Below are 144,179 nucleotides of genomic sequence, written 5' to 3'. Positions count from 1 at the left end.
AATTGTAATAAAGAAGTTCTGAAAGTTAAGAATTGTCTTAGATCAAAATTCTTGACTAAGGATTTGGGTGATCTTGTATCCTCTCGGTATTGACTATTTAGGCTGTCAAGTAATAGTATGTTATGGGTTTGTGTCTATCACAAAGAAAATATTGCTTCGATTTACTAGTTGACTATGACATGATTTGTTGCAAACCAGTTGGTAATCATATTGAGCAAAACTTTCTGTTAGCGTCTTTGTTTATAAGTGATGGTGAATATCAGCAGCTGCATGCTTTAGCTGAGTGAGAAAGAGCCTTAAGACTGGCAAACTAGTTGAGTCAGACGGAACGAGTTGATTAATTAAAAAGTTACTTTGTTTGGGTCAAAATGGGAACGATTTTAGGGTTGGGATGGGTTTGGGACGGTACAGGTTTCGTTTCAGGTCGGAACGGTTTCGGGTCAACACGGGGTTCAAGTCGGGGTTGGTTTCGGGTCAGGCCGGACCCGTATGCGCCTGAAAGCCGTTCTAACCCAAGTAACATCGCAACCCACCCACCCTTTCCTACTCGAAACCTATTCTGTACTGAACCTGTGCTGAGCCAAAACAAGTTCTGTACCGAGCTCGTGCCAATCCAAAATCCGTACCGACACGAATCACGTTTCAACCTGAAACATGTTCCGACCCGAAATGAAACCTACACAATTTATATATATATATATATATTTATATATATAATAAAGGAAAGCAGGTTCTGTGTTTACATAAAAACTGCGTAAAGTTGTTATGTTAAATATATAAATGAAGCATCACATATCAGGGTTGTTTACAGCCTTCAACGAGTATGTTAGCTAACTGGGATTCGCTCAAAGTAAACGAGAAAACTCAAGCAATCTCGAGCAATCTCAGCTCGATTCAACTTAGTTTTTTTCAAAAATTCACACAACAAGAATTAAAGTGCTTGAGAAGGCTAAAAGTGGATCCTTCAAGGTTTCATGACACATTAAGACTCTTGGTGTGTTTACATCAAGGTTCGAAATTGATTATTTGAAGTTGATCACCTTTGCATACAATTTGCTATTTAATTATTTTATAAGTTATAATTAAATATGTTTATTATCTACATTAACTTTTCCTCCAATACTAAAAGGAAGAACTGTGTTTGATATAAAAGGGGTTCAAGGACTATGTCCGATACAAAGTAGAGAGGGAAACAAAGTGTCTGGTGTGAGCTGAGTAGATGAATTCGGACTAAATTGGTTTATGAATTAAGCCAGTGGCATATTGTTGGTGACCTTTATCCCTGAAGAAACACGGATCTACTCCCCTTAACGGGTCTTAGATCCAATGAGTCTACAGGGTAGGATATGGTTAACTGCCAATATGATATGAACTCAATTCCCAAAGTCCAGTGACGTGAACCTGCAAAACAGACACCGTGAGCTCGCTACGGGAAAGACAAGAGGGGGGTCTTCCCGTAACCACCCTCCGGCGTGAGAATAAGTACTTTTCCGATGAAAATAAAGTATTTAAGTAAAATAGTGAGAGTATAGTGGGAGTGAATGTGTATACCTCATGATGATTGAGAAGATATTTATAGCCGAAGGGTGTGGGGAGGTGATTGGCCAGTTGTCTCTTTAGAAGATGCTCTTATAACCACTTGGATAAGTGTCCTCCTATGATAGGTTCAATTTATACGTTGCATGTGCACGTATAACAACTTGGACACGTATCCTCATCTGACAGGGTGGTATACAACCCTGGCCATGTGCACGGTTATAACGGCCTTGCCAGGTATCCTTTTCTGGTTGGTTGAAGGATCACGTATTGCTCAAGAAAGCATCTTGGTAGATCTACTAGAATGTTACCGGTTAATGACAGCTGTCCCGGGGCATTACCTCATAGTTATTTATGCGGACGAATGTTCCGTCTTGCGGATGACTTCTGAGGGTGCCAGGATGCTTCCGCATGCCTTGTGAGGGTGCTTCCTCCGCCAATAATTATGCGGGTGGTCCATATGTCCCGCGGGTGCCTTCTGAGGTACTTCTGGTTGACCCGCGGGTAATACTTAAGGGTATTTGGGTATTTTTGGTACCCTACCTCTATAAGTCCCCCTAGTCCAGTGTTTCTTCCGAGTGAAGTATTTTATGCGGGTGAAATTTTGGACTTAATGTGTATTTGGGGATTTTTTATTCTACAAGTTGTTGAGAAATATCTTTTGTTGCTGTAGATAATCATGAAAAGGGACAACTTGACCACTCGCAGACGCGTGTGCAGGTGATGAGACATTTATGACTGCTGTCATGGTACCCGACTGTACAACTTTTTCCCTTTTTCGAATTTCCCGCGTGACGTGGCATTTGTCTATTGGGTGATTTTTCTTCTCACCACTGTTCGTATCCCATCGCATTAATTGCGATGGGTATAAATAGTGGAGTTAACTTTTCATCGAAGTTTTATTGCCTTTGATCTCTGAATATTATCTCGTCTTCTTTCTTTGAAACTTTCGATTATTTTACCCCATCTTTTCTGCAGCCATTCTTTACTTTGTCGGACATTACTATAATGACGAGTATACAGTCTGAAATCGACGAGATAGAGGTCCAATGGGACCAGTCTGAGTACCAGAAACTCGTTGAGACTTACGGTATTCCACCGGAGTGGGGGCCGGAGTTCCCCTCTGCCGGTTCTATTGCCAGTTTCCCACCCCCTGGGAAAATGGCTGTTTATTCAAACTTCTTTGTCTATGGAAACTTCCGTTTTCCTGTGACAAAGTTTTTTATGAGGATATTGGGTGCCTTTGGGATCCATTTATCTCAGTTGCACCCTCGTGCTGTCATGCGAATTCGTCACTATGAATTCGTGTGTATAGCTCACGATATGGTGCCCCGTCTTGACCGATTTGTTGTTTTTTACCGAATGGTCAACCGGAATGGATGGTTTACCTGCCAGGTGATAACTGACAGGAGGATTGGCCAGGAGGTCGAGGGAGGTTCCAAAGACTGGAAGAACAAGTTCTTCTGGATTTCTGAGGACGTGATACCGGACAAAATGGTACGCCGTCCGGTTAATGAGGCGCTCCCTGATGTCACCTCTGCTGCCCACGAGGGGCAAGAGTGGTTCCACGTCTTGGCTTCCAATCCAACTCCTATGCGGGCGCTACCCGAGGAAGCCCTCGTATGGGCAGGTATGAGCCGTCTATGGCCATCTGTTTACTTGGAGCCTGTTTTTATTAGGCTAGACGAACATAAGTTGTCTTTTTTCCTATCATTATGAGAGGATTATATGACTGATTTTGGTGTTTCTCTTTTCAGGCCCCGGACCAATGTTGAATGCTCTGTTTGATGGCCGAGGTCATGTGATGAAGAGCATCCAAAAGGCGAGGGACACGCCTATTCTTGAGAAGACCGCAAAAATATTTTCTTTTTCCGGTCAAGGTGTGCGCCGAACCCGTAGTCTCGGACGCCACCTTTCAAGCAGGTGCGTATACTCTAAATCCTCCTCCTCTTAATGCGCTTACCTCTAAGGGGGTTATCGTCATTCTGTCGTCAAGTGACGATTCATCATCCTCAGAGGAAGGGAGCTTTAATGATGCTTCTGAGGCTTCATCTGTCTCGCATTTGTTGGCAGAATTAGCGCAGAAGAGGTCCTCTGGGTCTGTTCAAACTGGCGATGCAGGCTCGAGTGCTGCGGCTACCACAGATGAACCATTGACCAAGAAACGGCGGACACGTCCTCCTAAAAAGACTCAGCCTAGTCTTGAGGAATGTCTGAAGATGGTAACTTGTACGTGTTTTATTTATTAACTGTTTTTGCTTTGAGACATGATTTGAACCTGATTTTTTTGCATAGATCCATCTATAACTGGGGATAATGTTTCAGAGAGGTTGCCAACGCCTACTCCCGCAGCTGAGAAATAACCATCTCCTCCTCCGCAAAAGAAGGCGGAAAACAAGCCTGCTACCCCTCCTACAGAGTCAAACGTGGAGGGGTCCAATGTTCAGCCGGTAGTTAAAGAATCTCTAGACTATCTTTTCCATGCTGGAGGGGCCACTGGTTTTCAAAGTGGCAATCCTAAAGTTACCTCTGAGGGCTTCAGGATTCATGAATCCCCTTCTCGATCTCCTTCCCAATTTTATTCTACCTCCTCGCCCTTGACTATGGGTGCAGGAGGTAACTTTCAATTTGGACCGTCTATCCATGTGGTCGGAGGGGGTTCAACACAGAGTGCCCCGCAACAATCCTCTGCGATCCCCGTTCGCCTCGAAACCTCAGGCTCCCAGTATTTCGGAGATGCAGTTTTAGGAGGGGATTATGATTTGTTTGTCCCTCCTTGGGACATTGTTAATGGGTCCTGGTTTTCTGACCCCAGGACTTGTTTGAGTTTCGTTAAACATTGTGTGCCTCCTGCCGAAATGACGCACCAGCAAAACCGTTCCCGCAATGAACTTCATACAAACTTATCCGTTTCCTTGGCTATCAGTCTGGCCTGTTGTCACGAAATTTTTCGCGAGTGGCACACCATGGGCGGGAAGCTAGGCGAGGCCTCTCGGGCCGTAGATGCTGCAAAGAAAGAAACCGAAGAACATCGTAAGGCGGCGAGTGCAGCTAGGTGGAAACAAACCGACGCCGAAGCTGCACTTTGACAAGAAAAGGATCGGAGCTCTGCTACTGCCCAACGCTGGAAAGAAGCTTGTGGGAAGCAAACCTCCCTTCTAGAGTCTACCCGGGTCGAAACCCAAAAGAAGAAGGATTATTTGGCGAGGGCACAAGAGGAGTTGATCCGCCAAGGCAGCCGGATCCAAGAGCTCGAGGATGAGTTAAGATTGCAGAAAGAGCAGTCTAAACTCAAGGACAAAACTGCTGCTGAAATGCAGTCCGCATATGATTCTTTATTGCAGTCCCGCTCGGAAGCAGAGACCCACGCCTCTACCGAACTGCAGGAGCTTCGGAATAGGGCGGAGTGTGCAGAGCGGGATCGGCAGTGGTTCCTCAACCGAGGACTTGACTCTGTGAGTTTCCTTCATAAGTTGTTTATGTATATACTGTATGTTTGTCATGCTAACTCATTTCATTTGTTCTTTCGTCAGGTCATCCGTCATGTTAAGGGGAGCACCGAACTCACTAACTGTTTTGTGAATTTGATGACTGCTTCCTCCAAAGCCGGCCGCGTGAATGGTTTTAATGAAGGGATGGAGTATGCATAATCTGGTCAAACCTTTGAAACTCATCCACTTCATGGCCTTGATGCGAAACAGGAATATACCATGCGGGTTCGGGAGTATGATGGTCTGACTTTTGCATTATAGAACATGCTCCCGGAGTTAGCGTCCGCCAGTGATGGCGTGAAGCAACTGCGGGTCTATCTAGATGACGAGTCTGAAGATTCTTCATCTGAAGGTGCTTCTCCAAAGGCTCCGGAAGACATGCCAGCCTCTAACCCATAGAATAGGTGTAGATGGTAGGACTTGTAACAATTTTCCCTATTTTGTAATCATCTTTTGATAATGGAAAAGAACTTTGTTGTCATATGATTGTTACCTTTGTTTTGCATGATAATATCTTTGCAAGATGTTTTTGAATTTTGAAATTATGCCAGTTAGATAGAATTGATGACGTGGCGGAGAGAGGAAGTTTAAGCGACGACTGATAAGACGTGTACGACGACTTTTGACAGCCTGTATGTCTTTTTCGAATCTCCCGCCCGACGTGTCAATCATCCAACGGTCTGCACTTCTCTTTCTTCTGTCAGTCAGACTGTCGCATGTATTGCGATGAGTATAAATAGGTCATTTGTGGCCTTCCATTCATTCTTATCGCCTTTTAACTTTCTCTTTCACTAGCCATAGATCTGAACCCTCCACAACTTTGATAAAATTTCTTAAATACATTTGTCTCATGGCCGCTGAGAGAAAGAATACTCCGGCGATTCATGAGGTTGTTGTGCACTTAAAGAAGAAAGATTATGACGACGTCGTCAACGTCTACGGATTAGCGCTGGAATGGGATCCGGAACGTCCGGCGGACGGTTCAATTGCCACTGAGCCCCCGGCAAAAAAAATCGGTGTATATACAGATTTTTTTACGACGAGTAACTTTCGGTTGCCCATAACAAAGTTTATGAGGGACATTTTAGTTTCGTATGGCCTTCATCTTTCTCATATACATCCTCTAGGGATGCTTCGAGTTCGACATTTTGAAGTTTGTTGTCGGGCTCATGTTATCGAGCCTACAGTCGCTCGTTTCGCCGTATTTTACAAATTGACGAACCGCGGTGGGTGGTATGGGTGGTCTTCCACCAAGAAGGGTCTAATTGGTACCGAGTGGTATCGGAGCCTCCATGAGTGGAAACCTAAATTTTTTTTGGATTCGGGAGGACGCAATCCCATTCACGACGAGTCGTCGCAAGTCAACCGACACCTCCCCTTCCGTTACTGCCACCACCGAGATCAATCTTTGGTGATTTACCAAATTGACCAAGACGCCCACGCCTCTGCGGGCGATTCCCGAGGGGGCGTTGGTGCACGCGAAGATGAGTCGTTTATGGTCGTTCCCCATCTTGGAACCATATTATGAGAACTCTGACAAGAGTAAGTTTTTACTGTACTCTTCTGGATTTTTAGTTTGTCCTTCTGACAATTTTTAATTTCAAGTGAAGGTTCTATTCTTTCCACTCTATTAGACAAGGTGGGAGGAATGATGGTGCGTCGACCCATCACTCCGCATGAACTACCTTTCCTCGAACGTACATGGCCTAATTTTTTGTTCTCTACCCTTCGCGCGGAGCCCGTGGTGTCCGAGGCCATGTTCGCGAAAGGTATGGACATGATCGCCGAAGGTGAGGGAATTCTTAAACCTCAACCTCTTACTGTTATGACTTCTAGCGGGGTGACAGTGCTTTTATCCTCTAGTGAGGAGTCATCATCCCGTGATGAAGGAACATTTATTGGTACTACTGAATCCACAAACATCCTTTCCTCATCCATAGGTTTAATCCGCAAGTTGGGTCCAAAAGCGGCCGCAGGTTAGGTGGCGGAAGATGCAGATAACCGCCAAGCGGCTGAGGGTGAACCTCAGGCCACTGATGTTGGTGCGTCTAAAGAAGGCGGAAAGCTCCATCTTCCAAGGTTGGTCCGTCCAAGGAATCGAAGAAGGTGAAGGTTGTGAGCCTGGAGTCGCGCCTTCACCAACGTGATTCTGAGGACATCTCTTTGGGTAAGTTTTTGCATTTCCCCAAGTTTAACTATAAATCTGGTTTATGTCTGATGTGTGGTTGTTGTTTTGTAGTAGGCCTGAATGACTTTTCTGAAGACATTCAGGTTTAAAAAGTTCAACGGCACCAATTGCTCCAACTCCACCATCTTCGCCGCCAAATACTGTTCAAGATCCGATCGCATTGACGGATACTTCTCCTTTTAAGGAGAACGAAATTGGTGAGTCTAACCACCTCCGCATGTCTCCGAACTTCAATGTTTATCATTTTCGAGATCAAAGTGGTGTAAGTACATTCCCTTACGGAGGTCAGACTTCCTCGAATCCTGATGAGGAAGACACTGCTCCACACAATCCACGTTGGTCCTTACGCCGAAACTCAAAGCTGAACGACGTGGATGTGTGTTTTGAATATCTGCGGGAAAGCCTTCCTCCCGCAGAAAGGGAGCGACAACGTCGCCGTATTCGCCAAGAGTTGTTGAACTCAAACTCTTACCATTTGGCGAATACTATCTCTACTAGTCAAGAGATAGGCCGAGACTGGCTGGCGATGAACGGAGAGTGGGATGACATGGAACTTAAATTGCTTGGGGCCAAGAAAGAAGCCCTCACAGCTCTGATTGAGGCGCAAGAAAATTTTCGAGCCTATGAGGCTGAGAGAACCAACCGTCTTGCTACTGAGGAAACCAAGAATGCTCTCCAGAAGCAATTGGAGGAGCAAGCTGAATTGATAAAAACTCTTCAGGTTGACTCAGCAGCCAAGGACAAGTGTTTGTCCGACCTTGCCACCAAGAGCCGCGGCCAAGCCTTGGAATGTGCTGGTCACAAAATGGAATTGTTGCGAGCTAAGGCGGACAAGAAGTGGCTTCTGGCGGAAGCAATCCCCAAGGTATTTTGTCTTATTTATATAAGTAAAATTACTCATAAGTACTCGTATATTATTATGTCGATAGGCTATTTCCGATGTCCGGAGTAGTGATGAGCTTGGGAACTGTGTTGCTGTTCTCTTAAAACCGTCCAAACAAGTTGGCCGTCAGATGAGCTTCGAGGAAGGTTATAAATTCGCCGCGGAGGGCAAACTTCCAGAGGAGTATATCCTGGCTGGCCAAGATACTGCTGCCGTACTTATTCAGAAGAAGAAAACTTTTGATTCCTTAAAGTTTTCTCTTGCGAAGCAGAAATCAAGTCTTGCGGACGAAGAGGATAGCATAGACAGGCTGAAGGACCTCCTCGACCTTGGTGAGGAAGATGAAGAAGATCAAGATAAGGCAGACGATATAACGCCGAAAGCGAAGATGCTGCCTCGTAGATGTAGATGATCTTGTATTCTTCTAAATTTTTTGTAATCTCTTTTGACTAGTAAATAAGAAGTTTTGTTTCCTCCTGTACACTTTGTCTTATACATTATAATAAAAGCGCTCTGCCGGACCTTCGATTTTGTCAATAAAAGATTACAAACATAAAATTTCCATAGATCAGGCATAAGCCATAATACAAAAATCGAAATTACTAACTTTGGCTAATCTAATTGGGCACGCAGGCCGAAAGGAAAAAACAACCGAAATATTATATGTAGCATTTTTTCAACTGTGCCACATTCCAAGTTCGGGGGACCCCCGTCCCATCCAACTTTTCTAACTTGTAAGCACCCTTAGATAAGACTTGTTTTACCTTATAAGGGCCTTCCCAAGTTGGGGCCAGCTTGCCCGGAGGCTCCTGGCCGGAAGCCTCGTTATTACGTAAGACAAAGTCTCCCGCGTTGACCTCACATTTCTGGACTCGTGAGTTGTAATATTTCTGAAGCTGTCGCTTATAATTGTTCCCGCGGATCAATGCAAGTTCTCTTCTTTCCTCCAATAAGTCAAGATTCATCCGGAGTTCATGATCATTATCAGCAATCAACAGAACTCTTGCGGATGGAATCCCAATTTCAGCCGGGATCATGGCTTCGGTGCCATAAGTTAAACTATACGGTGTCTCGGAATTGCTGGAATTCCTTTGGGTGCGAAAGGCCCAAAGTACATGGGGCAATTCATCCACCCAGCCCGTACGCTTAGTTCCTAACCTTGCCTTAATCTCTTCCTTGATAGTTCGGTTGGTTCTTTTGACCTGACCCGTTTGCTTGCGGATGAGCTACAGATGTGAAATTTTGAATAACTTGAAGTTCTTTCAATCATTCATGTAGTCCGCTATCAGCAAATTGGGTCCCATTGTCACTTACCAGTTCCCGCGGAAGACCAGACCGGAAAATGATGAATTCCCAAAGGAATTTTTTCACGCTTGATGCCGTTATCGATGCAACCAGATTGGCTTCCACCTATTTGGTGAAGTAATCAATGGCCACTATCAAGAATTTGACTCGTTCTGGGCTTCCAGGAATGGTCCCATAATGTCAACAGCCCACTTCTGGAACGGCCAGGCTGATGTTACCGGGATCAGTTCGTTCTAGGGACGCAGGGTATTAGGGGCATGGCGCTGGCAAGAATCGCACTTTCTGATTTCTTGCACAGCGTCCAAGTGCATGCCAGGCCAATAATACCCCGCGTTCATGATCTTTGCAACAGTCATTCTGGGACCCGCGTGTAAGCCACAAATGCCTTCATGAATTTCTCGTATTAGATAATTTGCATCTTCGGCATCTACACAACGCAACAGTGGTCCTAGAAATGATCTCCGGTATAACACGCCATCATTCAGTTGGTAATTCAAAGCCTTGTGCTTAATCTTCCGGGCTTCAGCTTTTTCTGCTGGAAGAGCCCCGGATGATAAATAAGCCTTGATCGGTGTCATCCACGATTCGACGCCCGTTTGAATTACCAGAACTTGATTTTGAGGAACGGACGGGTGGTCCAAGACTTCGACGCGAATATGTTTAGCAAAGTGTTCGAAACTTGTCGAAGCTAGTTTGCTAAGAGCATCCGCAGACTTGTTCTCGCTCCTTTTGATATGGAAAATGTTGAAGGAGGAAAATTGTCGGATTAAGTCCTTTGCTTGCGAGAGATAAGAAGCCATGATGTCGTTTTTTGCTTCTATATTCCGTTTATCTGTCCCGCAATCAGCATGGAATCCACCCGTGCTTCCAAATGTTTCACTCCGAGCTTTTTAGCAATCCGCAAGCCTGCCAAGAAAGCTTCGTATTCTGCCTCGTTGTTAGTACTTTTGAAGTCTAACTTTATGGCATACGTAAACTCGTGGCCTTCAGTGTTGACTAGCCTGAGGCCTGCGCCACACCATTCACTGCTTGAAGCTCCATCCGTGAACAACGACCAAACCTGTCCTTGTTCCGGAGGTGCTTGGGGTTGTTGCTCGATTAAACACTCTTTCTCTTTGTGTTGCGAACTTCAGTAACGAAGTCCGCCAGTACTTGCCCCTTGATTGTTGGTCAGGGTTTGTATTCGATTGCATGTTCTCCCAACTCGATGGCCCATTTTGCCAATCTTCCAGACAATTCGGGCTTACTCAACACGTTCTTGTTTGTACCCAGTTAACACATTGATGGGATGGCCCTGGAAATATCTGCGGAGCCGTCGGGCTGCATAAACCAGTGCTAAGACGAGTTTTTCTAACATCGAATATCTGGTCTCCGGGTCTGACAATGTTTGACTGACATAGTAAATTGGGGTTTGGATATTTTTTCTATCTGTCAATAGTACATCCCCAATGGCAATATCAAAAGCGGATAAATACAGTGTCAGAGGTTCACCCGGCCATGGTGCTGTTAACGTGGATAATTCCATCAAACATTTTTTAACTTCCAGGAATGCTTGTTTGGCTTCTGCGGTCCATCTAAAATGTGCCTTTTTGATGCAATTTCCTAGTGTGGACACAAATGGATAAGACTTGGCCTCATGATTTGCTAAAAAACGATTTAGTGCCACCAGTCTTCCATTAAGTGTTTGGACCTCTTTGAGGGAAGAAGGAGAAGGCATGCGGGCTATAGCCTGAACCTTGTCGGGGTTGGCTTTGAAGCCCACATCTGTTACAATTACTCCTAGAAACTTTCCTTCCTCCATCCCAAGCCAACACTTAGCCGGGTTCAACTTCATATTGATGTTTCTCAATGTTTTGAAGGTCTCTTTAATGTCTCTTAACATTTGGTACCCACATTTTTCAATCCGAATGGCATCATTTTATAACAAAATGTCCCCTGGTCTATGCGAAATGCTGTCTTATCCTCATAATCAGCCGCCATGCGGATTTGATGATAGCCCTTATAGGCATCAAGAAAGCATTTGAACTTAAATGGAGCCACAGCGTCTACCTTGAGATCTATTTCTGGCAATGGATAGCAATCCTTTGGACAAGCTTTGTTTCAATCTTTGAAATCGATACACATTCGCCATGCTTCGTTGCCCTTTGGAACAATGACTGGATTGGCTACCCATGTCTGGTATTTGCTTTCCCGGATGATCCCAGCGTGAAAAAGATCTTGTACTTGCTCATTCATAGCTTTCGTTTGTTCTGGGCCCATCTTCCGCTTTTTCTGGACAAATGGGGTAAACATCGGGTTTACCCTTAGCTTGTGTTCAGCAATGCTCCGCGGGCTGCTAGGCGAAGATGTCCAATTTTTTTTTGTCAACAATTGCTTCAAAAAAGTCCTGACTATCTCGGAGATAGCAGGTCCAATAATGATTGTTTGATCAGGGAACTTTTTGTTCAACACCCATTTTTCCGGTTTGGTCCTTAAAGTTTTCTTTGGGACCTTCCCGGGTCTTGAACTCTCAGTTGCAAAGCAGTGTCGATTAACATGAATTATTGCCACACCGGTGCGAGTTGGAACTCCTACTGCACCGTGGGCTGTGGACGGGTGTGCGTTGAAGTCACCAATCGCCTCTCGTCCTAAAACGATGTCATGTTTAGAAGTTGCCGGCAGGACCAGAAATTTAACTTCCTCCGTTCTTGAATTAATTCCGTCGCTGAGTGTTACCAGGAACGATATCACTCCTTGCGGATGCATTATTTCTCCTCTAAAACCAGAAACGGGGGCATGAATTTGTTTCAACCTTTCTTTGTCTTCTTCGTCTAACTGTTCGAAACATTGTTCGTACATGATGTCAGACGTACTGCCAGTATCAAAGAACACATATTGCGATCGGTAGTGGCCGAAAAGAGCAGTGATTATCAACGGATTCTTGTTACATGGTCCGCCCCTGATTCGAGGAAAAATCACGGGCTCATTCTTCCACTCTTCATCCAAATATTCCCTTTTTTTTCCTCCGACCCACTGTCCACCCTGAATCATGTGAACGTTCAAATCCTTTACTTGCCTTTTTGCGGGGCCCTGGCTGTCCCTTGCGGGAGGCTTACCAGTCCCTAGTCTATCTTTGACCAAATGCTCAAGTTTACCATTTTTAACAGTTGCTTCAATTTCATTTCTAAGGGCACACACTCGTTCGTGTTGTGTCCAATGTCGTTGTGGTATGAGCAACGTTTTTTATTATCGAGGAATGACTTCCTCGGTAATGGTTGAGGCTTCATGAAGGTCAAATTCTCAGTTGTGAGGATTTATGAGGGATTTTTTGATAATGGGGTCCAACTGTTAGAGGATCGAGCTGAAAAATTATGCTTGCCTTTATTGCCGATCAAGTACCTTGCATCGAATTGCTTTGGTGGTTCCGAAGTCGGCTGTAGTCTTGACCAGATTATTCCCTTGGCCTGCCTATTTGGTCTCGGTGTTTGGAACTCGACTCTTGGTAATTGCTTTTGACTACTGGAACCCAAAGTTTTTTCAGTTCTTGCAAACAACTTTGCCGCTTTCATGATTTCGTCCCAAGACTCGGGCATTCCGTCTCTCCCTGTGAGGGTGCGGATCAAAGCGTCACTATGAACATTTTTGCGGAATGCTCCCCTCATCATATCTTTTTTGACCCCCCCCCCAATGTTAAGGCTCTCGTTATTGAAACGAGTAATGAAGTCTTCAATAGACTCATTATTCCGCCTTGTAACATCCAGTATTTCTGAGGGGTCGCTAGTATGCTTCTTCTGCTGACTGAAGTGCTGAGAAAATTTTGCTACGAAGTCATTCCAACTTTTAATCTGTCCGCCCGGCAACTTTTCAAACCACTCTCGAGAAGCTCTCGTGAATGTCAACGCAAACATGTGGCACCAATATGGAAGAGTCCAACCACTGACTCCTCCAACTGCCACAAATCTCAGCAAATGATCGATGGGATCTGTCATTCCATTATATGTTCCAACAGATGTTGGAATCTTTGCATTTATTGGAAATGGAGTTGTTGCGATGCTTGAAATAAACTTTGATTTTTCTGCAAAAGATTCTTTACGGTATGGTTTTAAAAAATCATGCTCAGCATTACTGTAATATTCTGCATGGCGGACAACTGGTCGCGGATAACTAGCCCCTCCATATGAAGGGAGACGACTATCCCCGCTATAATAACTACCCTCAGTACGATGCGTCGAATCGTATTCGTCCAGTTCGTCCTCACAAGACGGTACCCGCATGTCTATGCGGGGACGAGGACGTAACCTCCGGATCTCACCCAAATTTTGCTCCAGTGGCTGACTGTACTGAATGTGACTTCCCCTTATGGGAGGGGAAATGGATCTCCTAGGAGAATCATCATACGTCAGGGTACGAGCATGAAATCGTTCGTTCCGCACCCTACGTTCATACTCAGCTTTCAAATTGTCTTGTTGGATACGGAGCCATTCGTCCGGAGACAAAATTCCTTCAGATCTGGAGTGATGACGAACTCTTCTTGGAATAGAATCACCGGAATTTTCTTCCAGGCCTAACTCTGAGTGAGTTCGATGAGCATCTCTCATAATTCGTTCCAGATCTCCTAGATTGGAACCCCTGGAGCTGTAACTTGCCCTAAGTCAGTAGTTGGTGTAACAACATTTCCGGTCCACCGGGGTAACACCTAAGTCAGTAGTTGATGTAACAACATTTCCGGTGTCCACCGGGGTAAAACCTCTGGGGTTTACGGCATCGGTTCATGACACAGGAGTCGTGATTCGAGAAAAAACAGACGTTGCTCATTCACGTGTTTCAAGATTGAGATCACGTGAAGACTGCGCCTGGTTCTCCATCGGCCCTTTAGGTAACTGATTCGTATTGTAAAGATAACAGAAAAATTTCTTGCTGTTCTAACAAAAACACGGATGTCGCCAATGAAGAAACACGGATCTACTCCCCATAACGGGTCTTAGATTCAATGAGTCTACAGGGTAGGATATGGTTAACTGCCAATACGATATGAACTCAATTCCCAAAGTCCAGTGATGTGAACCTGTAAAACAGACACCGTGAGCTCGCTACGGGAATGACAAGAAGGGGGGTCTCCCGTAACCACCATCCGGCGTGAGAATAAGTACAATTTCGATGAAGATAAAGTACTTAAGTAAAATAGTGAGAGTAAAGTGGGAGTGAATGTGTATACCTCATGATGATTGAGAAGGTATTATAGCCGAAGGGTGTGGGAAGGTGATTGAGCCAGCTGTCTCTTTAGAAGCTGCTCTTATAACCACCTGGATACGTGTCCTCCTATGATAGGTTCAATTTATACGTTGCATGTGCATGTATAACAACTTGGACACATGTCCTCATCTGACAGGGTGGTATACAACCCTGGCCATGTGCACGGTTATAACGGCCTTACCAGGTGTCATTTTCTGGTTGGTTGAGGGATCACGTATTGCTCAAGAAAGCATCTTGGTAGATCTTCTAGAATGTTACCGGTTAATGACAGCTGTCCCGGGGCATTACCTCATAGTTATTTATGTGGACGATTGTTCCGTCTTGCGGATGACTTCTGAGGGTGCCAGGATGCTTTCGCATGCCTTGTGATGGTGTTTCCTCCGCCAATAATTATGTGGGTGGTCCATATGTCCCGTGGGTGCCTTATGAGGGACTTCTGGTTGACCCGCGGGTAATACTTAAGGGTATTGGGTCTTTTTGGTACCCTACCTCTATAATCCCTTTGGCATTGAAAAAGCAAGGCCGACCCTAGAGCATTGTTGAGTAAAGCTAAGGTTTGAGACCTCAAAAAAAAAATATAAGATCTTCGTTTAAACATTGAAATTTATATATATATATATATAGAGAGAGAGAGAGAGAGAGAGGAATGTTAAAACAAAAAGATGAAGTTTTGTAAAAAGTGTAGGAAAAGATCTGGACCATTAGATTAACTATAACACACATGGGTATTTTCGTCCATATTTTATAACTTATTTTTGGAATTAATTTATGTAGTAACCAATAACGTTGACTTGTTCATCATATGAATTCTACGTTTTCTTCTAATTATCAATCTCGCTTTTAATGCTTTTAATGATTGTATCATTGTTTTATTTACATTATTAGTTTCTATGTTACTCATTTAATATGTATTGCCTAAAGTGAAAACCCAAGTTATTTTGTACATTTGACAACAAGTGTGTTAGAGATTTATAGTGTTATTTTTTTAATGTAATTTATGTTTGTGTTTTTGTTCATGGACATGGTGTGTTTTTGTATATAAATATTAGTTATCGTCTTTTAATTATTAGTTTGTATATATTTCCATCAAGAAAACGCTTGGTAATTGCAGTGTGTTTTAGTTCTTGAATATTGTGAATGTTAAAACACAAAACTAAACCTTTGGTTTTCTGTTTCGGTTATGTTAAAAAGTAGAGTTTATTTCATTCTTGATTAAAAAGAAATCGTGTTATAGTTCATGTTAAAGGAACATTATTATGTTTTATATAAGTAGTGTGTTTTAGTTCATCAATAATTATTAGAATTCTAATACCATATGGTGAACTTGGATGAATGATCAAGAAAAATGTTGTTGTTTTGGGCCTACCTGCATAAAATAACACAACAAACTTGCAAATATTTAGATTTTTTGAATTGTTGATTCATCTATCATAAAAAAATTCAATTATTAATTGTAGATTGATAGTTTCCAAAATTTAATATAACACAGTAGACGATAATGCCCTTAGGGTGTTATAAAATAAGTATAAAAATAAAACACACCTCGAAAAAACACTACAACGAATCTTAACCATTAGATCTAACGATCCAACGCATCAGATCACTTCTTACACTTTTTAGACAAACTCATCTTTTTACGATAACCCCTCCCTATATATATATATATATATATATATATATATATATATATATGGTAAGGATCCTAAGAGAACCCATTGTAAATTCAGAACTTTGAGAACCATTTTGGACCACTAAAAACCCTTTTAAAAAAATATTTAAAAAAATCATAAAACAAAAAATAATAAAAAAATTTAAAAAGTAAAAAAACCAAAATTCTTATATTTCATTCCGGTTTCAATAAAACAAATAAAAATAAATAAATAAATAAAAAAAGGTCGTATTATACACATATGTATAATTTTATTTAATCTTTAGTTACGTAATATACACATATGTATAGTATCATTTATCTTAAATTATACACATGTGTACAAAAAAACATGTAAATGTACATATACGTATATATTATACATATGTGTATATAATTTAGCTAAACCGAGTTTTTTTTTATGAAACCGGGATGATAAAATAAGAATTTTGGTTTATTTACTTTTTTGATTTTTGTGTTTTTTTATTTTTTATGATTTTTTTTATTTTTGGGTTTTTTGTGGTCCAAAATGGTTCTCATAGTTCTCAATTTCAAAAAGGTTCTCTCATGATCCTGATCCTATACATATATATATATATATAGAGCAAGGTTAAAATAAGAAATAGATTTTTCCTAAAAAGTGTAAAAAGTGTGTTTTCACCATTAGATTTAATAAAACACACCGCACAATAAACACACTTTTCATATCCATCGTCAGATCAACATATTTAATGCACTAGATTACTTCTTACACTTTTTAAACACACTTCATTTTTTATTTTAACTCCGCCCTATATATATATATATGCATTAAAGCATATTAAAAACCTATAATTAACGTTTTAAACTATGCTAATAGTTGGTCTGGTGGTTATAATGCATTTTTCAGTTTCCATCTTCATGAGTTCATTCACTCAGGCTTGACACTAAGTTCCTTTTTTTTTCATTTTAGTTAATTCTTATTTTCTATTCATTTTGGTTCACGGTTTTTTTAAGTTTCACGAGAAAGGTGGGAGATTTTAAATATTTACATCTTCCTTTTGTAATTATATTATACATAGATCAAACTCCTTACAATTAAAACAAAAACTGGACATTTGTAACTTCATATGAAAACGTAAAAGCTTGGTAATTTGAAAAAAGAAACTATAAATCTTGTCATTTCGTCTCTCTAATTCTTGGTAAGTGCCTAAAAAATTTTCTTTGCTTTAGGCTCCAAAATAGTTGGCTCATCTCCTGACCAAGGCGAATTCGCGCATTTCCTCATTGACGTGCCATGGATCCCACTTTTCGTCCGTTGTCCCTTGGTTCCTTCCCTTACTTTCATATGGGGTAATATGTTGACCTTGTATTCTTGATTGACAAAGGCAACTCAAGTTCTTTTATGCCCGTGTTTTCGCTTGTGTTTACCATAGGGTATGAATCTGTACCCTAGGTGTCTTCATCCATCATGGCTTGTCCTCATTCCAGATTTGTCGCTTCGCATGGAGGGATCTCCTTTCCCTCATCAATAGGAAAATTTAGAGCAAACTTACCTTGGCTTGAAAGTTGAATGAACTATTTGGACAACATGTCACATACAAATGGTTATACCGAGTCTCAACGACTCAGCATTTATAACTATTGTTCCTAATAGGAAGATTTCAAAACACCATCTCAACATAATTATTGTTCTTAATCGGAAGATTTCTAACTCGGTCAATGTTAACCATGGGTCTTGCATCATCCATACTGAATTCGACTTCCTCTGTTTGTGAATGGGTTCCATTACTGAGAGTGACTGGAAATGATATGACCCCTCGCGGGTGCATCACTTCTCCCCCAAAACCATAGACGGGAGCATGAATTGGTTTTAACCTCTTCTTATCTTCATCATCTAACTGGTCGAAGCACTGTTCGTACATGATGTCCGATGTACTACCGGTGTCGAAGAAGATATACTGCGACCCGTAATGACCGAAGAGTGCGGTAATAATCAACGGATTTTTGTTGTTCAGTCCGCCTTCAAATCTTGGGAAAATTACAGGTGTATTTTTCCATTCCTCATCCTCCAACTCTCTCTTCTTTCCGCCTACTTTGTACCCGCCCTGAATCATGTGAACGTTTAAGTCCTTGACTTGTTTCTTGGATGGGCCTGGATATCTCGTGTATGGCCTTACCAGTCCCAGGTTTCATGCCTTTGACCAAGTGTTCAAGTTTGCCAGATTTCACAGCTGCTTCTATTTCATTTTTTAAGGCCACACACTCGTTTGTGTTGTGCCCGATGTCGTCATGAAATGAACAACGTTTCTTGGCATCTAAGAAAGATCTTCTTGTAAGTGGCAAGGGTTTGCGGAAGTTTACATTCTCGGTTGTGAGAATTTCTGAGGGTGTTTTTAACAACGACATCCAGCTGTTAGAGAACTGAGCTGACGCATTCTGCTTATTTTTGTTGTCGATCAGGGACCTTGCATCAAATTGCTTTGGTGGTTCCGAAGTTGGTTGTAATCTCGAAAAAATTGTTCCTTTGGCCTGTCTATTTGGTCTCGGAATCTGGAACTCGATCCTTGGTGATTGCTTTTGACTACTGGAACCCAAAGTCTTCTTAGTTCTTGCGAATAACTTGGCTGCCTTCATGATATCATCCCAAGACTCAGGCATTCTGTCTCTTCCTGTGAGAGTGCGGATCAAAGCATCTCTATGAACATTTTTGCGTAATGCTCCCCTCAACATATCCTCGCTAACCCCACCGATATTAAGGCTCTCGTTATTATAACGAGTAATAAAGTCCTCGATAGACTCATTATTTCGCCTTGAAACATCCAATATTTATGAGGGATCCCGGGTATGTTTCTTTTTTTGACTGAAATGCTGAGAAAATTTTGCTACAAAGTCATTCCAACTTTTAATATGTCCTCCTGGTAACTTCTCAAACCATTCCCGCGCAGCTCTCGTGAACGTTAACGCGAACATGTGGCACCAATATGGGAGAGTCCAACCCCTGACTCCGCCAACTGCCACAAATCTCAGCAAATGATCGTTGGGATCTTTCATTCCATTATATGTTCCAACAGATGTTGGAATCTTTGCATTTGTTGGAAACGGAGCTGTCGCGATGCTTGAAATAAACTTTGACTTTTTCGCAAAGAATTCCGGACGATACGGTTTAGAAAAATCATGCTCAGCATTACTGTAATACTCTGCCTAACGAACAATTGGTTGCGGGTAACTAGCCCTTCCATATGAAGGGAGTCGGCTATCCCCGCTGTAATAACTACCTTCAGGATGATATATTGAATCATGTCTATCTAGCTCATCTTCATAAGATGGTATCCTCATGTCCATGCGAGGACGAGGACGCAACCTTCGTGTTTCACCCAAATCGTATCCCGCTTGCTGACTGTAATGGATCTGACTTCCTCTCACCGTTGGTGGAGGAGAAATAGGTCTTCTGAGTGATTCATCATAGTTCAGAGTACGAGCGTGAAAACGTTCATTTCGCGCTCTACGCTCATATTCAGCTGCCAAGCTCTCTTGCTGAGCCCGAAGCCACTCTTCTGGGGGCAGCGGTCCCCTAGATCTGGAGTTACGATGATGAGATCTCACCGGGTCAGAATCGCCAGAATCATCTTCCAGGCCTAATTCTGACCGAGTTCGGTGAGTATCTCGCATAATCCGCCCCAGATCACCCAAATTCGTACCTTCTGGTGCTGTGACATGTCCCAGGTCGGTATGAGTAGTGCAAGTTGGTGTAATGACATTTCCTTTCTACCAGAGTAACACCTGCCAACGGCGTGAAAAGTGTCCCTGAGCCATCGAATCACCTAAGGTAAAACCTCCAGGGTTTACGGCATCGGTTTGTGTCACACCCTCAAAATCCACTAACGGAGTTTTACCGTCAGAGGGTGTGAACTGGCAGGATCGGAATCATTAGTTATAACCAAACCAAAGAAAACGTTTAAATGAAAAATAAGTGCGGAAGCGTAAAACCTTAATTCAAAAGTTGCGTCACGCAGGACGACTTAAAACCAAATGTAAATGTTGAAATTAAGTTTGCAGAGTAAGATGTTTAACAATTAATGCATGCTCCTAAACCGCGCGCCCGCCTCGGCTATCTGAGAATAACATACTAAAAGGGGTCAACACGAGGTTGGTGAGTTCACAAGTTATATAAGATAAATCGTTTAGCGTTTGAGTTCAGCGTTTTCGTTAAGTGTTTTGCGTAACCACGTTACGGCGTTTAAAAGTTTTGCGTAACCACGTTACGGCGTTTAAATGTTTTGCGTAACCACGTTACGGCGTTTAAGTGTTTTGCGTAACCACGTTACGGCGTTTAAGTGTGTAACCACGTTACAGCGTTTAAGTGTGTAACCACGTTACAGCGTTTAAGTGTGTAACCACGTTACAGCGTTTAAGTGTGTAACCACGTTACAGCGTTTAAGTGTTACCAGATAATGTTATGTCAAATTATATATCGATAGGTAGCTAATCTATACAACAAGTATTACTAAGTGGTTCGAGACCGAAGCTGACTGTTTATCAAGTGCCCGTCACCAGGTCAACCCAGACCATGGTAAGTGTTAGCCAAAATTACACCCACTCAACCTCCAGTTGAGCTTAGCGTCGGGTGGGGTTTGTCAAACCCAGTAGTACTACTCAACAGTGACTCGCTATTCCAAATATTAACCGGTTCGATGCGTGGGACTTCAAGGGTTACGTGCCGCTTAGCCTCTACAAGTGATATATATAATTTATAACAAAATCTTAAATATGTGTTTATCTCAAAAATGCGTTTATCGGAGTATGTTATCTCCCCCAAGTGAAAAACGTTTGAAAACAGTTCAAAGAGCGGGGTAAGTGAACTCACTGTTTGCGAAGAATATTCCAAATTAGATCACCGAGTGATGCGCGTCGTAGAAAACTCTCTAGCGTTCTAAAATAACAAAGAGATTTTCTAAGTATCGGAACGTTTAACGAGTCTCTAGACTCGGCACATAATACCTATGCACGTATCATGTTTCGTGTTTCGTTTGTGAACCGTGTGTGATTTAAACAAGTACAATTGTGATACGATACACGAGTGAGCAATTACTTTCGTGTCATGTATTAATAACATACTTACAAGCAATTATTCCCGTAAGGGCATTTTGGTCAACAAACAAAGACTAACTAACTATTATTCCCCATAAGGGCAATTTGGTCAATTCATGGCAATCAACTAGCAATTATTCCCCGCAAGGGTATTTTGGTCAAAATACCACAATTATATAAAAACTATCATATTTCATGCATTCCTATACAACTCAGCAGCTAGTTTCATTGTGACAGAATTTCTACTTGAAAGATTGTACTATTTCACCTATCATATCATCTCAATTAATTCACCAAAAATCACCACTGAAACATACATGTCTTAGGTTTCCAGAACATATTTTATATTATTTTTATTCCATATAGATTTCTCATAATGATCAAAACACTACAGTAAACTCATATCAGTCAGATTCATGCACAACAGAATGTTATTTGCAATTCCAGGTAAACGAAAAATCCAATAAATGCAAGACCACTTGGGTTTGGTTCCTAACTCAGTGAGTCAACTTCCAGAAGTGGAACCAACCCAATTGGCCTCGTAGTTCATGAGATATAGAATTTACAATATAACCTAACAGCAGGTCTAACAGCTCAGCTTTGCATCACGTTTTTGTAAAATCATAAAAGTATACTTCCACTTATCCAAAAATTACGAATTTATACTTTATAGAAACTAGACTCAACCTAGTTTACTGCAGTACCCACAATCTCAAACAATTTTCACGTTTACACTTCGTTACAGTCAGTTAAACATCGTATATATATTCTGTCCAGAATCTGTTCACATCAAAACTCAACATCATAACAATCTATGAACTATCATGCATCCATATAACCCTCTAGACACCATAACTACTATCCATGCATATAAATCACACCATACATACAAGATTAGGGTTTGTGTTTTAATTCAAATCAAGAACAACAATCAATCATGCAACAACATCAATCTAGTTATCAATCTATTATCCAACTAACAACTATCATATTGATCACATACATACATATAATCGGCTGAGTTAGGGTTTACATACAACCCATTAAACATCAAAATTACACAACAAGGAGGTAAGAGATGATCAAGTATACCTTCCTAGCACCTAGTTCTTGGATTAATCTCTTGATTGATGTGTGTGTGTGTGATGAAGGTGGACGGCAGCCGTGGATCAAGAGAGGGAGAGAGAGCCGATTTAGGGTTGTAGGTTAATAATAAGTTAGGGTTTGTTTATTAGTGATGTATTTATAATAATACAAGTTACACTCTAGTCCCTCTTCTTTCCAAGTGTTGTTTTTCTAGAACATTCCATCATACTTGCCCAATAAGTTAACATGACCATAGTTTTATCACATAGCACATAATCCTAACACATAATAATCACATAATTATTGTTTTTACGTTTATCGTTTATTTATCAATCGTTTGCGTCAACTCGTTTGCGTTTCGGTGCAAATCCCGAAAGACTACACATGTAGTAAGTGTTACGCGTCATTTAAACCCTAGTTTAAATGTAATGAAGTGTACGTTATAGATTCAACGATCTTAAAGTTTGAATTGACGGAGTTGAGTTAACGGAGTTAACCTGAAATTGACGATTGTCACATCATTCCCATGTTAAAGAATTTTCGTCCCGAAAATTTGAGTCAAGTCGTGATGAGAGTCTGAAAGAGTAAGAAGAAAAATTTTCAGTTTGTCATATCATCCCCTAGTAAAAAGAAATTTCGTCCCGAAATTTAATTCATACCTTCGGTGATGTTTGACGGTTTGCCGGGTTTCGCGGTTTTCGGTGTTTGGTTAGCCCTTCAAAAAGGTGAGGATACTTTTTCATCATTTGATCCTCGCGTTCCCACGTGAACTCCGGTCCACGTCTCGAGTTCCAACGAACCTTAACGATTGGAATTTTGCTGTGTTTGAGTGTTTTGGTTTCCCAATCCAAAACTTCGACTGGTTCCTCAATGAACCGTAACTGTTCATCAACTTGCAGTTCCTCCAAAGGGACTACTTGGGTTTCATCAGATAGGCATTTCTTCAAATTTGATACGTGGAATACATCGTGTACGCCACTGAGTTCTGTTGGTAGGTCCAGTCGGTACGCCACCGGACCAATGCGCTCAGTTATCCGGTACGGACCAACATACCGTGGGTTGAGTTTGTTTCGCTTACCAAAGCGAACTACACCTTTCCAAGGTGAGACTTTGAGTAACACCCGATCGTTCACTTTAAATTCGAGAGGTTTTCGGCGCTTGTCGGCGTAACTCTTTTGGCGATCCCGTGCTGCTGCCATGCGATTTCGGATTTGAACAATCTTTTCCGAGGTTTCGAGTACCAGTTCTGGACCAGTGATTTGGCTGTCACCCACCTCTGCCCAGCAGAGTGGTGATCGACACTTCCGTCCGTACAACGCTTCAAACGGCGCTGCCTTAATACTTGCGTGGTAGCTGTTATTATACGAAAACTCTACCAAGGGTAAGTGGGGTTCCCAACTCTTTCCGAAATCTAAGACGCATGCACGCAACATATCCTCCAGGGTCTGGATAGTCCGTTCACTTTGCCCATCCGTCTGAGGATGGTATGCTGTACTCATATCGAGACGTGTGCCCAGTGCGCTTTGCAGCGACTTCCAAAAGTGTGAGGTAAAACGAGAATCTCGATCGGAAATGATCGAGACAGGCACTCCGTGTCTAGACACCACTTCTTTCATGTATACTCGAGTCAGTCTTTCCATTTTGTCCGTTTCCTTAATCACTAGGAAATGTGCCGATTTAGTCAACCGGTCAACGATCACCCAGATGGTATCGCATCCCGTCGGTGTCTTAGGCAAACCCGTAATAAAATCCATTGAGATGTGCTCCCATTTCCACATTGGGAGTTCCGGTTGTTGCAGTAGACCAGATGGTTTCTGGTATTCAATCTTGACTCTGGCACAAGTCAAGCATTTGCTCACGTAGGTGGCAATGTCGGCTTTCATGTTCGGCCACCAGTAAAGTGCCTTTAAATCATGATACATTTTATCTGAGCCAGGGTGGATAGAATATCGGGACTTGTGAGCTTCGTCCATCACTAGAGTTCTCAACTCTCCGTATCGTGGAACCCAAATCCGGTTCTCAAAATATCGGACCCCGTCCGATCTGGTTTCAAGTTGCTTGTTCATGCCCCGCATGAGTTCCGATGGAAGATTTTCATCTTTCAAAGCTTCCAGTTGCGCATCGCGAATCTGATCGGGTAAGCTGGCATGAATCGTAAGTTGCAATGCTCTTACTCGTCTGGGTTTTTCTGTTTCTTTTCTGCTGAGGGCGTCGGCCACCACATTGGCCTTGCCAGGGTGGTACTTGATGGCACAATCATAATCTTTAAGCAGCTCGACCCAACGACGCTGTCGCATGTTCAGCTCTTTCTGATCGTAGATATGTTGGAGACTCTTGTGGTCGGTGTAAATGGTAAACTTGGTACCGTACAAGTAATGCCTCCATATCTTAAGAGCAAACACCACAGCTCCGAGTTCCAAATCATGGGTCGTGTAGTTCTTCTCGTGAACCCGTAGTTGTCTAGAGGCGTAGGCTATAACCTTCTCGAGTTGCATCAGCACACAACCGAGACCTTGTATAGATGCGTCACAGTGTACCTCAAAGTTTTCCGTTCCCTCGGGGAGGGCTAAAATAGGGGCGCTACAAAGCTTGGTTTTCAATAGTTGGAAAGCGGATTCTTGCGCGTCACCCCAGTTGTACTTAGTGCCCTTGTGAGTCAAAGCGGTGAGGGGTTGAGCAATCTTTGAAAATCCCTCGATGAAACGCCGATAGTAGCCGGCCAGTCCTAGGAATTGTCGCACTTCAGTCGGAGTCTTAGGTGCTTCCCAGTTTTTGATGGCCTCTACCTTACCGGGATCGACATGGATACCATTCTCGTTGATCACATGTCCTAAAAAGTGAACCTCGCGAAGCCAAAATTCACATTTCGAGACTTTAGCATACAGTTGTTCCTTCTTCAGTAGTTCCAGAATTATCCTTAAGTGCTCTTCGTGGTCAGTCTCGTTCTTGGAGTAGACAAGAATATCATCGATGAATACAATCATGAACTTGTCGAGGTACGCCTTGCATACTCGATTCATGAGATCCATAAATACGGCTGGCGCGTTGGTTAGGCCAAAAGGCATAACCGAGAACTCGTAGTGACCATACCGTGTTCTGAAAGCCGTCTTTGAAATATCTTCTTCGCGCACTCTCAACTGGTGGTAACCGGATCGTAGATCGATCTTCGAGTAGTAACTCGATCCCTGAAGCTGGTCAAATAAATCATCAATTCGGGGTAAAGGATAACGGTTCTTGACCGTCACCTTGTTCAATTCCCGGTAGTCGATGCACATTCGGAAAGTCCCGTCTTTCTTTCGAACAAACAAGACAGGGGCTCCCCATGGCGATGAGCTAGGTCGGATAAAACCTTTATCCAACAAATCTTGCAACTGGGTGGACAACTCCTGAAGTTCCGCCGGTGCGAGCCGATACGGGGCTCGTGCTATGGGTGCTGCACCGGGTGTCAACTCGATTTGGAATTCGACTTGACGAATAGGAGGGAGTCCGGGCAAATCCTCCGGGAAAACTTCCGGAAAGTCTCGCACAACCGGTATGTCTTCAATTCGTTTCTCCTCCGCGGGTTTCTCAACAATCTGCGCCAAAATTGCCGGATGACCCTTTCGTAGATACTTCTGTGCTTTCATAAGGGTGATGATGCTGTTGGTCATGCCGCTTCTCTCGCCTCAGACCGAAATGATCTCGCCGGAAGGGGTGGTAATATGGACTATTTTATCATGGCATATAATCTCCGCTCGGTTCTCGGATAACCAGTCCATGCCGACAACGACATCGAAACTACTAAGCGTAAAAGGAATAAGGTCGATGTCAAAGACATGACCTGACAGTTTCAACTTACATCCCGCAAGTATATGAGTTGTTACTACAGTTTTACCATTAGCTAATTCAACAGGAAACTTAGCGTCTAACGGGGTTGGAGTAAGGTCTAAAAGTTGGCTAAAGGCTTTCGACACAAAACTCCTATCAGCTCCAGTGTCAAACAAAATGGAAGCAAAATAATCGTTTACAGGGAACTTACCGGACACCACATGCGGATCATTGCGGGCTTGACCCGATCCAATCACAAACGCTCTTCCTTTGCCATTTCCTCCACCGTTAGTGCCACTTCCATTGCCCCCATTGTTGTCATTATGTTTCAGCTTGGGGCAATCCTTCCGGAAATGACCTTCCTGTCCACATTCAAAACATCCCTTAGTCGTCATCGGTTGCTTAGGAGCACCCTTTGCCGCAAGGTCTCCTCTACATTCTTTCGCTTGGTGACCTATCTTTCCGCATCTTTGACACTTGACACGGTCACACTGGCCAACATGATGATAGTTGCACCTGTTGCACTTTGGATACTTCCCAGCATATCCGCTCGAAACCTGCCCGCTACCGTTGTTGTTGGAGTTGTTGTTGTTGTGATTCTGAGTGTTAAAGCTCCGGGTGAACTCGGGTTTACGGTAGTGTTGTTGCGGTGGGAGGTTCGAGGATGAAGATCTGGTGTTGTCGAACTTTCTCTTCCCGCTGTTCGGGTTGCTGTTGTTGTTACTGTTGCTGGCGTGGTCATTACTCGGGTTGTCACGGGCTTTAACAGTCGAACCCCTCGGTGGTAACGCACCCTGGGTCACAGCCTGATCCGTCAGTTTGTGAGCCAAACGGATCGCTTGTTGGATCGTGGCTGGTCTGGAAGACGTCACCATACCCTGAATCTGTGGTGCTAACCCATCAATGTACATCTCTATCCTCTTACTCGGCGGATCCACCATCCGCGGACACATCACAGCCAACTCGTGAGAACGAGTAGTGTAGGCTTCAATTTCTGAGCCCACCATCTTCAGCGACCAAAATTCTGACTCTAACTTCGAAATCTCTTCTCTCGGACAGTACTCCTCTCGCATCATGTTCTTGAACTCCTCCCAGTTCATCGCGTTAGCCAGTTCCAATCCAAGAATTTGCACATCTGCACATCGTCTGGGGACACCTCTGAGTGTGCCTCTGGCTCAGCCGGTTCTTCCTCCGGTTCTCCTTCGGGTTCCTCCTCGGGATCTTCCTCGGGATCCTCCTCAGGCTCCTCTTCGGGATCTTCTTCAGGTTCTACTTCAGGCTCTGCCTCGGGCCCGGCCTCAGGTTCTGCTGCGTTCTGAGCAAGTTGCATTTGTAGGATATCGCAACGTTCTAATGCTATTTCGGTTCGGGTCCTGGCTTCTTGGAGTTGCTCTTGCAAGTCTATCATCTCGGCTTGCATCTTCATCATAACCTTGGTTTGTTGCTCACTAGTCTCTTGCATTTCTTTCATTGCCGCTGCCATGCGGGCAATCTCCTCCTGAGTCTCAGTTCCATCTTTAAACAGTCTGGCAACATTTTCTCTAGTGTAGCGCATGTAACCCACATCACGCTCCAAACAAGAAACGACAGCTGCGAGAACTCGCTCTACAGGTTCGGGTATAGGTGGTAGAGTGTTAGGGTAAGCAGGGTGGTTCGGGTGAGGCAATGGGGGAACTTGTTCACGGTAGACCATACGTCTGATCATGTTGGGGTACCACTCCCAGCTAACGTCGTTGTCATACAAGCCTCCGGATAGGCGGTACCTCTTCGGTGCAGGAGCTTCGAGTTCCGGGACTACGTGGGGTGGCGAGGCAGTAGGTAACTGCGGTTCCTTCCCGTGAGCATGCGTCATCGAATCGGATGATGATGAGGGTGGCGTCGACATCCCTACAGGTAAGCCGTGTATGCGCGCGCGTATGAGCGAAAGAGGTAAGAGATAAGATTACAAGACTACACAAACCTATGCAGTGCGTATTATTATAACTAATGGGTCGTCGCGGTTATAGTCTAGTATGCATGCAGTTTCTAGTTCGCTATAACCAATGGCTCTGATACCAATCTGTCACACCCTCAAAATCCACTAACGGAGTTTTACCGTCAGAGGGTGTGAACTGGCAGGATCGGAATCATTAGTTATAACCAAACCAAAGAAAACGTTTAAATGAAAAATAAGTGCGGAAGCGTAAAACCTTAATTCAAAAGTTGCGTCACGCAGGACGACTTAAAACCAAATGTAAATGTTGAAATTAAGTTTGCAGAGTAAGATGTTTAACAATTAATGCATGCTCCTAAACCGCGCGCCCGCCTCGGCTATCTGAGAATAACATACTAAAAGGGGTCAACACGAGGTTGGTGAGTTCACAAGTTATATAAGATAAATCGTTTAGCGTTTGAGTTCAGCGTTTTCGTTAAGTGTTTTGCGTAACCACGTTACGGCGTTTAAAAGTTTTGCGTAACCACGTTACGGCGTTTAAGTGTTTTGCGTAACCACGTTACGGCGTTTAAGTGTGTAACCACGTTACAGCGTTTAAGTGTGTAACCACGTTACAGCGTTTAAGTGTGTAACCACGTTACAGCGTTTAAGTGTGTAACCACGTTACAGCGTTTAAGTGTTACCAGATAATGTTATGTCAAATTATATATCGATAGGTAGCTAATCTATACAACAAGTATTACTAAGTGGTTCGAGACCGAAGCTGACTGTTTATCAAGTGCCCGTCACCAGGTCAACCCAGACCATGGTAAGTGTTAGCCAAAATTACACCCACTCAACCTCCAGTTGAGCTTAGCGTCGGGTGGGGTTTGTCAAACCCAGTAGTACTACTCAACAGTGACTCGCTATTCCAAATATTAACCGGTTCGATGCGTGGGACTTCAAGGGTTACGTGCCGCTTAGCCTCTACAAGTGATATATATAATTTATAACAAAATCTTAAATATGTGTTTATCTCAAAAATGCGTTTATCGGAGTATGTTATCTCCCCCAAGTGAAAAACGTTTGAAAACAGTTCAAAGAGCGGGGTAAGTGAACTCACTGTTTGCGAAGAATATTCCAAATTAGATCACCGAGTGATGCGCGTCGTAGAAAACTCTCTAGCGTTCTAAAATAACAAAGAGATTTTCTAAGTATCGGAACGTTTAACGAGTCTCTAGACTCGGCACATAATACCTATGCACGTATCATGTTTCGTGTTTCGTTTGTGAACCGTGTGTGATTTAAACAAGTACAATTGTGATACGATACACGAGTGAGCAATTACTTTCGTGTCATGTATTAATAACATACTTACAAGCAATTATTCCCGTAAGGGCATTTTGGTCAACAAACAAAGACTAACTAACTATTATTCCCCATAAGGGCAATTTGGTCAATTCATGGCAATCAACTAGCAATTATTCCCCGCAAGGGTATTTTGGTCAAAATACCACAATTATATAAAAACTATCATATTTCATGCATTCCTATACAACTCAGCAGCTAGTTTCATTGTGACAGAATTTCTACTTGAAAGATTGTACTATTTCACCTATCATATCATCTCAATTAATTCACCAAAAATCACCACTGAAACATACATGTCTTAGGTTTCCAGAACATATTTTATATTATTTTTATTCCATATAGATTTCTCATAATGATCAAAACACTACAGTAAACTCATATCAGTCAGATTCATGCACAACAGAATGTTATTTGCAATTCCCGGTAAACGAAAAATCCAATAAATGCAAGACCACTTGGGTTTGGTTCCTAACTCAGTGAGTCAACTTCCAGAAGTGGAACCAACCCAATTGGCCTCGTAGTTCATGAGATATAGAATTTACAATATAACCTAACAGCAGGTCTAACAGCTCAGCTTTGCATCACGTTTTTGTAAAATCATAAAAGTATACTTCCACTTATCCAAAAATTACGAATTTATACTTTATAGAAACTAGACTCAACCTAGTTTACTGCAGTACCCACAATCTCAAACAATTTTCACGTTTACACTTCGTTACAGTCAGTTAAACATCGTATATATATTCTGTCCAGAATCTGTTCACATCAAAACTCAACATCATAACAATCTATGAACTATCATGCATCCATATAACCCTCTAGACACCATAACTACTATCCATGCATATAAATCACACCATACATACAAGATTAGGGTTTGTGTTTTAATTCAAATCAAGAACAACAATCAATCATGCAACAACATCAATCTAGTTATCAATCTATTATCCAACTAACAACTATCATATTGATCACATACATACATATAATCGGCTGAGTTAGGGTTTACATACAACCCATTAAACATCAAAATTACACAACAAGGAGGTAAGAGATGATCAAGTATACCTTCCTAGCACCTAGTTCTTGGATTAATCTCTTGATTGATGTGTGTGTGTGTGATGAAGGTGGACGGCAGCCGTGGATCAAGAGAGGGAGAGAGAGCCGATTTAGGGTTGTAGGTTAATAATAAGTTAGGGTTTGTTTATTAGTGATGTATTTATAATAATACAAGTTACACTCTAGTCCCTCTTCTTTCCAAGTGTTGTTTTTCTAGAACATTCCATCATACTTGCCCAATAAGTTAACATGACCATAGTTTTATCACATAGCACATAATCCTAACACATAATAATCACATAATTATTGTTTTTACGTTTATCGTTTATTTATCAATCGTTTGCGTCAACTCGTTTGCGTTTCGGTGCAAATCCCGAAAGACTACACATGTAGTAAGTGTTACGCGTCATTTAAACCCTAGTTTAAATGTAATGAAGTGTACGTTATAGATTCAACGATCTTAAAGTTTGAATTGACGGAGTTGAGTTAACGGAGTTAACCTGAAATTGACGATTGTCACAGTTTGTGCAGTAGGGGTCGTAATTCAAGCAAAAACTGATGTTGCTCATTCATGTGTTTCGGGATTGAAATCACGTGAAGAATGCTGTTGGTTCTCCGTCGGCCCTTTAGGTAACTGATTCATATCGTAAAACCAACGGAATTTTTTTTTGTTCTAACGAAAATACGGATGGCACCAATGAAGAAACACGGATCTATTCCCCTTAACGGGTCTTAGATCCAATGAGTCCACAGGGTAAGATACGGTTAACTGCTAATACGATATGAACTCAATTCCCAAAGTCCGGTTACGTGAACCTGCAAAACAGACACCGTGAGCTCGTTACGGGAAGGACAAGAGGGGGGGTCTTCCCGTAACCACCATCCGGCGTGAGAATAAGTACAATTCTGATGAAGATAATGCACTTAAGTAAATAGTGAAAGTATAGTGAGAGTGAATGAATACCTCATGATAGTTGAGAAGGTATTTATAGCCGAAGGGTGTGGGAAGGTAATTGGGCCAGCTATCCCTTTGGAAGATGCTCTCGTAACCACCTGGACACGTGTCTTCATACAATAGGTTCAATTTCTACGTTGCATGTGCATGTATAACAACCTGGACACGTGTCTTCATAGGATAGGGTGATAGACAACCCTGGCCATGTGCACGGTTATAACGGCCTTGCCAGGTGTCTCTTACTGATTGGCCGAGTGGTAACGTATTGCTCAAGAAAGCATCTTGGTAGATCTTTTAGAATGTCATTGGTTCATGACAGCTGTCCCGGGCATTACCTCATGGTCATTTACGCGGACGAATACTCTGTCTTGCGGATGACTTCTGAGGGTGCCAGGATGCTTCTGCATGCCTTGTGAGGGTGTTCCTTCCTCAAATAATTATGTGGGTGGTCCATATGCCCCCAGGGTGCCTTATGAGGGACTTCTGATTGACCCGCGGGTGATACTTGAGGGTATTTGGGTCTTTTCAGCACCCTACCTCTATACATACCTTCATGGTGTCCGTTAATAAAGTCCAAACACATGGCCTGAGAGTTGTAATCGTGTCTATCGCCCATAGGTCGAAATACATTGTTTTTGCTGGTATCATCATCATGGTGGCGCACTGGCCAGACAAAAATTCATAGTCGTTTTCCTGGAATATATAAACCCATTTCGTAACCTTTAAGCTTGTCCATAAGAGGTAGGGTTCGAATACATTATTACACTTGACATTCATAACATATATTATCCTAACGAATCATCACTACTCACAAGTTTGAATCTAATTCTATTCCTTGATTCTTATTAAATCCTTTTTTACTTTTTATAATATATTCTGAAGAATTAGGGTTTACAGTGACTACCCTTTAATTCTCCCTTATAAATTCATCATATATCCATCATGAAAAATCAAGAACACCAAGTTCAGTTTACACACACCTTTAAACACTAAAAATGGCACCCCAAGGTCACTATGTTAAACCCCTTCCACAACAATCTTGCCACTATCAGTACATGCCACGTCCGCCAATCATTCTACAGGTGGCGCCACCGAAAGAGGCAGCTATGGTCAACAAGCCACTTAGTCTTGTGGTAGTCAGATACTAGAGGATGGTTCTAGCTTGTTGTGACGTTAGCTAGCTAGTGCACACGGTTGCATAGTTTACTTGATGATGTTAGTTTTGTAAACAGGAGATGGTATGTGACTTATAGGTAACATCGTAACAATAACTGATTTACATACAACAATAAAGCTTATGTGATAAGTTTACTCTCGAATAATAAATTCGTGGGTAAACTTAAAAGGAAATTTATTGTTGTGTGTAGATCAACTATTGTCTAGTATAAATCATCTCCTTTGTAAATGTAGTTCGTACTAGCTTGTTTAATATGAGTTTGTACTACTATATAATCTTGGCAACACTTTTTAGCTATTGCCGTGCAAAGGTGTTATTTTGAACTTTTGGGTATATTCCATTTTGCACCTCAAACACGCGCAAGTGCAAAAGAAGGCTTCTTATTTTTTTTAACGGTCCCTAATCTACTTCTAAATTCATCTAACTTGTGTACGGCAGGATCTTCAACTCTGAGCACAAATAAGTTTGTTTCATATTTGGCTGAAGTAAATGGCTTCTTTACTTTAATGTTAAACATAGAGGTGGCAAATGGGTTAGGTTGGGTCGAAACGGGTCATGGGTCGGAACGGGTTAGGGTTGAAACGGGTTAGGGTCGAAACGGGTAACTTAAAAAATGGTTGTTTTGGTTCGGGTCGGAACGGGTTAGGGTCAACAGGTTCGGGTTAGAACGGGTCAAGGTAGGAACGGGTCAAAACGGGTTTGGGTCAAAACTCGTTTAAGTGATTTTTCATTTCGTTTCAGCACGTAATAGATTTTTCAGTTCGTTTCAGCGCGTAACAGCTCGTTAAGCGATTTTTCAGTTCGTTTCAGCGCGTAACAGCTCGTTTAAGCGATTTTTCAGTTCGTTTCAGCGCGTAACAGCTCGTTTAAGTGATTTTTCAGTTCGTTGCAGCGCGTAACAGCTCGTTTAAGCGATTTTTCAGTTCGTTTCAGCGCGTAACAGCTCGTTTAAGCGAGTTTTCAGTTCGTCTCAGCGCGTAACAGCTCGTTTAAGCGATTTTTCAGTTCGTTTCAACGCGTAACAGCTCGTTTAAGCGATTTTTCAGTTCGTTTCATCGCGTAACAGCTCGTTTAAGCGATTTTTCAGTTCGTTTCATCGCGTAACAGCTCGTTTAAGCGATTTTTCAGTTCGTTTCAGCACGTAACAGCTCGTTTAAGCGATTTTTCAGTTCGTTTCAGTAAGTAACAGCTCGTTTAAGCGATTTTTCAGTTCCTTTCAGCACGTAACAGCTCGTTTAAGCGATTTTTCAGTTCGTTTTAGCACGTAACAGCTTGTTTAAGCGATTTTTCAGTTCATTTCAGCACGTAACAGCTCGTTTAAGCGATTTTTCAGTTCGTTTTAGCATCTAATAGCTCGTTTAAGCGATTTTTCAGCTCGTTTCAGCACTTAACAGCTTGCTTTAGAGATTTTTCAGTTCCTTTCATCACTTAACAGCTTGTTTTAGCATGTTTTTGTTTCGTTGTTGTTAACTTAAACACAAACTTTATCATGGAATTAATTTAGTTATTTTATATGTTCTTTTAGTATATTATTAAACCCACCTACCCAAGCCCCACCCCAGATGGAAGTCGTGATTGGATATTGGAAACAAGGATTCAAACAAAATTTAAAATCAATCTCATGATTAAAATTCAGATCAAACTCATCTATTTACACCATCCGAAAATTCAAATCTCAAATCAAAACCCTATTATAATAATGTTAATTAACCCTTATTGGTGACGTTTGTTGCTGTGGGTTGTAGAGGGGGCTTTAAAAGCTAATGTGGGTGGGTTTTATAGCTCGGAACATCGTGCTAGGACGTGAAGGCTGGGGCTTCAACATATTACCGGCGGTAAAGGAGGTCGGGCTTCAACACATGGTGGGGGTCAAATACCAAAGGGGTGGGAATGTGGGATCCAACGTGGTAACGGGGATTTAAACCACGACACGGAATTAAAGGAATGACCTTTGACGTGACTTGACGCTTTAACTTGAGTTTTACAACCTCTACAAAACAACCAACCTAAATATAAACATGTTTTTTTTATATTATAGCTATACAGGTATAAGAAACATTATCTGGTACGACTGACTACTTACTCTCTATAACATTTCAATAGGGTGGTCTATAGAGACAACTGGTCATCATCACCTTAAGATTCGTCGATAAAACTTCTTATGAATAAAATAATGTTTATTGAAATTAATATTAACCTATAGCAACGACAAGTCGTCGCTGTAGGTTACTTAACAAAATTTCAACATAATATACTCCATCATATATTGATGATTGCACGATGTAAACGGCTTAAGGAAAACTATTTGTTTCTCTTGTCTACCTTGGAAGATTAGTATTGTGGGTGGCGAGTTTTGTGTAATAGCATCCCCATCCGGTCTAATTTAGTGGCTAAACGTATTTATGTTTTGTCTACTCTATGCCCTTTGTGTAATGAAAGGAACAAAATTTTCTTTTCATGTGGTTGGTGATTGTGACGTGGTAAACAACATATCTTGGACTGACTGATTTCAAAACCCTCTACTTTCATATAACCATAATTTTTGGTTGCTTGGTTGGCTTTTTCTAACCAACAACGTTTATAATTAATACATCTTTGTTGTTTAATAATAAATGTGGTAAACAACATGTCGGCTTTGATTGAAGGGTGGCTTAATGTGAAATTACCTATTTTAAGAGTTCCTTCCAGATTTAATGGATTGAAAAACTTTTCGTTAAATGTGGCTAAGAAATAAGTTGTAGTTATGATTATATATGTGTCTTGGTGAGCTATTTGGAAACTTTAGAATGATACGATATTCTTGAAGAGTCGGTCAAAAAACTCGTGGTTGTTTTAATGATGTTATGTATTTTACTTTTTATTAGTTTTTGAGTAGAGACATAAATGTAAGGTATCTTGCACCGAGTGAATGAAAAATATCATGTTGTAGACTTTTTTTTTGTCCTTCTAGCTAACTTCTTACTAGTCGGTGTTTTATAAATTAATTTGGTCGTAAAAAATTATATATATGTGTGTGCGAGTGTGATCGCCATTAAGTATTTAATAACAATTATACAAAAGTTGATTGGAATTTTTTCATCCCTATTATTACAAATAAGTTTGTTTGAAAGAAAAGGAAAATTAAGTGATACATAGAACTACAAAAGTGAATTTTAACGTAAGTTGGATATATTTATTGAGAAATGTTTAAATAAGAAGTTTGATTTTTTTAAAAAGGTTAGGAAAGAGGGTATTTTAGTTTACTATTTTAATATTGAAAACCCATTTAATTTAATTTTAAAATCCACTTAATTAATCTTAAAACCTCACTTAAATTTTCACTCATCTTCTACAACCATCACCGCCCACCGCCACCCACCGCCACCACCTTGCCAAAAAAGACTTTGGAAATTTCGCCGGAAAGTCACCGGTAAACAATCCCCGGAAAATTTCACCGAAAAATCGTCAAAAAATTTACCAAAAATTCGCCGAAAAAAATTACGGGAAATGATCAACCGAAAATGGCCACTGGAATAAACACTATGGAAAACACTATAAAAAACACAATGAAAAAAACACAATAGAAAAAACACTATGAAAATAAAAACACAATGACAAAAATACAATGAAAAACACAATTAAATAACACAATGTAAAAAATACAATGCAAAAAACACAATGAAAAAATAAAACACAATTGTATAACACAATTTTGTAAAACACAATTTTGGTAAAACACAATTTGTAAAAAACCTACGATTTTTTTTTATTTTTATATAGTAATATGGTACTCATATAAAAGATAAAAAAACACTCTTTATTAAGGTGAAATTGTTTTTAAAAAAATGTCATATAAAAAAGTTATGAACGTTTTAAAATGATAGAGGAATTTGACATATGCAATGCATGTGGAGAGAGAAAGTCAACAAATGTATTATCCCTATTATGTCATTATCCTTGTTTTATACTTAATTTCCTCTCTAATCTAATCTCAACCATTTAAATTAAAATGAATTGACAAAATTATTTATTATCCTTATTACAATAAATGATCTTCTTATCGAAACTCAACTCTATATTTATTTTGCAATGAAAGTTATTAATTTTTAATTGGACTATACTTTTAAAAGGAAAATAAAAAATGAGCACTTTCTAGATTTGTTCTCACCATAGATTTGATGCTACCTGCTGAATATTAATTTATCCTAGATCTTTATGGATAACTAATTTGTAGAGTATTTACAAACTTTCAATTTATCTTAGATTTAGTGTCTTGATTCGAAGAAAAATTGCATAATTGATCGAATAAAAACACCTTTTAAATATGGTTACTATTACTATTACGCGAGATATTTCGGTTATACTACAATAGCATAGTCTAATGTGATAAATTTATTTTAAAATAATATTACTTTACAAAAGTATCTTTTAAATACGTGTTTCTATTTCCGTTCTACCTTTTGTGCTTAGAAGGTGGTTAGAGAATTTGTTTATTTAGCACCTTTAGATATAAATGGAGCATATTTTAAAGATCATGGTCCACTGTCACGAATCAATGTCAATTATTTGACTTCAACATGTCCTTCTTCCTTGCATGGCTTTTGCTTTCATTGAAGATTCAAACTTAACCTAGCTTTTGATTATGGGGAATAAGTTCCAATCAAAATGACGTATAAATGGTCGAATATCACAACAATTTACACTCGAATGTTGTTAAGAAAACATAAAAGGATAATATCACATGGTAGGGTAAATAAATCTGGATAATATGAAAAGGAAAGTGGTAACCCCACTATATTGCAATCGAATTTGTTCTGCTTGTTGTTCCAACTTCCAAATTACCAAATCACATAGTTTGTAAAAATAAAGTTTGGTAATGGTAACATAATAAAAGAAATATAAAATGGACTTCAAGCGAGTTTTTATTTGCGATTTTGAATTTAAAATGAGACTTGTGTACTAATTTTAATTTCAAAGTGATAAGCGCGGGATTTGCACCCGTTATAACTTAAAAGTGATGCACTCTTCCCTAGGATGCATACATCGGCATCACTTATCTTCACCTCTTCCACAATTATCTCCATCACTCAAACTATGGTATACCGATAACCCATTACTTATCACTCGCTATTTTTAAATTAATTTAATAGAGCTAAATGTTTTGCATATCCATCAACCTATGTACGCCTCGGTCACAACTTTGAAAAATTGAATGTGTTGAGCGGGGATGAGCACACTAAGCAAAACTATGGTGTGAAGGGAGGCAAGACTATGTTCCTCGCAATCCAACACATGTCATCTCAGCCCTTGCACACTCTACCGGCATGTATAACACAATTTTACATAATTGTAAGAGATAAGTACTAGAATTTGTTCTAGGATACCTTTTGCTTGAACATTTCATCATTTGGTTCTCGGTATATATTATGATTATCATGAACTAATGTGATATTTAAAGCTAAACTTCACTTTTTTTTTCTTTTTTTCTTTTTTTGAACGGTATATGTATAATATTATAAACAGGAGCCCTAGGCCCAAAACAGGCCTAAAGAACCAGCCCCAAAACAGAACAACTTACACGTTACAACATACAGTGAGAACTAAGAATAAGAATTACATATCGTTCATAATATTGATAAATTTAGCTATATCCATTGAATCGTAGATCATAATATTGATAAAACAAATGACTTTGGCTTGATATATAAGTTCGTATGAAGTTTAATATATATCAAAAACGGTGGGCGTTGGGGTCTTGTGGGCCGGTGGGCAGTGGGCACCACTGTCCACTGTCTTTTTAGTTATTTAATTCATATTTGGGCTAAGCAACCTATGGGCTTAAGATCCAAATTGTTTTTAGAATACAAAGTAATTAATTCATTTCTTTGTTTCATAGTATTATTACACTTTCTATATTGATTTTACTATTATATTTGTTTTAGTACTATTATTTTAATTTTTAAGTTATGATCGTTATTAGTATTGGTAAAATGAGTTGACAAAAAAGAAAACCAACCAATTCAGGGTCCGTAAGTTTAGTTTTTGATTTATTTATCAAAGTTTTGATGTGATTTTTCGAAGCCAAGTTGCCGAGCTATATTATTTGAAGCAATGGGTGAATGTTAATCTATATATATTTTATTATCAAAATTTTGATATGTTTAACCACATAATCTTTATCCATATTACTAGTTTCAACTTTCAATTGCTTACCCGAGTCCCTAAATCAGTTGACAGTTATTGATACTTTTGGTTGAATATATAAATTTGATGCTTATTTTGGTTGTAAGCTACAGAGATTAACACCAGTAATTCAACAACAAATAATAATAATAATAATAATAATAATAATAATAATAATAAAGAAATAAAGTGAAAGTTTAAATCACAAAGTCAAGATATGTAACACATCCTCCTATAGTCCTATTTTACAATTATCTTGATTAATTCACAAGTGAAATACACATAAATAAATTACATTAGTCTGCTGAAGCCACACACAACAACATAAAGTCATAAACAACCACAATTAAACATAATTAATTTAAAATAATAATTAAATATGAAGAAAATTAACAACTTTATACATATAACTTTGCATTTGCAAGAATTTTAATTTATAAAACCCATTAAGTTAAACCAGTCTACCTGGCACTAGAGATGGTCAAAAAAACCGGTTGGGGAACCGGTTTGCCGGTTTAAACCGGAAACCGGTTTTTTAAAAACCGGTTTGACCGGTTTACGAACCGCCGGTTCGTATTTCGGTTACAAGTTTTAGATCCAAAACCGGTTAACGAACCGGTTAATGAAAAAACCGGTTTTTTTTTAATAACCGGTTAACCGGTTTATAAAAAAACCGGTTTTTGACCGTTGTGGAAAAATCGGTTAACCGGTTTCTCCATAACCGGTTAACCGGTTAAAAACCGGTTTTTGAACGTTGTATAACGGCTATATGCCCGTTTTTTTTTTGACCGTTTTTTTTTTTTGGACCATTTTACCCCCACAAACATCTATATATAGTTTAGGTTGGGTATTGGTTAGATCACACTCGATTATACAACTCCAAACGCTCTAAACGTTTATTTCATACGCGATTATTTTGTTATCTCACGCTCAATTATACCACATTACCACTCCATACGCTCTTATTTCGTAGTCGATTATCATGGCCTCCCAAAGTGCTGCTTCATCCGTCAACATGGGTGCCTCGAACACGGGAGAAACGGTCGTTCGGGTCATCCCCACGAAACGAAACCATGATGTTTGGCAACATTTCGACCTATGCGAAATGTCTAACGGTAGCCAAAAAGCTCGATGCAAACATTGTTTGAAGTTTTATGGCAAAGATGCAAACTCCACTTTAAAAGAGCATGTACAAAGGCCCTTTTGCAAGGCCTTGAAGGACGAATCGGGAAGTAGTTCACAGCCGGAGATGACGAATCAAGGAGCGGTGTTTACGTACGACCTTGAAGCGGTACGTCAAAAGTTTTCAAACTTTGTGATTCAACAAACACTTCCTTTCAACCACTTCGACAACCCTCAATTCACGGAGATGATGCAAAACTATGTTCAACCACGCTACCAACACGTAAGTCGTTCGACCCTTAGAAGAGATTGTCTTAAAGCATGGAAAAACGCTAAATCCGAACTAATTTCATACTTTTCAAACTTACAAACTGGTGTAAACTTAACAACGGATGTGTGGTCGGTACCTCATGGTTCGCCCGACTCATACATTTGTGTGACGGCTCATTGGGTTGACCCCGAGTCGTGGCAAATGATGAAACGAACCGTTGCGTTTCAATTGTTTGATTACCCGCACACGGGTAGAAATATTTTTAAAATCTTGGATAAAGTCCTTCGACAATACAAGATTGAACATAAAAATCTTTTCAATTTCGTTTGATAACGCGTCCAACAATTCGGCCGCGGTTGGCCATTTAAAATTAAAGTATAAACCTATTTGTGATGGAGCGTTTTTTCATAGCCGATGCATTGCACATATTATCAACTTGGCCGTGCAAGATGGGTTAAACGTGATCGAAACGCAAAGAAACAATTTTAAAAGAATGTTACGAGATGTTTTTAGCAACAATAAAACATTTTCAAGATACAAAAAATTTTGTGTAGAAGTTAATTGTCAATGGTTGGGGCCAAATTGGGATTGTCCAACAAGATGGAACTCGACTTGTAATATGTTTGAGAAAGCCATCCAACAAAAAGAATCATTAATTGCGTTTCATCAAATTTTGTCAAGTAGGGGTAAATGTGCACCGTACGATCCTAGAAACTGGTTATTGATTGAGATCGTTACGGAGGTCCTTCAAATTTTTAAATCTTGCACAACTAGTTTATCCGGGGTTTACTATCCAACAAGCCCCATTGCTTTACCAAAAATTGCTGTCATGTGCACAAAGTTGAGTGAACTTCATTGTAGGGGTGCACCTTATTTTGATATGGGTGTAAAAATGAAAGAAAAATTTAGAAAATATTTTCAAGAACTACCCGCTGTTTTGACATGTGCTGCTGCGTTAAACCCTTGCATCAATGTTGGTGGTGTTGAAGCTTTAATAGAAAAATTTGTGATGAGCTAGAGTTAAACGACGATCAAAACCCCTATTATAGCCAAACTTTAAAGAATGCTTTCAACACCACCTTGTCAAACATGTATGATGTCTACCTTACAAAATACGGGTCGTCTTCCCAAATTCATGACTCGTTAAGAGCTGTTGCCCAATCCCAATCCCAAACCGACCTTGAAATGGGGATGTACTACATGATTTGGGAAGACGCCGGTAAACGTCAAAAGGTAAACACCCCAAGCAGTGAACTTGGAAGGTATGGTGGTACCAACTTTGTGAAACACATGACTCCGGATGAATTTAGAAGTCTTGATTTGCTGGCTTGGTGGAGAGGTAAGGAGGATGAGTTTCCGATCCTCGCCGTCATGGCCAAAGATTTACTAACGGTCCAAGCTTCCACGGTAGCTTCGGAGTCTGCTTTTTCTATTTCTGGCAGGGTTATATCGATTAGGAGGACTCGACTCACTCCACCAGCTATAGAGATGTCGATTTGCTACAAGGATTACTTAGACTCTTTAGATAGGGCACAACATCAACGCTCACTCGAGGGGGAAATGGAGTATGAAGCGGGCTTGTATGAAGACGAGGTCAATGAAGGACACACTCAACCAATGACCGATGAAGAAGCCGCGTACGACGATTACCTAAGAAATAGCTCGGGATCGGGTAGCGAAGAAAATTAGTTAAAGAAACAGCAAACATGGAGGCAAATAATGAGTAAGAAACAGCAAGTTGTTCATGTAATCGTGTCTAAGCATTCTTTAATGTTTGTATTTTTGAGTTACGAATATGCGATAACGATTTAATGTTTGTATTTTTAATGTAAAAACTATAAATGAAAGTTATGTGTTTTTAATCTTTGGTTTGTTGAAAACACATTCACCAACACACACTCATACTCATCTTCCAAGCAAAGAACCCTAACAACGAAAGCAAAGAATGGCTTCGGTCAGTCCGTTTTGCCTTGTAGTTACCGGTTTGCCTTGTAGTTACCGGTTTGTTTATACTGTGAAAAAATAATGGTTATTAAAAAAAAAAAAAAAAAAAAAAAAAAAAACCGGTTATTAAAAAACCGGTTAATAAAAAAACCGGTTTATTAACCGGTTCTAACCGGTTTCTAAACCGGTCCTAACCGGTTAGACCGGTTAGGGTTTTGACAGACAAAAACCGGTTATTAACCGGTCCGGTTATTAACCGAACCGGTTTTTTTCCGGGCCAAAAAAAACCGGTCCGGTTAATAACCGAACCGGTTTTTTTAAAAAAATCGGTTTGTGCACCTCTACCTGGCACCCATCAATCTGCTTAGTTAAACAGGCCGACCCACTATCTTATGTCAACGTATGTTTTACACCACTAACCCGATTAAGACGTTGCAACTTGATTATTATCCGTCATCACTCATCACGATTGACATGTGTAGATAAATAGATTAAATGAATCGTGCATTTGCTACACGATTTTAAGTGTTTGCAGGTTATAGCTGGTGTTTTGACATGAACAAAAATATAGGTCGTATTTGGATTGAACAATTCAACTCGTTAACCCAACACGATTGACTTAATCCTGATTGAAATTTTCTCCTTGCTTAAACATGTGAAATGCACCAAGTCATATGGTTTAAAATTTTGTCCAAAATATGATCACTGAAGTAGTGTAGTAAGCTTGCTTTTATAACGGCTTCGTCGTGCTAAATACATGAGCAAATACTGGTACAAACATCCTATTTTGCTTGTAAGAAAATATTAAAACTTTGATTAATTCTTCATAACGAGTGGTCGAGTGGAACTTTGTCCATAAATCATCAACCTTGACTTCTAGTTAATTTTTATTTATTAAGTTTAAAATATTAAAAATAAAATTAATTGTTTATATTATTTCACTCTTTTACATCATTTTAACAGGTTGAGTCGCTAACGAGTTACTTTAGATTGAATTTATAAAAAGCACGAAACATGCCGATCACAAACCTTAAATAAAGCACGTTTATTTGTCAAATCCGAGCTCGAGCCTTGTATGGGAAACTCGTTTACGCTTGTCAAGACTTAACAAATCTAGCGTGTTTTTAAATTTCATCTATTTTGGATTTCTATGTAATACTTTCATATTGTAGAACTGAGTTCGGATCGAGCTTTAGCTTGTTTAATCTTCCACACGAGCTCCAGCTGAGCCGATCTTAGGTTCGTTTAATGTTTTTCTTCAAATATATAAAAACAATTAAAACTATATAAAAAATAATTAGAAAAGAATACATTAGCTGAATCCAAACTTGAAAAACAACTAACGAGCCAACCTAAAGCTTTACAAAAGAAGCTCGAACTTATGTAAATCAAAAGAAGACAACCTCGAGCCTAATTGAGCTTGGTTCAGGCCGGTCGGATTATATGAAGTGTTGTAAAAATCGCTAGTCGGACAGTGATGTTGGGACTAACGATTAATCAGATCAGACTTTAATATACAATTTTCAATTGTATACACACACACACACATTTTTATATGTAATTTTCAGTTTTATACATGCACAAACATATTTTGGTTGGAATCTCACTAAAAATCGCTGGTTTTGCTAGAATCTCGCCGGAAACTGATGATTTTTGTCGGAAACCATCGATTTTGGTCGGAATGTCGCCGAAAACCCTTGATTTTGGTCGGATTTGACTATTGACCGATTAATTAGCCAACTAACCTAAAATTAAACAGTGAAGTGGGGACTAACGATTAATCGTTGCCTAATCTAGATGTTTAATAACTTGGCGTACAAGAAACATATTATATTAGGCCACAAAACGCCAAAACACTTTTTTAGTGTGAAAAGTGTGAACTGAACACAACTTTTCCGGCAGAGAATAATCTCCGACAAGCAATGGCGATTTTGAACACCAGACGAACACTTACCTCTCTATTCACTCGCATTCAATCATCACCATGACCGTCTTTCTCAGCCTCTTCTCCTTCTCGATTTCCTCTCACTCTTCCTCTTCTCAACCACCACTATCACTCTCCCCAACTCGCTCCACGGCTTCCGGTTCGACTCTTAACTTCCGGGTCGGGTTATGCTCCGTCGGGCGATCCTTCACCGGACTGCAAAGACGGTCCGCCTGGCTGTGATCGCCAGCATTGGCTTGTGGTTATGGTGTTCACTAAGGCAATGTGTAGTGGGGCTTGGGCTTGGGGGCTGGGGCGACAATGGGCGCGAACACCGCCCTCCTGGCGATAAGTGGGCGAAAAGGAGGGGGTTTTATTGTCGCCCAAAGTGTATGGAAATAATAATATTTTAACATTTTGACCGTTGTCAAACGGTCAAAAATAAAAAAAATTTAATTAAAACAGTATATTTATATATCTATATAAACATACACCTTCTTCTCCATTTTATATCCTTCTTCTTCATTTCATATCTATATAAACATACACATTCTTCAAAAAATTTAGTAAAATGAATCCTAGAAACAACCCGAACCAACCGAATTCCGTGGAACTTACCGCTACCATGAGAGAAATTATCAAAAAACACGAAAAGTGTGTCGAGGAACTCAACGATGCCATGAGAGAAACCAACAAATAACACGAAAATTGCCGCTATGTTGAAATTGCGGGAAATGAGTGAAGAATACGAATCACTCGAAGCGGCCGGGTTACACGGAGGCCGAATTATTGTAACGACAACGAATTGAAAAAATGCACGAATATTATGGATATTAGTATTTTTTTTTAGTTATGTAATTTTTTAATTTTTAGTTATGTATTTTTTTGTATTTCTTTTTAATTTTAATGCATTTTTATTTAATTATTTAAATAAATTGGTTTTTATTTGTTTAGTTTAATTATAAAAAGAAAATTATAAAAAAAGATACTGTGGGCCCAATTTGTAGCCCCTACACCATTACACCTCAAAAACAAATTCTCACTCCTTAATGACTGAACGTCACATGTCACAATTCACCACAATTTGTAACCCCTCCACTACGTATAGCCTAATGGTCCTAAACCCTCTGAAGACCAAATGGTTCACTCCTTTGTTAAAACCCTAGCTTCTGTTCTTCCAAGGTATTATTATTATTAATTTTTTTGTATATAATAATTTAATGTCTTACATATGCTTATTAAAGTTTTGTTTTATATGCATGTCTTACATACGTTTTTGTAAATAATTTATCATATATATTATCAAACAATTTAAATGTTATATAGACATAGAGTGAATATTTTCAGAACAAATGTTATGTGCTTGAGATATGCGAGAATCATGCAAATCACTTGTTGTACGTAGTGCATTGATGTCTAAATGAGATCGTCGAGTAGATCGTCGATCGAGTATGCCATGGAGTTTGAAAATTTGACTTGAGCAAATGATTTGATTACCGAAACAAAAGGCCCAATTAGAGGGCTATTTCCCGATTACAAGGATAAATTGAGATACTTAAACATGAATGCCAACATAACTGAACGTCTAAGCTATTAATGCTAAAAATAAAGATAAATAACTACGCCCCTAGTTTAGCTCCTCTACGAACTTGATAACTTGTTAAGGAGTGGGATACTAATCGGCATCACACTTGGTAAGCTATATAAGTGTATTATGTAGTTCTTGTGGTTCTTTAACAATATTGGTTGAAAAGAAAGTTTATATATATGTGTGTGTTATTTTTATATATGTTATTAAACTTCCCTTTTATATATATTAAAGGTTTTACAAGTAAAATAATATTTTTCGTTTCTTTCTTAACATCTAAGATAATTTGATGATAGAAAAATAAATATTATAGAGGTAGGGTACTAATGTCACACCCCGTCAAAGCGTAAACGCGGGCGCGCGACGTTCATGGATAATCACAGCTATTGATTAACGTGGTGATCCTACATGCGATGCGATGCTTGTAAATGCCCACAATTATCTTTCTGAAATTAATAACCTGAAAAACATACTTAAAAGTCAACATAATGTTGGTGAGTTCACAGGTTTTAAATGCATGATTAAACCCGTTGTTTTGAAAATATTGAGTTTCAAATGTTTAAAATGTATAAAACAAATTATGATTTCTCAAATATATAGTTTCTTGATTTAAAACATTTATCAAAAGCTTATGTTTTCATAACAAGAACGTGCTTTAAGACTTGTTCATGTTTACGTAAATAAAACGTAGATTAAAGTTATTTATGTTTTTGTGATAAAAATGTACATAAAGACTTATTTAGGAAGTTGAAAACATTGTTTGTTATGAGTGAGTTTTCCCGATGAAAACGATGTCCAAAAAGTTTACGCTTACGAACTTAAAAGCCCTTTTAAATATGTAAGTGAGTATATGCAATGCAATATGATATATACGATAACCTAAACAAGATTGATAATCCTCCGTAGACTAGCTAAGAATACGAATTAATATATGACAATGAGCCTATAATCAAACCTAAATCCATGTGTACGCCCGATAATCGTGCCATCACGGTGTGAATTATAGAATATATGTTCCCATTAACACGTCGTTAGAGCGACTAACCATGAGTGGGGGATCAATCCCGATAGTACTACCCACATATTCCTTGGCTAAACCCATAGTTAATGATTATAGAATGTATTGATCCGAAGATCTTAAGGGCCTCGTGTAACTCATGCTCATATAAAGATTCTATGCCTTGCTTATTTAGTATCGTATAAAATAATTTTATGTAAAGTTGTCAAATAAGTTTATGTAAAGTTACGAAATAAGTGCATTTAAAGTTATCAAATATGTTTATGCAAAGTTACTAAGTAAGTTTATGAAACGTAGTCATATAAGTTTATGAAAATTTACTAAATAAGTTTATGAAACGTAGTCATATAAGTTTATGAAAAGTTACTAAATAAGTTTATGAAACGTAACCAAACAAGTTTATGAAAATTTACTAAATAAGTTTATGAAACGTAACCAAACAAGTTTATGAAAAGTTACTAAATAAGTTTATGAAACGTAACCAAACAAGTTTATGAAAGTTACTAAATAAGTTTATGAAACGTAACCAAACAAGTTTATGAAAAGTTACTAAATAAGTTTATGAAACGTAACCAAACAAGTTTATGAGAAGTTACTAAATAAGTTTATGCAAACTTACTAAGTCCATGCAAAGTTACCAAATAAGTTTAGTATGTTTCCTCCCCTAGTTTGTAAAACTGTAAAAGAGAAAAGGGGCCGTGAAACTCACCTTAGCGTCAGTGAGTAACGTGCAAGAATTCTTGTTTGTATTCGGCTTAGATGTGTCCTAAGACAAGTATAAACTAACTTAGGGTCGGTTCAACATATTAAGTGCGTATGTCGGTTTATGCTATGTGTTCACCCAACGACCTAGACTTGCGTGTGAGACGACTCATTGGGGATACGTTTATGTTTAATGTAGTTCGTCTAATGAATATATAACTCTCACTATATATTTGTCCTCATAATTTAAATAATAGCGAAAAACATATATGACATTATATATTTACTTTAGTAGGACACTAAGTTAAAAATATATTTAGCAATATATTTATAATCCATTCAAGTAATTTACTTGTAAGCTAAAATACGCTACATAACTTATTTATGTAATAAAACTCGTACATCGTAAAAAGTAGCGTTTTAATAAATTGCTTTAGATAGAGCTTTTGTAAACTATCTTTTATAAAAACTCTTTTTATGTATAAAAACCCTTTTGAAACAACAAGGTAACTCTTTTATAAATTTAAAGATAAGTTTAACATTAACAATGATTGTTATGACCATTAAAGTTGGTATGTTCAAGAATGACACGCATCTATAGATCTATGTTTCATAACCATGTTTTAAGAGACATAAGTTTAGATCCATACTTTTATAATTCGTTTTAAGTTACCCTTTACTAGTCTACATATTTATTAGTTAGTTAGTTAGTTCTTTATCACTTTCTACTATTGGGTGAGCACTTGTAACATAAACTCTTAAATGAAAGTATATAAATTAAAAATTAAGTTAGATATGTACTCACTAAGAGTAGATTATGCCTAGGATGAAAGCAAAGAAAAGGAGATCTTGAGCTATAACACCAACTTGAAGTCCTCATTAACACTTGCACTTGGATCATTGAAACTATTTGAGCATAAACTGGCGTCGATGAAACCCAGACGGGAAAGGGGTAGAGTTTGGGGTGCAAATGGGTTCCAATGCTTTTGAAATTTGGATATGCTGTACTTTAATGAAGTCCTAGAGAATAGGAATAAGTATCAATAAATTTGGATTTCGTTTGATACCTCATATTGAGATGTTAGAACAGCAGCTCCGAAATCCGCGCAGTCTGGAAACGAAGCACGTTTGGAAGTCAAATACTTGGCCAAATAAAGTGAAATGAGCTGGGAATTTTAAGGATGAAGTAGGAGTTTCATCTCCAATTGGAAAATAGTGATTTGGAGTTGTAGGGAGAGAGATATCATCGTCCCAAATGGACTGTACGTTTGGACAGAACTGAAAATAGTGGACTGAGTTGTTGTTCGCTTCCTAACTTCCCTTTGCTTGCTATTTTCTAGTTTCCAAACTCAACATATATATATATATATAATACTACTCTATACATATAATAAGTGCATGTGTATATATGTGATGAATGTGTGTGTGTTGATAATCGAGCAGGGAGAGGGCTAGGGAAATTGTCACGGGTTGGATAATGATAAAGGAGGGAAAGACATGAGATTACTTTCTTATGGTTTTAACTTATTCATTTGCCATTATTATGAAATAACTTATTATGGTAAAGTTTTGACCTTGAGATTGTTAGTAGACTACTTTTTCTTTAAGATATTCACTATTTGATGTAACTTGTTCCTCGTACATATCATGCAATCGGTTGCATGCATGCCCACACAAAAGTAAGCAATTATCCTTGTTATTTTAACATTGCATGTATTAACCCTTTTTACACAACTTAGTGAAAACATAGGAATGAGTGTTTTGTCTTACATCCTATTTATCATCGAGAGAGTTGTAAGAAATGATTTTTCTTTATAGTATGGAATTAGTTTATTTATTGTTAGTCATTCATTCTATGTTATGACATTTGATTAGTTTTAATTTAGTATCACTTAGACATGGCTTTGTGTTCCATAATGTGAAATAAAATATTAAGTAGTCATCAGGTTTATGCCTTAGATGTCATATGGGTTCGTTTACACTAGTTTGTTACCGATTATAAAGTACCGTTATGCTTCGGACACGGTTCAGAGTCGCTATATATATAGTCTCACCAATATCAGGTGCTTGTGCGCTTGAAACGGTAATCCTATAAATACCTAAGGTACATGATATGAATGCATGGAGTTTACTAGACTTTAAATGAACTAATAAACATGCACACGTTTTAAGGAGCTTGGGATCAATAATAATGTCAAATTATCACCAATAGGTTGTACCGATATTGCGGGTTGTCACAACTAAAAAGACCCAAATACCCTTAAAAACCACTCGCGGGTCATAGAGGAGCCCCTCATATGCCACACGCGGGACATATGGATCACCCGCATATCATGGTAGAGGAAGAACGTCCTCACATCACGCGCGGAAGCATCTTGGCACCCTCAGAAGTCATCCGTAGGATAAGACATTTGTCCTCCTAAATGACCAGAAGGCAACGCCAACAGGACAGTTGTCACCAATTAACTACCCTCTAGAAGAATGTCCACGGTGAGGGATACGTGACCTACCAGCCACTGAGCAAAAGACACATAGCCAGGTTGTTATAACCGTGCACATGGCCACGGCGCGATCCGTCCTATCATTGGGCGACGCGTGTCCAGGTTACCCATGCACATGGGACGTATAGCTCAACCTATCATAAGAGGACCCACGTCCAGACGGTTATCAAAGATCTTCTAGAAGAAGACAGCTGGCCCAATCACCTTCCTACATCCTTCGGCTATAAATACCTTGACAAACGGTATGAGGTATTGATTCACTCACTCGCATTCTGACTACACTTAGTCTATTTACTTCAGTACTTTCTCCTTTACGAACGTTACTGATTCTCAAGCCGGAGGGTGGTTACAGGAAGACCCCCCCTCTTGTCCTTCCTGTAACGAGACTCGCGGTGTCTGTTTTGCAGGTTCCGGTCATTGGACTTTGGGAAGTAATGCTCATATTGTGCTAGTAATTATCGTATAGTACTTTGTGGACTCATTAGATCCATGACCCATACCCGGGGATTGGATCTGTGTTACTTCATTGGCGCCATCCGTTTTGGTGTTAGAATAGCACAAGTTTTTCGCTGGTTTTTGGTTCGTTTGATATGAGTACATTTCCTGAAGGGCCGACGGGAAATCCTGCACTTGATCCACGTGTAACTAACACAGAAGCACCTCGCGGTTTCGCTTCAAGTGTTTTTGCACGGATCACGACTCTAAGTGGTCGTACTTTGGAACGAGTTACAGCCCCAGGTTCACGAAATATTGACGTAACACCTGGGGTTTTCACAACAGAGAATCTTCCAGCACCAACCGGCCCTACTCTTACAGACACGGGACGTGTTACGGCGCCGGAAGGATCTAATTTGGGTAATCTTGGACGAATTATGGGGGAGAATCGTCGAACTAGGTCAGTATTGGACCTGGAGGACGATTCAGGTGATTCGGACATGGCGAGGTCTCACCAACGTAACCCCAGATCTGGAGAAACACTGTCACCAGAGGAATGGTTCCATGCGCAACAACGAAGTTTGGCAGCTGAATATGAGCGCAGAAAACGTAACGAACGATTTCATGCTCGCGTTCTGACTTACGAGGAGTCTCCTCGGAGATCTCTTTCACCTCCACCAACAGTGAGAGGAAGTCAGATCCATTACAGTCAACAGACGGAGCAAGAATTGGGTGAATTACCCAGGTTGCGCCCTCTTCCCCGCATTGACATGCGGATGCCATCTTACTTGGAAGAATTTGATAGTTACGATTCAAATTATCAACCGGGGGATTACAGTTTGTGTACCGGCGACAGTAGGATGAGCTCGCGGGCAAGAAGCAGTCGTCCGTGGGATATAGTCCGCCACACAGAATATCACAGCGATGCTGAGAAAGACTTCACCAAACCATACCGCCCGGCGGCCTTTACCGAGAAATCAAAGTTCATAGCAAGTATTGCTACAGCACCATTTCCCGTTAACGTTAAGATACCTACATCGGTGGGTAAATACAATGGTATGACTGATCCAAGTGATCATCTACAGAAATTTGTGGCGGTAGGTGGTGTTAGTGGGTGGAGGCTTCCTTATTGGTGTCATATGTTCACATTGACACTAACAGGGGCAGCGAGAGAATGGTTTGAAAAGTTACCTGACAGTCAAATTTCTAGCTGGGATGATCTGGTAAAAAAATTCTCTCAGCAGTTCAGCCAACAGAAGAAACATACACGTGACCAGTCAGAAATCTTGGACGTTGTCCGCCGTGATAACGAGTCCATAGAAGATTTTATCACCAGGTTCAACGACGAAAGTCTGAACATCGGTGGGATCAGCAAGGACATGCTTCGTGGTGCCTTTCGAAAGAATGTCAAATGCGACGATCTAGCTCGCACACTTACTGGTAGGGATGGAATGCCAAAAGAATGGGACGATCTTATGACCGCGGCAAAGTTGTATGCCAACACCGAAAAAAATTAAGGATCGACAATCCGAAGCAAAAATTCAAAGTCGAGTTTCAAACTCCGCGACCCAATAGGCAGGCGAAAGGGCCCATCTGGTCAAGACTGCAGCCAAGCGCAGAAGCGTCAAAGCCATTTGATGCAAGATCCCTCATTGGCAACAAGAACAAAACAAGACCCTCGAACCGGGGCCCCAATAGTTGGACTCCTCTCTCAAAGACTCCCGCCGAAATCCTCACTACAGAGAATATAAACTTCAGAAAACCACAGCCACTCTCAAGAAGGTCATTCCTTGATGCCAAGAAACATTGTTCGTGCCATGACGACATTGGTCATAACACGAACGAATGCAAAGCATTAAAAAACGATATTGAGGCGGCCGTGAAGTCTAGAAAACTCGGAAACCTGGTGAAGAATGGAAAACCTGATAATGGTAAAGCTCCCGCACGGGACAACTAGGGCCCGAGTAAAAAACAAGTCAAAGATTTGAACGTCCATATGATTCAAGGCGGGTACAACACAGGGAAAAAGAGAAGATAATCCGATGACGAAGAATGGAAGAATGTGCTAGTGATCTTCCCTCGAATCAAGGGGGTCCAAGTAACAAGAACCCCCTGATTATCACTGCCCTCTTCGGGCATTATCACTCCCAATATGTTTTCTTCGACACTGGTAGCACATCGGATATTATGTACGAACAGTGCTTTGAACAACTAGATGAGGAGGATAAGGAAAGATTGAAACCTATCCATGCTCCGGTATCGGGATTTGGAGGGGAAATAATGCACCCGCGGGGGGTGATTTCATTCCCAACCAACTTGAGCGACGGAACTCATTCAAGGACCGAGGAGGTAGAATTTTTAGTTTTACCAGCAATGTCAAAACATGACATTATCCTAGGACGAGAAGCAATCGTTGACTTCAATGCTCGTCCATCCACGGCTCACGGTGCAGTAGGAGTTCCAACCTGCACTGGTGAAGCAATAATTCATGTCAACCGACATTGCTTTGCAACTGAAAGCTCAAAACCCAGCAAGATCCCAAAACAAACTTTGAAGACTGAACCAGAAAAATGGGTTTTGAACAAGAAGTTCCCTGATCAAACTGTGACAATCGGACAGGCTATCTCTGAGATAGTGAGAACCTTCCTGAAACAATTGTTATCAAAGAACCTTGATGTCTTCGCATGGCAACCTGCGGACATGACTGGTGTCCCGTGGAACATCGCGGAACATAAGCTGCGGGTAAACCCATTGTTCACAACGATAGTTCAAAAACAACGTAAGATGGGTCCAGAGCAAACAAATACAATGAATGAGCAAGTCCAGGACCTCTTACAGGTCGGAATTATCCGCCCAATTCGTTATCAGACCTGGGTTGCTAATCCAGTTATCGTCCCCAAAAGTAATGGGACATGGTGGATGTGTATAGATTTCAAGGATTTAAACAAGGCGTGTCCTAAGGATTGTTATCCTTTGCCTGAAATAGACCTCAAGGTTGATGCGGTGGCACCATTCAAGTTCAAATGCTTCTTGGACGCCTACAAAGGTTACATCAGATCCGCATGGCTGCGGGCGATGAAGACAAAACTACATTTCGTATCGATCAAGGTACCTTTTGTTACAAAATGATGCCTTTAGGACTGAAGAATGCGGAGCCACATATCAACGACTAATGGACATGGCGTTTAAAGGTCAAATTGGTCGAAATCTGGAGGTCTATATGGATAATCTCGTGATCAAAAGTGTGGAGGAAGACCAAATGTTGAGAGATATCGAAGAAACGTTTGAAACCATGAAGAGCATCAACATGAAGCTGAATCCAGCTAAATGTTAATTCGGAATGGAGGAAGGAAAATTCCTGGGAGTAATTGTCACGGGTGCAGGCTTCAAAGCCAATCCGGATAAAGTCCAAGCTGTTGCCCGCATGCCTTCTCCCTCCTCCCTCAAGGAAGTTCAGACACTCAATGGTCGATTGGTTGCTTTGAATAATTTCTTGGCGAACCATGCAGCCAAATCTTATCCTTTTGTCTCAATACTAAGAAATTGCCTCAAGAAAGCACAATTCAAATGGACCGCGGAAGCAGAACAAGCTTTTTTGGACCTTAAAAACTGTTTGATGGAGTTGCCCATGTTAACATCACACCATGCTGGAGAACCTTTAACGTTATATCTATCGGCTTCAGACATTGCCATAGTGGTTGTCCTCCTGACGGATAGGAAAAACGTTCAAACACCGATCTACTACGTCAGCAGAACACTGTCAGACCCGGAGACAAGATATTCTATGTTGGAAAAACTTGTCCTAGCATTGGTCTACGCTACTCTACGCCTCCACAGGTACTTCCAGGGGCATCCCATCAACGTTTTGACCGGATACAAGCTCAAGAACGTCCTTAGCAAGCCGGAATTGTCTGGACGACTGGCATAGTGGGCCATCGAACTAAGTGAACATGCAATAGAAACCTAGGCCAGCAATTAAAGGGCAGGTGTTGGCGGATTTCGTTACTGAAGTCCCGCAACACAAAGAAAAAGAATGCTTAATTGAGCAACAACCCCAAGCGCCTCCTGAACAGGGACAAATTTGGTTGTTATTCAAAGACAGGGCTTCAAGCAGTGAGGGGTCTAGCGCAGGCCTTAGACTTGTCAACCCCGAAGGCCATGAGTTTACGTACGCTATAAAGTTGGACTTCAAGAGTACTAACAACGAAGCAGAATATGAGGCTTTCTTGGCTGGCTTGCGGATAGCCAAAACGCTAGGGGTGAAACACTTGGAAGCCCGCGTGGACTCCATGCTAATTGCGGGGCAAATTAATGGTACACATGAAGCAAAGAATGACATAATGGCTTCTTATGTATCACAAGCAAAGGACCTAATGCTTCTGTTCTCTTCACGCAAAGTAATTCACATAAAAAGAAGTGAAAACAAATCGGCGGACGCTCTTAGAAAACTGGCTTCGACAAACTTCGAACACTTTGCCAAAGATATCCGCATTGAGATACTGGACCGACCATCTGTTCCGCAACATCAAGTTTTGGTAATTCAAACTGGAGTGGATTCATGGATGACACCTATCGTATCATATTTGTCATCAGGAGCCCTCCCAGAAGAAAAAGACGCGGCCTTGAAGATAAAACATAAAGCCTTGAACTATCATATGCATGACGGTGTGTTATACCGACGTTCCTTCCTCGAACCACTACTCCGATGTGTGGATGCTGAGAACACGAACTACTTAATCAGAGAAGTTCATGAAGGCATCTTTGGTCTTCACGCCGGCCCGCGTATGGTCGTAGCAAAACTGATGAATGCCGGATATTATTGGCCAGGAATGCATCTGGACGCTGTGCACGAAATCAAGAAGTGTGATTCATGCCAACGTCATGCTCCTAATACGTTACGACCAAAGAACGAGCTCGTTCCAGTCACTTCAGCTTGTTCGTTTCAAAAATGGGCTATCGATATAATGGGACCTTTCCCTGAAGCCCCGGGACACGTCAAATTCTTGATAGTAGCCATAGACTACTTCACGAAGTGGGTGGAAGCCAAACCAGTTGCTTCCATTACAACGAAAAGTGTTAAGAAATTCTTGTGGGAATTCATCATATGTCGGTTTGGCCTTCCTCTGGAACTCGTTAGTGATAACGGAACTCAGTTCGCGGACAGTGGGCTACAGGAATGGTTGAAAGAATTGCAGATTTCACAAATTTTCACGTCCGTAGCCCACCCGCAAGCAAATGGTCAGGTTGAGAGAACCAATAGGACCATCAAGGAAGGAATCAAAGCAAGGTTAGGGACTAAAAGGACGGGTTGGGTTGAAGAATTGCCCCATGTGCTATGGGCCTTCCGCACCTAAAATAATTCCAGTAATTCGGAAACCCCCTTTAGTTAAACCTATGGCACAGAGGCCATGATTCCAGTAGGGATTCCGTCCGCCAGAGTTCTTCTGATCAATGACAATGATCATGAACCCTTGATGAATCTTGACCTCCTCGAAGAAAGGAGAGAACTAGCATCGATCCGCGATCACAATTATAAACGCCAGTTACAAAAATACTATAATTCGCGGGTCCAACGGTGCAAGTTCGATGCGGGAGATTTCGCCTTCCGCAACAATGAAGCCTCTGGGCAAGAGCCTCCGGGCAAGCTGGCCTCAACTTGGGAAGGACCTTACAGAATTCAGAAAGTCTTATCAAAAGGTGCTTACAAGTTGGAGAAGTTGGATGAGACTGAAATTCCCAGGACTTGGAATGGGGCCCAACTAAAGAAATGTTATATATAGTATGTTTTCCTTTTTTTGGCCTGCGTGCCTACGTAGAAGTTATATGATTTCACTTTTTGTAATTTGGCTTATGCCTCATCTATGGAAATTTTTATTTCAGTCAATTATGACATGTATTGTTCTGTAATCTTTTATTGGCATACAAAGAAGATCCTACAAAACACTTATATTATGAAAAATAAAACAAAGTGTACCGGATACAACAAGACAGTTTCTTTATTCATGCAAAAGAGATTACAGGAAAACAAGTTTAATTACAAATCAAAGGAAATATTTAACGCACAACATCATCAGTGCCCACGTCCTTGCCCCACACATCATCAGCATCTTCTTTGCCAAGGTCAAGAAGGTCTTTAAGCCGTTCAATTCTGTCCTCCTTATCAGCAAGCTCAGATATCTGCTCTGTCAAAGGAAATTTCAAAGAATCAAAATCTTTGGATTTTTCGATGAGGACAGAAGCAGTATCTTTGCCGGCCAAAATGTATTCCTCAGGAAGTCTGGAGGTAGAACCAAATTGATATCCTTCCTGGAAACCTAGCTGCCGGCCAGCTTGCTTGGAAGCTTTCGGGAGGACAGCAACACAATTCCCGAGTTCATCACTCGCCCGGACATCAGCAATGACCTGTGCAAAGAGTAAAGAATAAGAAGTTGAAATATACTTAAGTTGTTTACAACAAAACAAGATACATACTTTGGGAATTGCCTCCGCCAACATCCACTTTTTGTCCGCCTTCACCCGAACAAGCTCCATCTTGTGGCTGGCACATTCCAAAGCCTGATTTCGGCTTTTGGTTCCAAGGTCGGACAAACGTTTGTCTTTGACTGCCGAATCAGGCTGAAGAGTTTTCAATAAATTGGATTGTTCATCCAATTGCTTTTGAAGAGCAACTCTGGCTTCCTCGGCAACAGAACGGGCAGTCTTCTCCGCTTCCAGCACTTTACGGCTCTCCTTAGCCTCATTAATTTCTTTGAGACCTTCCTCCTTCGCACTAGATGCGGCAGCTGCCAGTTCGTCCCACTCTTCATTCATCGCCAACCAATCCCGGACTATCTCCTGGTTTGTAGAAATCGTATTCGCCAAATGATAAGAGTTGGAGTTCAGCAATTCTTGGCGAATACGACGGCGATGGCGCTCCTTTTCAGCAGGAGGAAGACTCTCCCGCAGATATTCAGAGCATACGTCCACGTCGCGAAATGTTGAGTTTCGGCGAAGGGTCCAGTGTGGGTTATGCGGGGCGCGGTCTTCCTCACGAGGAGGCGAAGAGGTTTCAGGTCCAGGGCCAAACATACTTACCCCTCCTTGGTCCCTATAGTGATGAACATGATAGGAAGGTGACCTACTAGCATGATCAATAGGATCAACCTCCCTTGCCTTCAAGGGAGAATCATCCGCCACAAGGATCAGTTCCTTGGCGATATTGGGAGGCGGAGAGGGCGGTAAAGTTGAACTCTTTAGACCTGAAATGTCTTTAGAAAAATCATTCAGGCCTACTGAAAACATGTTACTCAAAGATTAGATGTGAAGCGGATTTGCAAAGATTAACAAATATGGAAACATTAAACTTACCTAAAGACGCGTCTTCTAAATCAAGTTGATTCAGACGTGCTCCTAGAGATGCGGTAGGTTTTTGCCTTTTTGGCTTCTTTATTGGAGCAGCCTTGTCAGGATTAACTTTCCGTTTACCGGCTGCCTTGGACACACCCACGTCAACAGCTCGATACCCACCCTCAGTAGTGACGTCATCAGGCGCGGGATGCTTATCCTCTGCAGAAATGTCCGCATCGTTCTGGTCCGCCACTTGGCTGGACGTAGCTCTCTGACGGGTCAAACCTACAGTTGGTTGCATGGCATTAGTAGCATCAACTGAGAAATCTTCTTCGCAGAGTGACGACTCCTCGCTAGACGAAAAGAGTACAATCACTCTACTAGAAGTAATAGCAGTCACAAGTCGGGATTGTAGAATGCCCTCACCTTTCTGAATGGCTTCCTCAACAAACTTCTCACCTTGGGCATACATTGCCACAGACACTACAGCATCCGGAGGAAGCACGGTGGAAAACAGAAAGTTGGTGCTAGTACGTTCCAGAAAGGGTCCATCCTTCGGATCAACCGGACGATGCACCATCAATCCCCTTCACGATCCAATAGAGTATCAAAGGCAGAACCTTCACCTATAGAAAACAAGTAACACAAGTTAGAAGTTAGATATTCATTAAGGAAAAGACGACAGTAACACAAAACTTACTCTTATCGGTCCTCTCGTAGTATGGCTCCAGGCCAGGAAACGGCCACAAGCGGCTCATCTTAGCACTCACCATCGCCCCCTCATGAATAGGGCGCATAGGAGTCGGCGTGGCAATAAGAGTCTTAAACCATGAAAGACCCTCGTGAGCAGCGGCCGGAACCACAGGCGGAGCGTCCTCCGCCTTACGTTTTGTCATCTCTAAAGGAATAACATCCTCTCAGATCCAGAAAAATTTAGCTTCCAGCCATGAAGGCTGCGGATCCACTCCGTACCTACGGACTTCTTCTCGACAGATGCAAAGCTGCACCATTGATGTACATAAAAATATACATCTTTTCGGCATCAAATAATCTCTAAAAACTGCAAATTCTATCTAATAACATAGCATAAAAGACTACTTATCATAATAAAACATAATTTCAGGTGAAACCAAGCCTCAAACGAAGAAACAAGTAAAAAGACGAAGAAAAACAGAAGAAGACACAAGAAAACAAAGAAACACGCCCCCATGCTTCCAACACAAGAAAAGACAAAATCTGAGAACAAAAGCATGGGGCCGTGCTCAGCATGCACGGGGCCGTGGACGGGAATGCAGAAAAGACAAAGAAGAATTTAGCACATGTCACTACAAAAGCACGGGGCCGTGCTCAGCATGCACGGGGCCGTGGATGAAACTACAGAAAAGACAAAATAAATTAAGCACATGCCATTAAAAAGCATGAGGTCGTGCCTGCTAACCACGGGCCGTTGCCAGCTCACACAAAAGACAAAACAAATCTGGCACATGTCATAAAAATACACGAGGCCGTGCTCATCTTGCACGGGGCCGTGCCTCATCGCCCAGATTGCCTATAAATAGTGGCTCATGTTGCATTCATCAAGTGTGCCTTGAAAAGATTTCTATCCGATTCTCTCTTATAAAAACACACACTAACACTCACTTTGAAGATCTAGTGAAGAGTTTGAAGGCTTGGAGGTCATCATCACTAATCATCATCATCAACCATCATTACCATCATTAAGAAGAAGGATTCATCTACATTTGGACAGATTGTTCTAAGTTTAATCATGTATTTGTTGTTATCAATCATCTTAATGTTTACCACTATGCTCATTATGAGCTAAACTCCTTTTACCATCTAAAATCTATGAAGAAGCTTTGTTTTACTTGATAATTAATCAAGACATGTGATGTAGTCTAGTTAAGTACATGGTTATGTTACAATTATCTTTTGATGAGAAATGTTTCACCATCTTAAATTACTAAATCAAAGTTGGTGGTTGTCAATATCATTGGCAATCGTTCATGATCGATTCATGTTCTTGAAATATAGAAATACTTTGATACATTATCGAAACATGGATCCTTATATTGTACTTAAAAATGATGAGATATAAGTTATGGTGTATTTTTCTAAACCTTGGTAATCCGAAAATAGCTTTGCTTAGGATATCAAATTAGTTAAAGAAACCATATGTTAACGGAATGTGTAATTATAACCTACTTAAATCAACCAAGGGGAGGTTGTGTGATGAACTACAACCACCCGAAGTTGTTAGAATTGGTTTTGAGATCTTGAAGTCAATCCTAATCTTTCTACTTAACGAAACTACTTGCCAACTTAAATCGACATCATTGAGATGGTATGACATTAGGAAAGGGTGGACTTTAAAATGCGCATACCATCTCCTTAGTGCCGTAGATGCTCACTTTGGGTTAAGGAGCTATCTATCATATATTGTTATGGTAAGTTTATCACATGTCTACATATTGATTATCAATGCTAAAATGGTGTGGATTCTTGATATTAGATGGTAACCTTCGCATAATTGAACAACTCGTTTAGAACTTCTTTTCTTGGTCACCTATATATATTATATAAGTATTTACATTTTATAAAAAGTTCAAAATTTAACTCCAAAATGATTAAAACCTCCGATTAAAGTAAAACAACGATTTATTATTAGAAACCTTTGTGTCCACGGATCGATACTTGGTTCTTACCAGTACTATCCTACGCATGCGATAGGTACACTTGCCTATTTATGTGTGTTTAGTCTTTGTAGAAATTACTTTTATAAATTTAAAACACGATCTTGTGCAAAAGCTAAATATCCAACCTTTCATATTTTACAAGCCTACGCACACACGCATCAAGTTTTTGGCGCCGCTGCCGGGGACAAGGTACGTTTCTAAAAACGATCCAAGTTTTATTTAATCATTGTCTATAATTGTACAAATTTTTAACTTCTATTTATTTTATTTTATCTTAAATATTAAAATTTTACGGCTAGCCTACTTTTTACCTTTGTTTATCCTTACTTTAGCCTAGTTAATTTAGACCTTAGTTTAGTTTTAAAATAGCGTAGCATATCTTTTAATATTAGACTAACCTTTTAGACTAACCTTAGCTAACTTTTACTTTAGTTCAATTTTGATTTAGTCCCATGTATGTCCTCTACTTTTGAGCGTGAGCTTGTTTCTCCAATTTCTGAACCGGAACGACTCTTGCGTCGACGAACTCGTAAACGGACCACAGAAACCGAAGAAACAATAAAAGACGAATCAGTAGATACCACCAGATCAGGAGAAAATCAAACCGAAGAAATGATGGCGGCTCAGAACAATGAGCCGAACATGAGCCAGTATGCCAAGCCAACTCTCGAAGGCTACGGCAATGGAGTGGCTCCACCTGAAATCACCGAAAATTTCGAAATCAAATCAAGCACCATCCATATGGTGGAAAATTCAGTTCAATTTCATGGTCTCCTCGACGAAGACCCTCTTTCTCACACATCTCGATTCTTACGAATCTGCGGAACTTTTAAAATCCAAAACTGTTCAGAAGATCAAATCAACCTTAAACTCTTTCCTTTCTCTCTAAGGGGCCAAGCCCTAAAATGGATAGAATCTCTTTCCTCTGGTTCCATCACCACTTGGGACCAGATGGTTGAACAGTTTCTCCTCAAATACTTTCCGCCCGATAAAACTGCCAAATACCGAGCCAGCATTACCAGATTCCGGACCGATGATGATGAATCGTTACACGCAGCATGGGAAAGATACAAAAGTCTTCTAAGAAGATGCCCACATCATGGACTGAGCATATGGTTACAAGTTCAAACTTTCTTTGACGCACAATCCAGTCAAAACAAACAGGCCATCGACCAAATCGCTGGTGGAGACCTGTGATCCAAATCACCTAACGAAGCATTTGAAGTCTTGGAGAAGGCCGCAAAGAAGAGTTTCGCTTACAACCCACCAAGATCTACACCTACCCATAAAGGAATACACCACGTTGATTCCAACACTCTTGTCACAGCACAGCTCGAAGCTCTCTCTAAAAAATTCGAACAACTTCAAGCCTAGCTATCAAAAACCAGACTCACCTGTGACACTTGTGGAGGAGTTCATAAGACGAGTGACTGTAAACAAGTCATTATGGCTATGGAAAAAGTCGATTTCATCGCTCGACAGAACAATGCTTTCAGCAATAACTACAATCCAGGTTGGAGAAACCATCCAAATTTCAGCTGGAAAAACGGAGGTAACACTCAACCCTTACCAGGATTCGAGAAGAGACCAATGAATCAACCCTTCCAACAAAAGCCTCAATACCAAGATCAAAGCTCGAGTAGCCATCAAAACCCAAGCTACTCTAAGATCGAAGAAATGTTAATCCAATTAATGACCAAAACAAATGAAGCCGAGAAGAAAGCCGACTCAAGAGCTGTTGATATCAGCGGAGTATTACTGAAACACGAAGCCGATCTCAAAAGTCAACAAGCATCACTTCAGAACCTAGAAACCCAAATCGGGCAGATTGCTCGACAATTATCTGAAAGACCACCTGGCACTCTTCCAAGCAATACAATCACCAACCCGAATGCAACAGCTAACGCCGTTACACTCAGGAGTGGTACAACCAATATTGTCTCACCAACTTTGGAAAAAAAGTCTTCTGATGAAACGCAGGAAGGACTGACCCCAACAAGCACAGCACTGCCTAAGGAGCCAGTTCGAACCTATGTTCCACCTATTCCATACCCTGGAAGACAGAAGCAGGAGCGATTAGAGGCCCAGTACGGGAAGTTTCTAGAACTCTTTAAACAACTCCATATTAACATCCCTTTTGTCGAAGCTATCGCTCAGATGCCAAAATATGCCAAGTTTCTCAAAGAAGTGCTAACAAACAAAAGAAAGCTGCAGGAGCTCTCGCATGTCACCCTAAGTGAAGAATGTTCAGCTGTCCTCCAAAGCAAGCTACCAACAAAGATGACCGATCCAGGGAGCTTTACTATCCATTGTCTCATAGGAAATTTATCTGTTAGCAATGCCCTGGCTGACCTAGGAGCTAGTATTAATTTAATGCCTTATGCGGTTTTTGCAAAACTAGGGATATGAGAACCGAAGCCCACCCGCATGAGCATTTAGTTAGCTGACCGATCCGTTAAATATCCTAGGGGCATTGTTGAAAACATGCTTGTCAAAATTGACAAATTTGTTTTCCCAGTAGATTTTGTGATTCTAGACATGGAGGAAGACAAAAGTGTACCTCTAATTTTAGGAAGACCCTTTTTAGCCACTACAAAGGCTATCATTGATGTTTGCACCGAAAAACTCACTCTTAGGGTCAATGACGAGGCAATCACTTTTGACATAGGAAAATCTATGCAATATCTGCAACAACACGATGACACTTTATATTGTGTTGACATCATAGACTCCATCGTAAGTTGCTATATGCGAGATTCTTCCATCAACACTCACTCGGAAACACAAGTCTTAGACAAAACAATAAACAAACCCATCCTAGAAAATGAAAATCTCGACAAAAATTACCAAGAAGAATCAGAAACAATATGCAAAATTATTGAAAATAATGAAAAATCAAAAACATCAATCGAAGAACCACCAGCCTTAGAATTAAAAGAACTACCAAAACATCTCGAATACGCCTTTCTAGAAAAGGACTCTCAACTCCCAGTAATTATTTCATCTCACCTTTCTAAAGAAGAGAAATACGAACTTCTTAAGGTTCTCAAAAACCATAAGAAGGCTATCGCATGGAAGATCATGGATATAAAGGGCATCAGTCCCTCCTTTTGTATCACAAAATCCTCATGGAAGAAGAATACAAACCCGTGGTCCAACATCAAAGACGTCTCAACCCCAACATGCAAGACGTGGTGAAGAAGGAAGTAATCAAACTGCTTGATGCCGGATTAATCTACCCGATATCAGATTCACCTTGGGTAAGTCCCGTTCAAGTAGTGCCCAAGAAGGGAGGAATGACGGTCGTAATGAACGAGAAGGACGAGTTGATACCAATGAGAACAATCACAGGCTGGCGAGTTTGCATTGATTACCGAAAGCTTAATGACGCCACAAGAAAAGATCATTTTCCACTTCCTTTTATCGACCAAATGCTCGAACGATTATCTGGGAAAATGTTCTACTGTTTTCTTGATGGATTTTCCGGAAACTTTCAGATTCCCATCGCTCCTGAAGATCAGGAGAAAACTACTTTTACATGTCCATACGGAACCTTCGCCTACCTTAGAATGCCATTTGGACTATGTAATGCTCCAGCCACCTTCCAGCGTTGCATGGTGGCCATCTTTCATGAAATGATCGAAAACTCTATGGAAGTTTTCATGGATGACTTCTCAGTTTTTGGGGACTCTTTCGATCATTGCCTGAAAAATTTAGACAAAATGTTAGCCAGATGTGAAGAAGTAAATCTAGTGCTCAACTGGGAAAAATGCCACTTTATGGTAAAGGAAGGCATTGTTTTAGGACACAAGATTTCTCAAAACGGACTAGAAGTTGATAGGGCCAAAATAGAAACCATATCCAAACTTCCGCCACCAACTTCAGTCAAAGCCATTAGAAGTTTTCTAGGTCACGCAGGTTTCTACCGCTGCTTCATAAAAGACTTCTCAAAAATTTCAAGACCGATGACCAAACTTCTAGAGAAAGACGCGCCATTCGTCTTCTCTGAGGAATGTGTTGAGTCATTCAATACACTGAAAGACAAACTTGTCAATGCACCAATCATGACCACACCCGATTGGACCCTTCCATTCGAAATCATGTGCGATGCAAGTGACTTTGCAGTTGGAGCCGTACTCGGACAACGCAAAGAAAAACACTTTCACCCAATCTACTATGCCAGTAAAACTCTTAACGATGCACAGGAAAATTATACCACAACTGAAAAAGAGTTACTAGCTGTAGTATTTGCCTTTGAAAAATTTAGAGCCTACTTAGTTCTTTCCAAAACAATAGTTTATACCGATCATGCCGCAACACGATACCTATTCAACAAGCAAGTTGCCAAACCTAGACTCATCCGGTGGATCCTACTACTCCAAGAATTTGACATTGAAGTTAAATACAAGAAAGGAGCAGAAAATGTAGCCGCAGACCACCTCTCACGTTTAGAATGTCCAACTTCCAAAGAATTCCCCAAGGAAATTATCAATGATAATTTTCCACATGAAGTTCTTATGCGCATTCAAGAAGTGATAGAAGAAAAAGACGAAAGTCCTTGGTATGCCGACTTCGCTAATTATTTAGCCTGTAGGATCCTTAGAAAAGGGCTTACCCATCAACAGCGAAAAAAATTCTTCTCCGACCTTAAGTTTTACTTCTGGGAAGATCCATATGTGTTTAGGATAGGTGCAGATCAAGTCATTCGTAGGTGCGTAGCAGGCAAGGAGTCTTTAGACATTCTCAAACACTGCCATCAAGGACCAACAGGCGGACACCACGGTACTGCCACCACGGTCAGGAAAGTGTTTGATGCAGGATTTTTCTGGCCCACTATATACAAGGATACACAAACTTTGATCCAAGCATGCAATGCTTGTCAAAGAGCCGGAAACATCTCAGCCAAAAATGAGATGGGTCAAAAAGGCATTCAAATTTGTGAAATCTTTGATGTGTGGGGAATAGATTTCATGGGCCCATTTCCTAACTCATTCGGAAATAAATACATCCTTGTAGCAGTCGACTACGTGTCTAAATGGGTAGAAGCACAAGCTCTTCCCACTAACGATGCTCGATTAGTTGTACGATTTCTGAAAAAGTTATTTTCAAGATTCGGAACACCAAAAGCCCTCATCAGCGACATAGGTACTCACTTCTGTAACACCCTGATGGACAAGGTCTTAGCACGATATGGGGTTCACCACCGCCTGGCAACTCCATATCACCCGCAGACCAGTAGACAGGTGGAAGTCTCGAATCGAGGAATTAAGAGAATTCTGGAAAGAAGTATAGGAATGAATCGCAAAAATTGGGCAGAAAAGTTAGATGACGCTTTGTGGGCCCTCAGGACGGCTTACAAAACCCCCATAGGAACGACACCCTTCAAGCTCGTTTACGGAAAGGAATGTCATCTACCAGTAGAATTGAAACACAAAGCGTATTGGGCTCTGAGAGCAGTGAATTTTGATCAATGTCAGCCGGAGCAAACCGGGAAGATCAAATTCGTGAGCTCGAGGAACTTAGGACAATGGCCTATGAAAATTCCTGGTCATACAAGGAAAAGACTAAACGCATACACGACGCTCATTTAAAAGGAAATAAAAATTTTAAAATTGGAGATCGTGTACTGTTATACAACGCTCGTTTACGTCTTTTCCCAGGAAAACTGAAATCCCGATGGTCAGGTCCATACGTAGTCGAAACAATTTTTGATTATAGAACCATCGAAATTTCAAATTCAAAAGGCCAGAAGTTCAAAGTGAATGGACATCGATTAAAACCATATATCGACGGTCCACTTGAAGAGGTGTTGGAGGTATTAACCTTCCAAACTTCGTGATTAAGAGCGTAAGAAAAAGGTCTGGCCAAGACCTTCTCAAAACTAGGCCTTGTAAATATTTCAAAAAAAAAATAAAGAAAAAAAAATTATATATAATAACACAAAAACCACGGGGGCGTGCTTCCAAAAGCACGGTCCCGTGCCGAAAAATACGGGCCGGCATCTACGCTGCAAAAATCTCAGTCAGACTGGTTTGTAACTGAATTGTCAGAATAAAAACACGGGGGTGTGCTTCTTCAAGCACGGTGTCGTGCTCGGTTTCCTGTTTGGTTATAAAAGGCACCTTGTGTCATTGCATTTCTTGCACAAACCAAAACCAAAACCAAAAACCTCTGAAAATTCAGCATGCCAACTGAGATGAATGAAGCAATTCCCGTTTCCCGACATCCGAGGAATGATGCCCGCCACGTTTCCAAAACCGAGCTCCTCTTGAAACTTCAAGAACTCGTGAAAGAACTCACCGAAATGAATCTCCTTGCGGAAATGCGTCTTGTACAACTCACCGAATCGATGGAAAACATGAAAATGGAAATCCGAGACATCAACGAGCAACTCCAGTTTCAAGTTCTCGGTTTCACGTATTTTCCACCACCGGGACCATTCGGAGGAGGAGAACCTTTCGGGGAACTCTAGGAAACTTAATTTTATGCTTCTATATGTAATCAAGTGCATTAAGCACAATGTGTTAGGACTTCGGGCTTAACCCGACTATTTTCTTTTCTTAGGAAACCCGGGCTTACCCCGAAATTGTTCTAGGATCCTTAATTAATGAAAAGTAATTTTTAGATGACTAAACTTCCAAAATTATCACAATAAACGTCATTCTAAAAATTCCGGATCGCAAATCATGTTAAAAATCAAAATAAAAATCACTGTGACAAAAAGCACGGGGCCGTGCTTTCCTAAAAACGGTACCGTGGTCACCCTAGAATCTTCAGCATGATACTCGCTGACTCCGTACAATTCTCTGACGTAGGAACATTTATTCTTCTAGCAGCACGGGGCCGTGTTTCCTAGTATACGGGGCCGTGTTCAACTTCCCAGTCCCTATATAATGCATGCATAATCTTACTATTCCATTCACACCAAACAAAAATTACCCAAATGGAAGGAAAACGTGTGGAATGGAAGCCAGTGAAGAAAGGGAAGCAACATGAATCTTCCTTTCTCGAGGAACAAATCATGAGGTTGCAATGCATTGTAAAGGACCAAGTTGAAACAAACTTGCAAACTGAGGCTCGAGTATTCGAGCTGATCAACAAAGTGGAACTACTCAGGTTCGAAAACTTCCATGTGGTGGATGGCCACCACAAGGATGTAACTTCCAAGCTCAACTTTCTCAACCGAGAACTCGTCACGCTAAACAAGAAGCTTGACGAACTCGTGGAAGCCAAACGAGCACCACCACACATCCAGGACTTGTTCGGGAATGGTGGCCGTTGAAGTTCTCACTTTGTTGCAAGTTTAGGTTGTTCCTGCTAGGATAATGTGTTAGGACCCGAGAATTGTTGTAACTTTTCATCAATCTTAATTTATGTCTTTATTTTTATGTTTTAATGAAAATTAGGATTTTTAATTATCAAGTTTAAAATAACCAGAAAATAAAAATCCAGTTAAAAACAAACCAAGCACGACAAACAAAATAAACAAACAAACTGTCTGCACTCAGCAGCACGGTACCGTGCTTCACAAGCACGGGGCCGTGTTTTTGGTGTCAGAACAGTTACGAGTTCTAACTTGATAAAATAACTTTCCACCACCACCAACCCTATTTTTCACTGCACCCTGAACGAAAACCGCCGACCCTCAACCATTTCACTAATTCCTTCATCAAATCGTCGATTCTAAACCTAAGGTATGTTAATTTAACAATTACACTATCCAAATTCGTCATTTTAGGTTTAGATTAACCATAAAATTGTTCAAATCAACCAAATCGGGTTAAAACCCGAAGAGGGTATGGGTTATTATGTTAGATTAAGATGAATAGATTGTTGAATGAGTGATGGTTAGGGTTTAATTGAAAGAAACAAATCGGGTTTTGGGTTTTTACACAAATACCCGACCCACCATTAAACCCAAGTGTTATAACCGGTTGGAAACGAGGGTTCGAATTTGAGTAAGTTAGAAATAGAAATTAGAAACACGAGTCGTGCCCAAAACAACACGAGTCGTGGTCAACCAAAAGTCAAAATTCAAGGAAACTGAACTAGAAGCAACAGCACGGCACCGTGCTTCTGAAAGCACGCCGCCATGCTTTGCCTTCTGTTTCAGCAAAATGCAAATTTTTTCGTAAATTTTGACTGATATAAGTGTCAATTGCATATGGCTGAGTATGGGGATGATTTCATGCGTTCCTTGTCTTCGAAAATCGACATTGAAAGGACCGATTGGCGAACGAAAGATTAGTATACCTCAACAACAGATTTCCGGAAGCCCACTTCCGTGTATGTGAAACCAACCTAAGAAACGTAAACCAGTGGGAACGATATCAAAGCATTCTGACGGAACCTTAGAAACGAGTTTTCAATCAGACAGGGGATTCAGTTACAGAATTCACAAAAGAATTCCTAGCCACGTTCAACTATAGGAAGAAAAAGTTTGATATGTGGGATACTAAGGCGATCGAGTTTCTTTGTGGGGGTGTTTGGAGTACAACTTCTGTTACTCAACTGGGTATTGATATGGGTATTTACACGGCCGAGGAAACTGACACCGACATCTGGTTCAAAGCAAAAACAACATTCACAGATGAAGGTGACGATGATGCGGCCGTAGCAAGTGCCATAAGGGAAGAAGCCTGGGAACAATTAAGTTATGGAACAACAAGGTACAGGCCAAGCGTCTCTAAAAGCACAGCACTGCGTGACCCGCTGATGAGGTACATCCACCGTCTGCTAAGTCATACCGTCACAGCTCGAGGACAGAGTGAAGGGGTTGTAAACCTGAAGGATCTTTGTGCTTTGTACTGCATGAAAAACAACATACCATGCAATATCACTATGCTTTTCTGCAAACTTTTCATGTCAAATGCTACTGCCCAAGGAAACTCACCAATCTTTGGTGGCCCCTGGATCTACAACCTCTACCAGACTTGTGGTGTAGACACTGAGGGAACCCCGAGCCCAGAGACAATCGCTCTCAACTTTGATTACTGTGAGAGCATGAAGATGGTTCAGGACATCAGCCCGGGAGTGTGGAGATTTTGTGACAAGAACAACCAAGTGTGGGACCCAGAAGACCCGTCAGAGATGTTGATTCAGGATGTGCACGAGAGACGACAGTCGCCGCCCAGACAATACCGCCGCCGCACCTACTATCAAACAGGAGGCCCATCTTCATCAGGGGCCGGGCCCAGTTCATCACATGATAGCCGATATTCTTTCGAGGGTATATTTGGACTAATTGATCAGTTCTCAGCTAACACTACTGCCTCGTTTAACAGGATGTCAGAACAAATAGCTGCTTCAGATGCACAGCGAGCAGCCGAATATGCAAAGACGAGGCGAGAGATCGATCGACTAGGCTATCGCATGGACAGGCAGTGGGGACCGTTTGACCCGGATGCGGGTAACTGATGATTGGCGGCACAGGTAGTTCGGACATGGGCATGGGCACGGGCTGGTAATTTTATGAACTTATTATTGTATGTTTTAAACAATTTACTTTTCATCGTACTTGTTTATTTGTGTTTGTTTGGATTTTATTATGGCCGTGGGTGCCAAAGACATTATTATGTAGGTACTTATTTAGCCCGAAAGGGCAAGGGATGGACGAGTCCATACCCAATTTTCAGCAGTTTGTGCTTGGTTGTTTGTGGTTGTTTGCAGTTTTATATTACACAGGTACAAAAACAGGAAAACGGACGAAAAACAGGGGACGCTCTGTCGAAATTTCGTTAAATCATAGGGAAGTAACTCTCCATTTCTACCAATAATACTCAATTAGAATTTTTATATTTTCAATGAATCTTATCACATTGAGGACAATGTGAGATTCAAGTGTGGGGAGGGGAATTACTTGACCAAATTGTTTGTCCAATTAATTATAAAAATTCTCTAAAAATATATTTTTGCAGCAAATAAAGATTATCCTAAACCTAAAAAGAAAACCAAGAAAATTTTTTGCAAATAACCAATCATTAAAAGTGAAAAAGTAAAAAGAAATTTTGTAATAATGAGAATAAGTTTATGCAAAATATGGCGTTAATACCCAAATCCTCCGTTACTGTGAGATAAACCTCATGCCATATAAATATTTTTTTCGGAAGCTTTGAGTGAGTCATATGTTTCATGTGATTTAGAACTTGTCGCAATTATTCATTTCAAGACCACATGAAGCATTGTATAAGGAAGAAGGTAAAATTTACACAATTCTATCAAACCCATTACAGAACCCAAAAACTCAATCACCCTATCCATTTCCACCGGTAAAATACAACACTGGTCTTTTACCGGCAGACCCTAAAGAACTGGAAATGCATTCTTTCGATTTCAATTTTCTTTGCTGCATACACTTTACAAAACCTAGGTTGCCTCCAGAACTTAGGGAGAGAATATTTCTCTTTAGCAATGAGGTGAGGAAAAAGTGACGCCAAAACGAACAAAGGCCACTATTCTGTGGAATCTCCAAAAACACAATGAAGAGAAGAGCAAAAAGATATGAACGATGCTTAGGTTGCGGAAACTGGTCCTACGAAGGAAGATGTAGAAAAAGTCAAACTCAGTCTCAGCATGAATATACCGAGCTAATGAGGGTGGGGGTTATTAGGCTCAAAGCCGAACGATCCATTAGAGTTGGAAGTTATATTCATAACAGGATCGAGGAAGAATTAATCCACATCCTCGACAAAACCGGTCTTGACGATCTGACCTTAAAAGAGTCATTAGGTATATAGTACTTGAAAAAAAAACTCGAAGAAAAAGGATCTAACCATCGAAGACATCTCGACGAACAGTAGAAGTTGTATTTACCACTTACCCGTAAACCACCACAAAATACCAATCCCTACTCACACAAAACCACGTTTTACCTTCTGATCCATGCAACCCTTCAAAAGGTGGAGATTTGAACTTGTTACAAGCTTATTTATCACAGGTTACATTTTAGCTAAGAGTGTTCACATACCTACATCACAGGTATGATCAGATATAAAACCGAGTGTGAGTGAACATTGTGAGAACGTGACGTTTTGCATAAACAGAACCTCATAAAAACAAAAGTTTTTCTATCTTTTATCACTAACATATAGATTGGTTATTTTGTTTCATCTTCTTGGAGCTCACTTAAGGAATAGCTATAATCTCGGTTTGCTGTTTTTAGAGAACATTTATGAGACGATTGCTTGAGGACAAGCAATGTTCAAGTGTGGGGATGTTTGATGTACATAAAAATATACATCTTTTCGGCATCAAATAATCTCTAAAAACTGCAAATTCTATCTAATAACATAGCATAAAAGACTACTTATCATAATAAAACATAATTTCAGGTGAAACCAAGCCTCAAACGAAGAAACAAGCAAAAAGACAAAGAAAAACAGAAGAAAACACAAGAAAACAAAGAAACACGCCCGATGCTTCCAACACAAGAAAAGACAAAATCTGAGAACAAAAGCACGGGGCCATGCTCAGCATGCACGGGGCCGTGGACGGAAATGCAGAATAGACAAAGAAGAATTTATCACATGTCACTACAAAAGCACGGGGCCGTGCTCAGCATGCACGGGGCCGTGGATGAAACTACATAAAAGACAAAATAAATTAAGCACATGCTATTAAAAAGCACGAGGTCGTGCCAGCTAACCACGGGGCCGTTGCCAACTCACACAAAAGACAAAACAAATCTGGCACATGTCATAAAAATACACGGGGCCGTGCTCATCTTGCACGGGGCCGTGCCTCATCGCCCAGATTGCCTATAAATAGTGGCTCATGTTGCATTCATCAAGTGTGCCTTGAAAAGATTTCTATCTGATTCTCTCTTATAAAAACACACACTAACACTCACTTTGAAGATCTAGTGAAGAGTTTGAAGGCTTGGAGGTCATCATCACTAATCATCATCATCAACCATCATTACCATCATTAAGAAGAAGGATTCATCTACATTTGGTTAGATTGTTCTACGTTTAATCATGTATTTGTTGTTATCAATCATCTTAATGTTTACCACTATGCTCATTATGAGCTAAACTCCTTTTACCATCTAAAATCTATGAAGAAGCTTTGTTTTACTTGATAATTAATCAAGACATGTGATGTAGTCTAGTTAAGTACATGGTTATGTTACAATTATCTTTTGATGAGAAATGTTTCACCATCTTAAATTACTAAATCAAAGTTGGTGGTTGTCAATATCATTGGCAATCGTTCATGATCGATTCATGTTCTTGAAATATAGAAATACTTTGATACATTATCGAAACATGGATCCTTATATTGTACTTAAAAATGATGAGATATAAGTTATGGTGTATTTTTCTAAACCTTGGTAATCCGAAAATAGCTTTGCTTAGGATATCAAATTAGTTAAAGAAACCATATGTTAACGGAATGTGTAATTATAACCTACTTAAATCAACCAAGGGGAGGTTGTGTGATGAACTACAACCACCCGAAGTTGTTAGAATTGGTTTTGAGATCTTGAAGTCAATCCTAATCTTTCTACTTAACGAAACTACTTGCCAACTTAAATCGACATCATTGAGATGGTATGACATTAGGAAAGGGTGGACTTTAAAATGCGCATACCATCTCCTTAGTGCCGTAGATGCTCACTTTGGGTTAAGGAGCTATCTATCATATATTGTTATGGTAAGTTTATCACATGTCTACATATTGATTATCAATGCTAAAATGGTGTGGATTCTTGATATTAGATGGTAACCTTCGCATAATTGAACAACTCGTTTAGAACTTCTTTTCTTGGTCACCTATATATATTATATAAGTATTTACATTTTATAAAAAGTTCAAAATTTAATTCCAAAATGATTAAAACCTCCGATTAAAGTAAAACAACGATTTATTATTAGAAACCTTTGTGTCCACGGATCGATACTTGGTTCTTACCAATACTATCCTACGCATGCGATAGGTACACTTGCCTATTTATGTGTGTTTAGTCTTTGTTGAAATCACTTTTATAAATTTAAAACACGATCTTGTGCAAAAGCTAAATATCCAACCTTTCATATTTTACAAGCCTACGCACACACGCATCAACCATCCATCGCGGAAGGTCATTTTGTAGAAAAAGGCAAACATGCCAGGGGATGGTTCGAGGTTGCGAGCTTGGCAACAGAATTCGAAATGTCGAATCCTCAACATCTCTAATGGATGAATTTGTGAGAGATGTATCCCATAAGTTGTCAAGATGGACTGGACAAACTTCGTCACGGGAATCCGGAAGTTTCCCGTCGTGAAATGGTCTATGTATACAGCCATCTTTTTTGGCGGCAGATTTGTCGCAATCGATCCACTCGCCGGACGTCCCAGCTCCCATCCCGTCAGGCCATATACGTTGACAACATCTTCGTAATCTTTCTTTTTAAGGTTCACGGCGACCTCGTTGATAGTAGGAGTACCCTTTTTATCTCCAGCCATTTAATCAGATGAGTATGTGTTTCAGAAAGAAGAAAGAAAGAATTCTCAGAAAGTTCAAAGCTTGAATGATGAAAAAATAAAAATTCGAGAGCGATAAGAGTACAATGGAAGTCATGGATGGCATATTTATACTCATCGCAATCAATGCGACTGATGGGGTGCCAGAAGAGAGAGAAACTGCGGACCACCAGATAATTGACACGTCAGATGCAAAAATTAACGCAAGTGGAAACAGACTGTCGAAGACGTCATACACGTCCTGTCAGTTATCCCTTAAAATTCCTCTCTCCGCCACGTCATCATGACTATCCAACTTGCAAAAAATTTCAAATTTCGAAAATATCTTTCAAAGATATTTTACAAGTAAAATAATAATAATAATAATAATAATAATAATAATAATTACAAGACATTAAACTCCTACACCTAGTCTATGGGTTTGAAGTTGTCGCATCTTCCGGAGCCTTTGGAGAGGAATCTTCGGACGAGTCATCCTCGGATTCTTCACCCAAGTAACTCTTCAGCTTTTGCACACCATCATTGGCCGCAGCAAATTCCGGAAGCTTGCTTTGCATTATAAACACCATGTTGTCATGTTCTCTAATTCGTGCTTTATACTCTTGTTTGACCTCGACACCATGAAGCAGATGATTTTTCGAAGGAACGTTGTTTTGAGTATAGGTCATCCCTTCTTTAAAACCTTTCATCTGGCCAAGGTGAGACAAGGCAGTCATCAAATTAGCGAAACTGTCAATAAGTTCCGGACTACTCTTAATATGGCGGATGACCTAATAACATACAAACACAAGTCATTTAGTATCACAAATAAAACATCGATAATGGGTAATATACGAGGAAAACTTATAGAATCAAGTCCTCGAGTAAGGAACCATTGACGGTCTTGCTCCGCATGTTCAGCACTCGCCCAGTGATCTTGAGACTCCGTAAGAGCTTGCTGCTTTTCATTCAGGGTTGAGGTAGCACGGGTTTCCGCTTCTTCACGAGCCTGCAGAAGGGAATCATAAGCAGCCTGAATTTCGATTGCACTTTTATCTTTGAGCTCGGCTTGTTCCCTCTGCAACTTTAGCTCCGCCTCAAGCTCTTGGATTCGAGTATCCTGTAAGGTCACTTGGTTTTCCAAGGCTGAGTTGGCTTCCTGAGCCCGAGCCAAATCATCTCTCTCTTTCTGCGCCTTAGCTCGGGCAGCCTCAAGAAGAGAATTCTGCTTCTCACATGCTTCCTTCCAGTTCTAGGTAGCAGCAGCACTCCGATCTTGTTCGCTCTTAAGGGCGGCTTCCGCATCTGTTTGTTTCCACTTGGCTGTTTTAGCTGCCAAATGGTGAGTCTCAGCTTCCTTCCTCGCCGCTTCGAGTGCTCGAGAAGATTCACCAAGCTTCCCGCCCATAGTGCGCCATTCACGAAGTATTTCCTGGCTATAACCTAAGGTATTAGCTAGGTGAAACGATAAGTTCGCGTGAAGGTCATGGCGGGAAAGATCACGCAAGTACGTCATCTCATTAGGCGGCACGAAATGTTTAACAAAGTTCATACATGTATTACGATCAGAAAAGCATGCCCCATTGATAATATCCCATGGTGGGACGAACAAATCAAAAATTTCCCCCGAATTCGCATCCCCATAGTACCGAGAACCAGAAGATTCACGACGTTGAGGTCCACCTTGCACTGAACCTCCTCCTTCCTCATGCACGGACGACCCAAACGGGAAACCTCCTCATACATCTTTAGGTAACGATGAGGAAGCGGGAGCAAATTGGGGAGGAGAACGTAGTGGGGACTCCTCAGTCCTAAAACCCTCCGCATTCACGGCAGGTCGATCCTCTTGATAACCTGTAGCAACTCCAGTCTGAAAAAGATAGTCAAACGAACCATCATTTCCAGACTGGGTGATAGGCTCGTATGTGATAACATTGGTTGGAGGTGTGGATGGTCTGTCTTTTGGAGCTTTCTCGGGTGGCGGAGATGGTGGTTTATTAGTTTTAGGGGTTGGTGATGGCAATTTCTCAGACATGTCATCCCCAACAATCGAAGGATCTACAAAAAATAATTGTACTTAGCCCACATTTCAAAAACAGTAAAAATACAAGAGACGAAATGTATACCTTCTACAGTGTCCATACGTTCAGCAAGACTATATTGGGGCTTCTTCGAACGATGAGTCTTCCTCTTCTTCTTGGAAGACCCCTCTCCAGCTTCCGCGGTACTTACACCCGCGCCACTTGATCGAAGGAACGAAAACCCCCTCTTCTTTTCCAACTCTGCCAATAAATGAGAGACAGAGGAAAATTCAGAGGTATCGTTACCAGAATCTCCCTCCTCTTGGGAGACGGAGAATTCAGAAGAATCGTCAACGTCGTCATCTGATGATAGAATGGCCACTGTTCCATCAGAAGTAATAGCATTAAGCGGAGGAGGGTTTAGAACATACGCACCTGTTTGAAAGGTGGCATCCGATACTACAGTTTCAGCCCGCACCTTCGTCGGAAAAAGGAAACGGTCCTTAGTTTTTTCAAGGATAGGTTGATCTCTCGCATCACGGATGCTTTTGTGAACACAACCTCTACCTTCGAAAAGGACGTAAGCATGGAAGCCCGACCCGAAAAGACAAAACTCAGTTATAAAAAGATTCAAGAAAGAAAGAGGCAATAAAGATAACTTACGTTCATTCAAATCGACGAAGATAGGTTCCATGTATTCTAACGGCCACAAGCGACTCATGCCCGCCCACACCAAGGCTTCCTCAGGTAACACCCGCATTGGCGTTGGCTCCACCATAAGGTCACGATACCAATCACGACCCTCATGGGTGTCCGTGATGACGTTTGGTAACGCAGAATTAACCAGACGACGGACCATATCAATAGGTACCACGTCTTCAGAGATCCAAAAGAACTTATTACGCCAGTCGGAGGACCCTTTCTCGACTTCGTAACCAAGGCTCCTATCGGAAAAACCTTGACACATAAACCAACCATCGCGGTTGGTAAGCCGATAGAAAACAGGAAATTGATCGACGTGTGGCACCATGTCACGTGCTGTACACACGAACTCATAGTGACGAATTCGCATCATAGCACGGGGATGCAGTTGGGATAAGTGGATCCCATAAGCAGTCAGCAACCTCATGAGAAATTTCGTTATGGGAAAACGGAAGTTCCCATATTCGAAATAATCAGAGTAGACAGCCATTTTGCCAGGAGGTGGCAAGCTGGCTATGGAACCGGGAGAAGGAAATTCTGGTTCCCACTCCGGTGGGATACCATACGTTTCAAGTAGTGTCTCATACTCAGAACGATCCCATGAGAGTTCTATCTCATCAACCTCGGTTTGTACATTCGACATTACAACAATTTTTTATAAAGATATGGGAAAAGGATCAGTATCAGAGAGAAAGGAAAGAAGATAATCAAAAATCCAAAGTTATAAAAATTTCGATTAGAAGACATCGCTCACTATTTATACCCATCGCAATTAATGCGATGGGATATGAGCAGTAGAAAGAGAAAATTGTCGCCTAATCAATAACCGCCACGTCACGCGGGAAATTCAAAACAGAGAAAAGTTGTACAGTCGGGTATAGTGACAGCCGTCAAAAACGTTTCGTCACCTGTTCACGCGCCTGCAAATGGTCAACTTGTCCTTTTTCATGATTATCTACACCAACAGAATATGTTTTCTACCGAATCCAAAAACCCCCAAAATACGTTTAAGTCCAAAATTTCACCCGCATATAAAACTTCACGTGGAAGAAACACTGGACTGGGGGGACTTATAGAGGTAGGGTATTAAAAAGACCCAAATACCCTTAAAAACCACATGTGGGTCACAGAGGAGCCCCTCATATGCCACCCGCGGGACATATGGATCACACGCATATCATGGTAGAGGAAGAACGTCCTCACATCACGCACGGAAGCATTCTGGCACCCTCAGAAGTCATCCGCAGGATAAGACATCTGTTGGCCTAAATGACTGGAAGGGAACGCCAACAGGACAGCTGTCACCAATTAACTACCCTCTAGAAGAATGTCCACGATCGTTACTTGAGGGATACGTGACCTACCAGCCAATGAGCAAAGGACACCTGGCCAGGTTGTTATAACCGTGCACATGGCCAGGGCGCGATCCGTCCTATCATTGGGCGACGCGTGTCCAGGTTGTTATACCCATGCACATGAGACGTACAGCTCAACCTATCATAAGAGGACACGCGTCCAGACGGTTATCAAAGATCTTCTAGAAGAAGACAGTTGGCCCAATCACCTTCCTACATCCTTCGGCTATAAACACCTTGACAAAACGGTTTGAGGTATTGATTCACTCACTCGCATTTTGACTACACTTAGTCTATTTACTTCAGTACTTTCTCCTTTACGAACGTTACTGATTCTCACGCCGTAGGGTGGTTACAGGAAGACCCCCCCTCTTGTCCTTCTTGTAACGAGACTCATGGTGTCTGTTTTGTAGGTTTCGGTCATTGGACTTTGGGAAGTAATGCTCATATTGTGTTAGTAATTATCGTATAATACCCTGTGGACTCATTAGATCCAGGACCCATACCCGGGGATTGGATCTGTGTTTCTTCAAATATGTAAAGTGATGTTTGTGGAAGATGTATTGAAGAGAAAATGATCACTCTTTTGAGAGTTGAAATCCGATGTGATGACGAACGTGACACATTTATTTATTCATTTGTTTTCATGTTTTGGGATAGCCTTATTCTACATAGTTTATCATAGTTGCTACATCCTTGAATACAATGTGTTTTTAAATAATCATTGGAATTGTGAGATTATTAACATCAGCGGCGGAGCTATATGTATGGTACAGGGGTCGGCGTCCCCTGTGGAAAAAAAATAATTAGTGCTTTTTTAGTGTTAAAATTCTGACCGACCCCTATGAAATTTTGACACCGACCCCTGTGGATATTCAAAATCCGATGGGTGATGAGAAAAATGGAAGAAAGAAGGTAGCATGACCAAAAAAACGTTTCTCCGGCCAAGTCCATCAGCCGTTCACCACTTGCTGTTGGCGGTGTTTGAATAATGGAGAAGAGAGAGCGATGCTGGGTGCCCTATTCTTCTATTAGTTGGGCTTTTTAAATTTTAATTTGTGGGCTTGTGGCCCAGTTTAGAAACCTAAAAACAAAAACTTTGATTAACTGAAACTTGTTCGATTTACTATTCAAGATTTTAAATTCTTTTGGTTCTTTATGTCTTACAATTTATTTAGTTTCACTTATCACCTTTTCTATTTCTTTTATTGTAACTTATTATTGTATATAAAACCTTAAAACAAATATTGATTGGTATCTCTGTCCAGCCTAGAATTAGCAACTTAAAATCGTTCAAGTAGTTATATATCAACCAGAAAGATATATTATATACGTTTATGAAAGTAGAAATTATATTATATGTATTTTTTATACGACCCGACCAGAACGGCTGAACCGGGCCAAAAAAAATTATATACCAATTTGACCCGACCCGTACAGCCGAACCGAGACAATCTTTTTTATATATATTACCAAGTGGTGACCAAAAAAATTTCCGACCCCTGTAAGAAAGTTTTCTGGATCCGTCACTGATTAACATTGAATTAAGCATACAGAATTTGCAACATCCTTGAGTGCATTGTGTTTTTGAATAGTCACACTGAACAACTATGTTGTTATTTGAACTTACTTTTTGAAAGATCTTTGCATATTTTCATATAATCCATCTTTGATGTCTGTAATGTGATTATAATATGAAATGTTTTCTTTGTGTGATGGTTTTTCAGTGAGGAAGAGGCAAAGTAGAAGATATATTCCATTTGGACCACAACTAATCTTTGTTCTTGTATCAATTTTCGTCTCTAACGTGCATGCAAATGTGTTCAAAACATCTTTTGGATGTATGTAGGAGATTTGTTTGTTGATGGGAAAGTCATACAGCGGCCTGAGTATAGGTTCCCAAAGAGGCCACAACCTCGGTATGATAATTATCCCTTATTTCAGTTATCGGTTATTGTTTATCTTTGCTTGTCGTAGCTCTCATATTAATTTCTTGATTGTGTAAAACCCATGTCGATCAATTGTTTTGTTTCTTTATCTTGAGTTTTGTAAATGCAGTGAAGGGATATCTGATTCTGATTCGAACAATCAAGTATTTAAGGGCTTCAGCTGGGACAACTTTTTATCCTAATTCACGATTTAAGAAGGGTAGGATAACAGTATTATTTAGTTCTTTCTTTGAAATGAAGAATTTCTGATCCCAAATCACATTTTGATGCTTGATATTTAATATCTCATTCGGTTTGAACTTTGAACAATATGATATTAGGATTATTTTGTGTTTTGTAAATGGTCAATCTTGAATCTGATTTGCTAATTTGATGCTAGATTCTGTTTGAGTTAATTCATGCTTCATTTCTTGAACAAAATCTGGTTCAGTCTGAACAATTTGAACTATATGATATCATGCTTATATTGTCATACGCAAACAAGTTACTAACATACATGAATAACTGAATTTACGTTAAGTTCATGAAATATGAATAAATCGTTACTTTTACTATATCTCGTGCAAGGTGGTCTTTTGATCGATTTGCAATTTTTAAATTATTATGAAGTTCAAGTTACGTAGAACCACTCCTGAAACATTAATGTAACGTTGAAGCACAATTAGAAACGAGAATGTTTATAAAAAAGTTTCAAGACTAAGGGGCTGTTCTGAATGAGCCTCTGTCATTCAGATGTAAAAAAACAGCCCCTAAGAGTGATATGTAATCGGTTTCCAACTACCAAATCTATCAATATGACTATTATATTGATGCAATACACAACATGTTATGCTTAAAATGTTTCAAAGGGCATTTTCTATATCATTAGATTTAGATCCACGGTTTGTAATTCATCTGAGTTTGAAAAGTCAATTATGATCATTTGAACTATTCCTGTGTTTTATTGTTCAGGTAAATGTTACAATTATAAAAGTGATTAATAAACAGTTAAACCACTATTAATCCGATTATTAAGTTCTTTGTGTGACTTAAGCAAAGTCTAAACATTATCGCGTAACTTGGTTTTTCCTACTGTAATTGAATTTCAATTATATTTCATAAGGTATATACTTTGGTTTCTAGCTATTCTTTATTTATGTAATTAAAAATATTAAAAATGAAAGTATTTATTTGTTTTTTTGAACGGTCATAGTGTATATATTAAAATGAAGATTACTCGAGGGAAGTTACTGTTGATCTAGGTAAGTTTACGCAGAGTGTACAACATGTTACAACATAATCTTTATTTGTCATATTATTATTTTCTTCTTTGGTATATGTGTTTTCTCCTTTATCAGCTTTACTTTCTTTTTTTCTTTGGTTAAGGCGTGTTTTTTCTTCCCTGGTATATGTCTTCTCTGGTTACCACATGTTTTTCTTCCCTGGTATGTGTTCTCTTTTTTTCTCTGGTTACCCTCTTTTCTTCTCTGGTTACCACATGTTTTCTTCTTTACCATTCAATTTTGCCATGTAAGTTCTTTATAACTTTATATTAGGTGACTAATAAATTGTGTAACTCAAATGAAAATAACCAATAACCAAATATATCAAAATGTGGGTAAAATATTCTAGTTTCATTAACAAAAAAAAGAGTAGCAAGTTGCTATCTTCTAGGATTATAAACACCAAAGCATAATAACACATTAAATTAGATAAACTTAAAACAAGAACACACATTGTGTGTCCTAATGCAAATATTCCATTTTGCCTCTATTTTTGACTCATATGAACAAAAGACGTATAATATCTTTTGTTATTTTATTCTCTGATGCTCTCATTTTAATGAAAAATGATTTGTTATTTTTTGTTTTCCATATACACCAATACGTTGTAAGTATAATTAGTTATAGTACCTTCTTTTTCCCTTTGTTGACACTTGTGTGTTCTTTTAGAAGGTTTAGTACTTTAAAAGCATATTTTGGTAGAATTCGACACTAATTATTAATAAATTGCCAAACAACTAAATCCATGTCACAAGTTATATGCTCTCGTGATTTCAAGTAATTAGAATAGTAGCTTGAATGCTGATAAGCTGGTGGTAGAGTGGTAAGGAGATGTTTGGTGTTTTATTTGACCCAGGTTCGATTCTCATCCCATCGTTTAGTTTTAGCAACACCGGGTGATGATGGATGACCAGACAATCAAGTAATGTTAACGATTTTTATCCCACCGCACTGTCACGTGTTTATATTGGAAGCGTGCAAAACCCTCGGTACTAGTGTTCATTTTACAAGCTCCGGCAAGCTATGGCGACTGTAACCACCAGACGAACCCTAACTACTTTCTGTTACCGCATCCTATCATCACCATCAACGTCATCCTCAGCCTCTTCTCGTTACCGATACGCTCTGCCTCTCCTCAGCCACCACCACCAATCCACCCACCTCGCTCCACGGATCCATGCCCGACTCAAAACTTCCGGGTCGGGTTACTCCCCGTTAAACGATTCGTCGCCCAACTGGAGCAACCGCCCGACAAAGGAAACAATATTACTCGACGGCTGTGATTACGAGCACTGGCTTATTGTTATGGAGTTCCCCACTGACCCTAAACCATCTGAAGATGAAATGATCGATTCGTATGTCAAAACCCTAGCTTCGGTTCTCGAAAGGTATTGTTTGTTTGTTTATATGTTTTTTGATTTTGTAAAACCCTAATTGCAAAACCCTTGAATGTACTGATTCATATTATTATTATTTGATATGAAGTGTTTTGTTTATGTGATGGTTTTCAGTGAGGAAGAGGCGAAGAAGAAGATATACTCCGTTTCAACTACAACTTATACCGGTTTTGGTGCTTTGATATCAGAGGAGCTATCTTACAAAATCAAAGGTTTCACTAAATCTTGATTCTTTTAGGTCTAATAATTAAGTTTGTAAACAAACCGAATCGAACAAGGTCTTGTTCATGTTAGTTAGGCTTTTATCGGACGAATGAACGCAAATAGCAAACTGAACAGAACTTTATCTTTATTCTCGTTTATAAAGGAAACGAAATTGTTCGTGAACAGTTCACGTACGGAAATGAGCAAACACTAAAAAAATGTTTTTATTGATTTGGCTAACCGAGACTGGTTAGTGTCCATGGTTCAGTCTGACTAACAAGTTTGTGTTGGTGTTTTTTGACATTCATATTCATATGCTAATTCTACATATAAGTTAATTACATATGCTTGTATATGTTTTTGTTTTATAGTTAATAGTTTTGCTTAAATCTATATGATAAGACTAGAAAAGTGAGTTAAATGTATTAGAAAACCGTTAATGAACAAACATAAACAAATAAACATTAACGGACATAAATGAATGTAAACAAGCACACTCTCAAACGCTCACAAATACAATTGAACGAACATGGCCCATGTTCGTGTTCGTTCATTTAGTTAATCGAACGAGATTCCTTGTTCATGTTTGTTCATTAATTAAACGAACAAACATAAACGAATTTCTCGTCGAACAGTTCAACGAATGCTCGGTTCGTTTACAGCTCTTCTGACATTGTTTTTTTATTAATTAGATATTAGTTATTATAACGCAAATATACTATACATGTTTAATAAGCTCATCTTGATTTGTGACCAAATTAACAAGTTGTCATTTTGAGCAGGTTTACCTGGTGTTTTATGGGTTTTGCCTGATTCATATCTTGATGTTCCCAACAAAGATTATGGAGGTTTGTATAAATCAAATTTTAGTTACAGTCTCATTATTTCATTGTTATTTTACATGTATTTAAACATTTTTTAGAGTTTGTTTGTAGGTGATTTGTTTGTTGATGGGAAAGTTATACCACGGCCTCAGTATAGGTTTACTGACAGGCAGCAAAACAGCAGGCCCCGGTCAAGACCGCGATATGATAAACGTCGTGAGACAATGCAGACTATACGCAGAGAGCCCGTTCAAAGAGACGGGTGGGTTCAGGGTCAGGGACAGAATGTGGCCCAACCGGCTGTAAACCAGGGCTTGGGTCAAAGTGATGGTGGGTTCCAGAACCAGGGTGGGTCTCAAGGGTCAAACAGTTGATGCTTCAATGATGTTGGTTGCCTACTTAAATTTTTTAGTGGTGTTGCTTGTTTAGTTACTAATGTTATGCTTTCTTATATGTCATAATTATACATTTGTTCACCATGTTTCATAATTACTTTGTAGTTCTTGGTTATAGAGCTGGACTGGCAGGCGTTTCGTTGCCCGGGTTAATCTTTGTGAGGTTTTTTGCTCTGGCCCATGCTTTTTGTTGCATTGCCGGTTGAGCCTCAATGCAGTTTAGACCCAATTTAGGTTGGGCACGTTAATGGTTCGGTAAAAAACGTAACTAAACAGGGATTCACCGATGTAACCTGTTTATGACACAAATGACCCGTTTACTTAACTGTGTTAAATGAGTTGATAGGTTTATACAACACGTTTAAACATTGTCTTATCAAATTACTGTAGATTTATAATAGTATAAATAATTAAATATATCAATATTAAATTTCCTTCCCAAATCTAGCAAGCTAAAGTTGTTAAGAAACTTATCAATAGTGATATCTGGCAACTTTTATTCTACTGTATTGAGTATTAACTTGGGTTTATTATTCTTAAACACTATTAGGTGAGTCGTGCCAATAATCATATTAAACATGTCATTCCATTCATGTTACATGTTATTAAATACCTTCTATTTGATCATGTAAAATGTGTCGTGCCACTCTTGTCATTGAACTAGTTAAATTATGTTAAGCGTTTCATGTCGTGTTATTCATGTTATTGAGCTAATTTTATTTAGTCATGTTAAATATGTTGTATGGTTTGCATATTAAAGATGCTTGTTTTAGTATATAAATAAACAACACGCTTATTCAACATGTTGCGCTAGCATTGAACTATCTTATTAAACTTGTCTTACTAACCTTGTTTGGTAATCGTAAATGTTACGATTACCAAACAAGGTTAGTAAGACATGTTACATTAATGATCTAACTTTAATATAAACACGTAATAGTAACAAGAAGCTAAAAAGAGGATGCAGTTAGAACACAAAAAGAATACAAAAACAACAACGTAATTACAAATTAACGATCTAACAGACTAATGGTCAATGAATGTGGGTTTTAAAGTCAAAGGGGGTAAAACTGTACTCACAAAGGACCATTTATTCAACTACCATATGACCAAATAGCAGTAGTCGGTGCACAGAGAAAGAATCCAACAATAATAATAATAATAATAATAAAAATCCATTTCTTTTCAAATCCATCAATCATCCTAGCTGGTAGGTATCCATCCATCCGGTGATCCATCAACCACAATTCCGTCGGTACACGGCGGCGCTGACGACAGTATCCACCAGGTACACCTTGTATTAATCCAGATCTTATTCGTCCTCCTTCGATCTGTTCATTCCAATTCCATTTCTTTAAACCTAAATATCCAGATCCTGTATACTTAAACCGAAATAATAATAAATAATAATACTATGAATTCGAACTACGGTAGATCAACTCAATCCGGATCTTTCGATTTCGATCTCGGACTCAATTCCAACCGATCAAAGCCTCTTAACGCTAATAACAATACTTACACGCAACCTAAACCTAATACGACGCCGTCTTGGCAACCGAATAATAATAATAATAAACCTTCATGGACCCACCAACCTGCTGCTCCCTCACTAAACGGACCTACATCTATGGTCGGAGATATCACCGGAAGAAGCTGGGCCTCGTCCACACCCACACCGCAGCGGACGTCCAATACTGCGGCTGCGAGTGTCGGTATTGCTGGTAAGAACGCCAATTTGTTTAGTGATTTGCTTGGATCGAATTTGGGGGCAAAGTCCAGTAATGTTCCTTTAAAGAATGCTGCACCGGTTTCGTCGCAGATGAGTACAAAAAGTGCTTATTCGATGGGCGGTATGGCGGATTCATTGCCGAAAACGGGTGGTACGGGTAACACTGGTGGCGGTTGGGGTTCTGGTTCGGGTTCTTCGCAAGGTTTTGGGAGTTTTAATAGTTATGGGAATAATCGGAATCAGAATCTTGGAGGTCCGGCGATGAAAAGTTCGAGTTCGAGTGGTACGGGTATTGGTATTGGAGGTAGTATGAATTCGAACAAGGATCCGTTTGGATCGTTAGTTGATTTCAGCTCTAAGCCAGCTGCTAGCATGAAAGCTGCGAACAAAACACCTGCACCGACATCATCAGGAGATGACGTGTTTGGCACCTTTCAGAATGCACCAAAACCTAGCGTCGGTTCTCAGTCTAAGTTTGATGATTTTGGTTTTGGCGGTATGCAAAGCCAACCCGCGGCTCAATCGAAAGTGGATGATTTTGGTTTTGGTGGTATGCAAAGTCAACCCGCGGTCCAATCAAAAGTGGATGATTTTGGTTTTGGTGGTATGCAAAGTCAGCCGCCGGTTCAATCGTCAGGAGTGAATGATTTTGATGCGTTATTCTCTTCGTCTTCGTCTTCAGCTGCTAATGCTTCTAAAGGTTCAGAAGCATTTGTAAACCAACAGTTTGCAGGGGCTGAGGATTGGGGATTTGAGGCTGAGATTGGCGGTGGAGGCGGTGATGTAGGCGGGACTACTGAGCTTGAAGGGCTTCCTCCGCCACCTGCAGGTGTCACATCTTCATCAGCGAAGGTTAAGGGAATGGATAATTACAAAGCAGGGCAGTATCCGGATGCCATTAAGTGGTTGTCTTGGGCTGTAATATTACTGGAAAAGGCGGGTGATAATGCTGGCACTATGGAAGTTTTATCATCACGGGCTTCGTGTTACAAAGAAGTTGGGGAGTACAAGAAGGCAGTTGCTGACTGTTCAAAGGTACATTTTTGCTATCATTTATTTATTAGGTTTTGTGATTTAGTATGTTAGTTGTCAAAGTTTAATAATGCATATTTGTTAAGGCACAAGATACACCCTTTTTATAGGCACGTATGTTTAAACGAACCAAATGCAAACGAACGGGGCGTGTTCATGTTGTATGTTTCACTTTAACCGAGCAAACTATCGAACATGAACACTTAATTGAAAAGGGTTTTCTTGTTCGTGTTTGTTCATTAAGAAAATGAACGTGGCCGTTTATGCTCGTTTGTTAACAGTATAAACGAACGAATATAACAGAACACAGATGAACGAACATACTCGAGCTAAAACCGATCAAAATTATATGTGACAACAGTATGTTAGGCCTAACAAGTTATAAAACAGACTATATTGTAATGGGCCTAAAAATATTTGTATGATTATATTAGCAAATGTAACTAACGAACTGAAACACACGTAAACTAACAAACTTAAATAAACGTAAACTAACAAACATTAATGAATGTAAACGAACGAACATAGACTGTCATAAATGAACGAACGTTCATGAACATAAATAAACGACAAGATATGTGCTCATATTTGTTCGTTTAACTAAATGAACCAAAAAATTTGTTCATGTTCGTTTGTTTATTACATAAAAGAACTTCCCGCTGAACGTTTACAAGCTTAGTTTTGAAAATTTCTCTTGTTGTAGATCACTGGTACTCTTTTGTTCTTTGATTTTTTTTTAATTTTAATTTTTATTTTTTGATAACATTTGGTATCGTAGTGAGCGATATACAACTTTGTTTCATGGGGTTTACACAAATTAATAATTGCATGGTGACCAATGGTCAACATTAAAGCTAGAAACAAATAAGGATACACCAAAATAGATAATCACAAATTAACCTCCTTATACATGTTATGTAGGTCCTTGAGCAAGACCGCAAAAATGTTGCGGTCCTTGTACAACGTGCACTTTTGTACGAGAGCATGGAGAAATATAAGCTTGGAGCTGAAGACTTGAGAACCGTTATGAACATTGATCCGGGAAACAGGGTTGCAAGAAGTACCATTCACCGCCTCACCAAATTGGCTGGCTAAGCATTAGCAAGGGTAAAAAAGTAAAAAACAAGTATTTTCACGCTCCCTTTCTTTTATTCGTGCTCAAGAGTTTCAATACTATACTTCTTTTTAATTTGAAAACACCGGCAATAATTATTAAACAGTTATGTGATGTTTTTGTATTTCTGGTCTCGTGTTGCATTGTTGTTGTCTGTTACTTGTATTGACTGTAAAATGACTGTTTCTTGCCACATTTTTTTTCCTTTTTTTTTAAATAGTTTTGTTCAAAATATACATTTTAATTTGTATTTACTCTTTGTTATGATTGTTACGCCTGCTAGCATATGACATCTTTATTCATGGGTGCTATTTGTGCATCTTTATTCATGGGAGCTATTTGTGCAGTCTGTGATGAACTAACTCTGTTTGCATGGACAAGCTAATGAAAAGTTACTAGCAATCATCATGTTTGAGTTTTGATTATATGATTGCACAACTCAATATGTAACAATAATGTTTGGCACAATCCGTGTGAAACTACACCAATTGCCATTTCCCCTAACTAAGTTAGTTTAGTGTTGGTATAATTGTCTTATTCATTATGGGCATCTTAGAAGTAGATACAAGAATTAAGCATAAGAATAACTCCATAACGTTCACATAAATTGTTACAAAATATTCAAATGTGTATCAAGAACGCCAAGAGTATGTAGGACGACTAAAATTGAACCCTATATCTGGTTGTGATCATGAGATGTTTTAACAGCTCATTGATGTGATCAAATGGTGAGAATCTTGGTTTTAAAAAAGCAGAGGGGATCGGTTTTAAAAGATACCAAGAAAAATTATACATGAAATATATGAAATGAAATGTTCTATTTGTTAATTGTTAAACACGAAAACCTACTTATAACATAACAAAAGTGGTTAAGCACAACAGCGCGTCCAAATAGAACGATTAGGTCGACTTGAGACTAAAAAGGTTAAGGATTAGGTTATATTGTGCTAATATTAATCCAAGAGGCTAAAATTAACCATACTGTTGTTTTGACTACTTTCCCAGAACCAAGAATTGTTTGACCAGACTGAAAAATTTTAACTAGGACAAGAGAAGCCTCGACTCAAGGTGAATCACTCTCCGTCGGTGAAGTGCTACTTCAGAGCGCTCTTGTAATCACGTTGCCTGTCAACCTCTAAAGCAATGCCTTGGTGACTCACTATTAGGCTCATTTTTTAAGACAATGTGTGTTGAAAGGTTATGAAATATGGATCCAGGATTACACGTGAGCATGAGGTCTCCTTTGGATTCTCTTAGTGGTCACGTTGTCACCGTTTAGCATACTCAGACCACCGTATATTTATGCCACCCCGGCGCAGATGTACGTTGGAGGCATAGTCTGCATTTTGTTATATGTTTCCTTTGTGGTATGAATACGATGAAAAATGTAAACTGTGGGTAGCTTACGCCTAATTTTTTTTCTTTCTCATCAAAGCTATTGTTAATATGCTACTCGCATCAAATTTGTCTCACAAAATTACCCTGTGACATGCATCATACTCAAAAGTAACATGCTTTTTGAAATTAATGATGCCAAAAAATGGTATGCAACTCATTTTGGATGCAAGCTATATAAGTACATCAACATCTAGACATCTAGTTGTGTATTAAACTCTAAAGACAATAATACTTGGTAGGTTCTTAGGTTGGATTATGTGACCAAGGCTATATTGGCATCAATTGAATGCATAGAAGATGAAGTTGAATGGCTTTATTTATATTACTCTTGATTCTTCTTATTTGTTAAATTAAAATTTTGCGCTACTGATTTATTTGAACATTTTCGAAGAGTAGCAAAAGTAAAAAGAACCTTGATTTAGGTTAGTTTGTTGATTGGTATTTATAAACGTATAAGATGGCTTAGCAATACATGCAAACCAAATAAAGAAAAATATAGTGATTTACATGAACAAATAATATATTGAGCGACATCAATGTTGTAAAAGTAGGTCTACAAGGCCGAGTACTCGCTAAAAGGTATGGTGCCGAGGGGAGTTCCTGTTTCCCGCCTAGTTACTAAAAACTGTTCAAAGGTGGTCAACATTAGTCAGAATCACATCTAATCGGTTAATTTGGGTCTATTTTCACTTAAAAAATACAACATAATTCGTATTTCTATAATATTAAAGAACGAATATCATTTTTTTAATTAATGATTAACATTTTTTAGAATAATTTAGTGTTTAAAAATGTATTTCTCTTATTTATATTGATATTCACTTATTTTGTTATAAATATTAGTAAACCTATGATATTTGAAATATATATATTACACAAAAATTAATTTTCTTTATATTTATCATGTCCGAGTACTCCCTGAGTACTTCGAGTACTCCCTCTAAGGGGGTCGGCCGCCTAAGGACCGCCTAGCGACTTTTGCAACATTGAGTGGCATATATGAATGTTTTTAATTATTTAAGAGTATAGCTTAACTAATTGGTAGTTCAAAACCTAACTGCTTCTGGTTGCTACCAAAATTATCATCGGTCAGTTGGGGATCAAGGTAACACCAAGTTAAACGGTTCATTTATCAGGAAAGATGTATCATAGTGTCCTACAACAAAAGGCGTGTGGCCAGTGGAGTTGTATACCACGTAACCTTAGAGAAAAGAAGTTTTATAGCTCTTCACATGTTAACTCTATACCATCGGCTTTGCAAGTTTGCTAATCAGGCTTTTAACCAATAGTCACATGCTAGATATGATGCACAATTCATTATCCACAAGATGTTATTATGTTGCTGAAAATTTGGCGCCCGCCATGATCTTAAGCATTAAATGTATGACATTAAATGTTTCGCTTAGTTGTCCCGATAACGTCAAGTCTAACTCACTATTATTACGTGTTTGTCTCCAATCTCCTTGCTTTGATCAAGGTCGAGTGATTAACGCACACCCTCGAGCTTGACACTCCAGACACTCCTTTCTCTGTTGTCCTTATCCCTTTTGCCTCATCCAAACATCATATGCCCACCTATGCAATTATCATATACAAGTTATTATAGATTATCAATTTCATTAACCACAAACAATTAGATTACACTAATAAAGTGGTGTGTAAAAGGAAAACAAGTTATCCCATCACTTTCAACGTGTAGTAATTTTAAAAAAAATAATATTAAATAATAACTAAGATATTTATTTCTGAAAACAATATATTCATTAGTCTTCACCAGCTTAGTTCCTACCCCTATCATTTAGTTTCAACGGCACCAAGTAATGATGAGAGATTAGGCGAGTAGGTGTCGTTCACCAGTTGAATCCTTGAACTGAACTAGCTTTATCTTACCGTACTGTCACGTATTCGGGCAATGTTCACGATCGTTGGTCTTAGATGAGAGTTTTTCCTAATTTGGAAGACGAGTATATCTCGATATGACGCTGACGTTAAAAAAATTTAGTCTTCCGTTCTTCACCATTCTATAACACGTGGGGATTAAAAAATTTAAAAAGTAAAAAAGTTTGGCCATCACGAGACGACCATGACATCCCTAAAGAAAAAAAAAACCGTTGTAACACAATTTCAATTTCAACCCGACCCGTTTCACAGTATTCGCCCCATAATAATAAATCCAAAATTTTCAAAGTAGCCTTGACAGATTTGTGATTTTGTTCCATTTACGTTACCTACCCATTCTATTTATTCTCTCTCATCAAACCAAAATTAATAACAACTTCATCTTCCACATCAATCCAACACAACTCATACACGTAACACCAAATTTTCATTCATTATTAATTAGCATCATATTGTTTCCAATTTTGATCGGAGTTGAGAGTATAATAATAATAATAATAATAATATTATGGCATCGGAGCAGTTAATATCAACGACTGGATCTCACTACGTCCAAATGCAATCTGAGCCGTCCAGGCTCTCATCCTTCTTCTCCTTCCATCAGAATCCGCCTGAGTCAACTCGAATATTCGATGAGTTACCCAAGGCTACAATTGTGCAGGTTTCGCGTCCCGATGCCGGTGATATTAGCCCTATGCTGCTCTCTTACACTATCGACTTTCAGTATAAACAGGTATATATATGTTTGTTAATTGTTATTGTAGCTTGTAGTTGTAATTGTGTTGATGATGATTATGTAGGCAAGTTAGGTTAACTGTTTGATTGAATACTGTTTGAGCATTTATGTTGTTAGTTAGGCAATTTATTTGAATTTATTGATATGAGATTTTTTTGAGGTGGTTAATGGTTGCTTTCAAAACCTAGGGTTTTTTTGTATGCGAAATTGATCAGTTTTGTTAGCAAGTTGTCCAAAGCATTGATGTCATGTTATTAGCTTTGATGTGGCCTGTATCAGTTTATGGTTGATCAAAATATAATTTAGAGTTAGATCCAAGTTACTAGGAATTAAATAGCATTATAGCAACACTTTGCTTAACAAACAAGTTAAAACGAATACTGCTAAAAAGTCTTCTTGATCAGTATGGTAAAATCAACTGGCATCTTTTGTAGTTATTGTGATTGAAAATTGTCATTGCAAGTAATGGCACCATTCAAACAACTAAAAGAGTATTGCCGTATTGGAACTTGACCTATAGTGAGATGTTGAAGACCAATTAAACTGTTGAGCTGATGTGGATTCTGGAATTTTATGTGAAAGAACTTAAATTTACCCTTGATATTATCAATGTCATGTGCTTTTATTTCATTCAAAGTTTTTGAATTAGCTTTAGAGTTCGAGGCATTGAACAAGCGGTATAGGAAAGAGTAATCTGGTAGGTTTTACTAGATTTTTATTGGAGTAAACATTGCTTAAGTTTATGGATGTTATCGTAGCACACTTAATTGAGCCTTTCTCTTACTTGGTTGCAGAGAGTTAGTTTTAGTTTTTTTTTTTTTTTTTGCAATTCCTAATTAATTACTAAATAGACTAAAACAACAATCCCTAAAACCAGATTGCACATACATGAATTTAGTTCTCGTGCATACATTTTTCTCTCTACCCATTCCTCTTCCATTATTTCTTGGATGAAACTTCAAAAGCAACCTGTAGACATCTACTAGAAACACTGCAACATGGTATAAGTACTTATGTTTACACTTGGAGGATCTTTAAGATTCAAAATACCGTCATATCTTCAAGTTATTCGGTATCTGATATGTAGAGTTGATTTTTCTTGGTAGTGCAAATGCTGCTCATTTATTTGTTGTCCCTTTATGTTATACATTTTTGTTTTTGAATTAGAAAATTTGGATAGCAAAAGTTGCATATAACTTCCAGATGCTAAGGTTTGGGACTGGATATTGCAACCATTCCAGTCTCTTTATATTACTACTCTTGTATTACAGGTCTACTCATTCATTATCCAGTTCACTTTTCACTGATTTACTCTGTTTGTGTACCCTGCAGTTCAAGTGGCAGTTAGTGAAGAAAGCTTCACACGTATTTTACTTACACTTTGCATTGAAGAAACGTGCCATTATTGAAGAAATTCATGAGAAACAAGAACAGGTTTGTCTATGAGTCTAGCTTACCATCAGCTTGTTTGCCTATTCTTGTTTGTTTTCTCATAACTGACAATATTTCTTATAAAGGTTAAAGAATGGCTTCAAAACCTAGGAATAGGGGACCACCCAGCAGTTGTGCATGATGATGATGATGAACCTGAGGACAATGTAACAACATTAAATAATGAGGGAAGTGTTAAAAAAAGGTGATTACTAAGTATCTAACTTTACAAGGGCTAGTGGAAGAATTTGTTCATGGCTATAATGATCATAGTTCTTACAGGTGATTTTTTGTTCAGAGATGTTCCATCAAGTGCAGCCCTACCAATGATACGACCAGCTCTTGGGAGACAACATTCTATTTCAGATAGAGCAAAAACCGCGATGCAGGAATACTTGAATCATTTTCTTGGGAACCTGGATATTGTGAATTCAAGAGAGGTAAAGTCGTTTTCACTTCTGTTACAGGTGGCTAAATGGGCGGGTCAAAAATGTAGTCTTGTATCGGTGGGTTGTCCAATACATAGGCTTGCAAATGAACTAAATGAACGGCTTTAACCAAACAAACGATCGAAACAGGGTTTTCATGTTCGTGTGCCATCGTTAAGAAAATTAAAGTGAACGTGTTATCTATGTTAGGTTCGTTAACAGTGTAAACGGAGGGTTCACAAACGTGAATGATAAAATATACTTGAAACTGATGAACTAACATAACTGACCTAAAATTAATTAAAAATAAATGTGAACGAGAATGTGTTGAGCCTAAAAAGGTTATTAGAACTAGACTAAACTGCAATGGGCCTAAAAGATTTAATGAATTTAATAATAAACGTAAACTAATGAACATAAACACATTTAAATGAACGAACGTAAACAAACATTCACGAACATAGATGAACGAACAAGACGTGTGTTCATATTTGTTTGTTTAACTAAATGAAGATAAATTTTGGTGTGCCCGTTTGTTTATTAAATAAACAAACTTCACGTTGAATGGTTCACGAAATCTGGTTCATTTACTGGCATACCAATGCAATCCCTAATTTTTAGTATTTTTTATAAATGATTTGTGTGCCAAATATGATCAAAAGTTAAAAGTTTTTAAATAATATTCTAATTTTTGAATAAAATGATATAGTAGTTTATGTAATAAAGTTACACTTTTGGCTACTTTTTTAGACCCATATACTTTTAACCTTTTTCTTAATTTTTTAAATTTATCCGTTTGATCCGTTAGAGGTAACATATAAATTGAATCAACCAAATAATTAAAAAAAGGTTGGAATTGTCATCTCTATTTCTGAGACTTCAATTATCCAGCCTGCGCGTATCTTCTTTTGATCAGCCTTCTTTTAGACTATTTGAAATACTGCTCTATCACCTTCTTACAATACATATGAATGCTTTTGTAAGCAGGTTTGCAAGTTTATGGGTGCTTCAAAGTTATCCTTTTGCCCAGAGTATGGCTCCAAGCTGAAAGAAGAATATGTATTAGTGAAGCATTTACCTAAAATTCCCGACAGGGAAAATGACAGACAATGTTCAGCTTGTCTTTGGTTCAATTGCTGTAATGACAGTTGGCAAAAGGTATCACCCCACTCATATTAGACTTTATAATTCACTAGGTTAGAAACCCATGCATTTCAAGGGTTGAATAAATCCAAACTGTTGTAAAGCAACAGTTTGTATGAAGATTTGTATGTTGGATGTCATTATCCATCGGTGAAATAAGAAATCGTGAAGATTAAAGAGTTATTAATAACAAATGATGAAGATTTAACATTAGAAAATTATATTTTAAGATAAGATATGATTGAAATTTTATGATTTAGTAAGTTTTAATAAAATATTAGAATAAATTTGGGATATTTAATTATTTAAAATTATCATTTTGTAATTGGAGAGAGAGAGAGTTGTTTAATAAATGAGAGAGGCGGGAAACAAAAATCAAGACTTCACTAGAAGTTGACATGTAGCAACCCAAGTTACTCATTTATAATAAGATGTGCTCTTGATAACAAATTTCTTTATAATATTTTCAAATGCTTGCAGGTATGGGCTGTATTGAAACCCGGATTCTTAGCCCTGCTAAAAGATCCATTTGATGCTGAGCCATTAGACATAATTGTCTTTGATGTTCTATCTCCTTCAGATGGGAATGGAGAAGGTCGTGTATCATTAGCTAAAGAAACAAACGAACATAATCCCTTACGACATTCTTTTCTGGCAAGTATAGCATAAATGTTGATAATTTAACATACATTAGCATGGTATCTAATAAATAAGTAAATGATATTATCATGGAATTGGCAATAGGTATCATGTGGAAGCCGAAGCATAACAATAAGAAGTAGAAACAAAACAAAAGTAAGAGACTGGGTTGCAGCAATTAATGATGCTGGACTCAGACCACCTGAGGGCTGGTGTTATCCTCACCGGTTCGGTTCATTTGCTCCACCTCGTGGTCTAACTGATGATGGCAGCCAGGCTCAGTGGTTCGTTGATGGTCGAGCAGCTTTTGATGCAATTGCTAAAGCAATTGAAGGTGCAAAATCAGAGGTTTGTTACTTTGTTCCTCATTCATATATCCTGATTAATGCATATTCTTTGTGATTAAATATATCCTTGATGGTTATTAATTATGCAGATATTTATTTGTGGGTGGTGGTTATGTCCTGAATTGTATTTGAGACGTCCGTTTCAAGCCCATGCTTCATCTCGCCTTGATGCTTTACTTGAGGCAAAAGCCAAACAGGGTATTCAGGTTGGTCGTTTTATTAAAGTATGAATTACATTGATGATGAAAAGAATCAACTTTTTTATTCACTCAGCATGTTTTGTTGGTATACATTTGACTGCAGATTTACATTCTCATGTATAAAGAGCTTGCACTTGCACTGAAAATTAATAGTGTGTATAGTAAGAAAAAGCTGGTTGCTATCCATGAAAATGTCCGAGTTTTACGTTTTCCTGACCATTTTTCTAGTGGTGTGTATCTATGGTAAGTAATCTCTTATTTTACATGTGTATTTCTTGATTTTTGTATTCTTTATAACTGTTTTCGTTTATTTATTGTAATATGTAGGTCCCACCATGAGAAATTGGTCATTGTTGATAATGATGTTTGCTTCATTGGTGGACTTGATCTTTGCTTTGGTCGCTATGATACATCTGAACACAAAGTGGGAGATGATCCTGCTATGTTTTGGCCTGGAAAAGACTATTACAACCCCAGGTATTTTATTATATTACCACTGTGGTACTATGTCCCACTAGTTACTAGTTACAATATTTTGACTTACAAACGATCTAACAATCATTCTTGAAGAAATGAGCGTGTCTGTGTTAACGTGTTCGTTTATGTTCATTTGTTTACAGTATAAAAGACGGTTCGCAAACGTAAATGGACAAACATAACTGTACATAGATGAACGGACATAGCTGAGCTAAAACCAATTAAAAGGTTATTAAAACTAGACTAAATTGTAATGAACCTAATATGAATATATTAACAAGCGTAAATGAACGAACTTAAACTAACGAACATAAATGAATTTAAAAGAACTGAACGAACATAAGTGAACGAATGGGACGTGTTCATGTCCGTTTGTTTAAAAATGTACCGAAAAATTTGTTCATTTTCGTTCGTTTATTAAATAACCGAACATAAACAAACTTCCTATTGAACGGTTCACTAAAGGTTAAGTTCGACTTCGTTTACAGGCCTAGTTGTTCCAACTTTCTAGTTTTTCCTAACACCATTTTGCATGCATAAGAGTAGAAAATCATATCATTTAATTAAGTCATGACATGTGGAATCACTCAATTTTTATCCAAATGTTACAGGGAATCTGAACCAAATTCATGGGAAGATACAATGAAGGATGAGCTGGACCGTAAAAAATACCCTCGTATGCCATGGCATGATGTCCATTGTGCCTTATGGGGCCCACCGTGTCGTGATGTTGCTCGGCACTTTGTTCAACGTTGGAATTATGCAAAGGTTTTTGCTTTTAGTTTTACCTCATATTGACAGCTGTACAGCCAAAGTTAAAGCATTATTGGAATCTTATATTTATATCAATTTTATTCTTTCAGAGAAACAAAGCTCCTAACGAGCAAGGTATTCCACTACTCATGCCTCAACAGCACATGGTTATCCCACATTACATGGGCAATAATAATATTGAACCCGAGCATGAAGATTCAACACTTATGGGCCCTGTACACAGCAGACGAAATTCTTCTTCCTCTGCATCTTCTGAAGATATCCCATTGCTAATCCCTCAAGAAGCTGATGGAGTGGAAGCTCCTAATGCTAACGGGTCAAATCATGCTCAAGCGAGTAGGACTTCTAGGGCTCCTTTTTCTTTCAGAAAATCAAAAGTTGAACCTTTAGTTCCAGATATGCCAATGAGAGATTTCGTGGATGAAAGACACACGTTGAATCTTGAGCATATGAAATCTACAGATAAAGAATGGTGGGAGAATCAGGAGCGTGGTAACCTGGTTGTTTCTGCAGATGAATCAGGACAAGTTGGTCCTCGTGTTGCATGTCGTTGTCAGGTTAGCTTAAATTCTTTTTTTTTTCTTAAAAAACTTGTAATTGTGGCTTGTTTATATAAGTTTGTGATTAGAGGTGGAAATATGGGTAGTTCGGGCAGGTTGGGTACCATGTCAAAATGGGTTAGGGTTGACTTGTGATAATATTTTCATCCGTTTTTTTTAAGTTATTGAAGAACTTATGTGTAATTATGATTACAAAAACAATATATCACAATAATAATCCAAGTCTTTAAATACAACGGATTTGGAGGTTGTATGCATTACAAAATACAAATAGTCTTTGTGCCTGTTTGACCAGATTGAAGCGTGTTGTATGCTGAATTTGCAACATGCTGTCTTTTTAAATGCCTAGGCGGCTATGCATCATTTTCTTTGGAAATGCCTGCTTAATGTTAATCTGTTTACCTTTCGAACAAAAGTTTTCAGTTTTTTTAATGATGATTATTATTATAATGATTATTATCATTATTATTATTATTTTAGATTATGATTTTCCCATTTTAGGTTGTAAGGAGTGTGAGTCAATGGTCAGCTGGAACAAGTCAAGTTGAAGAGAGCATTCATAATTCTTATTGTTCCCTTATTGAGAAAGCTGAACACTTTGTGTACATCGAGGTACATTTATATATTCTTTATTAAAGCTTCTCATTTTACATTTTGCTGATTTATTAAAAACATTTTTTTTCCAGAACCAATTCTTTATCTCGGGTCTTTCTGGAGACGAGATCATACGAAACCGTGTTTTGGAATCCATATACAGACGTATCATTAGAGCATATCACGAAAAAAAACATTTTAGGGTCATTATTGTTATACCACTCTTACCTGGCTTCCAGGTGAGTCAAGTTGGTTTTTTACAGAAAATTTGGGTTTTCAGATTTGTCATAGTTTAGTTTTACAGGGTGGTCTAGATGATGTGGGGGCCGCATCTGTAAGAGCCATAATGCATTGGCAATACCGAACAATATCAAGAGGAAACAGTTCTATATTACACAATCTCGCTGAGCTGCTCGGTTCCCGAGTTCATGATTACATATCTTTCTATGGCCTTAGGGCTTATGGTAGACTTTCAGATAATGGTCTTGTTGCATCCAGTCCGGTATAATATTCTAAATGAGTTATAACTTCCATTTTAGTTCAACTTCAAGATCATAGTTAATTAACTGTTATCCTGTTTATAACACAGGTGTATGTGCATAGTAAAGTTATGATAATCGATGACAACACAGTCTTAGTTGGATCTGCTAATATTAACGATAGGAGTTTGCTTGGATTACGAGATTCCGAGGTAAATTATTTATTTCAATTTATCATCACACATATTTTCAAAATTAATATTGATATAAAAATTTGATCGTTTGACCACAGATTGGAGTACTTATCGAAGATAAGGAATTTGTTAAATCTTCAATGGGAGGAAATACATGGAAAGCTGGAAAATTTGCCTTGAGTCTTCGCCTTTCACTATGGTCTGAACACCTCGGTCTTCATAATACAGAGGTTTGCTTATTTATATATTTATTTATTTTATGCAGTTACATTAATAAATGAATGGTGGTTTAAAATCTGAAACCATATGTTTATTTTGTTCTTTTGCAGGTTAACAAAATTGCTGACCCGGTGATTGATTCCACCTACAAAGATATATGGATGGCAACCGCAAGGGTAAAGATCATCCTAAATCCAAATGATGTTTTACATAAAAATTGAAATCATTAGTTTTTAACCATCAAGCATTTGGTTTATTATTGACAGACAAATACCATGATATTCCAAGATGTCTTCTCTTGCATCCCTAATGATCTTATACATTCCAGGTAAAACCACATTTTCTTTCTTTATTTTTTTAATCTGGTGTTATTGGGTGTAATATTTAGTTCCAAAATCCAAAATGCAGAGCATCTTTAAGGCAATGTGTGAGTGAGAGAAAGGCGAAACTCGGGCATACGACAATTGATTTAGGAATCGCCCCGAAGAATCTTGAATACTATGAAGACGGGAATGTGAAGGGGATTGATCCGATGGATAGATTACAAGCGGTGAAGGGGCATTTGGTTTCTTTCCCTACAGATTTCATGTTGAAAGAAGATTTAAGACCCATGTTTAAAGAAAGCGAGTATTATGCATCGCCTCAAGTTTTTCACTGAATTTGATAGCATAACATTCATCAGTGGGATTTCAGTTTCAGGGGTCAAAATCGTAAATATTTACACCAGAAAGTGCGCACCAATAGTACCTAAAAAACAAAAACATAATCTTCATTCATATTTGTTGTATATCTTAACTATTCATGGCGAGTTGCAGCTAGCAACATGAACCGTTGACATTCCGTTGTGAGCTGGCTCAGAATGGCTCACCAGATCTTGAACTAGATCCAACATCCAAGTGGGTTCAAATGAAGGGAATCGATTCTTTTTGGTTATAGTTGATGCTGCAACTCTTATAAAACTCAATGTTTACATTGAACCATTCGTATATATAAAACTCTCTCGGCATTCATTATTATATTTTTATTTTAATTACATTTTGAATTTATAATTTGCATGGAACAGTAAAACTGTGTAATTATGAAAAGTGATGGGACTTAGTGTGGCAAGGACTGACTTGGTATCCCTAATATGGACAGACAGTGGAAACCTGTTGATTAAAAACCAATGTCAATCGCCTGATTCGTTCTTAGTTCTTAGAAGACATGGAGATTAGGAAGGGCTATTTTGTTTAGTATTCTGACCGACTGAATGAAAGCTATTAAGTAGATAGAAGATAGGTTTAGGTTTTTCGAATTCTTAATCAGTCATATATCTACAAACATGGCATGGGGATCCATTGACATGTCGTGCGAGAAAGATCATGGATCTAGACAAATACCTTGATTCCCAACCATGTGATATGTGGCTGGCTATATAACTGACCTAAGTGTGGAGAGTTGGTTTGTGGACTAGAAGTGGTGGGAGTTAAAACAATTGTCGGAGCCTATTAAACCCCTCATTGTTAAATGGAGTCTGTTATTGAAAAACCATGCGGCTATGGTTATCGCACATTTGGAACTAAAAGTAGGACTTGGCAATCTAGGAGAGAACCATGGCACATTTGGAACTAAAAGTAGGACTTGGCAATCTAGGAGAGAACCTTGGCTAAAGTAACATGAAAAACAACTTCTTGGTGAACAATATGGTGGATCTGTGTCTTGAACAATGCGTTAACAGTAATTCGTGAACATGGGAAAACATGCTCTGGAGAAGAAAAGTGAAAACTGAGATTAATAGTGAAAACGCGTTTGAAATGAAACCACAACGACCATTGGCTAGGTTTTATGTCATCCCATAACATATGAGTGGGAAACCGTAATTCTGGACAAGAACTTACACGGGAAACCTGTTATAAGCGAACTATAAAGACCTAAAGTAACAAGTTACCACTCTAAAGTTTATGTTTGTTTTTGTAAAAATATAATAGTGAGGACCAGTTTTACCAATTTAGATAGAGAACTGGTTAGTTGTTATTCTATTTGTATTACTAACAATCTTGTCTAATGAATTGGGTACCTAAGAGTTTGACGAATTTCATCTCTGTTTTTTAATTTCATTTAGCTATCAAAACCTGAAACACGGATTCGAGTCTTAGCTTTGATACCACGTAACGGAAAGAAAAAATGCTACTCTTCGAAACTCTGTAACATCTAAATGGGGTTGTAATATTTTTTTAATCACAACTAAGCTCTTATTATTATTAGGTGGCATGAACAAATTTATTTATAAAATATTTCCATTTGCAAATAAAATAAACATATCCAAAACCACATACGGTTAACAGGTCGGGTCGGGTCGGGTCGGGTGGGGTGCGTCATCATACTAATATAAGCATTGCTATCAAGGAGTTGGAGTTTGCCCTAATTAATTCATCACATTCAAATTCAAATTCAAATTCCAAAATCACCGGTAACTCTCGCATTTCATTCATATATACAGGAATTAAATTTGATTCTAATTTAACCACCCGCTTCATTTGATTGTTAATACATGTTAAATGGTCAAATATTTGCTTTAATTGTTGATTTAACAACCCTAATTAACTACTTGTTTTTAACCAACTTCTCCATCATCAAACCACTATATTTTTACAACGTATAAGTCTCGTACAGGGCTATATGAAATACACAAACTTACAGAATCTGTGCCCATACGAGTCGTATCTCATGCCTTATATAAAACAGAAAGCCTCATGATTCTTACAGTACTGTTATTTTTTGTGCATTGTTAGTTAGGGCCTCAATGACATCACCTAATGTGCCCTCCGGTTCCCTGGTTATTTTACAACAACTTAACTCGTCTTCGCCGCACTTCAAGCAAGGGGCATCCCTTAGAGTTACTGGAAAGTCAGTAAATTCTTTTCATTCATATGTTATGCATTCAAAGGAAACTTTAAATTATCAATAATGATAATTATAACAATAATAATAATAATAATAATAATAATAATAATCATGTAAGATTTATTTTTTAGTTGTCTGATTATTGTTTTTGTGACTTTAGGTTACAAGAATACAATGTAGAGACCGCCATTGCTGTAATTGCTGATGGAGGTGCCACCTTGGCAGTCGACACACAACATTTGAGACTTAATCTTCGAGTCGGTTCTCTTTACCAGTTCATTGGAGAACTCTCCATTCAACCAAGTAATGAGGTACGTGGTCTCGTTTTATTTATGTTCATGAAGTTTGTTTGCATTCATTCATTCAAATTCGTATATGTTCGTTCGTTTACGTTTTATTTATGTTGCTAGTTTACATTTGTTTAAGTTCGTTTGTTTATATATCTATTAAATTGTTTAGGCACATTACAACTTAGTCTATTTAATGACATTAAAATATCATTCATTACAGTTTGGTCGAGTTTTTATAAGTTTTTAGGCCCAACAGATTGATGTTCACGTTTACTTTTAATTGGTGGTTGCTAAGTTATGTTCGTTTATCTATTTTCAATTAAGGTCGTGAGTCGTTTGTATACTATTAATGAACAAATGTAGACAAACGCATACGCATTCATTTTCTTAATAAACGAATACAAATAAGAAAACCTTATTCGTTAATTGTTCGTGTTCGATCGTTTGTTCGCTTAAAGTTAAACGAACGAACGCGAACGTGTCTGATTTGTATTCTTTCGGTTCGTTTAAAAGCCTGCTTATAACCATTGGCTCGTGTATTTTTATTTCAGGGGATATTGAAAGCAAGAGTGGGTAGAAATGTAGATGGGATGGACCTTAACTTGTATCAACAGTCTTTGATGTTGTTAAGACAGTTTCAATCTGACCAAAGCAGTCATTTCAATGGATAATCTGAGTTTGTGATGAACATGTTTATTCTGAAAATTGAAAGCTGCAATATTTCTTTTTCAAGAAAGTTTTCATCTTACATTGTACGTTCTTGAACTTATTTATCTTTTGTTTTATGCTTATATCAAATGCATAGAAATTATTGCTATGATGATAGTGCAATGTTGTCCTTGACAACACCAAGCAACTTGTGTGGTACTTAAAGTTGAGTGATGCTTGATATTTCATATCCATCAAACAGAAAGTCTGTCTTTTGACTTTGCATTCAACTCTAATTTTGTAACTATAGCAAATTGCTACATTGTTTTTTTTTTCATTAAATACTTGTATATTTATTATTATCCATAATAATTAAATTTAGAGGATTGATTTTTGTCAATAATAATATTTTTAAGTGTCTATTGAAACGTACTTCAAATGTTTGATATGCATACAATTTTATACGTACAAAATGTAAATGCATACCATTTTTCTACGCCAAATTGTTTTTGTATTGAACGAGAGAATGATACATGTTATTAGTTGTTGATTGTGCGTCGTGTAACTGTGTTTCTTTTTCTTCCACTATATACGGCTAAAGTACAGGATATGTGCATGGAATGGGGTTGAAAATCTAGACATCACAAAACATTAGTGTAGTTTGGGTCAATATATGGCCTATTGCCCTTTGTGCTCACAGCTAACTGCAAACAAGTAGATGGGATGGACCTTAATTTGTACCAGCAGTCTCTGAAGTTGTTAACACAGTTTCCAATCAACAAGCAGGAAACTTTTTCACCAAAAGCAAATACCCTAAACAATATATACATGCAAAACTATCGATTTTTCACTTGGTTCATTAATTTTTACCAAATCCAGAAGCTTTAGCAATTGCATCAGACAAAATGCGAGCTGTTCGATCGCATCAAAAACTGAGATTGCAAAGAGAGGTACGTGAGGATCACTGGGAACATACACCAATTGGAGATTGAAGTGAATAGGAGTAGAAGTTATGGATGAGAACAATTGGAATTGATGTTATATCTCCCAAATGCAATCATATTAATATATACATGAATGCAACTGTTTTTCGTCTTTGGGCAAAGACAATAATCTTTTGAACCGTGAACACATACACCTAAAACTTACTCTTAAAATCCAGATGCCACTAAACATGATAGGGACCGATTGAGATGGTCAATCTCACGTTTTAGCCTTTTGTAGCAGGCAAACATTCCCAAGAATTTAGAGAAGTGAACAAGACATTGCTACCAATTTTCTATATTTTTCATTACTTTTAAGTCTAATCAAGCAAACCTTTCCATAGGCTAAACAAAGTAAACGATAAACAACTTAAACATGGATATAAAACATGGGATCATGGACTACTGAAGCTAATAATATGGAACATGCATGCAACAGTGGAGAACGTGAGCTTGAGGGTGACGTGGAGGAGGCCAAGTGATAACGCACGTATCTAATCCAAAAGAGCAAAGGCATGCGAAATCGATAATGCCTTTTGCATTTAAAAGTTAAATTATTTCAAATTAGAAATCAAAATATGATGTACCCAAAACCATACGAGTTCATGGGTTGGACTGGACGTAGTTCGCTTGATTTATCTATTTATGTTTGTACCGAGTATAGTCTTTGAAGTAGTTAAGACAATTTCAATCTAACCAAAACATTCATTTCAAAGGATAATATAAATCTGTGATGAACACTGTAAATTGAAATTTTCAATAGTCTTATACTCTTATTCAAATAAGTTTTCGCGTTATATATATATATAGTTATTTTTTATTTTTAATTTTGTTGTATACTTATATTGTGGACGTTTAACCGGTAATCTAGCATACCTGAGATGGAATCTTTGGATGTGAATCCAGTTCTTCAACGCATAAATTTTCCACTTAGGAAATCAAATCACATATAGAAGATGTAAAGCTTTTTCTATACATAGTACTAGTAGGGTTGGCCCTCATCTAATCCGTATACCTTTCCACCTATGTTAAATGTCATGGTTCACTAAATACAAACTTTATAACTTGGTATACCTTATAAAGTTTATTGAACTGTCACATTGACATACTATTTTTACTTACTTATCTTTTGTTTTATGCTCACATCAATGCATAATTATTGTTTCTGTGGTTCTTTCCTTGACAAGACCAAGCAACTTGTGTCATACAAATATTTCATATTTGTATGATTGTATCAAAACAAAATGGATTTAATGCCATCAAAAAGTTTTCATCCGTCTTTTGACTTTATATCCAACTCTGATTTTGTGACTATCGAAAATTGCTACACTATTTTTATTTTTTTTTCATTATAATACTTATATGTGTTAAACATCTAACTATCTATATAGTTGTCTACCATAAAATCGTAAGTGTCGCTCTCAGGTTGTTCTCCCCATTCTCTAGAGCCACCAGATTGCTTGATTTATAAATAGAGGCTTCTCATGCATTTGACCCGAATTCGCGGGTATGAGTCTCACCAAACCCGGATAGTCTTTAAATGGGCTATAACATCTCATTGATTTGTAAAACTATTTCATAAGCAAACAATAATTTTCATTGACCATGGGTCTTACCAAACCCGAATAACCCTTAAACGGGTTATAACATTTCATTTATTTGTGAAATAACCCTTTAATTATCAAAGAATAATTTTCACGGGTTATATGTATTATCAAACTCTAATAGCCCTCAAATGGGTTATAAGATCCCATTTATTGATAAACACTTTTATTATCAAACCCAAATTTAATTTATATGTTTTACATGTTCTTCGTTGTTGGTCTATCATCTCCATCGTCGGATAACTTCTAATACTACCCACGATCGTCAACTACATCAACGCCTCTTTTTTCATTAGACAAACATTTGTGTTCATGTTTGTACATTTAAAAAAATCAACATGCTCGTGTCCGTTTATGCATGTTCGTTAAAAATCTATAAAACCTAAACATCTCAATTGATAAAACCCAAATGTTAAAAAATATAATAACAAACTAATATATATGTATTAAATTAAAACAAAACTACCTTAAAAAATAAAATAATCATCATAAACTAGCAAAACGATTAAAAACAAAACTTTAAATAAACTCCCGTGACACGAGAGGATTAAACTAGTTGTAAATATATTCCTTCATCTATGATCTATTATAAATAATATTTGTTAAGTACATGCATCTTAACATGTTTTTTAGAACGAAAATTCACACGTTCTCTAACTCTAATGTGAATTAACTAATTTCATAGAACTAGAATCCTTATCATTAGAAAGACGAAGTTTTATTTCAACACATATAACTGCTAGACCAAAGACTCTTTAGTTCAACTAATCGTTTGATGAAGAATTCTAAAATTACTTGAGTTTTCGTATATGATTTCTTTACCGATATTTTAAACTAAATCAAATTAAAGAAGAAAAGAGAAGAGAACATAAATAAGACATAGTAAGCAGAAATTATTTTAGTATATGTGCATATAAATATTATTTATTTAAGAGGGTTATAAAAAAACATGTTCTTTTACAAGAACACGTTAAACAATGTCTATTAGTCTCTATTTAAATTGAAATAAATCAAACAAATTACATTTGTATATAAAACATACACATGTATTGACTACACATAACTTACACATAAGCAAACAATTTAAATTTGAAAAAACATACGAAAAAATTAATTTGACGATTTGTTATCTACAAAACTAACACATTTTAAGAAGTTTAAAATCTTAAATAATATGAATAATTAATTAAAATTTTTTTTTAACGATATAAGATTGTTTCCTAATGTTCTCGTAATAATTTAATGTTTTATAACAAAATTTACCTTGTATATCACGTAAAAGAAATTAAAACTATTGTCTTGCCTTTTCAATTTTAATAGGTTGTTTGGTAGTATTTTAATGACTTCATTAAAAAACTGCTTCTAAATCAGTCAGTATTAACTATTAAGTGTGCTTTGTTTACCAGAATGACGTCTCTGAATCGGTTAACACACTGTCACACCCTCAAAATCCACTAACGGAGTTTTACCGTCAGAGGGTGTGAACTAACAGGATCGGAATCATTAGTTATAATCAAACCATAAAAACGTTTAAATGAAAATAAGTGCGGAAGCGTAAAAACCAAAAGACAAAAGTTACGTCATGCAGGACGACTTAAAAACCCAAGTAATAATAGTTAAAAACATGTTTGCATATCAGAATGTTCAAAAACCATGCATGATCCTATACCGCGCGCCCGCCTCGGCTACCTGAGAATAACATACTAAAAGTGTCAACACGAGGTTGGTGAGTTCACAAGTTTATGTAAAATAAAGTGTTTAGCGTTTTGCGTTCAGCGTTTTGCGTTTACCAGATAGTGTTAAATCAATTATATATCGATAGGTAGCTAGCCTATACAACAAGTTTTACTAAGTGTTCGACACCGAAGCTGACTGTTTATCAAGTGCCTTGCCACCAGGTCATCCAGACCATGGTATGTGTTAGCCAAAATTACACCCGCTCGACCTCCAGTCGAGTTTAGCGTTGGGTGGGGTTTGTCAAACCCAGTAGTACTACTCAACAGTGACTCGCTATTATCCAAATATTAACCGGTTCGATGTGTAGGACTTCAATTGTTTCGTTTGCCACTTAGCCTTTACAAGTGATATATAATTTACTAACAAAATCTTAAATGCGTTTTCGGAGTATGTTATCTCCCCTAAGTGAAAAGCGTTTAAAACAGTTTAAAGGGGTAAGTGAAACTCACTGTTTGCGAAGAATTCCCAAAATAAATCACCAAGTGATGCGCGTCACAGAAAACTCTCTCTAGCGTTCTAAAACAACAAGGAGATTTTCTAAGTATCGGAACTAATATCGAGTCTCTAGACCCGGCACATAATTCCTAAGCACAAGATACGTTTCGTGTTTGTTTGTGAATCGTGTGTGACTTAACAAGTACATTTGTGATACGATACATGTGTGAACAATTATTTACGTGTCATGTATTAATAATGTACATCACTAGCAACTATTCCCCGCAGGGGCAATTTGGTCAAAACACCACAATTATATAGCAAGTATTCCCCGCAGGGGCAATTTGGTCAAAACATAACAATTAACTAGCAATTATCATGTTTCATGCATTTTCACAAAATTCAGCAGCTAGTTTCACCGAGACAGAAATTCTACTTGAAAGATTGTACTATTCCACCGATCATAGCATCTCAATTAATTTACCAAAAATCATCACAAAAGCATACATGTATTAGGTTTCCAGAACATATTTTATTTTATTTTTATTCCACATAGGTTTATCACAATGATCAAAACATTACAGCAAACTCATAACAGTCAAATTCATGCGCAACAAAATGTTATTTGAAATTCCCGTTAAACGAAACATCCAACAAATGCAAGACCACTTGGGTTAGGTTCCTAACTCAACAAGTCAACTTCCAGAAGTGGAACCAACCCAATTGGTCTCGTGGTTCATGAGATATAACATTTACAAAACAACCTAACCGCAGGTCTAACAACTCAGCTTTGCACAACATTTTTGTAAAATCATAAAGGTTAACTTTTACACGTCCAAAAATTGCAAATTTATATTCTTTAGAAACTAGACTCAACCTAGTTTACTTTAGTATCAATAATCTCAACCAATTTTCACATTTACACCCAGATACAGTCAATTGAACATCAACAACACAATCTGTCCAGAAACTGTTTGCAACAAAACTCAACATATTAACCATCAATAGACCACAATTCATTCATATAACATTCTAGACACCATAACCACTATCCATGCATATCAATTACACCATACATACATGGTTAGGGTTTTATTTGATCTCAAAATCAAAGACACAACAATTAACATGTAATAATATCAATTCTAGCTATCAAATCATCATCAATACATCATCAAATCAAACGAATCATATGAACACATTATATGAAGATTTTCGGAATCTAGGGTTTGTAATTAACCCATTAAAAATCGAAATTAAGTATAAAGGATGCATAGGATAGTCGTTTATACCTTCCTAGCACCTTAATCTTCGATCAAACTTGAACAATCTTGATTGTATGTGTGTGTATGAAGGTCGACGGCTGCCAAAGGGATGAGAGGGAGGGCCGATCGGTTTTGGGAGAAGAGAAAGAGTGTTAGGGTTTTAGGTTTATGTTATTATTTATAATAACATGTTATACTTTAGTCCCTCAACTTCCAAATGTTACTTTTCTAGCCTAAATAACTAGTTCTAGCACATTGAGTTAACGTTTATATAATGTTATCACATAACACATAAGTCTAACACATAATTATCACATAATTATTGTTTTGACGTTTTTCGTTTATTCACCAATTGTTTGCGTCAACTCGTTTGCGTTTCGGTGCAATTCCCGAAAGACTACACATGTAGTAGTTGTCAAGCGTCATTTAAACCCTAGTTTAAATGTAGTGAGGTGTGCGTTATAGATTCAATGATCTTTAAGTTTGAATTAACGGAGTTGAGTTAACGGAGTTAACCTGAAATTGACGAATGTCACACACACCTCTTAAGTCTTAACCATTAAACTTTAAAATTATGTTAAATAGAAATTTTACTCATTTGTTCCTTCATATGAGTTAATAACCCTTACTTTGTCCTAAATCAGTCAGCATTAAGTGCGTTTTGTTTACCATAATGACATCTTTGAATCGGTTAGCAAACCTCTTGACCATTAAACTTTAAAATTATGTTAAATATAAATTTTACTCATTTGTTCTTTCATATGAGTTCATAACGCTTACTTTGTCACTGTATCCTCGGCCCACCACCACCTCCTTTGCCACCAATCACCACCACATTGGTGAATTGAGCACCGACTCAAAAAGAGTCTTAATCATTCAAACATTTTACTGGTTTAACACTTACTGGTATATAGAATGCTATACAACCCTTAGTGTTTTATAATAATACATAATAATACTTTACCTAATTTTTTCTGATCAATATAAAAAATTCATCGTAATCATTTCCATGCATATTTAATTGTATCAAGATAAGACATATTTAATATCGTATGCATCATTATCTGTATAATAAAAAAAATCATAAAAGTGTTGAATTCGATTATTTTATTCACGCTTCTATCATTAAAAATGATGAGACAATGAAGAAAAGGAATGCCCTTGTCCATGACGGGGTTCCCATATATCTATCGGGTTTGATGGAGGAAATAAAAGTTTTGGGGTTTCTTGGGTCAAGAATAGGGGTAAGATGAAGAGTCTTACTTGGGAGAATTGGTGTCGGTTTAAAGTGTAAAGTTGAGTGGTTTTGTATTTGGGTGTTTTTTTCTTGTTTGGTATCTTGGTGTTGTATTTTTCTAGCTTCTTGCTAGTTCTATATATTAATCTTTGTTGGTCGTTCAAAAAAAAAAAAAAAAAAAAACATAATGACCAACTACTAACAAGAAAGGCAGGGATCTCCGCAAAGCACGGAGGAACCATCACAAGAACCCCAAAAACAAACTTATGTCATGACGTTCTTACACCAATTATACAAGCAACTCGTAGGGCTCTTACACTTATTCTTATTCCATAAGAAGCCCAATAATATCACAAATAATCTCTTCTATTTTAACCTCTTGACTTTCGTAAAGCTTCTCGTTTTTCTTCTTTCAAATCCACTTATTAGCAACAATCAAAATACTTTAAAAGCTCCTCTTCTCTTTCTCATCAGACCTTAAACTGAAATGCAAATTGAAAATGTCTTCCACTAAAACAAAAATAATGAACATTGATCAAACATATAAAAATACTTTTTGGTAGTAAATATAGACAGTTGACCTTTAGCTTTAGCTTTGCGTGAAATGAAATTTAGCTAGCCCTTGTAGTTTATAGTATTTAACCATAAGTCCTATATGTTGAGAAATCTTGCAAGAAAGTTGTATAAGATTATTCTTTCTTTATGCAATGATATTATTGTCAATCTAGAAAAGTAAACTCTCATTTTCGTTTAAATAGTTTGGTCAATTTTATGTAAATCTTGTTTTAGTCCTCGCTATCCTTATAGTTTTAATTAAAACATGTCATTTCCATCCATTTCATTAACCATAGATAAGGGGTATTGGTATTTTTTTTAATGTACAATTTTCTAAACATGTACAAGTTGTATTGAAAATAACAACTGTATATCAATGTTTTTCTATGTATCTCTTTCTTTATCTCGACAACATAACCACAGCCTGATCGTCACAAGCAACATCGAAAATATGTAAATTATTCCTTTTATAGATATTCCCAACAACTATAATGTCTTTATGTGGACAAAAATGTTCGATAATCCAATAATCCGAGGTCATGTAGATTCCTTTAACTTTAATATCTTAGTTATTATCACTCCATTTCTTTCTAACTATCTTTTAGAAAACTAGCATAAGCTCTTTTTAAATACTTGTTTCTAGTGAACTGTTCCATGCATATAACTAATACCAAAGATAATACATTTCATTTCAAATGAATCAAACGTGCTAAAAGTAATTTAATGTATTATTGTTTTAATATTCATAACATCTTAAATTAATATTTGTTAGCACTTAATTATAGTTAATAGATTAATAAACGTGTACGATTCCAAAAAAAATGAGCACAAACATGTTGACCTTAACCCATATCAAGCTCTTGTCCAACCCACCAATATCCCGTTCTATAGAGGTGTTCATCAATTCGCTTTTGGACTATTTACTTCGCTTTACTTAGCTTTATAGTGGGGGTAAATGTTTAATGGGTTGTACAAATAGCAAAAAGAAGTTCATAGCCATATATACATGAACTCGGTTTCCTCGGTTTAACCAAACAAAGTTCTAACACCAAAATCTGAAAACTAATTCGGTTCGATTAAAAACCAGACAAAAAGTCGAATATATAACTTGGTCCGGTTTAAACAGTTTTGATTAGATTCGACTTTTTATTTAACCGGTATGCAACATAATATTTTACAAACTACCTTTTTTACAACGAACAGTCGAACACACATACTTTTGGGTTAAAGTTGCAATTTGAAAACCCTAAAGGGGTGATAATTGAATAATAATAGTAACCTTAAGGTGTTAGGTGAAATAATAGTTGCACACTAAAAAAGCAAGTCATCCAATAAAAACCAAGTAATTATTAATATGCATAGAGGAGGGACCCGGTAAGAAAACAGTAAACACGCCCACCTTCGTAGACATATATGATCATCCACCCACCATCTCTTGATCAATACAAAGTACGCGTTATAGACATTTGATATATATATATATATGCACACGGCCTGTTTGTATAAATTCCCAAGTGACTTGGGACAGTTTACTTAAGAAATACATGGAGTGAAAGTTACCTGAAGCTTCAGAAACTGCATATATATATACTGATCATTATCTTTGCAGGATTATTCTGTAGGTTTCTGTGTGCTTCTGGTCAACTTTTGGCCTGTGCTTTATATCTTACATCTGCCACAAATCTTGCTAAAATACAAGGTTCTAAAAGTTTCTTGATATAGTTATTATTTTGCTTGTTTATGAAGGTTTATGGATCACTTATGATATTGGTTTTGGATGATTGTTTGATGTTATATATCTTGTTTCTTTAGATTGTTTATAGCATATAGGTTTTAAGGTCAGTTTAGATTCATTTGTTATTGACATTGGAATCAAAAGAACAAGAATTTGATGGTTAGGAGGTTTGTGTTGATCTGTCAAAGAAAGTTATATAATTTATAAATCTGAACCAAATAAATTATTGAGAGTCAGTGAATTATCCATGTCAAAAAAACATTTTTTTTCTTTGTGGAATTAAATAATTTAGATCAACATGCCATGTTCACTGACAGAAACTTTGCACCTTCTAGCAGTGTAAAATAATAATACAGAAATTGTTTGGATCCTGCTATTATCTGTTATATTTATGATTATCTGCTTTATCATTTATCTTTTACATTTGTTTGTAATATCTTTATATAAATAAGTCAGGTTTTCAGTTATTCAATACACATAAAATCTTATGCACCATCTAATATCGTTTATTCATCATTTAAATTCTTTCATAGTCTCTATGAGAATTTTTAAATGTGCTTATTTTTTTTTATTTTTAAATGAGAATTTTAAGCCCTGCTTGCGGTGCGCGCATATAATGTATATATGTGTGAACCCTCGGGTGGGCAAAAGTGAAATTGCACTAATTTTGACGTTATTTTACTAATCTTGTGAAAATAACGTTAAAAGTAGCGGAAGGTTAATCAGGCATCATGTGGTGGCGTTGATAGCCGAAAGACAAGGGTATATGCACCGACCAGCCGGTGTCCCAATGATTGAGTGCTATGTGCCTTATGTCCAAGGCTTGATGCAAAACTACTATCGAGCCGAGGGTCTCACCGGAAGCAGCCTCTCTATCCCTATGGGGTAGAGGTAAGGCTGTCTACATCTTGCCCTCCTCAGACCCTACCATAGCTTTGCTATTGGTGGGATATACTGAGTACGATAATGATGATGATTATATACATATATATATTTTTTTGAAAGGATTTTAATAATTCAGAGTTCCAACGCCTTGGAATCGGCAATTCCAAGGTTTAGGAATCGGCGATTCCAATGTCCTTTGACACCAACCTTGCCGTCTTTTCAACTCGGCCACCATTACTCGTCATGGTCCAACTTGGTCAAAAGTCAGAGTACTCAAGATTACTCGGCCTCCAAGGTCAACTCGGGCACCATTTTTTTTATTACTTTTTTTAGTAAAAAAAATAAAAAATAACAACCAATAATTATTTTATGTTATATTTATCATGTTCGAGTACAAGTCGAGTATTCCCTGAGTACTTCGAATACTCTCTACAAGGGGGCCCGCCACCTAAGAAGCGCCTAGTGAGTTTCACAACACTGAACGATCATCTTGAATATCCAAACTCTGGTCAAAATTCAAGTTTCTACCACGTATATTTGAACCATATGGAGCCTTTAAAGGTTCCATATTTAGAAAACATGTAGGCATAAGTCAAAATGTACGTATCCTAAACTTTAGCGGTCTGAGGTTCAAATCCAGGTTTCACTAGTTTTTCTTATCTTTAACCACCGAAAGGCCATCTGTCCAACACAAACAGTGCTTATCATCTCATTGGTTAGCAGTGTATTAGTAATTGGGTCCCATAAGTTTTCTAGTAAATGGTTTTTATGATTGCCAAAAACGCAACTCACATGGCTAGATGGGTGTATATCATCTATGTAAAGATTTTGTGCCACTTAAAGGAAGATCAAAGGGATGTGCTTGTGGTCTAGGCTGTTGATTAATTTGGTCCAAGATGTGGATGGAAAACAGGACCATACTTTGCCTGCTATTTTGTTATTTTCTCAATCATGGTCCAAAAAAGAGATTCGTTTGACCTTACTTGATATCAAGCCAAATTTGATCACGCGTTCCCTTAATAATTTGTGACACATGTTACACATATATAATATACTTTACTTATCAATCATTTTCTTTACCAAAAGTTTACCATCCATAATAAAAAAATTTATTACTCTCCAAATTTTTTTTTTTTTTTGATGTAATCTTTATTAATAATCCGATCCGAAATACCGGGACAATTACAGACTAACGGCAGATAGACGGGCAACAAGCTGGCGCTGCTACCCTCTTCTGAATAGCAAACCCTACCCTACTAAACACAACGTTCCCTTTAGCATGGGTGGAGTTACTGCTGACCACCTGCTGAACCCGCTTAAGGAACTGAACCGCGTCAGGGCCGAGAGCGCCAAAGGTGTCAAAAACAAACGGTATGAACACATGTTGATTCTCAAGGCAAGCTTTCTCGTGCTTAGCTACTTTACCCGCCTCTGCCTTGTTTATCGCATGGCCCACCACAAACCCATGGTCCCGTAGCCTAACGAGGGGGGACACACCTGTCAAATCAACGCACGCGTGCTTCCCTTTTGTTTCAAAATATCTGACCAACATATATTTGAAGTCAAATTAGTTCTATTTGTTTGAACTAGTTATAAAAGTGGACTCTTTTCATAGTTGCATACTTACATGAGTTGATGAATCTTTAGTATTATTATGGGTTGGTTTTGCTGGTATAATATAATAACTTTCTGGGTATCAACTGAATTGTAGACAAGATGGTGCAATTCTCGTCTTTGTTGAGCGGATTAACGAAAAATATTGCAACGAAAAACGGGAAGAAACGGAGGATTAATCTGGGAAGAGAAGCTACTGAGGCTTTGGCAAAAGAAGCAAGGAAAAGCGGGTTACTATTAACATCTTCGGGTAATGTTGGTGCCAAATGGTCTGATAATTATGTTTCTGCATATTCTAAGGGAGGAAATAAAGGGATTAATCAAGATTGCTTCATTGTATGGGAGGTAAATCATTTCATTAAGCCCATATTTTTTGCTTTGTCTTTCTATAAAAGATTAATAGTTTATAAAGATCATGAGTTTATATTACTTTAAACGAAGATAAAACAAATGTACACAGAAAAATCTAACTCATATGGTAGGGTCCGGGGAGGGTGGTACGGGTGTGTTGAGGTGGGTTTGGGTTGACTTTGAGCTCAAACCAAGTTTTTGAGTTGAAAACGTGTTGTTTTCGGGTTTTTTTTTCATTCTTCAGTCCGGGTGGTTCGGTTTGGTCTTTCCATTTGGGTTTGAATTTTAGGACTAAATCTTTTTGTTACTTTAGGCTAAAATATTTGGGTTACGCTATTTATGGAATCTTGTAAACTAATTACATGAAAATCCATAAACTGGGTTCTGTTTCTGGTTATGATTACAAGCAAAACCGATACCAAACTGAAGAGTTCGATTTCACAAAAAAAAAACATATATATAACCAAACCGTTGATTTTTGTTTGGGTTTGGTGATTTAGGTTACAGGATGTTTTTTTAAGTTACATGCACACCTCTTGAGGGGTGGGATGACAAATACTAATAATAAAAGTAGCCTTTCCTCAACCTATATTAATTTGAATGTTGGTCAATTTGCAGGGTTTTGGAGGGAAGGAAGATGTGATGTTTTGTGGCGTTTTTGACGGGCACGGCCCATGGGGCCATATGGTGGGAAAACGAGTGAAGAAAGTAATGCCAGCTTATTTGCTTCATTTTTGGCAGGAAACAATGGCTCAATGTTCAATCTTGATGAATGGTGAGATGTTTAAAAATGCTAACTTTGACCAATTTGGTATGTGGAAGAAATCTTTCTTGAAGGCTTGTGCTACTGTTGATTATGATCTTGAGCTTCATCCTGTTATTGATTCGTTTTACAGCGGTACGGCTGCATTAACTGTCATACGCGAGGTAATTGATTGTAAATTTGTTTTTAAAATATGTATGATCAGATCGGATCGAATGAGTTTGATCTTTAAAGTCAAACTTAGAGGTCGTAATTTCAACTCATTTATTCATGAATGTGTCGATTTGTGTTATGTATTTTTTCTCTAAAATGTTAAATGGGTCGGGTCATTTAACATATATTTGTGTTAGTTAGCGGGTCACAACGGTCAACTATGGTAAAACTTGTTAACCTTAAAAAGGATCCAAATGAGACAGCTTCAGACAATCATAAATATTCATAATGATACATTTTTTGTTATCATAATAAGTTTTATACTGCTAATCCTTTTTTCATGATCATGACTCACAGGACGATCTTTTGGTGTTAGCAAATGTCGGCGATTCTCGAGCCGTTCTAGGTACAACTTCAGACGATGGTAGCCTAGTAGCGGTTCAACTTACTGTAGACTTTAAACCGAATGTACCTCGTATGCACTCTCATATATTACCTAATTATATGAATTTTAGTTATGTAAATATATGTTTTCTGACGCTTACATTTTTTATCCTTGATTAGAGGAAACTGATAGAATACTTAAGTCTGGAGGGCGCGTGTGTGAAGCAGAAGACGAGCCCGGTGTGTCCAGGATTCGGGCTCCTATTGATGAGGCATCAGATGGACCAGGGCTTGCACTTTCAAGGGCTTTTGGTGACTTCTTTGTTAAAGATTTCGGTCTTATTTCTGAGCCAGATGTCATACAAATAACCGTAACTGCATGCGACCGTTTTGTCATTTTGGCCACTGATGGGGTATGGTCTGAACTTCTAAACATGTCATTTACTTAACACTAACACAAAAATGTTTAATAAGCGGGTTACATGACACGAAACATCTAACACGATTAAATATAACCATTTCAATAAACACGACGTGTTTAACATGAATATTGACAGGGTTCACTAAATGAGGTTGAGAAATAATAAGACATAGTTAACATTAGAAGACAAAATTACCAAAAACTAAAATCATATTTAGTTATAATATATTTAAACAATCATAAAATCATAAAACTATGTTGATTTCATAAACATGTCATAAACGCGTTGTGTCAAATGTCGACCTATTAGCCTATGTAACACATTAAGTTAAATGTGTTTTGGGTGTGATAAATGTGTTGTGTCAACCTACTAACCTATATAACACGATAAGTTAAACATGTTATTTGTGTCAGGTATGGGATGTTGTTTCAAATGAAAAGGCAGTGGAGATTGTTGCAGCCGGAAGGGAGGAATCGGCTAAAAGGGTGGTCGAGTATGCAGCCGCACAGTGGAAGCGAAAGCGGCCTGGATACGCGGCAGATGACATATCAGTTGTGTGCCTATTTCTCCACAATGAGTGATCGGTCATCTTTTCCATGATCATGATTCATGAATGTTGTTGGCATATGGTGAGCAATGTCTCATTGCTGGTAGAATCCACTTTGTATGTAAAGTGTCATAAGTCTTAACTAATCCTTTCTTTTATATTCCTATCTTTGTTATGTATAACATCAAGGCCCAATAACTGGAGCCCAAGTATAATAATATATAGATATAGCATGTGAGAGTTGGTATTGGTATTGGCCCAGTTAAGATATATTTTTTTCTTGGTTATATTGAGGAATAATGCAAATGAAGTGAATAATTTGATAATTGGTATGAAATCGGCAATTCTCTGATTAATCATAACCAAGTATATTGCATACAATGAAATAATGAATAGACTATCTATATTAGGATAAGATTGCTATCATTCATTCAATAAACAAAATCATCTCCTATAATATTGCCTCTATATATAGAAGCAGAAGGTTGTCAAATGTTGAGATTGTGTTTGAAGTTATCGAACATAACTAACGTGTAGGCCCTAAGTGAAGATGCCAACAATCTGATGACGAGATGGAACATGTGAAACACGATCTTAGCCTTCGTCAAACTTTTCACGAACAAATTGTATATCCAACTCAATGTGTTTCGTGCGTTGCTATTGAACCGGTTTGCAATAAAGGTAGACGACACTCACATTGTCGCAATAGACTTATTAATGTGGCATGATTAAGCGGATGATTAAGCTCCAATAAAGGGAGGATGGTTGTCCAAAATGCCGGGAAGAGTCAAAAGAGGGGGATGGTTTTGTGTCTAAATTTTATAGGACTTTTAATCTTGGAATTAATAACAACTCAAAGAACACAAACATGATAATAGTTACATAAGGGTTAGACATCCACCCCAAATTAATTGTAGGGAGATTCAAATTAATGTTAACAAATTCACTTTACAAATGGCTCGTACGTTCCTTCGTACATGAAGCTTTGTTCGGCCTCGCCCTGGTTTGAATATGCCAAGTTGAATAAAAAAAGATGTTATTTGATGTTATCATTATGACAATCTGGTGAATGATTTGGAAGTCAATAAATGGAATGGTATTCCAAAAGTATCGTAGTTCGACTAAAGAGTTTCTTTTTATATTTTATTGTTAATGTTTCACTTTTATGGATTTCTAGTAGAAACCATAAGGCTAACTTTAGATGGGTTAAGTGGTTTCAAAACTCTCTAATGTTTTGTACAATGTTTAGTCGTTTGCCCATCTACTTTGTTACTAGTATGTTTTCTTTGATCACAAGATATGATTATTAAGAACAACCTCTCACTAGATTCCGCTGCTTAGCTCGTCAACAACTCTAGTTTAATGCTCATTTTCCTAGAACCATTTATAAATAGATTATTTTAACTTTAAGTTATTGGTTTTACTTCTAACATTTATTTTCATCTTGTTGACAAATATATAAACAAAACTATATATATTAATTTCCGTGAAATTAGTTTACATTATCATCATCATACCCACCAATAACAAAGCTATGATAGATGTAGACAGCATGTAACATATATGATTATAATTTACACAAGTGCATTGCCGGTGACATACTCAGTAAAAGCCAAAGCCACCAAACCCAACATCGCAAACCGCCCATTCCACATCTCCGCATCCGACGTCATCAACCCACTCGACTTTGACTCCACCTTCACCCCTTTAAACAACGGCACCAACGACGCCAACGTCAGCACCACACTCGTCCCAACAAACACCGTCACACCGCCGTTAGACACCTGAGTCAACACCCCTTGACCACTGGTTAACTCCACAGCCATTGCTGACACAAACCCAATCATGGCTAACCTCCCGTTTATCCTCTCGGGTGCTGGCCCACTGAACGCCAACACGTCAGAGAATTTAGTGCTCTGTACCTTCGGTGCTGGTGTTGGAGGAGTGTTCATTGGTTGTGGTGGTGTGGGGCCCTCAGTTGAAGTATCTTGAGGTTGTTGTTGTTGTGGCTGACACATGCATCTGACGGTGGTGGTTCTTTTGAAGGGTGTGGTGGTGGTGAGTGGAGTTGAAATGAAAACTGAAGAAGCTGCCATTGAGGAGGATGATATTAATATGCTAATTGTTGTGTAATGTGTACGTAGTAGTAGTAGTAGTTGGTGGTGGGTTTAATTATATATAGGAGTGGGTGAAGACATGGGAGTGGATGGTTAGAGGGCCACGTTGGTGGGTTTTTGAGGCATGGTCACGTGGCTTTTAAACTAGCCGCTAAGAGGTTGTTGTGGTGAGTTTAAACGCTACATGTGCTTCACTGACTGAGTGGTGGTTGCCTGGTTGGCTACGTCGACGTACCATAGAACTTTCTAGGTGCTTTTTGTTTTAACTTGTTCTAACAGTTAAATGCATCTTGCGAATTCAAAATATTTTTATTTTTAAATAGTCATTGTTTTTAAATGTTGGTCATAAAAATTTTTGGATAGGTTCGAGCCGAGTCAAGCAGAAAAAATTGAAGAACAATAAAATTTCAAGTTTAAACATTGATTGTATTATTGATTGTTATTATTATTTGATTACAACAACAAAAAACAACAATCATAAAGAAACCATACATAGCAAAAACTAACTCAAAAACCTCTATGATTGTAAATACGACAACTAGATTCTCGTACTTACGCAAGATTACACTAACAATCACCCTCATAATCTTGTGATACTGATGAAGCTTCACATCTCGTTAAACTTCAACAGTGCCAATGCTTTATAAGGATGTCTGCTCTTTGTAAATCTTCAATGAATCCCTTCATCTCAATGAACTCTAGTCTCGGTAACGCCTTCAAGAGAATGTCAGCCCTTTGACGATCTCCGCTTACGTGTTCTACCTTGACTTCTCATTCAATCCTATGAAAGAATTCTTCCAACACATGAGATGTGAACTCACCCACAAATAGTATCATTTTGACTTGTCTGATTTGACCCATGATTATCTTAACCTTCTCGGCTTTCAAAACTGTCTTGGTACTCATCATATTAATCTTGACCTCCCGAGACTCCTCTTGATCCATAACCACGTTCTTTCCGCTCTCCCAAACTCGACTATCTCTATGACCCTACCCTCGACCATCCCCTTGGTCGTATGAACTCGCACAACGATTAACCTGATTGCAATTCGTGTCATTTAATCAAGCGAACATTCGTCTTCCAGGAACATATCTTGTTTCCGAGCACATCATTCAAATCAAAACCTTAGTCAAAACATAACTTGTTCAAGATCAAATCAATTTTCTTGAACCCTTTAATAAACGACTTTGAAAAGTTCTCCACAATATCTTTAATCTTGGCCGCTGCCTATCTCTAACCGTCTTTAGAACCGTCACAAAGTCTTGCGATGCAAAAAACTTATAAATGCTCGTGTCAAAAAAAAAACATTATGAATTAATTTTGCCTCAAAGGTATCCTCGCTTTTGCTTGTCTTCATAAGCCTCTGTGTCCAAAATATCAAGATAGGTCGCCGGAGTTTTGTTCTTCACTACCGCTGACTCACGATCTTCAATGCCCTACCGAAACCTATTGCAAGAAGCTTGCAATTCCGATGTATTGCCTCCTTTGCCGGATTGTATTATTGATTGTTATTATTATTTGATTACAAATAACCTTATTTATAACCATGCAATTCCTTATTAGACAATAATAGGAAAAAACTAACTTAAAAACCCTTATTGTAAATACGACAACTAGGTCCCGTACTTACGCAAGATTACACCAACAGAAATCGCATAAAACTAATTATCCATAAAATAACAATCAAACCAGCAACAACGCCAATACTCAACTAATAATCCTAATTCACAGACTAATAAACCTTAAATGAATCACAAATAAAGTAATAAAAAATCAAACCATGCTACCATAAAATCAACGTTTCAATAAACAATCAAACATCCACATGTTATTTTGAATAAGTCGCGCTTGATCACCCGATTATGATTTCTGATTTTGTCATGTGTGATCGGATCACCCATGTCGTCTCTATTCTTGGTTGCATATATTTTTACCATTTTAGTGCAAATTATAATAAATTGATGATATTTACCATTGTTCTACAATGCATTTTTCACATTCTAGAACCATGTTAAGATTGAAGATCATATGAAGGAATCGAAAATATCGCATTTGTTTGTGCATGAAGGGGGAGTCAATAGACATGGTATATGTACTTTGTTAGATCAAAAAATTGATGAACGCGTGAAAATATATACACAACCATGAAAATCATATATCTGCTATTCTAGTAAAATGGTTCTCACATTATAATAATTTACTCATTAAAAAGCCGTATGGGACATTTCCTTTTATTTTGTTTTCATTGGAAAATGAATTATGTTTCAAATATGTAATATTTTTTTGTAAGAATACGAAATTAAATAGAAGTGACCAGATATCTTTTAAATTTAAAGTAAATAGTTTGACTTAATAAAGAAATCAGTAAATAAGATTTTGATAAACAAAGATGATAACAACTTCGAACCCTCCAACCACTATTCAACCGTCTGTTGAAAAAACATGGTTAAATAAAACTCAACCGGACTAGTTACATAGATGGTTCACAGTCTAGTCTGACTGCTGGGTCAGTTCTAAGAACGTAATTAATACTTAATGTATTTATCACTAGAAAATCACAATAAGCCAATCTTAATTGTCACGGAATTCATTGAAGACTTGAAGACACAACATGCCAATATTAATACAAGCTTGAAAACACGAAAATGACCGAAAGCATACACGCACCCATTGATTAAACCACGTTCGGAGAAGGTTTGAGTAATTGAATTACCAAATTAATTAGACATAAGCATTAGGATTTGCCAAGAGAAATGCTTCAATGGCTTTAAACACACCAAAAGCTTTCTGATCTTTCCCCTCCTTAATCTCTTCTTCTTTGATTTCAGAACCTTCTTTGATATGATACTTGCTTGTGTTTTTGCCAATGCACCCTCCATTCGGGCTCGACTCGAATGTCATGTTATATGAAATCGACTCAACCTTCCCAGCAGCCAGCTCGCCACCTTCGATCAATGTATATGCATATACCATCTTTTCCTCATCCAATGCATCAATTTTGTGCTTCATGTATATCTCTTGACCGTCTGCATTTCAAATGAAAGATCGATGTTATAGCAAGAATACATAGTCATCGCAATTCCATGGATAAGTGTCAATCAGGTTTCTAGCTAGTGGTTGTGCAAAAGGCCTTTTAATTTGCGAACAAAATTTTAAAGTAGTGATTTGCTAGAACTTGTTCAAGATGTCACCAAAATCTTATTAGTTTTCTCGGTTGTGATTTAGTAAGTGTTAAAGATATTAACGTAGATGTATGAATGCATTAATTATGGATTAATAATGAAACTTAACCGTGAATAAAGTTGATCTGCTTGATGCTTCCGGGACCTCCGTCACCTTCAACTGTGTCAATGCTTTTGATCCCAAGGGGTGTGATCTTGGGATAGAGGTTATGGGCATCAAGGATCAAGGCTTTAAACAATCTTGTTGCAGGAATGGTGCTCGTGAACTCATCGGTGAAGGTGATCACATTCACACCCATGGCTACTTTGTTTTGTATTGTTTTAGAGGATGAGGAGGAGAATGAGAATGAGAATGAGAATGAGAATGAGAATGAGAATGAATGAAGTACTTGAAGAGTTGAAGTGTATTATATAGAGGAAGTTGTCACCATGGTTTTTCTTTTTAGTTTTTTTTCGCTTGGTTCTAAAAAAACAAACTTATGAAATAATGACTTTTATGAAATAATACGGCTTGTGATAAATAGCTGAAAAAATGGTTGTGAGTGAGCAATGGAAATAAATAGAAAAACAGGAACATGTGGTTGCATAGGGTTCTCTATTTATTTCTCAACAACTATGACAACTTCCCACATCCATATCTATTTCAACACTTTTGGTAATAGTTTTTTCATACGTGTCAGAACCCTTATTGAATCGACAATAATATTGATATGAATTCAAAGTTTACTCTATTAAGGTTGCGTTTGGTTTTGCTTTAAATATAGGCTTGTCTACAGGCCGTAGACATAAGTATCTGAAGACAATTTATTTAAAACAAAAAAAAATAAAAAAATAAAAAATCTGAAAACTGTTTTTATGGTCTTAAAAAATAAGCTAATATTTATCATCTTCAAACTTCTTCACACTTCTTAACATCCTATCAACACCCAATGTCCAACACCACCCACCCACCCACCGTCCGCCGCAACCACCACCGTCCACCAGCACCGCCCACAGTCTGCTACCACCACCGTCCGCCACCACCACCGTCAACCACCCACCACCACCACCGTACATCACCACCACAACCCCCGTTATGCATGGAGGCTTGCAACATTTATAGTGTAAGCTCCATGCACCATTCTAACATTATTCGCGGCCCAATGAGATTTTGTTTACATGGCCTCGGGCCAAAAAATACAAGGAACAAACTAACAAGCTAACTAGTGTACAACGTTAATAAAATGAGTAAATATAAAAGACTAATATACAAAACATAGCCCTACGCATTCTAGGCCTCATAGCCATACAAAAATATTTAATTGTTATAAACTTTTATTTCATACAACATGGTGATTCAACAACTTCTCATTGAGGTGGCCTTGAATAAGGAATTAACGTGTCATGTTTAACTAATCGATCATCCATTAGGTTAATATTCTTCGTATGCATGCTAATCTTTCCTAAATATTGCCCAATATAATTTCATTATTCACCATTTACTAATTCTTTGTTATATTCTAGGGAAAATAGTGTATATTTTGGTACTTACTCCTTCACAATATACAAATCTGTGATCTTGCCCTCCGCATCTCATACGTTGGTAATTAAGCTCCCCGCAACCTTAAAAAAGTGTAAAAGTCATTGTCAATGATGGTCCCTCATAGCCACCCTCTAATAATAGCTTCACAGCTCACACACCCACAACTCACAAGCATATAATGAGTAATAACATGACATGTATGTCTTAATGGTCATAGTAGACCTTGATAAATCTTAATTGACCATGAAGGATGTCATATTGGATTTTAAAGGGTCATATTAGGTTGTAATGCATAATATAATAAGTAACAGGTAATAACATGCGGTATATGTCTTAATGGCCGTATTGGGCCTTGAAAGAACTCAATGGGCCATTACGGGCCTTGATAAATCATAGTGGATCATGATAAGTTTTGTTATGCCATATTGGGTTTTAATGAGTTGTAGTGAGTTTACATGTAATGGACAATAGCTTGCATACGTACGTACGTACATAAAGCGTCTGGTTCAATGGTCGATCCTGTTCTGAAAACAAGTTTTAAATGGTGGGTCCAGTTAGTTCTTGGAGAATTTATTAAGTATATTAGTAACTTATTTTCGTTATTTTTTTAATATTTGACTTTAAGATATTGCGCTATGAATTTTTACTACCGAGTTATGAAAAAAGTTTTACATTATTGTTTTTTTATTTTCATACGAATTTATGTTAATTATTTTTAAATCTTTAATTTCTCTATGTAGCTACGGATTTGCTACATATTACACTAAACTTTATTTATTGATTTTTTGCTATTGATATTTTGCAACGAATTTAAATAAAAACTTTCTCTCACTATTTTTATTTACTCAGGTTTGTTATTAATTTGCTATGAATTTACTAAACTTCTTTTAAAAATATTTTCTTTATGAATTTGTTATGGTCTCTGCTACCAATTGTATGAAGTCATTTTTATTATTCATATATCTCAAGTTTGCTACGGATTCTGTTACCAATTTTATGAAGTCATTGTTATAATATTTATTTTCTCAAATTTGTTACGGTTTTTTCTACCGATTTTATGAAGTCATTTTTAATATTTTTTTTTCTCAAGTTTGCTACGAATTTAGTTACGGACTTTCATTTGCAACGGATATGTGTAGCTAAATCATAGCAAAATGTGTCCCTAGCTAATCCGTAGCTGCTTCGTAGCAAAATTTGCAACCAACTTTTTCGGTAGCAAAAAATTCGTACCCAATACATGTTTGTGTAGTGGTGAAACGAGCTACTTACCAACAAAAGGTACAGTGATTGGGCTGCTGAGATGATGAATTTATTGTTCGCGAAAAACATGATTGGATTCATCGATGGCTCATTAAAGAAGTTGAAAACAAATTCTGCTCAATATATGCCATGCATGCGTTGTGACGCAATGATTAAGGGTTGGCTACTATGGAGAAGGAGATCATGGCAGTGTGAAACATGCCAAAACGGTGACCTAAACCCGGAGCGATTTGTAAGAGCATTTTGGGAAGGAGAGTGCTCCCGAGGCGTATGAGTTGAAACGATCCTTAGCCACCACTCAACAACAAGGGTTAACTGTTTCCACTTATTTCACAAAGCTGCAAAGTTTGTGGGACGATGGAATCGGTTTTGGCGACCCCGTATTGCTCATGCAATTTTTGTACGTGTGGCTTGGAAAGATAATTGAAGAACTATAAGACAAAGAGAGGGTACGTGTATGAGTTTATGTGGGGGCTTGATGATCAATTTAGTGTTATTAAACACAAATTTTATCCATATCAACGTTGGTCAACTTTGAAAAAGCATTGTCCTTTTCTATGATACAAATGTTTTTATTACCATGTTGCATTAATTGGATAGTGTGACTTTTTGTGATGATTAACTGTTATGGCTCATTATGTAATTGGTTTGGATGGTAAAAAACATTTTATAAATTAACAAAGACGATGTAATGGCTTGATTTCATCCTTTCAAATGTTGAAAGGATAAATCTATTAGGTACATGTTTAACAATAAAAAGAATTATGCTAGCCATAAATTATATCTTAAATCCACCACTAATGTTAATTATTAGCCATAACCATATGCTACAACAATCGTACAACTTCACTTTTTATTAAGCATTCAAGGTCTCATAGTCGTAAATAACAACCATTGATCTTTAACTTTAATTTCGTACAACATGGTTATTTAACAACTTCTCCGTGAGCTGGTTTTGAATAAGGAATTAATGTGTCATGTTTAACTAATCGATCATCAATTAAGTCAAACACTCTTTGTGTGTGTATGCTAATCTTTCCTAAAAAGTGGACACCAAAATTTCATTATTCATGATTTACTAATCCTTTATTATATTCTAGGAAAAAGAGTATATATTGTGGTACTAACTCCTTTCTAGTCCTTCACACATCATGCGTTGATAATTCAACTCCCCGGGCCCCACAACCTTCAAAAAGTGTAAAAGTCATTGTCAATCCCGGTCCCTCATATATAGCCACCCTCTAATAATAGCTTCACAGCTCACACACCCACAACTCACAAGCATATAATCCAGCTCCGTTAAAAACTCCCACACCCATAATCCGAATCCCTCAAGGCTCACACGCCAATAATCCTGCTCCTCCATAACCCACTTAAAAGTTAAAGCATATTTATTCTGTCCTTGTTTATTTGTATTTCTTTGAATTTTTGCACTTAAATTTATCCATGATCTCATCACAAATTTAATGTGATAAGTTAAACCCCACATTTGGAATCTATGAAAGATGAGTTTCATCTGGGGTCGATTTTGCCGTTGTCATAATTTTACCTTAAATAAAAGTACGTTTTATATTTAATTATATCATATCTTAATATATCCATATTTATATTTAAACATATCCAGTTTATACTAGATTTTCTATAACTTGGACTACGTTTGTACTTGTTTGGGAAAAAAATAAATTATGTGTAATTGCAAGACTGATAGTGTTTTATTTTTTTGTTAAAAAACTGAGTATTATTATGATTCATTTATTTAGCCCGGTTGAATCGATAAAGCCCAAATAAAAGAGGTCCATTTTATTTTTCGTCCGGTTAAAACTTTCTAAGAATTAGGGTTTAGCCTGCGTGTGTCTCTATATATATATATATATAGAGCTAGGGTTGTTTATTTTCAATTCATTTGACGGTCGCTTAGCCAAGATCGGTGCTCCAATCCTAATCCATGTTATGACGTTTCAATGTGTGTACGTTTTTTCGTCTCTGTACTTTAATTATCGATCTGATCATCTGATCTTTTTTTATGCACATATCCTAATTCATGTTCTGACGACTGCTTTATTTGTGTGTTGAAGGGTGCTCACAGCATACGTTAATCATAACATGTTGATCGTTCATAGCAGGCACGCATCATATCTTTCAGGTAATTTTGTTAAAACATTAATTCTTTAATTTTCATATATTGTTCTTCATTTACTAACAGATTGAATATATGTAGATCTCAGGGTTTGAATCTAGGGTTTTAAAATGACAAATGTTAAGCGCTGCAAACTAGACAGCGAAGCAACGGAAGATGATGACGTTGAAGTTGTTGCAAGTTCTGGTAACGTCAGTGGTTCAGTTACACAAGAGATCAGAACAAAGGGTAATGTTTTTGCATTTGTGAAACTGTTTTTAATTTTTACATTTCAATAGTTGCTTATTGTTTTATTAAAATATTTATTGAATATGGATGGATGAAGGACTGGATGATATACCCGTTTCTTGACCACTTGGAAAGGTGTGCATGTAAATAATATTTAAGCTTATACTGTTAAAAGACTGTTTAATTTGTTCAGTTTTCTTGGACAAACTCAGTTACATGGCAACAAGCTAGATGATTTCCGTAAGGCGATACATAAGGCGTACAGGGCTGGAAATGGGTAGTTAAACCCAGACTATATGGACAAGGGGAGATGTTCTACGACACCTGTAAATAATGTTTCTGATTAGATTCCGGAATCTAGTCACCGTGGTCAGGCAAGTAGTTGTTGTTTAATTATTTTTTCTTAATATGTGTTTATACTATTATTCAGTAACTTGTTAATATGGATTTTTCCTATTTTAGTTAAAGAAGCAGCAATCATGGAGGCAAATCATGAACAAGCTGCAGTGGGAACAAAGTGAGTTCACAAAGAATCAAGCAGTCGCGGTCAACCTAAAAGCCGTTGGCGGATTGAAGAAACACGGATCCACTCCCCGGGTATGGGTCCTGATCCAATGAGTCCACAGGGTACTATATGATAACTACAACCATGATATGAGTACAACTTCCCAAAGTCCAATGACTAGAACCAGCAAAACAGACACCGTGAGTCTCGTTACAGGAAGGACAAGAGGGGGGGTCTTCCTGTAACCACCCTCCGGCGTGAGAATCAGTACCGTGAGTCTCGTTACAGGAAGGACAAGAGGGGGGGTCTTCCTGGAAATGGGTAGCCAAAACGATGGAATTCACGAGCTTGAGAAGGCGTTGAGGTTTCAGGGAGAGCAGTCCGAGCTTAAAGAAAAAACTATTGTTGATATGCAAGCTGCGTATGACTCTCTGTTGCAATCTCAAGCCGAGACTAGCAATCAGGCTTCTTCCGAGTTACGGGAACTCCGTGATAGGGCGGAACGTGCCGAACATGAAAGGCGATACTTCCTCGACCGTGGTTTGGACTCGGTAATACCCCTTCTCTATTTTGCTTCAACTTTTTATTTTGTTTCGTCCCATTGTATTAACACAGTGTTGTTCGCAGGTCATTCGTCATGTTAAGAGAAGCAAGGAGCTTACTGATTGCTTCGTAAATCTAACCACTGCTTCTGAGGGGGTTGGTCGGGTGAAAGGTTTCAATGAAAGATTGACCTTTGCTCAAACTGGACAACCCATTGAAAACCACCCTCTTTTGGTCTTGACGCGGAACAAGAACTTGGGATGCTGGTTCAAGAATATGATGATTTGATTTTTCCGATGCAACATATGCTCCCGGAATTTGCCCAATCCGAAGATGGCGTGAAACAGTTAAAGATTTACATCGATGATGAATTTGATGAAGACGAATCTGACGATGACAAATCTGATGAAGAGAAAGCAGATGATGCGGCTAACACTGTCCCAGAAGACACGACTCCTTCTGACCCATAGGATAGGTGTAGGCATTTAAATCTTGAACTTGTATTTTCCTTCGTATTATCTGTAATTATCGTTTTGAATGAAGGGAAGTTCTATTTTGCCAGCATCTTTTGTGGAACATTTTTTCTCTTTGAATTTTTTGGACTTAAGTAATTTTCTGGATTGGACTGATGAAGTGGTGGGGAGAGGTTCTAAGCGACAGTTGAGGAGACGCGTAAATCGTCAACATGACAGCCTGTATACACTTTTTCGAATCTCCCGCCTGACGTGTCAGCAATCCTGTGGTCTGGATTTTTCTCTTTCTTCTGTTAGTCAGAAGGTCGCATTAATTGCGATGAGTATAAATAGGCCTTAAGATCTTCAATCCATTCTTATCACTTTCCAATTTCCTCTCTTGTTTTGACCAAATAATTGTTTCTCTCTTACGTCTGTGATTTCAATTTTCAAACAATGGCTGCCCAGAAAAAGAATCCTCCTTCGATTAACGAAGTGGGATGTGAACTTAAGAAAAAATATTTTGACGACGTCAAGAATGTTTACGGCTTCCCGCCGGAGTGGGAAGCCGAGCTTCCGGCGAAGGGTGTTCTTGCATCGGTGCCTCCGACTAAGAAAATGGCCGTCTATTTAGACCATTTTACTGCCGGGAACTTCCGATTGCCCGTGACGAAATTTGTGCAGGCGATCCTAACGGCTTATGGGATTCATTTGACTCAGATTCATCCTTTCGGGATGTTAAGAATTCGTCACTTCGAATTCTGCTGTCAAGCGCACAATTACGATCCTTCCATTGGGATGTTCGCCGCTCTGTACAATATTACTTGCCGTGAGGGTTGGTATAGCTTTGCGACCACCGGTAAAGGAACTGTTGGTTTTGAGTGGCTTCGGAGTATCCACGGGTGGAAAACCAAGTTTTTCTGGATCCGGGAAGATGTTGTCCCGTTTACAATGACTCACCGGAACACGAAGGGTCCTTTGCCGGATGTTGGGGCTTCTGAATACAAGTATCGTGCTTGGTTCGTTGCAATAACGAAGACTCCTACCCCCATGCGTCCTATTCATGAGGGAGCCATGGTGCATGCTAAGATGAGCCGGTTGTGGCCGTTTCCTACTTTGGAACCTTACTACGAGAACACTGATGGAAGTGAGTGTTCTTTTATAACCTTTCGGATTTCTCGATGCCTTTTATTAACGTTTCTATTATTCTTTGCAGGTGAAGGTACTATTCTTTCAACACTTGAGGATAGGACGGGTGGCAAGATGGTACGCCGCCCTGTTGCACAACATGACATTCCGTTTCTTGATCGCACCCGGAGCAACTTTTTGTTCTCTACCGTCCTCACTCCGGAACCCATTGTTTCCGAGGCTATGTATGCCCAAGGTGAGGAATTCGTCAAGAAATGTGAAGGTATTTTTCAACCCCACCCTGTGACTGTTGTTACCTCAAGCGGGGTGATAGTTCTTCTATCGTCTAGTGAAGAATCATCACTCGGTGAGGGAGGATTGTCAAGTGGTGCTACTAATTCCTCACCTTCAACTGTAGGTTTAACCCGTAAGCTGGAGTTGAAGGCCACCACTGCCCCAAGTGTAAATGAGGAAGGTGGTCCTCAATCCGATGAAGGTGAACCCCAGGCTATTATTACCGGTACTTCAAAAGCTGCGGGCAAACGGAAAGCACAACCTTCCGATGCTGCTCCCAAGAAGAAGAAGAAGAAGAAGAAGGAAAAAGCCCCAATCCCTGAGTTTGATGCCCGTCTACGATAATTGTCCGCCCGAAATGCTCCCATCGGTATATTCTTGATTATTATGACTATAATCTATAGTTATTTTTCTTCTTTTTATTCTTGGTGAAGAACTTTTTGTTCTGGGAAATGTTTAGGTTTCAAAGATTCTACTGCTGCATCATTTCCGACTCCACCATCTTCGCTTCCGAACACCGTTCAAGATCCAATCACTTTGTCGGATTCTTCCCCGATTAGGGACAAAGAGGTTGGTGGGGCTGATCAATTCCACCTATCTCCATCTCACCATGATCGTGATCTCCAAGATCAGGGTGGAGTTAATGTGTCAAAACATGGAGGGCAGTCTTCTTCTTTCCCTGATGACGATACTGCTCCGCATCATCCTCAGTGGACGTTGCGTCGAGACTCGGTGTTTGATGATGCTGATATTTGTCAAGAATATCTCAACGAAAGTCTTCCTCCTGCAGAGAAAGAACGACAACGTCTCCGTATCCGGAAAGATCTGTTCGACGCCAACTCTTATCACGTGGCGAATGTGGTGTCCACTAATCAGGAGCTTCGCCGGAGCTGGTTATGTATGTATGACGAGTTGGAGACGACTGAGCGAGACTTGCTCAATGCCAAGAAGGAGGCTCTCAAAGCCTTAACTGATGCTCAAAATAGCGATCGGGCTATGAAACAAGCGAATGCTAGTCAACTTGCTGCGGAGGAAGCTAAAGCTGCGATCCAGAAACAGCTAGATGAGTAAGCTAAGCTGATAAAAACCCTTCAGGCTGATGCAGCAGCTAAGAACCAGCGCCTGTCGACTCTTAGCACTAAGAATCGGGATCAAGCCTTGGAGTGTGCAGAGCACAAAATGGATCTTATCCGGGCCCATGCGAATAAAAAATGGCTTCTGTCGACTGCAATTCCCAAGGTACTGAATTTTCCTGTTGCTTTAATTTATTCCGGTGTTCGCGTGTTCATGCATTAGCTTATGATTTCAACAGGTTATTACTGATGTCCGGAATAGTGACGATCTTGGGAATTGTGTGGCGATAATCCTCCGTGCTTCCGAACAGGCGGGCCGGCATATGGGTTTTGAAGAAGGATATGAGTTTGGTTCTTCAGGCCGGATACCTGAGGAATATGCTTTAGCTGGTGTTGACACCACAACTATTCTTGAGGAGAAAACCCGAGAGTTTGATACTCTAAAGTTTTCTCTTTCTGATCATATACCGGAGCTTGCCGACAAAGATGACGCCATAGAACAGTTAAAGGAACTGCTTGATCTTGGGGAAGAAGAAGAATCTGATGGTGGTGCGGAAGACGAAGATGTCGCCCCGTAGATGCCTATGTATTTTCCTTTGTAAGCACGCCATTTGCTTTTGTAATCTTTTTTGACTATCTAATAAGAAGTCTTGTTCTTTTCCGGTGCACTTTGTCATATGTGTCATAATATAAGTGTTTACCGTTTGTGTCAATATAAGATTACAACTTGTCAAAGTAGTGCATAACAAATATAAACTTCATCATAACTAGGCATAAGCCTTCTTACAGTAAAGAAAATTACATAATTTTGCGAATCTATGAGGGCACGCAGACCGAAGTAAAATAAGAAAAATTATTACATGTAGCACTTCTTTAGTTGAGCTACGTTCCATGTCCGAGGAATTTCGCTTCCATCTAATTTCTCCAACTTGTAAGCACCTTTGGAGAGAACTTGCTTGATCTTGTATGGTCCTTCCCAAGTTGGGGCTAGCTTACCCGGGGGTTCTTGCCCGGAAGCTTCATTTTTGCGGAATACAAAGTCTCCCGCATCAAATTCACATCTTTGGATCCGAGAGTTATAATATTATTGTAACTGACGTTTATAGTTATGCTCTCGAATCGATGCCAATTCTCTCCTTTCCTCAAGGAGGTTAAGGTTCATCCGGAGTTCCTGATCATTATCTTCGATCACGAGGACTCTGGCGGATGGGATTCCGATTTCGGCCGGAATCATGGCCTCGGTGCCATAAGTTAAACTAAAGGGGTTTCAGAATTGCTAGAATTCTTCTGGGTGCGGAAAGCCCATAACACATGGGGCAACTTATCGATCCAACCCGTCCTTTTAGTACCCAATCTGGCTTTGATTCCTTTATTAATGGTCTGATTGGTCCTTTCCACCTGACCATTCGCTTGCGGGTAAGCTACAGAGGTGAAGGTTTGAGAAATGTGTAACTCTTCTAACCATTCTTGTAACCCACTGTCCGCAAATTGTGTCCCGTTGTCACTAACGAGCTCTAGGGGGAGACCAAATCGGCATATAATAAATTCCCATAAGAATTTTTTGACACTTGCCGCCGTTATAGAGGCTACTGGTTTGGCCTTCACCCATTTTGTAAAGTAGTCAATGGCTACTATTAAAAATTTGATCCGTCCAGGAGCTTCGGGAAAGGTCCCATTATATCGATTGCCCACTTCTGGAACGGCCAAGCCGAAGTGACTGGAACTAACTCGTTCTTTGGTCGTAGTGTATTAGGGGCATGGCGTTGACATGAATCACACTTCCGGATCTCATGTACGGAATCTGCATGCATCCCCGGCCAGTAATATCCGGCGTTCATTACTTTTGCCACGACCATTCGCGGGCCAGCATGGAGACCACAAATACCTTCGTGAACCTACTTGATCAGATAGTTCGCGTCCTCGGCGTCCACACATCGCAGTAGCGGTCTGGAGAAAGGAACGACGATATAAGACATCATCGATCATCTGGTAGTTCAGGGCTTTGTGTTTAATCTTCCTGGCTGCTGATTTCCCTTCTGGAAGTGCTCCGGACGACAAGTATGCAGCAATAGGTTTCATCCAGGATTCTACTCCCGTTTGAATTGCTAACACTTGATGTTGCGGGACAGATGGTCGATCTAATATTTAGATGCGGATGTCTTTGGCAAAATGTTCGAAGTTTGTCGAAGCCAATTTGCTGAGAGCATCCGCCGATTTGTTTTCACTTCTCTTAATATGAATGACTTTGCATGAAGAAAACTGGAGCATTAAATCTTTCGCCTGTGACACGTATGAGGCCATGATGTCGTTTTTTGCCTCATATGTGCCATTGATCTGTCCCGCGATCAACATGGAATTCACTCGGGCTTCCAAATGTTTAACCCCTAACTTTTTGGCTATCCGTAGACCTGCCAAGAAAGCTTCGTATTCTGCCTCATTATTGGTGCTCTTGAAATCTAATTTTATGGCATATGTGAACTCATGGCCCTCAGGATTGACTAATCTGAGACCCGCACCACATCCTTCGCTGCTTGAGGCTCCGTCCGTGAATAAAAACCAAACTTGTCCTAATTCCGGAGGTACTTGAGGTTGTTGCTCGTTCAAACATTCTTTCTCTTTGTGATGCGGGACTTCTGTCACGAAGTCCGCCAGCACCTGCCCTTTGATTGATGGTCTAGGTTTATACTCTATTGCGTATTCACCTAGCTTGATGGCCCATTTAGCTAGACGCCCTGATAATTCTGGCTTGCTGAGTACGTTTTTGAGCTTGTATCCAGTTAAAACATTGATGGGATGCCCTTGAAAGTATCTGCGGAGGCGTCGGGCAGCATAGACTAGTGCCAAAACAAGTTTTTCGAGCATGGAATACCTTGTTTCTGGGTCTGATAGCGTTCTGCTGACGTAGTAGATCGGTGTTTGAACATTCTTTTGATCTGTCAGGAGGACGGCCCCAATGGCGATTTCTGAAGCTGATAGATACATTGTTAAAGGCTCCCCCGCACATGTTGCTGTTAATGTGGGCAGCTCCATCAAGCATTTTTTGACTTCCAAAAAAGCTTGTTATGCTTCCGCAGTCCAATTGAAATTTGCTTTCTTAAGACAATTTCTCAGAGTTGAGATGAAGGGATGGGACTTGGCTGCATGATTTGCCAGAAAACGATTTAAAGCAACCAGTCGACCATTCAATGTTTGAACCTCTTTGAGGGAAGATGGAGATGGCATGCGGGCTATTGCTTGTATTTTATCTGGATTAGCTTTAAAGCCCGCATCCATGACAATTACTCCCAGAAACTTCCCTTCTTCCATTCCAAATGAACACTTGGCTGGGTTTAACTTCATGTTGATACCTTTTAAAGTTTCAAAAGTCTCTTCAATATCTCTTAACATTTGGTCTTGTTCAACACTTTTGATTACCAGATCATCCATGTATACTTCTAAGTTTCGACCAATTTGACCTTTGAACGCGATGTCCATCAATCGTTGATACGTGGCTCCCGCATTCTTCAATCCGAAAGGCATCATTTTGTAACAATAAGTTCCTTGATCGGTACGAAATGCTGTTTTGTCCTCATCACCCGCTGCCATGCGAATCTGATGGTAACCTTTGTAGGCGTCTAGAAAGCATTTGAACTTGAATGGTGCCACGACATCGACCTTGAGATCTATTTCTGGAAGGGGATAACAATCTTTAGGACATGCTTTGTTTAGATCTTTGAAATCTATGCACATCCGCCAAGTCCCGTTACTTTTAGGAACGATAATGGGTTAGCAACCCAGGTTTGGTAACGGATTGGACGGATGATTCCTGCTTGCAAGAGATCTTGGACTTGTTCGTTCATTGCCTTTGTTTGCTCCGGACCCATCTTGCGTTGTTTCTAGACGATGGGTGTAAACAATGGGTTTACCCTCAACTTGTGTTCCGCAATGTTCCACGGAACACCAGTCATGTCCGCAGGTTGCCATGCGAACACATAAATATTTTTTGACAATAACTGTTTCAAGAAAGTCCGGACTATCTCGGAAATAGTAGGCCCTATTGTTACAGTTTGATCAGGAAGCTTTTTGTTCAAAATCCATTTTTCCGGTTCAGTCCTCGGGGACTGTTTCGGAATCTTGCTAGGTTTTGAACTCTCGGTTGCGAAGCAATGTCGATTAACATGAATTATTGCGACGCCGGTACAAGTTGGGACTCCCACTGCACTATGTGATGTGGACGGATGGGCGTTGAAGTCACCAATTTCTTCTCGTCCGAGGATAATATCATGCTTCGACGTTGCTGGTAGAACTAAAAATTCAACTTCTTTAGTTCTCGAATGGATCCCGTCACTAAGGGTGACCAGAAACGAAATTACACCTCGAGGATGCATTACTTCTCCCCCGAACCCGGATATGGAGCATGGATAGGTTTCAATCTTTCTTTGTCTTCCTCATCTAACTGGTCAAAACACTGTTCGTACATAATGTCCGACGTGCTTCCGGTATCAAAGAAAACATAGTGGGAACGGTAGTGTCCGAATAGAGCAGTGATAATCAGGGGATTTTTATTACTCGGACCCCCTTTGACTCTCGGGAAAATGACTGGTTCATTTTTCCACTCTTCATCGTCGGATTCTTTCCTTTTCTTTCCTATGGTGAATTCACTTTGCATCATGTGAACGTTTAGGTCTTTAATTTGTTTCTTACTCGGGCCTTGAATGTCCCGCACAGGAGCTTTACCATTGTCAGGTTTTCCACCTTTCACTAGATGTTTCAGTTTTCCAGATTTCACAGCTGCCTCAATATCACTTTTTAGTGACCTACACTCATTCGTATTATGACCAATGTCATCGTGCTACGAACAGTGCTTCGTGGCATCTAAGAATGATCTTCTTGTTAATGGCTGTGGTTTTCTGAAACTTATATTTTCTGTAGTGAGAATCTCGGAAGGAGTTTTTGATAAGAGAGTCCAGCTGCTAGCACCTCGGCTTGTTGGTCCTGCTTTGTTCTTGTTGCCTATGAAAGATTTTGCATCAAATGGCTTTGATGCTTCCGCACTTGGCTGAAGCCTTGACCAGATAGGGCCCTTTGCCTGCTTATTAGGTCTCGGATTCTGAAATTCAATTTTAAACTTTTGCTTCGGATTGCCGTTTTGGAGCGTTTTTTCAGTATTGGCATACACCTTTGCTGCGGTCATCAGATCATCCCATTCTTTAGGCATACCATCTCTGCCAGTGAGTGTTCGGACCAAATCGTCACATTTGACATTCTTGCGGAAGGCACCGCGGAGCATATCTTTGCTTATTCCACCAATGTTCAGACTTTCATCATTGAACCTGGAGATGAAATCTTCTATGGATTCGTTGTCACGGCGGACAACGTCCAAAATCTCTGACTGATCTCGTGTATGCTTTTTCTGTTGGCTGAAATGTTGAGAAAATTTCTTTACCAAATCGTCCCAACTGGAAATTTCTCCGTCGGGTAGTTTCTCGAACCATTCCCTTGCTGCCCCCGTTAATGTCAATGCGAACTTGTGACACCAATAGGGAAGCGTCCACCCGCTAACGCCTCCTACTGCGATGAAGTTCTGGAGATGATCACTTGGATCAGTCATACCATTGTACTTTCCTACTGATGTAGGTATTTTGGCGTTAACAGGGAATGGTGCTGTAGCAATTTTGCAATGAACTTTAACTTTTCGGCAAAGGCTGCCGGATGATATGGTTTAGTGAAGTCTCGTTCGGCGTTACTGTTATATTCGGTATGGCGGACTACTTCTCGCGGACGACTGCTTCTCGCCTGTGTGCTCATCCTACTATCAGTGGTGTAAAGACTATCACTCGGTTGATAAGTAGGATCATAACTGTCAAACTCTTCTAAGTAAGATGGCATCCGCATATCGATGCGGGGGCGAGGACGCAACCTTGGAAGTTCTTCATAGTCTGTCTGATTACTATAACGAATCTAACTCCCTCTTTCCGTTGATGGAGAAGGAGGAGATCTCCTGGGGGATTCCTCATAGTCCAAAGTACGGAAATGGAACCTTTCATTACGTTTTCTTCATTCATATTCAGCCACCAAACTTTGTTGTTGAGCATGAAGCCATTCTTCCGGAGTCAACGTTCCTCTGGATCTAGAATTACGTTGATGAGATCTCGCCCTGTCAGAATTGCCCGAATCATTTTCTGGGTCAAATATTGACTGATTTCGACGAGTCTCCTCCGTAATTCGTCCATGGTTACCCCTATTAGAACCTTCCGGTGCCGAGGCACGTCCCAAATCTACGGGAGTACGGCTAGCCGGAGCTGTAACATTTTCCAGGGTAAAACCCCCAGGTGTTACTTCAGTAATTCGTGACCCCGGAGCGGTGACACGTTCAAGAGCACGGCCACTTGGGGTCGTGATACGTGCCAAAACACTAAGACCTGGAGGCGTTTCTGTGTTAGTTACACGTGAATCAGGTGCAGGAGTTCCCGTCGGCCCTTCAGGAAGATTACTCATATCAAACGAACCGAAAAACCAACGAAAACAATTGTTGTTCTAACAAAAACACGGATGGCGCCAATGAAAAAACACGGATCCACTCCCCGGGTATGGGTCCTGGATCCAATGAGTCCACAGAGTACTATATGATAACTACAACCACGATATGAGTACAATTTCCCAAAGTCCAATGACTAGAACCTGCAAAAAAGTTCCCGTCGGCCCTTCAGGAAGATTACTCATATCAAACGAACCGAAAAACCAACGAAAACAATTGTTGTTCTAACAAAAACACGGATGGCGCCAATGAAAAAACACGGATCCACTCCCCGGGTATGGGTCCTGGATCCAATGAGTCCACAGAGTACTATATGATAACTACAACCACGATATGAGTACAATTTCCCAAAGTCCAATGACTAGAACCTGCAAAAAAGACACCGTGAGTCTCGTTACAGAAAGGACAAGAGGGGGGGGGGGGGGGTCTTTCTGTAACCACCCTCCGGCGTGAGAATCAGTATCGTTCGTAATGAAGAAAGTACTGAAGTACAAAGACTAAGTGTAGTCAGAATATGTGTGAGTGAATGAATACCTCATACTGTTTGACAAGGTATTTTCCAGGGTAAAAATATTGACTGATTTCGACGAGTCTCCTCCGTAATTCGTCCATGGTTACCCCTATTAGAACCTTCCGGTGCCGAGGCACGTCCCAAATCTACGGGAGTACGGCTAGCCGGAGCTGTAACATTTTCCAGGGTAAAACCCCCAGGTGTTACTTCAGTAATTCGTGACCCCGGAGCGGTGACACGTTCAAGAGCACGGCCACTTGGGGTCGTGATACGTGCCAAAACACTAAGACCTGGAGGCGTTTCTGTGTTAGTTACACGTGAATCAGGTGCAGGAGTTCCCGTCGGCCCTTCAGGAATATTACTCATATCAAACGAACCGAAAAACCAACGAAAACAATTGTTGTTCTAACAAAAACACGGATGGCGCCAATGAAAAAACACGGATCCACTCCCCGGGTATGGGTCCTGGATCCAATGAGTCCACAGAGTACTATATGATAACTACAACCACGATATGAGTACAATTTCCCAAAGTCCAATGAATAGAACCTGCAAAAAAGACACCGTGAGTCTCGTTACAGAAAGGACAAGAGGGGGGGGGGTCTTTCTGTAACCACCCTCCGGCGTGAGAATCAGTATCGTTCGTAATGAAGAAAGTACTGAAGTACAAAGACTAAGTGTAGTCAGAATATGTGTGAGCGAATGAATACCTCATACCGTTTGACAAGGTATTTATAGCCGAAGGATTGGGGAAGGTGATTGGGACAACTGTCCTTTAAGAAGATGCTCGTGTAACCGTCTGGACACGTGTCCTCGCATAATAGGTTTATTCCCTACGTTGCATGTGCATGTATAACAACCTGGACACACGTCTTTCCTTTATTGGTTGCTTGGGGAATATTGGCCATGTGCACGGTTATAACGTCTTTGCCACTTGTCATTAATTGACTGGTAGAAGGTTCACGTATTGCCCAAGAAAGCATCTTGGCCAGTCTTCTAGAAGTTAGTTGTGTGTTGACAGCTGTCTTGGAGTACTTACCTCGTGGTTACTTCTGCGGAGAGATATATCTTCCTGCGGGTGACCTTTGAGGGTGTTGTGAAGCTTCCGCAAGTAACATAAAGGTGTTTCTTCCTCAAATGACTATGCAGATGATTTATATGCCCCGTGGGTGACTTATCAGGAGCTTCTGATTGACCCGCGTGTAGTCTTTAAGGATATTTGGGTCTTTTTGGTACCCTACCTCTATACGGATGCTTTTTGGTTGGCAGGTGTGTCTTTTCCGGAGCTCTAGTGGTGCTGGTGGCAGTGCACACAAAGTTCACTCAGGGAGATCGGATGAGGCAAGTGTTCAACAGTTTTGTGCGGAGATTTGCATCAACCAGAAATCAAGTTGTCAAGGTATGGACGCAGAATTAGAAGCCTTTTGTGAGTTGGGGTTTATTTGATCGATGCATACTTCTTCGGTAATTGTAATCATTCAGTTCTTAATGTAAACATTACTTTGGTGTACATCTTTAATCTGTCATGTATCTATTGATTTCACTTGCACATCTGTCTTGGTTTACATTTCAAGAGTAACTAGAATGAGAGCCCGCGCATTACAGCATGGAGGCAATGACCGGTTGTTAGGGTTTCGGTTCGTTATGTTCTTAACGTTACTTGCGTGTTGTGGCAGGACTTTTGTCAGCATACAATAAATGTTTAAAATGTCGTTAGTCATGTTTGTCGTTTAAACAAACTGTTTAGAGACATAAACAAACACTGAAGATAAACAAATATTACCAAGTACAAACATTTATTATTTAAAAACCCATCTAACAAATCATTTTATAAAAATAATGCAATCATGTTATAACATAATGTAATAACCAACCTAGTGTTTGTTACTTCACATGACAATAATGTAATCTTTTTCCCTTGAAATGAATCTAGTGAGCCAAATTGTTAGTGGCAGTTTTTGATCATACCTCCACTGAAATTCGGCCTTCAAAGTTGCTTGACGAAATTATCGTAGTTTGCTTTTATATTGGTTAAACAACATTGGAGTCTGTCTAAAAAGCATTGCATGAATTCATGAACATCTTCTAGTTGATATCTCATAAAATGATTATATACTGAAAATAGGTTGCAGATAACAGACGTTAAATATAATAGCTACATTAAGGATTATATATTGAAAATAGGTTGCAGATAACAGACGTTAACCAGATAATATGGTTCAAGAAAGTTAAAATAAAAAATAAAAAAATAAAAAAAAGCGGCACAAGTTAGATTGTCAACAAATTTCTAAAGAGAAACCCTTTTGTGGTGATAATGTGCAATGTGTTCGGCTAAAGCACAAATCAGACAGAATTATTCATGGTTATCTGCAAAGCCAAAATATAACATTCATAAGCAGTCAGTCATGTTTAAGGAAAATCCCATAATAAACATGATTGTACCATTAAAAAAATGCAAACTGAAATAAATAGTAATCAAGGTGTAAAACATACAATCACAAAGCGTGGATGAGTGCATGAATATAGACCCTGAACAAGTAGCACAGAGTGAGTTACGGCATATCTGCATTGGAAAAAAAGTATTGCCCAAGTTTTCAAACCCAGCAACCTGCAATTTTGTAACTTATACTAGCCCACTTTAATTACTGCAAGATAAATTGTATATCACAAAAATTACTGTGACATCATACTGTTCTTTCCACCGCCTTTCTTTCTTACTATAACCTTACAATAAAATCATTACAGAAAAATATACAAAAAGACAATAATTTATAATTACTGTTTCTTCTTACAAATATATATAAGAAAACACTATAATATATAATTACTCTTGCCTCAAACCAATGTTGACCCAAAAGAAAGTCAAACTGCCCAAATGCAAAAGTCTAGATTTCCCATGGTGAAACGTGCGTTTCGCGGCGAGCGTGAAGTATATATGCCCACGTTATAGAATTATTTTAATTCTATAGATAAGTAATGCACATTAGAAGGCTTCCTTCAGATAGATGACTTTGAGTCGGTTTGACCAGTTCAGTGCATTTGATTCGTACTAGGCAAAAACATTAACCCAAATCAGTAACGCGTAGATGGATTTCTTCAGAATTGGTAACTGATCTGATGGTATGTCCTTCTCTGCTAAGAAATAAAGAAAAAAGAAAAGGATTTAAATATATGAAATAAAATTAGAGAATTTCAAGAAAGTTTATATTTTTTTTTATTAACTTACTCAGAAGTAAAGTTGAAAAATTACAATATTTGAATACCTTGATCTAAATGAAGCTTCACCATAGTAACCACCACCTTTGTATCAATCAATATTTGCCAGTTGAACAAGAAAAAGGTAGGCCCTTAATGCATTTAAGATACCATTGACTTGCAACATTTATAACAAAGATAATCAAGGGTAAAACAGAAAATTAGTAAATGATTTCGTAACCATTACCTTGAAAGCCCACGTCCTGTTGGTAATTAACGGAGTCGGACATGTCGAGTCCGGGCCTAAGTATCTCATTATGGTGTATGGGATTAAGAGGCTATATGGTAGTTGGCATTAACTAATGTAGTTCGCATTAACTTATGTAGTTAACCATTAACTTATGTAGTTGGTCATAACTAATGTAGTTGACCATAAGTTTGGTTGTTGGGCATTTATGTCAAGTAGCTGGACAAAAATGTAAGTAGTTGGTAAGTTGGCTAAACTAGTACAAATAGATCTAACATGTTAGAGTTAGATATCACCCACCACTATCATCTTTCAAAGTTTATTGTATTAAGGTTTTGAGTTAAGTTTCCTTGATATAATAATAAGTGAAGTTCGGCATTTCTTTGTTCGCTTATTTGATTGGCTTTGGGACTTGAATTGGTATCAGATCCGTTTAAGGACCAATCGATAAGCGTTCATTGCAACTAAAAAAAATCGATTAAATAAAGTCGTGTTTGATCAGGTGATGGGTGACTCAACTACACCACAACTGCTAGTCAAGCAGGGCAGTAGCTCGGGCTCGTTTTAATGCCCGATGTTAACAACAACAAACTACACAGTATGGGCACTTCGCATGAAGGTTATTTTCAATATGCATAGCGTATGGGATGCGATAGATCGTGGTACGACTGATCCAAAGACAAATAACGTGGCGACCGCCCTACTTTTCCAATCCATACCTTAACAACAGAATTTGCAAGTTGGCAGTTTGAACTCAGCAAAAGAGATGTGGGAAACAATCCAAACCCGAAATCTAGGAGCCGAAAGGGTAAAAGAAGCAAGGCTCCTAACATTGATAGCTGAGTTTGATTCCTTGAAGATGAAAGACTTAGAAAAGATCGATGATTAAATAAACAGAATATCGGAGATCTCTTCAAATTATGCCACGCTCGAAGAGACTTTTGACCAGCAAAAAATTGTCAAGAAATTTCTCACAAGCTTACCTCGTCGATTTCTCACTTGAACAAATCCTAGATCTAAAGACGGTTGGGTTTGAAGACGTAGTGGTCGGCTCAAGGTTTATGAAGAACGAACCAAAGACGAAGAACCACAATCCGTAGATTAAGGTAATCTACTGTTTCATTATTCTGATAACTGGAACTGTGAATCAAGTAGAGGAAGGGGACGAGGAACCGGTGGAAATAGGGGTGGGGTCAAGGTCAAGGTCGAGATAATGGCCAAAACTGGGGAACCCGAGACAACTCCGAACAACAAACCGACGTAAACATAAGGGTAAAGATCGGTCAAAGTTACAATGTTTATCGATGTGACCAGATTGGTCATTTTGCTTCCTCTTGTCCTGAACGAAGGAAGGAAGCAAATCTAACCGAGGCCAATGTGACCCTTATGATGTTACAACAAGTAGATGAGTTGGTCTACTTA

General features: G+C 38.7%; 6 protein-coding genes and 1 pseudogene across 8 annotated transcripts; 5 read left to right on the top strand and 2 right to left on the bottom strand.

Moving 5' to 3' along the window:
- The first annotated feature begins 82,153 nt into the window (after positions 1–82,153).
- LOC143621353 (multiple organellar RNA editing factor 3, mitochondrial-like) lies at positions 82,154–84,042 on the top strand. The gene is made up of 4 exons (XM_077092801.1): positions 82,154–82,529; positions 82,653–82,750; positions 83,525–83,590; positions 83,678–84,042. The coding sequence occupies exons 1-4, from the start codon at positions 82,165–82,167 to the stop codon at positions 83,938–83,940; spliced, it is 792 nt and encodes a 263-aa protein (XP_076948916.1). The 5' UTR covers positions 82,154–82,164; the 3' UTR covers positions 83,941–84,042.
- Positions 84,043–85,127: 1,085 nt separating this feature from the next.
- LOC143621387 (uncharacterized) lies at positions 85,128–88,027 on the top strand. The gene is made up of 2 exons (XM_077092827.1): positions 85,128–86,725; positions 87,644–88,027. The coding sequence occupies exons 1-2, from the start codon at positions 85,376–85,378 to the stop codon at positions 87,815–87,817; spliced, it is 1,524 nt and encodes a 507-aa protein (XP_076948942.1). The 5' UTR covers positions 85,128–85,375; the 3' UTR covers positions 87,818–88,027.
- A 3,422-nt stretch (positions 88,028–91,449) lies between these two features.
- Positions 91,450–100,209, top strand: LOC143621386 (phospholipase D zeta 1-like). The gene is made up of 20 exons (XM_077092826.1): positions 91,450–91,866; positions 93,202–93,303; positions 93,387–93,505; positions 93,599–93,740; positions 94,716–94,886; positions 95,352–95,525; positions 95,616–95,858; positions 95,947–96,063; positions 96,161–96,300; positions 96,385–96,534; positions 97,146–97,302; positions 97,398–97,865; positions 98,370–98,480; positions 98,555–98,701; positions 98,767–98,964; positions 99,052–99,153; positions 99,234–99,365; positions 99,465–99,530; positions 99,621–99,682; positions 99,763–100,209. Exons 1-20 carry the CDS (start codon positions 91,642–91,644, stop codon positions 100,010–100,012), a joined length of 3,276 nt encoding a protein of 1,091 aa, XP_076948941.1. The 5' UTR covers positions 91,450–91,641; the 3' UTR covers positions 100,013–100,209.
- Positions 100,210–102,098: 1,889 nt separating this feature from the next.
- LOC143621352 (CST complex subunit TEN1-like) lies at positions 102,099–103,467 on the top strand. The gene is made up of 3 exons (XM_077092800.1): positions 102,099–102,240; positions 102,398–102,548; positions 103,079–103,467. The coding sequence occupies exons 1-3, from the start codon at positions 102,137–102,139 to the stop codon at positions 103,196–103,198; spliced, it is 375 nt and encodes a 124-aa protein (XP_076948915.1). The 5' UTR covers positions 102,099–102,136; the 3' UTR covers positions 103,199–103,467.
- Positions 103,468–112,360: 8,893 nt separating this feature from the next.
- Positions 112,361–118,118, top strand: LOC143621385 (putative protein phosphatase 2C 34). Of its 3 annotated transcripts, none has more exons than XM_077092825.1 (6): positions 112,361–112,609; positions 115,323–115,570; positions 116,195–116,503; positions 116,850–116,967; positions 117,057–117,289; positions 117,712–118,118. In XM_077092825.1, the coding sequence occupies exons 2-6, from the start codon at positions 115,328–115,330 to the stop codon at positions 117,877–117,879; spliced, it is 1,071 nt and encodes a 356-aa protein (XP_076948940.1). In that variant the 5' UTR covers positions 112,361–112,609; positions 115,323–115,327; the 3' UTR covers positions 117,880–118,118. The 3 variants fall into 3 exon arrangements, with proteins under 3 accessions (XP_076948940.1, XP_076948939.1, XP_076948938.1); XM_077092824.1 differs by having other exon boundaries at positions 112,361–112,699; XM_077092823.1 differs by having other exon boundaries at positions 112,363–112,690; positions 117,712–118,113.
- Positions 118,119–119,407: 1,289 nt separating this feature from the next.
- On the bottom strand, positions 119,408–119,962 carry LOC143621351 (early light-induced protein 1, chloroplastic pseudogene; annotated as a pseudogene).
- Positions 119,963–122,511: 2,549 nt separating this feature from the next.
- Positions 122,512–123,495, bottom strand: LOC143621350 (major allergen Pru ar 1-like). The gene is made up of 2 exons (XM_077092799.1): positions 123,255–123,495; positions 122,512–122,989 (listed from the first exon to the last, which is right to left on the bottom strand). Exons 1-2 carry the CDS (start codon positions 123,442–123,444, stop codon positions 122,685–122,687), a joined length of 495 nt encoding a protein of 164 aa, XP_076948914.1. The 5' UTR covers positions 123,445–123,495; the 3' UTR covers positions 122,512–122,684.
- Between the last annotated feature and the right edge of the window lie 20,684 nt (positions 123,496–144,179).

This window comes from Bidens hawaiensis, unplaced genomic scaffold (assembly GCF_021521415.1).
Source record: "Bidens hawaiensis isolate Kalapana, Puna unplaced genomic scaffold, B.hawaiensis_p1.1 tig00002839_1, whole genome shotgun sequence".
Classification (NCBI taxonomy): Eukaryota; Viridiplantae; Streptophyta; class Magnoliopsida; order Asterales; family Asteraceae; genus Bidens; species Bidens hawaiensis.
This window is presented reverse-complemented; position numbering and strand designations above follow the sequence as displayed.

Coding starts and splice junctions, on each gene's coding strand:
- LOC143621353 (XM_077092801.1), top strand. CDS start 82,165: ATGGCGACTGTAACCACCAGACGAACCCTAACTACTTTCTGTTACCGC. Junction 82,530..82,652: donor CTAGCTTCGGTTCTCGAAAG/GTATTGTTTGTT, acceptor GATGGTTTTCAG/TGAGGAAGAGGCGAAGAAGA. Junction 82,751..83,524: donor GCTATCTTACAAAATCAAAG/GTTTCACTAAAT, acceptor CATTTTGAGCAG/GTTTACCTGGTGTTTTATGG.
- LOC143621387 (XM_077092827.1), top strand. CDS start 85,376: ATGAATTCGAACTACGGTAGATCAACTCAATCCGGATCTTTCGATTTC. Junction 86,726..87,643: donor CAGTTGCTGACTGTTCAAAG/GTACATTTTTGC, acceptor CATGTTATGTAG/GTCCTTGAGCAAGACCGCAA.
- LOC143621386 (XM_077092826.1), top strand. CDS start 91,642: ATGGCATCGGAGCAGTTAATATCAACGACTGGATCTCACTACGTCCAA. Junction 96,535..97,145: donor AAAGACTATTACAACCCCAG/GTATTTTATTAT, acceptor CAAATGTTACAG/GGAATCTGAACCAAATTCAT. Junction 97,303..97,397: donor AACGTTGGAATTATGCAAAG/GTTTTTGCTTTT, acceptor TTATTCTTTCAG/AGAAACAAAGCTCCTAACGA.
- LOC143621352 (XM_077092800.1), top strand. CDS start 102,137: ATGACATCACCTAATGTGCCCTCCGGTTCCCTGGTTATTTTACAACAA. Junction 102,241..102,397: donor TCCCTTAGAGTTACTGGAAA/GTCAGTAAATTC, acceptor TTGTGACTTTAG/GTTACAAGAATACAATGTAG. Junction 102,549..103,078: donor CCATTCAACCAAGTAATGAG/GTACGTGGTCTC, acceptor TTTTTATTTCAG/GGGATATTGAAAGCAAGAGT.
- LOC143621385 (XM_077092825.1), top strand. CDS start 115,328: ATGGTGCAATTCTCGTCTTTGTTGAGCGGATTAACGAAAAATATTGCA. Junction 115,571..116,194: donor ATTGCTTCATTGTATGGGAG/GTAAATCATTTC, acceptor GTCAATTTGCAG/GGTTTTGGAGGGAAGGAAGA. Junction 117,290..117,711: donor TCATTTTGGCCACTGATGGG/GTATGGTCTGAA, acceptor TATTTGTGTCAG/GTATGGGATGTTGTTTCAAA.
- LOC143621350 (XM_077092799.1), bottom strand. CDS start 123,444: ATGGGTGTGAATGTGATCACCTTCACCGATGAGTTCACGAGCACCATT. Junction 122,990..123,254: donor GCAGATCAACTTTATTCACG/GTTAAGTTTCAT, acceptor TTTGAAATGCAG/ACGGTCAAGAGATATACATG.